Here is a 118,183-nt window from a genome sequence, read left to right as displayed (position 1 = left end):
ATATTTTACTCATTTTCCGTTGGATTTAGCAGAAATTTCTAATGAAAGGAGGCCAAGTAAAAGTGTTGGGTAGTTTAGGGGTCAATTGCTTTTGTTAAAAAAAAGTTTTGTTGGAGAATATTGCGTGTAAGTTTGAGGTGGTAAATGTTATTTTCCTTAGTTTTCTTTGGTACTTTATGGGGAAAAGATTATTGTAATGCACAACAAAAACAACATGGGCCGAAATTTTGCCAAAATCACTAGTAGCGTGAAAATCTTAAGATGGTTGGACTCATGGGCTGGCCCTGCTTCCTGTTTGTATATGACCTACAAATTGTTGGTAGATTGTGAGTTGCTGGAATCGGATAGATTTTAACACTTTTTAGTCAACTTAATGCATGCACGCAAGAAATTAAGGAAACACCGGTAATTGCTTGTCTTGTCTCTCACGGACTTCGTGGAAAGCATTTTGGTGGGCTTTCTTATGACCCGGGACCATGGTGCCTGGTCGTGCCCCTTAATTGCAACAAGTGTATTGGGGTTAATAATGTTTGACATGATCTGAAAATTTGACATGAACACTACACGAAATTGATGGATTAGGGTTGAAGGGTCTGAATCGTTTAATTAAATGGATCGAATTAAAAGTTGACATATATAGTGTTATATCTATGTCTTGAGATGAACTGAACTTGATGCTTCCGATGTGTGGCATTATGGCTAACAATGTTTTATACGAATTTAACATGAAGTTCCAAGTTATGGTTAAAGGGCATTAAATTAAATAAGGCGAATTATGATTGACTTATATAATTTTATACTCGTACCTCAACGTGACACAAATTCTATATGTAAACACGAATTGTCATCATTAACATGTATCACGACACTCTCTGAAGTTACGGTGATGGCAACTACTTCATATGGCAACTTGGCACAGGAAAAAGACTGGATATTCAAATTCTTCTAGCGGAATAATTTGGATCAATCAAAAAGGAAAAATTGAAATGCTTGTTACTGATCCCTTGAATTTCTATGCCTCGTTCGTTGGGTAAAATGGGAACATATCTGTTGTTGGAATATCCGACTAATTTTGTATTTGGACATCATTTGGGAGTCGTGGATCTATGCTTTTGGTTCTTTGTGCACCAAAAAAGAAGAAGAAAAAAAAAAAAATACCGGCTGATATTTCTTGTTTGGATCTTCTCCAAATTTTGGTTGAAAGTAGAAGCTTCATTAATCAAAATCTAACTTGGAAATTAAAATTGCAAAGTCTATCCTCAATTAACAGACTCTTTCATCAATTAGCTCATCACGTGCAATATTTCTACTAAACATTGAACAAAAGAAGTAGTAATATTCAAATAAGAAAGAAAAGAGTAAAAAACAAAAGCCAAAAACTAGTAATCTCAATGGGCTTGAGGCTGAGGAGTTGATCCCATATGTGCACTTGGGCTATTACTTGCACCATCTCCTGCCACCCACCTACTCTCTCCTTTGCTCTTTGGCTGGTGCTTGGATCTTCTTCGCTGCCCCACTTGCTGTCACTATGCTCCCGTTACTTGTATTTTGGGCATCTCCCACTGCAGCCTCAAAATCATCCGATTGTACTTATACGAATACGAGGGGCTCCATGACTTGCACTATGTCAATGGGTTTTGTTGTGCAAAATTTTCTCTCTCAAAAAACCCTTGTTGATCTAACTGAATAATCGAGTACTGTTGTTTGTCCTTAGATCTGTGTGATAGAGCGCTTTTTGGATGACCATGTCCACTTGGGTCCTATCCATTGCCTTGATACACTTGTGCAGCTCTGGTCGCGCCGGAGACATGGAATGGAAGGCTATGTTTTCTGCTTTTTGTGGTGGAGAGGAAAGTGGAGAGAGCAGTGGAGAGGAGGGTGAGATGTGCGGTGATGCATAGCGGAAGATGTTTTCGGCTGCGTTTGCTACTAAACGATTTCGTCAAACTCACTTTTTTATTTTTTCAATATTTTCTTATTTTTTACATCACATCAATAACTTTTTATTACTATTTAAATAAAAAAATCACTACAAAAACTTTTTTTTTCTTTTTTTCAAAACCAAACATTTTTACTTTTTCACTTTTTTCAAAAAAAAATTCTTACTTTTTCACTTTTTCAAAAAAAAAAAAAAACAAATTCTTACTTTTTTATTTTTTATTTTTTTAAATTTTTTTTACATCAATCAATTTTTGCAATAGTATCAAACCACTAAAACCCTAAAACCCTTTACCCAATGGACTGTAAATTTAATTTTGTTTAATTTGTTGCTTACTTCGGTTTATGTTTTTCTTCCTTTTGTGGTAATTGAAGTTTTTATTGTTTGGTTCTTGGTTTTTTAAGAGAAATGCTAGGTTTACAAACAAATTTTACAACATAATTGAAAATGAGATAAATTCAACTTTTGATAAATCTAATCATATTGTGCCACATTATGTTGTAAAATTTGTTTATAAGTCTAGTATTTTTCGTTTTTGAATACCACCAAAAAGATTAAAAAAAATAAATCACCCATTCACATTTTCGGTTTGGATCCCCTCCAAAATTTGGTTGAAAATGGAAACTTCATTAATCATGCATAATCTCATTTGGAGATTAAAGCACAAAGTCTGGGTACTCCATCCATAAACTCCTTACATCTTTTGCCAATCACATGCTATCTACAAAACGATATTAAGCAAAAATACTAGTAATATTCAAATCAGGAAGAAAAGAATCAAATTAGAAGCCAAAACAAAAGTAATTAATTATCTTCATGGGCTTGCGACTGATGAGTAGATTCCATATGTGAAAAAATATATAATGTTATATATGAGAGAGTCTATATCTTCCAGGCCTTTAGCACTACATCTTTACTATATATATATATATATATATATATATATATATATATAGTAAAGATGTAGTGCTTGTAATGTATTACAATGAACTATATTTACAAAACAATTAAGGAAACGTAAAAAAAATATTAACCTAATAGTACTTGCATCATCTTCTTCGGTACTGCTTCACATACTCTCACTACACCCCCACTCCTTCTCCATCTCTCCCATGGCTGCTACTTCCTCCCTCGTTGCCACCACATCGGCTAACCACAACAAGAGCTAGGCAGAGTTTTTGTTCATTGTCAACCCGAAAAGACCAAACTTGGACCACATCCTTCGGCCTGAGTCCATTCTCTTGAGAAACCTCGTTCCAATTAGTCCTCAACACGTATGTTGAGCATGTTTTCCCCGACTCTTTGGGCATGTCCCATTGCCTCAATATCATATTGTTCACCTTATGTGAGGGCTCGATGAATGGAACATTCATTTCATTCTGTTGTGCGAGAGATTCTCTCTCATCATCTCTCAAAAAATCCCCCTTAATCTGTCTTAAAGGTATGGATAAACGGCTGTTGTTTTTCTTTAGATCAGTGTCATAGAGGGCTTTTTGTATAACCAAAACCGCTTGCCTTCCCCCCATTGCCTCGATACGATTCTTGAATTCCTCAGGCAAGTCCGGCGGCGGGTTTGGAAGGGTTGGCATGTCCAGCTTCGACCTCTTCAATCCCGTTTTGGGTTTTTCTTCCTTCTTTTTAGGCTTCTTTTGCTTTTGGAAACTACTCTCGCCACGGCTTCGCTTCTGGCCTTTTTGTTCTTGGTCATGTATGTGAGCAGCAACCTCAACAACCAGTAATAACATATTAAAGGCAGACATGGTTGGATCAAGATCCTTATTCTCGAAATCGTTGAGTTTCAAGAGCCTCATTCTTCTTCTTCTTCTTCTTCTTCTTCTCTAGTACTTAAGAGACACAAACAACGAGTAATGCTTTGTTGAGAAATATGTGTGGTCAATAGAGAAACTTTGCCACATCGAAAATCATTTGATGCTATTTATAGGGGAATTGTGATTTCGGAATTCCCAAAGAAAATTCGGCCCACCGCGGGAAAACTCGGCTTACTGTGTGAAGTACTCCCGTCATGGCTTCAACTGCACGCCATGCATTCCTTCCAACTGCTGCAAATTAATTGCAATGACCGGGTCAGTACCGTCGAAACTACAAACTAGTTGGTTAGAAATTTCTTTGTTTTTGTTTTTGTTTTGTTTTTTTTTTTTTTTTGAAACATTAATTGAATTTTACAATAGGATGGGGTGCTTTTGATTTCCTAACCCCCGAGGGAAGAGACTAAAAAGCAAAATAAAAATAAAGAACATAAGAATAATAACAAGAAGAAGAAAAATTTTAACGGGATTACAAATGAGAACGTAGTTATCAAAAGCAAATATATTCTGGATATACTCCTTCCTCAATAAATTAATTTGTGCTGTACGTATAATTTATTGTTTTCATTATGTCATATATGGTGCAACTTAATTTATTAGTGATAATTAGAGCTTTGGCTGCACGTGTTAAGAAGTACCATTTAGTAACATTGATGCCTGCGTAGGTGGGGAAAAATCAGAAGGTGACATAATTATATGATAAATATCGGATTTCTAATCATTAATTGAATTTGTGAGTTTGGCCTTTAATTGATATATATCATTTGATGCTTATACGTACAGGCAAAACTACGTACACAATTCCTTCTGCTTCTCCTTGTTGTCACAAGTTTGGATATTCTTTGCACCTAATAATATTTGAGACATGCTTCGCTTAATTAGTTATCTTTACTAAATGATATATAGCTAATTATATATAGTGGGCTACACTTCAATTTCTCGAACTTGGTCAATAATAGAAGTTCTAAAACTAGTAATTATTTCAGTACTTTTGCATGCATGCATGCCTTTTCTGATCATTTTTCTCAACACGCCCTCGATCGATCAGTTTGATTTTCCTTCCATTAATATATGGTCATCCCATGATTGCTCTCAGTCTCAGGGGGAAATGGTGGAGAAATATCAAGGAATTGAAAGGAGCATGACGGTCACGGAGTCTGATGATCAATCAATCACCTTCCCATGATGTACGTAGCATCTTCCCGATGAAGACAGGTGTAATTGAACAAGCATCCACGCCCAAAAGGTGCCCAACAACGGATAAGGATCCACGGCAATTTTTAAGAAATTGCCCAGTAATTAAGTGACAGTAACCATATAAGGTAAACAAAGTAAAAAAGAAAAAAAACAAAAACAAAAGCACCTAATTATATGTAATACGCTACCTGCAGCTACCTTAAACCCTAGCTTAGCCTATATATTTAAATTTAGTAACATAAATCAAAGCCCCATAAATAAGCAATATTTGTTGTTAATAAGCAATACCTGAAGCTAATCACTTCGTTGAACAACTTATTTTGGGTCCGAAAAGTGTTTCTTTGGCCATTAATTTCCTTTCAATTTCTTAAAGCCTTTCCCACTCTTAATTCTAAAAGCCCTTTACATTGTCCGCAAGCAAGGAGATGGGACCACCAAATAGCTAGGTACCCTTTTCTTTTGTTTTTGTTTTTGTATTTAACTCCACAATATATACATGCCCCTATGCGTACAACCGCGTACAACCATTGACATAAAACAAAACCATCAACTTTTGTCATATTCTCTCTCAAGCTAGCTCCATCTCTTTCTCAAAGCAACCGAAAATCCTAGAGCTAAAAACACCGATCAGTTGGCCATCCCTCTTTTTCCATACCCTATCACACGACCTTGCAAGAAGAAAACATCACCAAGCTTTCTCACTTTGTAAGTTTTAAACATGATCTGATCTCTCTTGCTCTTTTCAAAGATTTAACATTATGTTTTAGTGATTAAATGCGTGAAGCTTTATTTTGATAGGGGCTAGATTGTTGGGTTTATATGAGAAATTGTCAACAATAAGAGCATTGAGGGTGTGAACGAGTGGGTGCAAGAAAAAGAATTTTTCAGTGTGATGTGTGTTGTGCTTCATATATATGATCTTAGGTTATTGAAGGATAAAATTAAGTTTCTGTGTTAGAGTAAAAAGGAGTTTGGTTGAACGAAAAACAAGGAGAAGATTGTCTCTTTCATGGAGGAAGGGCATGTGAAAGAAAGAGAGTTGTCTAAAAGAGTTGATATGAAAGAGTGTCGTGTCTTTTTTAGGAATAATTGAATGAGTAAAAGAGCGAAAAAAAGGACGGTCTGTCTTTCATGTGAGACGCTAATGAGAAAAAGAAAAGATCAGGGTGAAGTAGACCAAGTGGAGGATACTAAAAGAATGAAAAAGAGAAAGAAGATGGAGAAACGTAGAGGTTTTTAGGATCAGGATCCCTCCAATTGTTCTTAAGATTATGATTTATGATCCAAATAAATCTAAGGTGGTTGATAATAAGATTTTTAGAGTGTGAAGTATAGAAATAGTTGAGTAAGCTTTCTATTAGGGTTGATGTGTTTAGCTTATGGCTAACATTGCTAAGTTTTATCGATTCAGGTGTTTAACGGTATTGGTTAGTCTATTAATTAAGCGGCAGTATTGAGGTAAGGAAAATTCCTAATCCTTTCTAAGTGAAATTTCATTGCATGTATTTTTATCATTTTCTCTTGGTACATTATGAATGCATGAATATGTTATTTCACATATGCTTTTTGAATTGATATCCTCTCATGAATTGCTTTCCCTAAAGAATTTTAAAGCGAAATTGTTATTTATGTCACTCAATCTTGATAGGTATAAGTTCCACTTTCATGAAGTGTCTAAATGAAGGATGTTCTATATAAAGAAGGGTTTCCATTTGAGACAATTTATAAATATGGAAATTATAAAAATGTAAATAAGATGTTATTTTGTGGAAAATAGACCAGTATTTGAGATTGAGAGAGTACTACTTGTAGTTTTCTAATCCAAGAGGGAAAGGATAAATCAAATATAAAATAAAAAAGAGAATTATCGTATATTTTAATTAAGGACGAATTTTTGTTGTCTGTTGTATATTTTTTTTTGGATTTATATTTCTACACAATAATATAATCCGAATTTTAGTATTTTCAATTCCTTATAGGATTAGGAAAACATAATGCAACATCAACTTAATATATATATATATACCCCTTTAAATATTGCAGAAAAAAAAATTAATTACTTGGTATATAAATTTTCTCAGCGCGTTGAGAGAAAACATGGCAATCCCCGAGGTGATTCTAAACATGGGGTTTTCGGATTTAATGTTGGTGATTCAAAAGCCGTTGAGCCGCATTGATTTAAGCCCGGCACACGGCTGCTTCTTGATCCCGTTGAGAAAAATCAGATATGAATTCTTGACGGAGGAAGAGAAGACAGCACTGAACAATGGAGACAACATTGACGTAAAGCTAATGGTACTGTCGCTGTCGCAGATGCCAGTGAGTGACTTGGCTTTGGTGAAGTGGGTGAAGCAAGAGGAGTGTGGGGACACCACCTCATCGTACGTGTTGACATGTGGCTGGCACGCAGTGGTGGTGCGTCAGAAAGGGTTGAAGGTCGGTGATAAAGTGCAGCTCTGGTCATGTCGGAGACTCGAAAAGTTGTGGTTTCTGCTAATTGCAGTGGAAGCCGAAGAAAAAGAAGAAGAATAGGATAAATGTCGACATGTAGGAATGTTAAGCCAATGAGGAATGCTACAATGCATTCTAGCAACCATCTACTCACCATCTCTTCACTTGCATTTTGATTTTTTTGATTTTTGATTTTTTTTTTTTTTTGTAAAAAAAAAGTAAAAGAGAGAAGAGATGGTGAGTAGATGGTTGCTAGAATGCCAAAAAGAACATCCCTAAGCCAATGGAGGACAACAGTACTATATAAATAAAATATAATGATGATGTTTTTGTTTCTGTTGGAATTGATACTGGTCAAATTGTCCATGTGTTCACATACGTTGTTTGATTAATGTGTTCGAATTTTCAAGTCAATTTTATGAGTGATTCAATATTCTTTTTTATTTCATTCCATATATAATAGAATGAGATTCACGTTTCTTTTATTATCCTTAATTATAGGTAAACATACTTTGATTTTTTTTTTAATTATTCTTCCATAGTGTGTTTCGATAAAGTCCATATGATAAAGTGGCTGCATTAAGCTCTTATTTTTTTTTAGTAATCTTTACAATATAACATACTTCTATTATAACAAAATCATATTGAATACAAATAAATTTTTACTCTAATTAAGTAATAATCTTCAATTATAAATAGATTTTATCTGTAATTCAATGAAAATCTTCAAATATAATTATGTGATATTCTTTTCTTTAACTATAACTATTATTATTGAATTCCGTGATCTACTCAAATCATGCTACATACGACAATCATCATTATTGACTTAGAGAGAAAAGAGAGAGAACATGTGACCATTACTCATTAGCGGGCAGCAGCCACATATAATATAGTTCCCAATTGCCATGTTGGGTTTTTATATTCATATCGTTATCGCCAGTTTATTTTTTATCTAACAAAAAAAATATTATAAAAATTAAAATACTTAAAAAAATTTGAAACCTAAACTTAGGCCTCTAGCTCATCCTCCCTATCTCCTCCCCTCCTATTATAGTGCCCTATTTTACCCTTCATGATTATTATCTTTTTAATCCTTTGATTTGACAACCTTTAGCTATAATTTTTTTTTTTTTTTTTTTTTAAGCTATAATTTGTACAACCTTAGAGCATGCACTAGCATTAAATTTGCCAAATTTTAGGTAAAAAAAAAAATTAACTTTTCCTATTTTCCTCCATATATACATATGCTAAGAAACCCTTAAAACAATGAAGAAAGAAATTACCTCTAAAGTTTCTCAGCGTTGAGGAAAAACATGGCCTACTGTTCTTGAATCCCCAAAGGAAAAACTCCTGATCATGAAAGCAAGAAGGGGCTGCTGCCTGCTGGTTGATCCCCATCCCATTGAGAAAAATCAAAAAGGAGCCGCTGCCTGCTGGTTGATCCCCATCCCATTGAGAAAAATAAAAAAGGAGTGGTTAACTGAGGAAGAAAAGATCGATGGCACTGAACGATAGAGATATATAGCATTGTAGTAACGCTAATGGCGTCGCAGATGGCAGTGAGTAAGAGGATTGGGGGGACACGACCTCGTCGTACGTGTTGATTAAACAGTGGTCGATGAGGAAGTGCAGCTCTGGTCGTGTCGGAGACCCAGGAGCTTGTGGGTTCTGCTAATTGTAGTGAGAAGAAGAAGAAAGAAGAAGGAAAGGAAAGTGGGGGCAATATAATGCACAGAAATGGGGGCAAGGATACAGTTATAATTGACTCAAGTCAATTCAACAAATTAATGCTAATTAATTATATTAGCATTTCTAATCTCTCGTAGGTATATTTACTTATAAAAAAAAAGTGGGACCATGAGCACTACTCATTAATAAAATATGTCAAGAAAAGAGAGGCATCTATGTTTACTTTACATATTCAAATTCATGGGTCAGGTTTTTCAAATTAAGTTTACAATTGTATCAAAATTGTCGGTAACCTTAGATTGAAGCTGCAACCACAATTAAAACGTGTAGTAAACTGTAGAGTCACTTTTTGAAATTAAGACTAATATTATTCTAGAAGTTTAAGTCGGTGAAAAATTATGAATTTAATTAATTAATTACTTAATTCTCTAACAAATTATAAAACTGCAAAAGGTTAGTAATTAAGGAGATCACCCTGGCATGGAGACAGCGATAGTAATTCTTCAGGGTGGAGATCCCTTGGAGGTTTCTGCAACTTGTAAAGATAGATAATGAACATGATAGTGGAATCCAAGTATCCCGATCTCCTCCAATCGTGAGTAATTGGAGAATTTTTTTTTTTTGAGATCTTACCCATCCAAAACATCTAGGATCAAAAACTCAAAGACAAACTTAATACACTTGATTATTATATCAAATAATAAAAATATTTATGGTAAATATATTATAAGTTCCTGAATCAACCGGCCAAAACTAAAATATCTTTAAGTTTTTTTCTTTTTTTTTTTTGAAAATTTACTCTATGAGTCAATCGAAATGCCAATAAAATTCATATCGTCAAAATTTTGTAATTGCCGTTAAATTGGGTGAAGCGGTGCGTTTTAAGAAAGGCCATATCAGTCAAATTTTTTGATCATATGTGTCCACAGTAGACACGTATGATCAAAACTCACCATTTTGACCATAGCCAAAACGGTGAGTTTTGACTGACTTGATTTTTTTTTTTTTTTTTTTTGTTTAAACCCCCAAATCAACATCTTCCCCACATCCTTCCAATCAAACCCAGAAAATAACTGGCGAAGTCTTTCTTGTATCAAATTTCTAAGCTCAGATTGTTAATGGGTTTCATTTTCTGGAGCATTTGTAGAGAATGGTGCAAGATTTTCTGTCTTTTTTTTTAAAAAAATAATAATAATTTAGGTTGTTTGCTCTAGTTTTGTATGAGACAAAGCAGTTAATTCAATTCTCGGTTTGCCATTACTTACATGGGCATATCAGAGGTATGAAGAACTCTGGCATACGTCCCTCATCCACTTTTCGGTCTAGTCACAATCCTGACAACTACAAGCATAAGTGGGATCAATCGCAGCATGAATTAATGCAAATAAAAGAGGAATTGAGAGAAATGGAGCAGCGATTGGAGCAAATTGAGGAAAGACAACGAGAAACGGAGGAATTAAGACAGCGAAAAACGGAGGAAAGACAACTAAAGATTGAGGAAAGACTACGAGTAACAGAGGAAAAACGATGACGATTGGGAAGGATGTGGGGAAGATGACGATCTGGTGGTTTAAACAAAAAGACTCCAAGTCAGTCAAAACTCACTGTTTTGATTCTAGAGTCAAAAAATTCGACTGATATGATATTTTTTAAAACACACCGTTTCAACAAATTTAACGGTAATTACAAAACTTTGACGGTATAAATTTTATTGGCATTTCGATTGATCCAGGAAGTAAATTAAAAATTAAAAAAAAAAAAAAAAAAAACCTTAGAGATCTTTTAGTTTTGACAGGTTAACTTAAGGACTTATAATATATTTACCCTATTATTTATTTATTTATTTTTTTTAAAAAATGAGGAGAAGCCACCAGGGGGCGGCTCGCCGCTGCCCATCCCATAGGTGGCTAGGGGTGGCCGTGCGCCGCCCCCAGATCTGTTGGGGATGGCCGCACGGCCACCCCTTGGCCATGGGGGTGGCCGCACATGGGATGGGCTGTGGCGGTGGCGAGCCGCCTCAGGGTGGCTTCTCCTCCTCTTTTTTTTTTTTTTTTCTTAAAAAAAAAAATAAAAAAAAATAAATATTTTTATTATTTGGTATAATCAGGTGTGTTAAGTTTGTTTTTTAGTTTTTGATCATAGATGTTTTTAAACCTTTGGATGTTTTGAATGGTTAAGATTTCAAAAAAAATGAGATTCTCCATTAATTACTCACAATTGGAAGGGGACCTGGATCCGAAATCCAACTATTCAAGCATTCAAGGTTGTACTTTGCATTGATAAGGCTAAAGTATTGACAAATTAAAATTATAAGTTAAAAGTCTAAACAGATAACATACACATATTTTTTAAAGCTTCTACTAATTAACCCACATTAATTGTCCAAAATTATTTGGTTAACCGATCAGTACTGAACTTATATCTTGAAATATGTTTGTTAGAACTTAATTATTTGGCCTTGAACTTGGAAATTGATCAATATTTAGAGGAACTTATTCCACATATTGGAAAAATTCGGCAATTTTGTTTTTTCATCAATACCAAGCTAAAACATTGACAACTGAGTCTGTCCAGTCTAAAGCATGTAACATAAACAAATTTTGAAACTTTGTTAGGCCCCATTCTTTTGACAGATTGTACCAATGCTCATGGTCCCGCTTAGATTGCGTTCTTTTAATGTCTTGTTTGGTGATTCAAATAATTAGCTTTTGTACATACAATTGATTTGCATGATTCTAAATGGGGTTTTTCTTGGCTTGTGCCTTTATTGAAGGTTGAATTCCTTGATCCAAAATATGCCTTTCCTCTAGCTCCTTTTGTATTGACGCTTAAGACAATTAATGGATAACTTTCTCCACTTTGTTCTGGTAGGTGAAGTTGTTTTGGTCGCAATTGAAGCTTTAAATCAAAACCAAAACCAAAAGAGAATAACTTATATATAGGGAGGTTGCACAAAACTTCCTTTTTACGCCCATCAATGAGGAGTTGCTACCTCAACGTGGAACATAATAACAAAATAAAACCTAACCACCTGATTATATCAGGTTTAATCAATTTTTTTTTTTTTTTTTTTTTAAATTGTAATAAGAGATAAGCCACCCAGTGGTGGTTGGCTGCCACCCCTAGCCCATGGGGGTGGCCGCTCAACCATCCCTACGGACTAAGGACGGCTAAGCTGGCCATCCCCATGGCCTTGGGGTGGCCTCGCGGCCTGGATGGGGTGGCTGCGCGGGCCACCCCAAGCCATAGGGTGGCTGTGCGGCCACTCCCATGGCCTTGGGGTGGTAGTGTGCCCACCCCATAAGCCATTGGGGTGGCTAGCCACCACCCCCATGGCCTGGGGGTGGCCGGGCGGCTACCCCCAGGCCTAGGGGTGGCGGCCAGCCACACCAAGTGGGGGAGGGGTGGCCAGCCAACCACCCGTTCAATTCTTTTTTTTTTTTTTTTTTTTAAAAAAATAATAATAATTTTTTATTTCACATAGTGTAATTTGGTGTGGTTGTGTGTTTGTTTTAAGTATAAGTTTAATGAAAATGGTTGATGTGTCAGTTTCTTATTGATAGCACAAAATATGATTTTTGTGCAACAGGTGCATCCAAACCTCTCTCCAAACCAAAAGATTGGAAAAGTGAAAGTCGTATGAAATATTTAGTTTTTTATTTTTTTTATTTTTTTCTGACATGTCCACACAAAGGGAGGAAAATTCAAATTGGTGACCTTCATGAGACGTAGTCCATAACCGATTGAACTAACCTTTAGGGACTAAATATCTAGTAAATATATATTCACTTAATTGTTGTAAGGTTGCGCAAATTGTTAGTAGCCAATCGAAGGTTCACAATTTTTTTAAAAAACATAGTGTGTATATATATATAACACTCATTAATAGGAGAAAGGAGACCAAGATACATCTGGGCGCTTTGGAGTATACTTGCTAAGTGTAAGTGCAAAAGACGCAACTTAGTTATAGAAAAAGATTTCAGGATATTCAGCTCACCGAATTCTAGACAACTCCAATTAAGTCAAAGTTGCGAGATTTACTTACTCAAAATTGGTGGATCTTGCACCCCAATTATCCAAAATAAGTAGATTATACGAGCTTAAACTGTTTTAATTTAAGTAAAATTTGAATGCATGAACCTTACACAAATTTAATAATTGATTCATCAATTAATTATAAAAATAATTGAAAAATAATGAATTATATTTCACTTTTAATAACCGAATCAAAAATATTATTTTTTTGCTACTATAAAGTTCATGATTAATTAAGATTTTTAAATTTGAGTGCTTAAACAAATTCGACGGCCAAAGTCGTTACATAAAGGTCACGGCCTGTCCCATCCACAGCACATATCAAAAATAGACATGACCCACGTGGTTAGACGTAACAGGCACATGTTGTCCTAGACAACTGTGTCTTTCATTGGAATGGAAGTTGATAATATATATGATTGGAGATTTTTACTTTCATTTTTTTTCTTTTGTTTTTCGTTTGTTTATAATATGGGCATATATTAACAAGGCCTGTTGGAAAATTATCAATGATTTTTAAATCTAATGGCATTCTCGTTTTTCATGAATATTGAGATGGTGATTGAGGATTATACGTTTAAATCTCACTAATTGTGTGAGTTAATTATCAAAAAAAAAAAAAAGCCGAATTATTTTTTCAAATAATAAATATTAATATAAAATTAGATATCTAAAAAACTCTACATAAATAATTATTACAACACAAGGTACCAGCACAATCAGCATCCATAAGCGCCCAAAAAAAGAAGACATCGACTGTGATGTAAGAGCCAAGAAACAGAGGAGTCTTCAGACCAAACTCCCGTCTCAAAATGGATATGATATGTTTTTTTTTAGAGGAAAATCAAGAGAACCCATTTCCTGATAGGTATCTTTCTCTTTCCTGACTTAGAAATTTACTTGTTTTTTATTCTCATCGAGTTTTGTTCCTGTTGATGTTGTCTTGATGCTTCAACGTTTGTATGTGTATCTTGGATGCAGAATTGCTTCTGTTGATTAGTGAATATTCTGGTTTGTTATGAGGCGGTTGTCTATCTGCTGTTGAACTTGTGAATTGTTGAGTAAGCTTTCTATTAGGGTTGATTTGTCTAGCTTATGGCTAGGCCTGAGTATCAGTCAACACGGTCTGGTTTTGGCTCTTATCGGTTATTAACCGATAATTTTCGGTTAAACGGTTTATTAACCGCTACCGAACCAATAAAAATTTTAACCAAAATTATCGGTTATAACGGTACACGGCTAAATGGTTCGATTAAACCGGTTAACCGTAAGCTTTATATTGATTTATTTTGTTGAGCAAAAAATGCGTTTTTTTGACTTTTGAGAGCCCAAATACTTTTTGTTGGGCTAAAATAATTTTTTAAAAATGAGTTATTTTATGAGCTAAATACTTTTTGTTGGGACCCAAATATTAGTTTTTTTGGCTAAAAATTGAAGCTTTTTTATATTGATCCACCACAACCTTTTTTTATATTATAAAATACATTTTTAAAAGCAAATGGACTAATTAACATAATGAATGCTAATTAGACTAACAAAACTAGTTAATGAAAAATGCTTTCACCAAAGGCAAAGAAATCTCATCCAATCCCATCACTAAAAAAAAAAAAAAATCAAACCTACCCAAACCCAAATTAAGATAAGGTTACATAAGTATATATATAATCTCAAAACTATGTCGTTTTGGCATCCATACTTAACGGTTTATATCGGTTAAACGGTTAACCGATATGAAATTTCTAACCGGACCGAATCGAACCGATAAGCATACCAGTATAAAAAATTTAACTGATACGGATATCGGTATATCGGTTACGGTTAATATTGGTTCGGTCGAAACCGGTACACGGCCGGTAATCGGTAACTGGTTAATCTGCCCACCCCTACTTATGGCTAACATTGCTAAGTTTTATTGATTCAGGTGACGGGTTAGCCTATTAATTAAGCAGCAGTATTGAGGTAAGGAAAATTCCTAACCCTTTCTAAGTGAAATTTCATTGCATGTATTTTGATCAATTGCTCTTAGTGCATTATGAATGCATGAATATGTTATTTCACATAAGCTTTTTGAATTGATATCCTCTCATGAATTGCTTTCCCTAAAGAATTTTAAAGTGAAATTGTTATTTATGTCACTCAATCTCTTATGGGTATAAGTTCCACTTTAATGAAGTGTCTAAATTAAATGAAGGATGTTCTATATAAAGAAGGGTTTCCATTTGAGACAATTCATAAATATGGAAAGTATAAAAATGTAAATAAGATGTATCAAGAGAAGTAAAAGAAATGATAAAAGTTTTATAAGATGAGGACACATGTCTGGAGAAGATAATTTTGATCCCTAAAGAATTCAAAAAATGCATATCATGGTAATGGCATTGGAATGAAAGTGCAACCACTTAAGAACATTTCGCAAAAGTGGGAATCCATCACAATGTTCTGTAGCCACGCAAAGTGCACATTGGTTAATTGGAAGGGCAAGCATGTCTACGGCCACAAGCGTTGTCGTGATCATAAGGACCGTGTAACCCTATTACACAACATAACAATGAGCCTTACTATGAGAACAATTATTATAAGGTTTCATGGACATAACAATGGGCCCTACATAGGACATAACAATGTACATGGGCCCTAGTATGAGAACAATTATTATAATTAATATATAATATTCTATTGAAAAAAAAAAAGGTTCATTCAAGGTCTCATGGAAAAAAAAGTTCTTAAAGAAAATGATTTTTGGTTAGAAATTTTCTTACTGAGTCTTCTTCTCTCACCATTTTTTATGTTATGGGTAACATGGATTAGGAGGCCAGGATGGGGGCTTAGAAGAGCATTAGAATTATCTCATGAAACTCATGTTATTTTAAAATAAGTGCACTAGCACAAAACTTACATTTTTATGATTAATTTTCAGACTAAAAGTTTTTACATTTATTAAAGTTTTAATTTGACCCTAATTTCTTAATTATCATGCATTTAATTCAACATGTTGAGTTAATTACCCTAGAAAACATTATAATGCTTTGCACTTTGAAGTATTTGTTGACATGCCTAACCCTAACCGGCCGGAGTAATTAACAAATTGGTCAAGAAAGCCAAAGGTTAATCTCTCTCTCAGTTGTGGTTTGATGCCAATAAACCAGAAGGATAAGCCAAAAGCATGCAAACAGACAAATAAATAAGTAAAAAGGGTTTCTTTTTATTTTATGGAAAATAGACCAATATTTGAGATTGAGATTACTACTCGTAGTTTTCTAATCTCAGACGGGTCCTGGTGAAGTCCTGGCAGGGTCCCGGCTAGGTCCTGGGCGGGTTCCGGTCAAGTCCCGGTCGGGTCTTGGTCAAGTCCTAGGCGGGTTCCAGTCAAGTCCTGGGTAGATCCTAGCGGCGTCCCGAGCAAGTCCTGGTCAAGTCCTAGGCGGGTCCCAGACAGGTCCTGGTCAAGTCTTAGGCGGGTCCCGGACCGGTCTTGGTCAAGTCTTAGGTGGGTCCCGGGCAGGTCCTAGTCCAGTCACGGTCAATTCCCGAGCAGGTCCGAGCGGGTCCCGTTCAAGTCCGGTCATGTCCCAGGCATGCCCTGACGTTGTCCCGAGTGGGTTCTGGACGAGTCTCGGTCAAGTCTTGGTGAGGTTCTGGGCGGGTCTTGACAAGGTCCATCAATTTAAGAATGAGATGCTCACAGTCGGAAAATAGTTAACGGTTTTCAAAACTGTAAACCATTTTCTGAAAATTAAAGAAGAATTTTCGGTCAAAAGAAAAATATTTTTCGTTGACCATTATTTTACGTTGAAATAAACACTGTAAAATGCAGAAATTATTTTTTGAAAACCATTTTACGTCGAAGTAAACGGAGCCTTAGAGGAAACTTATTCCAAATATTGGAAAAATTCGGCAATTTTGTTTTTTCGTCAATACCAAGCTAAAACATTGACAGCTGAGTCTGTCCAGTCTAAAGCATGTAACATAAACAAATTTTGAAACTTTGTTAGGCCCTATTCTTTTGACAGATTGTACCAATGCTCAAGGTCCCACTTAGATTGCGTTCTTTTAATGTCTTGTTTGGTGATTCAAATAATTAGCTTTTGTCCAATTGATATCCATGATTCTAACTGGATTTTTCTTGGCTTGTGCCGTTATTGAATGTTGAATTCCTTAGGCCAATACTATGCCTTTCCTCGCTTTCCGCACTGATCCTTGTGTTTGGCTTTTTAATTAATTGTAACGTGACATTAAAGTAAACTTAGTTTTCACTTTTGAGTGTTTCGTATGTTTGACGTATTTATTAATGCCTTTTCAATTTTACTAAGAAAACAAAAAAAAAAAAGTCTTAAAAAGCATTGCCCAAGGATCCCTAAGCTTTTGGTTCTTTGTGCACCAAAAAAGAAGAAAAAAAAAAATACCGACTGATATTTCTTGTTTGGATCTTCTCCAAATTTTGGTTGAAAGTAGAAGCTTCATTAATCAAAATCTAACTTGGAAATTAAAATTGCAAAGTCTATCCTCAATTAACAGACTCTTTCATCAATTAGTTCATCACGTGCAATATTCTACTAAACATTGAACAAAAGTAGTAGTAATATTCAAATAAGAAAGGAAAGAGTAAAAAACAAAAGCCAAAAACTAGTAATCTCAATGGGCTTGAGGCTGAGGAGTTGATCCCATATGTGCACTTGGGCTATTACTTGCACCATCTCCTGCCACCCACCTACTCTCTCCTCTGCTCTTTGGCTGGTGCTTGGATCTTCTTCGCTGCCCCACTTGCTGTCACTATGCTCCCGTTACTTGTATTTTGGGCATCTCCCACTGCCTCAAAATCATCCGACTGTACTTATACGAATACGAGGGCTCGATATATCAATGGGTTTTGTTGTGCAAAATCTGCTCTCTCAAAAAACGCTTGTTGATCTAACTGAATAATCGAGTACTGTTGTTTGTCCTCAGATCTGTGTGATAGAGCGCTTTTTGGATGCCCATGTCCACTTGGGTCCCATCCATTGCCTTGATACACTTGTGCAGCTCTGGTCGTGCAGGAGACATGGAATGGAAGGCTATGTTTTCTGCTTTTTGTGGTGGAAGAGGAAAGTGGAGAGGGCAGTGGAGAAGAGGGTGAGATCACTGAGATGTGAGGCAGTGCATAGCGGAAGATGTTTTCGCTGCTTTCGCTGCTAAATGATTTCGTTTTAATGCTATTCATCTCACTTTTTCATTTTTTTTTTAATATTTTTTTACTTTTTACATCACATCAATATCTTTTTATTACTATTAAAATAAAAAAAATCATTACAAAACATTTTTTTTTTTCATTTTTCAATACCAAACATTCTTACTTTTTCACATTTTCAAAAAAATAACATTCTTACTTTATTTTACATCAATCAATTTTTGCTATAGTATCACCACTAAAACCCTTTACCAAACGGACTGTAAATTTAATTTGTTTAATTTGTTGCTCACTTCAGTTTATGTTTTTCTTCCTTTTGTGGGAATTGAAGTTTTTATTGTTTGGTTCTTGGTTTTTGAAGAGGAATATTAGGTTTATAAACAAATTTTATAACATGATTAGAAATGAAATAAATTCGACTTTTGAGAAACCCAATCATATTGTGTCACATCATGTTGTAAAATTTGTTTGTAAGCCTAACATTTTTTGTTTTTGAATACACCAAAAAGATAATAATAATAATAAAAATCACCCATTCGCGTTGTTGGTTTGGATCCCCTCCAAAATTTGGTTGAAAATAAAAACTTCATTAATCATGCATAATCTCATTTGGAGATAAAAGCACAAAGTCTGAGTACGCCATCCATAAACTCCTTACATCTTTTGCTAATCACATGCTATCTACAAAACGATATTAAGCAAAAATACTAGTAATATTCAAATCAGGAAGAAAAGAATCAAATTAGAAGCCAAAACACAAGTAACTAAATATCTTCATGGGCTTGAGACTGATGAGTAGATTCCATATGTGAAAAAATATATAATGTTATATAAGAGAGAGAGGAAGCATGCCTTTAGGGCTACATCATTACTATATTGAAATGCATATGTTGTAATGTATTTATAATGAGCTATATATTGTTTTCCGTGAACAAGAAAACCTAAATTAAATAAAAAGAAACTAAATAAGTGCTAATAGTATCTTCGGTACTGCTTCACATGCTCTCACTACACCCCCACTCCTTCTCCATCTCTAGCTTCATGGCTGCTACTTTCTCCCTCGTTGCCACCACATCGGCTAACCACAACAAGAGCCAGGCAGAGTTTTTGTTCATTGTCAACCCGAAAAGACCAAACTTGGACCACATCCTTCAGCCCGAGTCCATTCTCTTGGGAAACCTCGTTCCAAAAAGTCCTCAACACGTATTGTGAGCATGTTTTCCCGGAGTCTTTGCGCATGTCCCATTGCCTCAAAATCATATTGTTCACCTTATGCGAGGGCTCGATAAATGAAACTTTCATTTCATTCTGTTGTATGAGAGATTCTCTCTCATCATCTCTCAAAAAATCCCCCTCGATCTGTCTTAAAGGTATGGATAAACGGCTGTTGTTTTTCTTTAGATCAGTGTCGTAGAGGGCTTTTTGTATAACCAAAACCACTTGCCTTCCACCCATTGCTTCGATACGATTCCTGAATTCCTCAGGCAAGTCCGGCGGAGGGTTTGGAAGGGTTGGCATGTCCAGCTTCGACCTCTTCGATCCCGTTTTGGGTTTTTCTTCCTTCCTTTTAGACTTCTTTTTCTGTTGGAAACTACTCCCGCCACGGCTTCGCTTCAAGCCTTTTTGTTCTTGGTCATATATGCGAGCAGCAACCTCAGCAGCCACTGATAACATATCAATGGCAGACATGGTTGGATCAACATCCTTATTCTTGAAATCGTTGGGGTTCAAGAGCCTCATTCTTCTTCTTCTTCTCTAGTACTTCAGAGACACAAACAACGAGTCCTTTATTGAGAAATATGTGTGGCCAATAGAGAAACTTTCCCACATCGAAAATCCTTTGGAGCACCACCTTTTTATAGCGCCAAAGAAAATTCGGGTCACCACGGGAAAACTCGGGTCACCGTGGGAAGTACTCGGGTCACCGTGGGAAGTACTCCCGTCATGGCTTCAACTGCAAGCCATGCATTGCTTCCAACTGCTGCAAATTGCAATGAGGAAACTACAAACTAGGCCGTAAGAAATTTCTTACGAAAGTAATTAGGAGCACAATTTTACAATAGGGATGGGGTGCTGGTGATTTCCTAACGCCCGAGGGAAGAAACTAAAAGGCAAAATAAAAATAAAAGTAAAGAAAATAAGAATAATAACAAGAAGACAAATTAAAACGGGATTACAAATGAAAACGTAGTTATCAAAAGCAAATATATTATGGATATACTCCTTCCCAATAAATTAATTTGTGTAATATATATAACATACTGTTTTCATTATGTCATAGTGGGTGCTACTTAATTTATTAGTGATAATTAGTGCTTTGGCTGTGATAAGAAGTACGTACCATTTAGTAACATTGACGCCCGCGTAGGTGGGGAAAAATCAGAAGGTGACATAATTATATGATAAATATCGGATATCCTAATCATTAATTGAATTTGTGAGTTTGGCCTTTAATTGATATCATTTGAAGCTTATGCAGGCAAAACTACAGTTCCTTCTGCTTGATCTCCTTGTTGTCACAAGTTTGGATCTTTTGCACCTAACAATTAAGACATGCTTCGCTTAATTAGTTATCTTTAATAAATGATAGTTAATTATTAATGTAGGCTACAATTTCTAAAACTAGTAATTGATCATTTTTCTCAACGCTCGATCAGTTTACTTTTCCTCTTATTAATAGTCATCTCACGATTGCTCTCTAGTCTCAGGGGAAAAGAAGGTGGAGAAATCAAGTATTTTGTGGAGACTTGATGATCAATCAATCACCTTCCCATGACTTAGCATCTTGCCGATCGACATGCAGCCTTTGACATGTAGTGCACGACGTCCCAGGTAAATTATTAAGAAATTAACCAGATGAAGACAGAGAGGTACCGGGAACGTAATTGAAAGGGCATCCACCTACGCCCAAAAGGTGCCCAACATATAGAATAGGTCTTCCCCGAAACCCCCCCCCAGTAACTATGTAAGGTAAAAAAAAAACAAAAAAACACCTAAGATGTAATACGCTACCTTAAACCCTAGCTTAGTAAAATAAATCAAAGACCCATAGATAAGTTAATAAAATATCAAAAACTTCCTATATTTGTTGTTAATAAGCAATACCTGAAGCTTCGTTGTTTGAACAACTTATTTCGGGTCCAAAAAGTGTTTCTTTGGCCATTTCTTTTCAGTTTCTTAAAGCCCCCCCTTGTTTTTTTCTGGGCAAGTACAAACAAGGGGAAGGGTTACGTATATAGGGGCCCTTCCCAAAAGCCCTTTAGATTGTCTGCAAGCAAGCAGCTGAGGGCCCCTATGCGTACAACCGCGTAATATCATTGACTAATTAAAAAAGAGAACCAGCATCTTTTGTCATTCTCTACCTCTCAAGCTCCATCTCTTTCAATTTCTTTTGTCATTCTCTCTCCAGCTCCATCTCTTTCAATTTTCTCAAAACAACCAAAAATCCTAGAGTTAAAACACCGATCAGCTGGCCATCCATCTTTTTCCATATATATATACCCTATCCCACGACCTTGCAAGAAGAAAACATCACCAAGCTTTCTCACTTTGTAAGTTTTAAACATGATCTGATCTCTCATGCTCTTTTGAAAGATTTAATATTATGTTTTAGTGATTAAATGCATGAAGCTTTATTTTGAAAGGGGATTATTGGATTGTTGTGACTACTCTTGTGAGTGTTGTGTCCCGTATTGAGAAAATATAAAAGAAAAGAGTGTTTAATATACTTAAGTTGACCTTAGCCCATTAGTTTAGGCTTTTGGGTTAGAGTTGTGTTCAATTATATATATTAATGTACTATTGATAAAAACTCCATAATCGCTTAATCTCCCAACATGTTTATATATATGAGAAATTGTCAACAATAAGAGCATTGAGGGTGTGAAAGACTTGGAGAAAGAAAAAAAAAATTTCAGTGTGATTTGTGTTTGTGTGTGTTATGCTTCCTATATATATATATATATATATATGGAGGGTGCTGTCCGAAGATGTGCTTGGGTAGGAGAAGATTGTCTTTCATGGAGGAAGTGCATGTGAAAGAAAGAGATTGTCTTTTTTAGGAATAATTGAATGAGTAAAAGAACGAAAAAAGGACTGTTTGCTTTTCATGTGAGAAGTTAATTAATGAGAAAAAGACATGATGCATCGGAGTGAAGTAGACCAAGTGAAGGATACTGTCCAATGGCTAAGAGAATCAAAAAGAGAGAGATGGAGAAGCGTAGACGTTTTTAAGGAGTCTCTTAAGATTATGGTTTATGATCCAAATAAATCTAAAGTGGTTGATAATAAGAATTTTAGAGTGTGAAGTATAAAAATATTTGAGTAAGATTTTTATTAAGGTTGATGTGTTTAGCTTATGGCTAACATTGCTAAGTTTTATCGTGGTTCAGGTGTTTAACAGTACTGGTTAGCCTATTAATTAAGCGGCAGTATTGAGGTAAGGAAAATTCCTAACCCTTTCTAAGTGAAATTTCATTGCATGTATTTTTATCAATTTCTCTTAGTACATTATGAATGCATGAATATGTTATTTCAAATATGCCTTTTGAATTGATATCCTCTCATGAATTGCTTTCCCTAAAGAATTTTAAAGCGAAATTGTTATTTATGTCACTCAATCTCTTATGGGTATAAGTTCCACTTTAATGCAGTGTCTAAATTAAATGAAGGATGTTCTATATAAAGAAGGGTTTCATTTGAGACAGTTTATAAATATGGAAAGTATAAAAATGTAAATAAGATGTATCAAGAAAAGTAAAAGAAGTGATAAAAGTTTTATAAGATAAGGACATATGTCTGGAGAAGATAATTTTGATTCCTAAAGAATTCAGAAAAGGCATATCATGGTAATGGCATTGGAATGGAAGTGCAACCACTTAAGAACAATTCGCAAAAGTGGGAATTCATTGCAATGTTCTGTAGCCGCGCAGAGTGCACATTGGTTAATTAGAAGGGCAAGCAGGTCTACGGCCACAAGCGTTGCCATGATCATAAGGACGGTGTAACCCTAGTACACAACATAACAATGAGCCCTACATAGGACATAACAATGTACATGGGCCCTACTATGAGAACAATTATTATAATTAATATTTAATATTCTATTGAAAAAAAAAAAGGGGTTCATTCAAGGTCTCATGGAAAAAAAAGTTCTTAAAGAAAATGATTTTAACTCAACCGTGTTTGATGGCTAGAAATTTTGTTACTGAGCCTCCTTCTCCCACCATTTTTTATGTTATGAGTAACATGGATTAGGAGGCCAGGAAGGGGGCTTAGGAGAGCATTAGAATTATCTCATGAAACTCATGTTATTTTAAAATAAGTGCACTAGCACAAAACTTACATTTTTATGATTAATTTTCAGACTAAAAGTTTTTGCATTTATTAAAGTTTTAATTTGGCCCTATTTTCTTAATTATCATGCATTTAATTCAACGTGTTGAGTTAATTACCCTAGAAAACTTTATAGTGCTTTGCACTTTGAAGTATTTGTTGACATGCGCGCCTAACCCTAACCGGCCGGAGTAACAAATTGGTCAAGAAAGCCAAAGGTTAATCTCTCTCTCAGTTATGGTTTGACGCCAATGAACCAGGAGGATAAGCCAAAAGCACGCAAACAAATAAATAAATAAATATGTAGAAAGGATTTCCTTTTATTTTATGGAAAATAGACCAATATTTGAGATTGAGAGTACTACTCGTAGTTTTCTAATCCAAGAGGGAAAATGATAAATTATATATATATATATATAATAAAAGGAGAGTTTAGGTATATTTTAATTAAGGACCAATTTCTATGTTTATATTCTTTTTGAATTTATAATTGTCTTTCCTAATTCTATAAGGAATTGAAAATGCTAAAATTTGGATTATGTTTTGTAGAAATATAAATTCAAAAAGAATATAAACATAGAAATTGGTCCTTAATTAAAATATACCTAAACTCTCCTTTTATTATATATATATATATATATGCGCACTAAGAGACCCCCTAAACATTGCAGAAAAGAATTAATTACCTCAAATATAAATTTTCTCAGTGCGTTTGGAGAAAACATGGCCTACCACTCTTCAATCCCCGAGGCGATTCTAAACATGGGATTTTCGGATCCAGTGTTGGTGATTCAAAAGCGGTTGAGCCGTGTTGATTTGAGCCCGGAACACGGCCGCTTCTTGATCCCGTTGAGAAAAATCAGATATGAATTCTTGACGGAGGAAGAGAAGGCGGCACTGAACAATAGAGACAGCATTGAAGTAACGCTAATGGTGTCGCCGTCGCAGATGCTAGTGAGTGACTTGGCTTTGATGAAGTGGAAGAAGCAAGAGGAGTGTGGGGACACCACCTCATCGTACGTGTTGACACGTGGCTGGCACACAGTGGTGGTACGTCAGAAAGGGTTGAAGGTCGGTGAAAAAGTGCAGCTCTGGTCATGTCGGAGACCCGGAAGGTTGTGGTTTCTGCTAGTTGCAGTGGAAGCCGAAGAAGAAGAATAGGATAAATGTCGATCCATAGGAATGTGAAGTTAATGGATGACAACAGTATATAAATAAAATATAATGATGATGTTCTTGTTTTGTTGAAATCGAGGCTGGCGAAATTGTCCAAGTGTTCACATACGTTGTTTGAATAATGTGTTCGAATTTTCAAGTCAATTTTATGAGTGATTCAATATTCTTTTTTTTTTTATTCCATATATAATAGAATAAGATTCACGTTTCTTTTATTATCCTTAATTATAGGTAAAGGTGCTTTGAATTTTTTAATTATTCTTCCAAAGTATGCTATGATAATCACTGTTCACTCAGAGAGAGAGAGACAGGGGGAGAGAGCGCATGTGATCATAATTAGCTAGCAGCCTAGCAGCCACATATAATATAGTTGCCAATTGCCATGTTGGGTTATTATTTTCACATCCTTATCGCCAGTTTATTTTTTAACTAACAAAAAAAATATTATGAAAATTAAAATACTTAAAAAAATTTGAAACCTAAACTTACAAGGCCTGTAGCTCATCCTCTCTATCTCCTTCTCCCCTATTATAGTGCCCTATTTTTACCCTTCATGATATATATATACTTTGATTTGACAACCTTTAGCTATAATTTGTACAACCTTAGAGCATGCAATAGCATTAAATTTGCCAAATTTTAGGTAAAAAATTAACTTTTTATATTTTCCTCTATATATACATATGCTAAGAAACCCTTAAAACAATGAAGAAAGGAATTACCTCTAAATTTTCTCAGCGTTGAGGGAAAACATGGCCTACTGTTCTTGAACCCCTGAAGGAAAAACTCCTGATGAAAGCAAGAAGGGGCTGCTGCCTGCTGGTTGATCCCCATCCCATTGAGAAAAATCAAAAAGGAGTTGGGGAGACACGACCTCATCGTACGTGTTGACAAAACAGTGGTCGATGAGGAAGTCCAGCTCTGATCGTGTCGGAGACCCGGGAGCTTTTGGTTTCTGCTAACTGTAGTGAGAAGAAGAAGAAGAAGAAAAAGGAAAAGAAAAATGGATACGAGGCAATGCATAGAAATGGGGGCAAGGTGTTGTGAAAGTCAATTTAATGCAGCTTTCCCACGTACGAGAATCCTAATTGATACAGCTTTCCCAAATTCCCATAGACACGTTCCCACGGCCACGGACAAGGATACCGTTAGAATTGACTCAAGTCAATTCAACAAATTAATGCTAATTAATTATATTAACGTTTCTAATCTCTCGTACGTATCTTTACTTATAAAAAAAAAATTGGGACCATGAGCATTAATAAAATATGAAAGTCGATCTTAAAAATCTACTAAATATCTAGTAAAGTGAAAGTAAAGTTTGGAACTAGTCCTCTATGCTTAGGCATATTTGGAGCATTTTTGTTAGATTTGGATATATTTGGGTAGCTTGGGTGAAAGATAACTTCTTGAAAAGAAAGAGTTTTTGGAGTGTAGGCATTCCTCAAAATTGTTTTTGGAGTTGGAGAAAAATTCTAAAGTTGAGGGATATTGCCAAACGTTTCTTGAGGTTTGAAGTTGGGAATGAGAAAAATATCCATTTTTGGTTGGATTGGTGGCATCCAGCAAGGATCTTGATTGAGCATTATGGCTTCAGGATTGTTTATGATGCTCATAGTAATATTGAAGCAAAACTTTCTTCTGTTATTTGTAATGGCGATTGGCTTTGGAGACCAGCTAGGTCTGAAGCTCTTATTGAGATACAAGCTAGACTCCCTGAAGTAGGATTGGAGATTTGTGATAAACTAGTTTGGACTGCTTCTAAAAAGGGTTTTTATGTCAACTCAGATACTTTGGATGTTCTTAGAGAGAAGAGGGAGAAGTCTCTTTGGTGGAAGATGGTCTGGTTTCCTCTTGTCATTCCTAAGCAAGCTTTTATCATGTGGCTTGTTATGAAGGATAGGCTTCTTACAGGGGAAATATTGCTTAAATGGGGCTATAAGGGTGAGGTGCAATGCAGTTTCTGTCATAACCAATTGGAGACTTCGGATCATCTCTTTTTTTAATGTAGTTTTAGTTCCAGAATCTGGAATTTCTGCATACTTCGATGTAGAGTTGAGCAGCCTCCTATGATCTGGGATGATCTTATGCATCTAGGCTGAAAAAATTGGGGGAAGAAATCTCTTCATTGTTTGTCATGTCGTCTGGTTCTTGGGTCTGCTGTGTACAATATTTGGTGCACCAGAAATGAGCTTAAACATGACGGTACTCCAAGCACTGAAGAGCAAATTTAGAAAAAAAAGTCTTTTGGGAAGTAAGAACTAGAATGGCTAGGAAAGGAGGGCTTCCTAGAACTAGAGAAAATCTTGCTTTGTGCTCTATGTGGAATTTGCATACTGATATGCTTGTGAATGATGGCATGTACTCTGTTTTTTTCTTGTTTTGGTTGGTTTTTCGTAGTTTTGTTGATTGAGGAGGTTGTTTTTACTTTGTTTTGGCTGGTTTTCAGCCTTTGTAAGGGACTGTTTTGAGGTGTTGCTATGTTTTTGAGCTTTGGTTATATTGAAATTTCTCATTCATCCCCCCCCCCAAAAAAAAAAAAAAAAAAAATCTAGTAAATATATATATATATTCACTTAATTGTTGTAAGGTTGCTCAAATTGTAGCCGATCGAAGGTTCTCAATTATATATATATATATATGGAAAAGTAAACAGTACTCTACCCTCTCAAATTTTGGGACGTTTCTCAATTCGACTTTCAAAGTTTCAATTTTGGCAATGCACCCCAAACTTCCAAATTTTTGTAATTTGACTAATGTTATCCCAAAATTCTCATATTACCCCTAATTTTTATTTTTTATATAAAAAATTAAAAAATTAAAAAAAAAAAAAAAAAAAAAAAACAACAACAACAACAACAATATCAAATTTGGGGGGTGCAAAAATGGCCAGATAGCCAAGCCACCCAGAATTTTTTTTTAATTTTTTTTTATAAAAAAAAAAAAAAAAAAGAATTAGGGGCAATATGGGAAGTTTGGGATACAATTGGTCAAATTGCAAAAATTTGAAAGTTTGGAAGAGTGCATTGCCAAAATTGAAACATTAAAGATTGAATTGAAAATCGCCCAAAACTTTGTGGAGGTAAAGTGTACTTTTCCCATATATATATAGAGAGAGAAAAAAGATAGGGTTAAGTATTATAATAGAAGTGCGTGTTACACATTCTAAATTTTCTTTCCAAATGATGATGTGTCACCATCTCATAAGATTTATTATTTTGAGAAGTGAGATGGTGATATATCATTTAGAAACTAATTTTCAGAACAAAAATTTGAGATGTTTAGCATTTTTCATTATAATTTGTTATATATATACCTCATTTTCTTTATTAGGAAAAAAAGTGAAACAGGTATCACGTTTATGAAAGTAACGACTAATTAATTCATCGGCCCATAGAACTATAGGAGGAGTAATATGCAGATCATGATCAGGAAGGAAAAATAATCAAGAAATTAATCAAAGAATGTTTGCGTAACAGGATATATAATAGAAGAAAACTGATCAATCTCATTCAATAATATATATATATATATATATATATATAGAGAGAGAGAGAGAGAGAGAGAGAGAGAGAGTAAAATCGATCAAGAAAATTGTTGAATGAATAATAAAACTAAATTAATACATGATTTATTCGAGCACATAAACATGAAACATCCCGCTGCACTCTCTCCACATCAAAAACAAAAAACACATCGTTTTCAGGAGTCCGGCACGACCAGAGTCGCACTATGTTGCTGGGCTGCAGCCCATTCTGAAGAACCACTTGGTTCCAGCCATTCTTGATCAACAAGTACGATGAGGTCACGCCGCCAACGAACATGTCGTGCACCGCCAACTTCCTCAAAGTCAAGTTATTCTCCGAGAACTCCGAATTCATTAGCGTTATCGGAATCATACCTCCATTGTTCAGTGTTGTCTTCTCTTCCTCGGTCAAGAACTGTTGTTGGATTTCTCTTTGTGGGATCAGAAAGCGGCCGTTTTCCGGTCTTACATCAAGCAAGCACAACTGCTTTTGAGCCAGGAACACCGGCTCCGAGTACCCCCTTTGTAGAAGGACGTGGTTGATCGCTGCAGGGAGGGAAGGCGGCATTCTTCTTCTTTTCAACCTGAACTTGGTTTTCGTACTAGTGTAATATTTTTTATGAACATTAGCTAGAAGCAAATTTAGACACTCTATTTAAAGGCAACGAATTGGAGTACGTGCTGCTTTGGGTTTCCTAATCCCATTGTGATTGGGAAAAGGCTAAAAGAAAAAAAAATAAAAATACACGAATAATTATAAGTATTTTAAATCAATACATTAATTAGAATTAAACAGATAAATAAAATGTACGTGGTCCAATTAAAAAAGACGTACGGTTTCAGTATTTTAGAATTGTAGTGGTACTACTTGTAAATCCTAATCCAAGGAGTAGATGGTATATAGACCGACCGACTTAATATTTTTATTTTTCTTTTTCTTTATGTTCCCAGATAAGGATAAAATATATTTCAGTTAAATCTATGAAATACGTGTAAGTCGGGATCTCTATATCCTGAAATTATAATTGGGGCAGAAAAAGGTGAGAGGAGAGGGCCGGGCCTCATCTATTATTAATGCACTATATGACACATCTTTCTGAATAAGGATTTTTTACAATTTTATAAAATTTTCAAATTATATATATAGTTTTATGCCTTTTTTAAAAAAATGTGATTTGTTATTGAGATAGTCAAAAATAATTTTCTTCCCAAACACTACTTCTTCACCTTGAAGAGGCACTTTTTCATAAAATCAAAATATAGTTTTAGGCTCAATTTACGACTAAAGCTATTTCTTTTTTGTTAAAACTATTTCACCCAGCAGGACCTAGCTAGCTAGTGGAGAAACTTGTCCAAGTGATCACTGCCAATGCAAATATATAAGGAGAACATGGATATAATTGGACTAAGGAGTTTAACATTAAATAATGGCACTAGCCAAGAAAATTCCAGGCTAGAATCATACAGATTAATTAATTGAAAAAAAAAAAAAAAAAAAACTATTGCAATTTAAATGGGAATACGAGCATTGATAGGGGTGACCAGCGGGTAGGGGTGGAACTAGAACTTTTAGTTTAGGTGGACAAAATTTTTTTTAAAAAAATCTTGGGTTTGTAAAATATATTTTTAAAGGTTTATTTAAAAATAAAAATAAAAATTGGGGACCACCCTTTGGGTTGGGGGGCTAGGATGGTTCCGCCCTTGCCAGCACGATTTTTCATCCACCCGCTAAAGTAATGGGCAAATTTTTCTCTATTAACTTAGACATATAGATGAATTTTGAAAAAAAAATTCCATTTTACTTGTGTACAAATAGGAGGAGATAGATATGTTGAAGCTATAATTTACTTACCCGACTGCAAGTACCGACACAAGAGAAATGTTAGGTTTTTTAAACACACATTACTTTATGTTTTTATTTGCTAAAATAATAAATTACATAAGATGGCGACACATCATTTAGAAACCAAAATTTTGATTTTTTTTTTTGTTTGTAAAATGCCTTACATTTCTCCTGACACAATCTACCAAAGAAGGAAGGCATGTGTGTTTACTTGCAAAAATGTAAGTGCAAAATACACAAGTTAGTTATAGAAAGATTTCAAGATATTCATTCATTGAATTCTAGATAACTCAGGTTAAGTCAAAGTTGTGAGATTCACTTACTTAAAGTTGGTGGATCTTGCATCCCAATTGTCCAAAATAAGTAGATTATACGAGCTTAAATTGTCTTAATTTAAGTAAAATTTGAGTACGTGGACCTTACACAAATTCAATGATTGATTCATCAATTCACTATAAAAACAATGAATTATATTTCTCTTTTAATAATCCGAATCCAAACTATTATTTTTTTGCTACTATAAAGTTCATGATTAATTAAGATTTTTAAATTTGAGTGCTTAAAAAAATTTGACGGCCAAAGTCGTTACATAAATGTCACGCCCTGTTCCATCCACAACACATATCAAAAATAGACATGACCCACGTGGTTAGACGTAACAGGCACGTGTTGTCCTAAACAAATGTGTCTTTCAATATTGGAATGGTAGTTGAGAATATATATGATTGGAGATTTTTACTTCCATTTTTTTTCTTTTGTTTTTCGTTTGTTTATAATATGGGCATATATTTACAAGGCCTATTGGAAAATTATCAATGATTTTTAAATCTAATGGCATTCTCGTTTTTCATGTATATTGAGATGGTAATTGAGGATTATATGTTTAAATCTCACTAATTGTGTGAGTTAATTATCAAAAAAAAAAAGAAGAAAAAAAAGCCAAGTTATTTTTTAAAATAATAAATATTAATATAAAATTAAATATCTAAAAAACTCTACACAAATAATTATTATAACACAAGATACCAGCACAATCAGCGTCCATAAGCACCCAAAAAAAAGAAGACATCGACTGTGATGTAAGAGCCAAGAAACAGAGGAATCTTTCAGACCAAACTCTCGTCTCAAAATGCATATGATATGATTTTTTTAGAGGAAAATCCAGAGAACCCATTTCCTGATAAGGTATCTTTCTCCTTCCTGACCTATAAATTTACTTGCTTCTTATTCTCATCGAGTTTTGTTCCTGTTGATGTTGTCTTTATGCTTCAACGTTTGTATGCGTATCTTGGATACGGAATTGCTTCTGTTGATTTGTGAATATTCTGGTTTGTTATGAGACGGTTGTCTATCTGCTGTTGAACCTGTGAATTGTATCACAAAACTTTCGTATTTCACCTTCTGGGACGATAGTGAAACCAATTCGATTACAAGCTTTATTTGGTTTGAATTACATAAAGGATTTGAACTTTGAAGTGGGCGTTATCTAATTTTGTTTATCTCCTAGTTATTCTCAGAGAGATTTATATCTACCGCGGGATGTGGGTCTTGCGCCTGTTAACATTTTCCTGGATTCGGTTCCGGGTTTCGGTTATTACAATGAAATATAAAATGGGTTGTTTGTGATTTTTAGTTTGTTTTTTTACAGGGCCAATTCTAAATTGCGAATAAAATTTGTGGGTCTACGTGTTATGCTATATATTTGGTTGTCATTTATGCTTGCCTATGGGGCTTAGGAATTTACTTCATGATTCCAATTGGCGTACTTTAGGATTCAGGAATATTGCTTGCTTTTGTACCCTAGTAAAACACCATATCATTGATTGAGAGGTTCTCTTTGTTGGTAAAAGTAGGTTACCTTAGGCATGATGTTTGTTGTTAATCTATACATCAAGGTCAGTGTTATAGTGAGCATATTGCATAACTTTCAGTTGTTTCTCATCTTAAATGTTTCCTAACCAAACTCAAGCAGCTCTTAAATGTTTCCCAGAATGTTTAGTATGAGCTGGAGGATATCTTTAGCGCTCTATTTCTCATCGCTCAACTTCGTTTTCAGTTTGCACTGAATTGGTCCCGATCATATATTATTATATTCTGTCATCTGAATTCTGTTTATTCTTTCAGAGTGTTAGGATTCATGGCCAAAATAATTATGATAAGGCTTTGCTGAGTTGCTTAGTTGCAGACAGATTTGTTTAGCATTGAGCTCTCAAATGCCTAGATTATGGACTAGAGTAAATGCTTTAGTGGAAACTATCAGAGATTGGTAAGGCGTAATGGCTGCAGCAGAAGCAAAAGCAGAAAGGCAGCGCACAGCTAACCATTCCTTTGTCCAAGAAGATGCGAGGAGATCCCCCAAATTTTCTTGCTCCCCATCATCTTCTTCCTCAAAATCAGAGTCTGATGGTGCACCTGATAATGCTGCAAATGGACCTTATCATCCCCCCCCAACTTGCATACCTGATAAACCATATTCCGGTCCACCAACCAACATTAAGTGGTGGTTGAACCTGCAACCGCACGTTGGGCCCCAAAAGGATTTTACATATGAACAGCTAAATGCCTTGGAGACTGAGCTTGAAGTTTTGAGTTCTGGATTTATTCATAAAACTGCAAAAATTAGTGAGGATCACCAATCCAGGGAAAAATTTTGTAATCAAACTGTTATGAAAAACAATAATAATTCTTCTGTGGAGAAACCTTGGGAGGTTTCTACCACTTGTAAAAATAATGAACATGATACTGGAATGCAAGAATTCAAGGCTGTTTTTGGTAATGATTCACAGAGAACTACTAATAAAAAGGACTTGGGGGAGTTCTGGTACTTAGATGATAAATTCACGGGCTTGGATTCTTTCAACTGCTTGGTCCCAGAACAAGCCAAGAGGCTTTCTTCTGATCTAGGATCCAATTGGGTGGGAGCTGAGAAGGCTGAGCCTTGGTGGCGCTCTGCTGGTCAAGACGGGTTGGCTTCCTTGGTTGCTCAGAAGTCACTTGAACATATTGAGAATTGTGATCTTCCCCGACCCCTGGCCAAGCATTTTAGGAAGGGGCCATCTACTTGTACAGAGTGTTTTGAATGTGATGAGAGTTTGGCTTCATCTTTAGAGAAGATGGTTGATAAGGGATTCTCTAGTCTGAAGAACTATACCTGGGAAAGCCCCACTACAGATCACTCACTCCAGGATTCAGACCAGCCTTTCAGGTAATGCTCTAGAATTGTTACTTTGCAGTTCTTTTGTCATCAGTACTTCATTTAGGGAGTGGTTGATGCTTCATGAAGCTATCCGTTTTATTTTACACATCTGAGCACATGGAACAATCTATGATGGGGTGCTAACCAAATAGAAACCTCATCTTTTTCACTGCAGTTAGTGGTAACAATTTATTTGCCCCTTTTTTTTCAGTAAGTGTGGTGCAATGTACCCATCTAGATACTTCAAATAGTTTAAATAGATTTTAGATATCATAACCCAAATTTCATGAGCATAATTGATTGATATTGGTGTGTTATCTTTACTAGTATATAAGAAAAGAACTAATAATATATCAGTCAAGAATTAAGCTATTTTTATAAAGAGGATTATCATTTAATTCAAACTTATAATTGTTACAAAGGTCCACCATTTTGCACATGTAGCAATGAAGCTCTTTCAGTTTGATGGGATGGACACCTCACATAATTGTTAGAATACACAAGTAGATTCTAAGCAATAATCAGCAAATGAAATATGAAGGATGTCATTTATTTGATCCATTAAATTCCCTTGTTTCAAAGTGAAGTTAAAGTAAAAAAATTTTACTCATTACATGCTAGCAAAATCACAATAGACTTGTTATAGTTTGATGTACAATCTTCTCTTATTTACAAGTATACACTGCTAGAGAAATAGAATAGTTTATTAGGTTCTTTATTTATTGTAAAAGAAAAAAAAAGATCTTGTCTTTTTTGGATGAATAAAATTTTCATTCAAACACAAACAGAACACCAAAACACACCAGCAAGAAGAAAAAAAGATCTTGTTTTTGTTTGATGATATTTCTCATTATGATCCATCTACATTGTTTTTTCCTAGCACATTTGCTCCAGATTAATGATTGTAATGATTGTCCAATTGGTATTCTGTGGGGGCCTAAAATCTAATAGTCCGACATAACATCCCATGGGATGGCACACCCATGGACAGAGGGAAACAAGGGTTTCTTAGGGGGGTAGAGGTTCATTACTACCACGTTTAACGATTTGGGGAATTTTGGGGTGTCTTCTAACACATGTCAACTGTCTTTGTTTTCGGCTACCTATCCTGAACTAATAGAGGATTGTCGATTGCTTTAGTTTTTTGTTACTTACCTTCAATAGTAAGAATCTCCTTTAGTTTGTTACTTGGACGAACATGAATATGCATTTCCTGGCACTCATGGTTCAGGCACAAATTTTGGAGCCCTTCTAACACATTTGTCAACTGTCTTTGTTTTCGACTACCTATCCTGAACTAATAGAGGAAGGAATTATACTCACTATTTGATTGCTGATCAGTTTATTTATCCATGTTGATAAATATTTTGCTCCAGCAACAGTATTGGTAATGGTACAAGTAAGGACGAGGCAGATGATGATCCTAGCAAGACTAAATTGTTGGAGGCACTGTGTCATTCTCAAACACGAGCAAGGGAAGCTGAGAAAGCAGCACAGGAAGCCTATGCTGATAAGGAGCACATTATCACGCTCTTTTTTCGACAGGCATCACAGCTCTTTGCTTATAAGCAGTGGTTCCAGCTGCTGCAGCTCGAGAATCTCTACATCCAGCTTAAGAACAAAAACCAACCAATTTCCAGTCTTTTTCCGGTTGTCTTACCTTGGGTTCCACACAGAGGCAGGCAAATGAAGAAGGGTCAGCGGAGGGCTGGAAAGAGAAAACGTGGTAGACAAAGGAATGAAATTAGAAAGTGTGCAGTTGCTTTTGCATTGGGGTTAGGTCTTGCCAGCGCTGGTTTGCTCCTTGGTTGGACCATGGGGTGGTTGTTTCCACCTCTTTAAATTTGCTCCTTGGATATGGCTGTCAATGACACCCCTGTGCAGTTCACCATAATGCTTGAATGGAATCTGCTTTGCATTTTGGTCATTGGGTTGCATGGGGATGCATGCTTCAAATTGGTAACATTTTTCAACTGTGTATGTATGTAATATGTATGCACCAATTTAGATTTGTTTCATGTGTATATTGAAGTACATAATTTGTATGAGGGATGTGACTAGATGTAAATATTCATATAATTTGGTAAAACATATTGAGATTAGATTATCCGCCTTCTTTTAAACTGTGGGTTTCCTATATTGAGACTTTTTGATTGGGAACTAGCTAGGGCTCCTAAGGGGTATATTTACTTGTACTTTTTTTTGGGGGGGAGAGGATTACTGAACCCTTTAGGGTTGATTTGTAAGCCATATCCTTTTTTGGATTACGCTGGATCTGCCATCCCATTGATAGTGGGATATGAAGTACATATATATTAGATGCATTTGTTGCTCTAGGCTTCAACACTAGCCTAGCGTGCACTGTTTGGGTTGGTCCAGCTCACCATGAGCATAGTTTAACAGTTATAGACAATCAAATCAACGAAATGATCCGATCTAATTTTAAGTGACCGTCTTGTTTATCGGTTGCAAAACGTGTGAAGAAAAATGGTAATTTCAAAATGCAATTAAAGAAAATGTGATTCCTTCAAGGGTTAAAAGTTCACAATGAAAATTAACCACTAAATAAGCATTTTAAACAATATATATATATATATTAAAAAAAATGAAAGATTAATTTTCACGATCAAGTAATCTTAATATATGGAATATTATTCTTATGTGGAATTCGTTTAGGGTTATTCTTTCGTTTCGAATGGCTTAATTATATGACATACATAGAGGTTTTTCTTTTTGTTGAATAAGATTAAAAAAAATGGTTAAATACTATTTTTCTCCTTAGGGTTTCATTTTATTCTTAAAGTTTCAGGAATTTTTTAATTCGAACTCTAATGTTTAAAAATTGGCAATATACCCCTAATGTTTCAAAAAATTTCAATTTAGACCCTCCGTTACGAATTTCCATATAATTGGATGGAAATCATCTCACATGCATCTCACGTGGAATTTTGATACTCTCTATTCCAATTTTGCCCTCATTAAAACTTACGAAATTAAAGATAATTACGTAATTTCAAAGGTTTTAATGAGGGCAAAATTAGAATAGAGGATATCAAAATTCCACGTGAGACGCGTGTGGGATGATTTCCATCTAATTAGACGGAAATTAGTAACGGAGGGTCTGAATTAAATTTTTTTTGAAACATTAGGGGATACATTGCCAATTTTTAAATATTAGGGTTCGAATTGAAAAATTCCTGAAACTTTAGAGGTAAAGTGAATTTTCCCCTTTTTTTCTACTTTTTTGTTTTAAATTTTTAACAGTTTTAGTTTTTTAATTATTGATTTTTTTATAATATTTAGTTTTTAATGATTTGTTTATTATTATTATTTTTTAAAATGAATTCGCCCTTCAAAATATTGTTTCTTGTTGTGTGCATGCGCACGGGGATACGTAAAGCACCAGGTGGCTTTTTCGGCGGTGGCATTGCCTATTTAAGTAGGGGTGGGCAAATTAACCGTTACCGTTTAACCGGCCGTCTACCGGCTTCGACCGAACCGATATAAACCGTAGCCGATATGCCGATATCCTTATCGGTTAAAAAAAGTATACCGGAATTCGGTCCGGTCCGGTCCGGTCCGGTTAAGAGGTTCTTATCGGTTAACCGGTTAACCGATAAGAAACCGGATTTTTTTTTTTTTTTTTTTTTTTTTAAGTCCTAGTCCCAAAACGGCGCCGTTTAGTCTTTTAGAGAGGTTTCCAAATTCCCACAAGTGACACAGGTTTCCGAATTTGTGTAATGGTATTGCCCATGACTTATTTTCCTTTTGCTAAGTGACTTTAATTAGTTAATACTTTGTTTATTATTTATTAATGAATTTTATTTTAATTTGGGTTTGGGTAGGTTTGATTTTTTTTTTTAAGTGATGGCATTTGATGAGATTTCTTTGCCTTTGGTAAAAGCATTTTTCATTAACTAGTTTTGCTAGTCTAATTAGCATTCATTATGTTAATTAGTCCATTTACTTTGAAAAAATGTATTTTATAAGATTAAAAAAAAAAAAAAAAAGTTGAAGTGGATCAATATAAAAAAATTTCAATTTTTAGCCCAAAAAACAAATATTTGGGTCCCAACAAAAAGTATTTGGTCCCTAAAATAACTCATTTTTAATAAATTATTTTAGCCCAACAAAAAGTATTTGGGCTCTCAAAAGTAAAAAAAACTCATTTTTGGTTTTTGGCCCAACAAAATAAATCAATATAAAGCTCTCGGTTAAATCGGTTAACCGGTTTAACCGGACCGTTTAACCGTGTACCGTTTTAACCGAAATTATCGGTTAAAATTCTTATTGGTTCGGTATCGGTTAATAAACCGTTTAACCGAAAATTATCGGTTAATAACTGATAAAGTCCTTAACCGGACCGTTTTGACCGATAACCAGGCCTATATTTAAGCAAATTAAACTCTTTAAGCTATGATTACAAAAAAAAAAAAAAAACTCTCTAAGCTTTCTAGTGCAGCGCTTGAAATAATGAAGGAGGTGGCGATTGCGGCTTTTACTCTTCTCTCTATGAAGAACCCGCGGCCGCCAGCAAGAGCAGAGCCGGAACCTCGGGATCTTCCACCAGTCCCGATGCTCCACGGAATCATCGGGCAATGCTCTCAGCCCTATGTGAAGGCGTTGACGTCAACTGATACGAAAGCTGACCAGGGCAGGATTTTCATCGCGAAACAATTTGTGCGGGACTCTCTCTTACCGTTGCTGAACAAAGACGAAAAGCTTGACCTTATTGGCATTCCGGTCTCCGTTTACGATCTCAAGGGTGTGAGATACGAAATGAAGTTCAAGTGCTGGTCGTCAAAATACTACGTTCTTACAGGAGGCTGGGGAGCGTTCTGCCGTAAACATCATGTGAAGCCGAAAGATGACGTCAAGCTGTGGGTGTTCCGCCATAATGAAAATGATAAGCTTTGCTTGGTCATCCTTTTTGAGAAGATGAAAAAGTAGAAGGGATCGGAGCAGTTGAATGGCTTGGATTTTTGTTCCGATCGAGTTGGCAACACAAATGTTATATATATATATAGAATTTTCGCCTATAAGGCAATAGGACTTTTTGTTTCTATTTTTGGCAATTTAAGAATATTTTGTTATTTTCTTTTGTTGCCAATGCATAATGCATGCATAAGAGCACTAGCAGCAGACTCCCTATAGCCCATTCGATTCCTTATGTTTAGAAAAAATCTAAAAAACACCACAAAAATGCATTTACATTAAAAGCCGTAAATATAACCAACATCAAAGGGCATCTACAGTATTTCCCAATGCATAAGAGCACTAGCAGCAGACTCCCTATAGTACATTCATTTCTCTATGTTTAGGGAAAATATCAAAAACACCACAAAAAAGCATCTACATCAGAAGCCCTAAATATAACCAACATCAAGGGGCATCTACATTGTGGGAAACACTGTACATGCCCAATGCATTATTAAATTATAAAAAACTGATTCTTTCTCTCCTCTCCTTCACATGTCCCAACAATTCTCTATCATCTCTCCTCTCTCATTGGTTGCAATGATAAAAAAAAATAATATTTAATTCATATAAGGAAAAATAATGGAATCTATTGTGAAATGTTTTTCTATAGGGAATCAAAAAGTAGTTTTATTCCCTAAATTAAGGGAAAATGATTGGGAAGCTGCTGTTAGTGCTCTAAGATCAGCAACTTCTTTCTCATTTTCCCTAAATTTAGGGAACAAAATTACTTTGTGCTTCCCTATTTAAATATATTCCACAATTGATTCCCTTTATATTTCCCTATAACATTAAAATATTATTCTTTTTATTTTATTTTATTATATTATATTCATTCATTTTGCATAGGGAAATGTGAGAGGGAAGAGAATGTCCTTTACCTTTTATAATTATAATAAATCACGTGGATTGATACTTCAACTATAGCAATCATAATATATAAGGAAGATATAAAGAAGCTGTTGTATGTGAGTTTTTGTGATTTTTTTTGAAATTTTTTCTATATATGGGAAAAGAAGCAACTTTAGGATAGCTGTTAGGAATGCTCTAACCATTATTTTTTAATTTGAACGCTTGTCTTCAGCCTTTGACATTACAAATTACTTGTATAGAAGTGTACTAAATTAAGCTGCTTGTCTTGCTCCTTGCCTTGCTTTGTGAGTATTGCAAAAGGATCTTGGAAGTCTACTTGTAGCTTGGAGAAGGTTGAAGCTTATACCATTAAGGGTGTTTGGGCTATGTTAAGTTATAGATATAAAATTATATAGGCCAATAGTAATCTAACCCAGTTAATTAAATAGAGTTAAACCCTCAATCTTAACACGCTAATTTTGTGTCAGATTTGCAAACGATGACAATTTTAGCTATGTCATGGATTAGAGCATGTTTCGAGATTTGAGATGAATAAACCTCTCGAAAGCCATCACCTAGGCATTTGTTAACTAATAGAAAAAGAAATACTATAGAATTTTTTTTGATCAAATACTCTAGAATTGGATCATATGACATTGCTGCGAAAGCTGCTGGGTTTTGTTGTTTGAAAGGAATTCTAATGGCTATATGATATCTTAAGTGCCCAATCAGCTAAGGTCCCTCCTCTTGAAGCCCATGCAGGCCTTTTGGACACCAATTGGCAGCTAGCTTCTGCTGGATCCCAGGATCTTTTTCTACAAGGGATTCTCTTGTGGTTAGCTTGGGCATCAACCAGCCCATAGTCATTGTTGATTGGCCCATACTCCACAACCGTTGACCTTTTGCCATGGAGGCTTAAAAAAATTGAGGCATAGAAGTTAAAAGTCTAAATAAGGCATATTTTTTAATTTCAATATAATAACGTAATAAAGAAAGGAACGATTTATGGGCCGATCATGAAGAATCATCCCAGGAGCATAATGGGCCTATTATGGCCTACATCAATGTTTCATGAGGAATAACTGAACATCTTGTAGAATCCATCTAGCTGGAGTCGGCTTGTTTGATTGCAAAGCAATCCCAACGACACAAATTTTTTACAGATAAATGCATGTTTTTATTGGGAAATGCTTTCAAACAAATTTTTTTAAAAAAATTTTATAATATGATGCGGTAGAATATGATTAAATTTATCAAACGTTGAATTTATGTCATTTCTAATCATGTTGTGCCACATCATGTTGTAAAAGTTTTTTTATAAAATTTGTTTGTAAGCCTAGTATTCCTCTTTACCTTTTCCATTAGAATTATATTTTCCTTTTTTTTAATAAGGATTAGGTTTTTGCCTTTCCTATTAGGGTATGGTTTTCTTTTCCTATTAGGATTTATTTTATCTATTAAATTTTATTGTTTACCTTTTTTTAACCCACATATATATATATATATATATATATATATATATATATGAGAAATGCTATAATCTAATAAAAATTTCACATTTTGCTCATAAAAGTCTATATGGCAAGATGCCACATCATTTTTTTGTTGACGAAAAAAAAAATAACAAAAAGAAGATGTGGCATCTTGCCACGTGGACTTTTACGGACAAAATATAGAGTTTTTATTACATTCTATCATTATCTATATATATGCGCCACGTACTCATGAAAAATTATAATAAAATATTTATATATTATCCAGAATCTTGTTCTTAAAATTTAAAAATAAATGCACCGACATACCTTGGGTCCTTGACCCAAAAATATAGGAGGCAGCTGGCCTATTTAACTACGTACAAGAGAAGAGCAAGTTAATTTGTTGTGCCTTCTTTAAGCAAAACTTTCTGTGCTTGAGAGAAAGGAAAGGAAAAACAAAATAATGGATGACGCAAGTACTGGGGCTTGGACTCTTTTCTTTATGCAGTACTCGGAGTTGGATGAGAAATCTGCCATGGCTTTGCGTCATGAATTGTGGAAAAGAGACAATATTGTTAACATTCTCTCTTTTCCAAGTAGGCTCCACGGATTCGTTGGGCCCTATTCTGAGCTCTTTGTGAAGGAGTTGACAGCCACCGATACGAAATCCGACCAAGGCAGGCTTTTCATCAAAAAACAATTTGCCAAGGCCTCTCTCTTGCCGTTGCTGAACAAAGACGAAAACCCGGTCGATGGGGTTCGGGTCACCGTCTACGATCCAAATGGTATGGAATGCCAAATGATGTTCAAGTTTTGGGCGCAAAAATACTACGTTCTTACTCAAGGGTGGAAGGCGTTCTGCCATGATCGTCATCTGGGCAGCAAAGATGTCGTTAAGCTGCGTATGTTCCGCCATCTTAAAACAAGAAGCCTTTGCTTTGTCATCTCCTATGTGAAGACGACAAAGTAGATCCATCTGATGAAGCCTGCAGCTGGTCTATTCTCAATGCTCACTGCGTCTGCATGCCTCGTTTAGATCCATGCATCTTTTCTTATTTTTTTATTTTTTTATTTTTATAAGTCATCCTTCTGATTTTATTCTCATTTATTTTTCTCTTTGCCTTCTAGCTCTTCTGTTCATTAGTAAGCTTTGCATCCCGATTAAGGCCATGGCTTGCATGATGTAATTGATCTCTATTTTAATTCAAGTTAATATATATATATATATATATATATATATATATATATATATATATATATAGCCACGTGAGGGACTCATTTAATTAAATTAAATTAAATTTTGTGTTACATGGCAATTTTAGTTAGGTCACAACGAAAACTGTTGGGTTTTGTTGGTAACCCGTTTTAAAAAAATTTGGCATTTTGGGCTTATTTTAGTTATTGGACTTAATTTTTAGGCTTAATTTAACATTTTTGGCCCTTTTAAAAAAAAAAAAAAAAACAGTTAGCATTTTTGTTCCAATAAGTTGGGTTTTTGTTGTGATTGTTTAAAAAAAAAAAAAAAACCTAAAAAAATCCCAAAATTCCTGAAAAATTTTTAATTTTTGTTTGGCTTTTGGACCTAAAAAATTAAAATCCAATGTTTAAAAATGCCCTAAAAAATAAAAAATATATTGTTATTATTATTATTATTATATATATATACCCGGTTTTCCCGTTATAACCGGGTATATAAAAATTTCAAAACCAGTAACCGGACCAAGGTACCCGGTTACCGATTTTTTTCAACCAGGTTCCCAATAACGGATTACTAGTTGGTACTCAGTTATCGGTTGATGACCGGTTTTTTTTTACTCCCCTTTTGTTGTTTGAAAGGAAGTCCTGTGGCTACATCTTAGCTGCCCAATCAACAAAGCTCCGTCCTCTTGAAGCCCATGCAGCCCTTTTGGACACCAATGGGCAGCTAGCTTCTGCTGGATCCCAGGCCCTTTTTCTACAAGGGATTCTCTTGTGGTTAGCTTGGGCATCAACCAGCCCATACTCATGGTTGATTGGCCCATACTCCACAAACCATTGACCTTTTGAAAGGGAGGCTCAGGGTGCGTTTGAGAGTGCGTTTTTAAAAAAATAATCTGCGATTTTAAACCAAATCGCAATTTTAGGGTGTTTGGGATTGCGATTTTAAAAACGCAAATTTTAAAATCGCAAAAAAATCGGCGATTTTCATAAGCTGATTAGAGGGTGCTTATTTGAAAAAGTACGAATTTAAAACAAAATTACGATTTCTATTAAAAAGATATTTGGCGCAATAGTTACCTTTTTTAGAACGAGAATGAAAAAAAATACCAAGAATATCCACCTAAAATATATTAAAACCCTTTTTTTCTCTTTTTTTTTTTTCTTCATCATCTCTGTCTTGTTCATCCTTATTGGTAATTTGGTCATGAAACCGCAATTATATGCTAATGTTATCCAATCACTCAATTGATAAAAAAAAAAAAAACTTTTTAGTATGTTTTACCAAACTCCTATGCAATTTTAAAAACACAATTTTTAAAATTGCATTTATTGAAATTGCACTGCCAAACGGGCCCTCAATAAAAATTGAGTCATAAAAGGCAAAAGTCTAAATAAAGCATTTTTAATTTTTTTTTTTTTTTTGACATGTCCGCACAAGGAGGGGGAAGGGGGATTCGAACTAGTGACCTCCGTTTCATTAAGCGTGGTCCCAGCCGATTGAGCTACCTCTTGGGGACAAAACATTTTTAATTTTAATATAATAACATAATAAAGAAAGGAACAATTTATGGGCCGATCATGAAGAACCATCCCAGGAGCATAATGGGCCTAATATGGCCTTCATCAATGTTTCATAAGGTATAACTGAACATCTCTTGTAGAAGCCATCTAACTGAACTTATATGCGAGCATGAAAAAAGAAGTGCTTATTTGCCAGCGAAGCCCAGTTGCTTTGGTTTATTTGTTCGTATCTCTTACTCAAATGGTGGATTTGTTTCTCTTTAATAATTTAAAAATTCTTATCCATAGCCTAAGCAATGGTAAAGAGCCTGTCTTCAAACTTTTAATTAAATCCCACAGCTTTTGCATAAACCTAAAGCAATAAGCCTAATCCATCCTCTTTTTAAAGAAAGAACATAGTTGGAATTGTTGGAACAATGCTCATCACCATTTGGATCATACATTGTTAAAAAAAATAATAATAAAAAAAATAAAAAAGAAAAAAAGAACGAATACTGAAACATCAGCTTAATAAAATGGCATATAGTATTTAGCATTACTCATAAGATGTATGGGACTAATTTCACAACCAGAATTGCTCACGTTCTCATTAAAAAAATGAAGATAAAAGTATCCTAGTACTACAATCTACAAGTGTATTATTTTCTTCAAATGGTTTTTTAAGGATTAATTAAGATGTATTGCATGTGGTCAGGGGTGGAAATAGACTTTTAGGTTTGGGGGGCAAAAATATATATTTTAAAAAAAAATTGCAGGGGGGCAAAAAAAATATTTGTAAGGGTATTTTTTTAAAAAAAAAAAAAAAAAAAAAAAATTAAGGATGAGTTTTCAAATTTTGGGGTGTCTACAGCCCCCCAAAGCATGCCCTATGCCCCTGCATGTGGTATAATAGGTATTCTATGGTTGGCTTGATCTTGCTACCAATACAAAAATAAAGCTTGTGCATGATGCAATCATTCCTGATCCCTGCTAGGTCATCAAGCTTGTTTCTTATTCTCTTGATCTTCACCTCTCTGCATGGAAAGATGCCTCCCTTCCCTCTCTTTGGCTTCCCCCTCTCTTGGGAAGAATTAAGGGCAATTTTGATATGGCGGTTAGAGACTCGTTTGCGGTTGCTGCTGCTGTGATTAGTGATGCTACTGGTAATATTATCTTGGCTGCCACTTTGAAGTTGGTTGGTTCGGATGTTCTCCAAAGTGAAGCTACAGCTGCTCTCTTAGCCTCTAGGCTTGCTACTTCTACGGGAGTTGGCTTTTTTTGATCTTGAAGGAGATGCCCTCCTTGTTTTGCTGGCTATTAATTCTCCTGCTGCTTTTGCTTCTTGGAATTTTGCTTCTATTGTTTATGATATTAGTTTAGAACTGTCCTCCTTTCAAAACTGAAATACTTTGAAAGTGTCACAATGTGCTAATTTTCGTTTTTTCGAGCACATGCTTTAGCTAAATAGGCCTCTTCCCACCTTGTGTTCGGAAGCATTCTTATGGGATCTCTATTCTTTATTCCATTCGGATCAAGAGTGGAAAAAATCATCTCTTATAACTTTTTTCCCCATTTGCTTAGAAAAAATACAAAAAAAAAATACAAAAATAAAGAAAGGTTTTGGATATTACATAATGGGGCGGTTCAACTAATCATCTTTAGGTGATTTGGCAACCCTTAAAAAGATGGTCCAGCTACTCTTAAATCGGGCAGTTTGAGGTGGTAGAACTGTTACGGATATAAATCATTTAGAATAAATGTAGATTTTGTATTTCCTAAATCAAGTGATTAGATAATATTTGTTAATCCTAATTTAAGGGATATCTTTGTATTTTAAATATTTCAAATTACATGTAAAACTCTATAAATAAAGTTATGTAGTCAAATCATATAATCAAATCATATAATCAAGGAAATATGTAGCCTATTAAGGCTTTGATGTGTGGATGTAGGTTATATGTTGAACTACCTTAATCTGTGTGTCTTTTTCTCTTTTCCTTATTTCATATTATTCTGCTTTATATTTATCTTATTATATGTTTCTATGAATTGCAATTTTCTTTTTTTTATTCACTTCATTTTTCTCCTCTAATTGTTTTCTCTATGATTTTAACATGTATCAGAGAAGAAAACGATTTATGAGGTCCATTGTTTGCCTAAAAAGAAAACAAAAACAAAAAAAGAAGGAAGGAAGTTTTTTGGTTCATGCAGAATTGATAAAAATGAGATCTCATATTCTTTGTTTGGTTTAGCAATCGAAAAAGAAAGAAAAAAAAAAATTAGAGGAGCAAGCTTCTCTTCCTGAAAGGCCGGCTAGGCCTAAAGCAAAAGAAAAAGGAAAAGACAAAAAAAAAAAAAAAAAAAAGCCCAAAAGGCAGATGTTTTGGCCCTTGTGACCCATTTCAAGCCTAAAGTTGGCTCATTCCGGCCATAGTAGCCTATGTCAAAATTGTAGCCAAAAGTTACCGATGTCAAAATTTCGATTAAAGTAACCGATGCCAGCCAAAAAGTTGCCGATATTCAAATCCTGGCCACAGTCGCCTAATGGACCATTCAAAAACATGTTAAGGATATAAATCATTTAGAATAAATGTAGATTTTGTATTCTCTAAATCAAGGGATTTAAGGAATATTTTTATATTTCAAATATTTCAAATTACATGTAAAGCTATATAAATAGAGTTGTGTACTTATATCATATAATCAATGAAATATGTAGTTTATTAAGGCTTTGAAGTGTGGATGTAGACTATATGCTGAACCACCTTAATCTCTGTATGTCTTTCTCTCCTTTCTTTATTTCATATTATTCCGCTTTATATTTATCTTATTATATGTTTCTATAAGAACCACCCCGACCAGTCACTATGACCAAATGGGTTTGACCACCCTTACTAAAATCACTACAAAACAATTTTTTTTTTTTTATTTGCCAGCAAACTTGTGCATGAGATTTGAACCATTCATTTAAAATTATAAATGAACAGTCATGATAAATTTATTACAAATAGTCTACTCCATTGCCTTTATTTTAGTTGGTTCGCAATATTTGAGATGACTCAGTCACTCGAAGGCTCTCTCTTGACTGCCAGGAGATAGGTAATGCAATCTAGAAGCTTCTTTTTTTAAAAAAATAGGTGGCTTTGAACGGCGAAATTCTTATCTTTAGAATCTTTGTCTAGCTTGTCGATCTACACATCCAGATTAGAAAAAAAAAAAAAAAAAGATATACACATTCTTTTAGCTTTTAGATGCCTTTGCCTTTTTCAACTCCTGCAGCCACGGCAGTCGTCAGTAGACTAGACATCTGTCAAGCATTGGTTGATCGCTACACAGCCACACAATAATTCAAAAAGTAAAAATGTATTTAGTACGGAAGATCCAATGATACCATGACCCTTTGAAAGAAACACTTACCTGCCACATCCATTGCGGCGGCATTGCCTATTTAATTAAAGAGGCTGCTTCTTCAAAGCTTGAGCAAATTAAATTTTCTAAGCTTTCTTGTGCGAAGCTTCGTTAGTGCTTGAAATAATGGAGGAGGAGAGAGCGGCTTGGATCCTTGCTTCTATGAAGAATCCGAATTGGCTTCGTGAATTGAGGAAAACAGAGAACCCACCAGCAAGAGCAGAGGATCTCCAATTAATTCCGGGGCTCCGCGGAGTCATCGGGCAGTGCTCTCAACGCTATGAGAAGGAGTTGACAGCCACTGATACGAAACCCGAACAGAGCAGGATTTTCATTGGGAAAGAATTTGTCAAGACCTCTCTCTTGCCGTTGCTGAATAAAGACGAACACCTTGAAGACATTGGAATTCCGGTCACCGTTTACGATCTGAAGGGTGTGGGATACAAAATGAAGTTCAAGTTGTGGTCGTCAAAGTACTATGTTCTTACAGAAGGCTGGGGGGCGTTCTGCCGTGATCATCCTGTGAAGCCGAAAGATGTCGTCAAGCTGTGGATGTTCCGCCATCGTGAAAAGGGTGAGATTTGCTTTGTCATCTTTTTTGAGAAGATGAAAAAGTAAAAGGGTACAGTTGACTGGCTTCGAAGGTGGGCACGTTGGACTTTTGATTCTATTTTTGGCATTGTATCTTGTACTTGTAGTATTTTGATGAAGGTTAATAAATAAATAAATATGGGCCTTTGTTTGAAGCTTAGCATTTAAGGGTGCCAATATGTATTCATATATTGGGTTCAAGTTATGTCGAGTTAAGGATATAAGACCATATACATCAATACTAACTCGTTCCATTTAATTAAATAATGTCAAACTCTTAATTCTAACTCATTAATTTTATATTAAATTTGTGAGCCATGATAATTTTAGATAGGTCACAAGCTTACTAGAGCATGTTTGAGATTTGAGATGAATAAACCTCTCAAATTCCCTCACCTAGGCATTCGGGCTAGTGATTTATATAATATTAGCGTGCATGAACAATCATGCACACTAGTATTATATATATATATATATATATATATATATATATTTTTTATTGTTTATATAATATTTTAATTATATTTTATAATTAAATAACACTAGCGTGCATGATTGTTTATGCACGCCAGTGTTATACAAATCATAACTAATAGAAAAAGAAATACTATAGAATTTTTTTTGGTCAAATACTATAGAATTGGATCACCTGCCCAATCAGCTAAGGTCCCTCCTCTTGAAGCCCATGCAGGCCTTTTGGACGCCAATTGGCAGCTAGCTTCTGCTGGATCCCAGGATCTTTTTGCACAAGGGATTCTCTTGTGGTTAGCCTGGGCATCACCTAGCCCATAGTCATTGTTGATTGGCCCATACTCCACAGTCGTTGACCTTTCGCCATGGAGGTTCAAAAAAATTGAGGCATACAAGGTAAAAGTCTAAATAAGGCATATTTTTTAATTTTAATATAATAACGTAATAAAGAAAGGAGCGATTTATGGGCCGATCATGAAGAATCATCCCAGGAGCATAATGGGCCTATTATGGCCTACATCAATGTTTCATGAGGAATAACTGAACATCTTGTAGAAGCCATCTAGCTGGAGTCAGCTTGTTTGATTGCAAAGCAATCCCAACGACACAAATTTTTTACAGGCACATGTTTGTATAGACACATTATGTTTTTAATAGTATGTCTTATATGTTTTTTTTTAATAACATAAAAAAACAAATGTCGCCTTTAGAAGCTAGCTTGTAAGAATTTTCTACATATCAATTTGTAGAAAATTTCTGTCCCTTCCTTGAACTTATTTGCCAGCTAAGCCGAGTTGCTTTGGTTCATTTATGCATATCTCTTGCTCAAATGGTGGGTTTGTTTCTCTTTAATAATGTATAAATCTTATATAGCCTAAGCAATGGGCCTATCTTCAAACTTTCAATAAAATCCTACAGCTTTTGCCTAAACCCAAAGCGACAAGCCTAATCCATCCTCTTTTTAAAGAAAGAACATAGTTGGAATTGTTGGGATCTGGCTGAGCATTACATGCACGGCGTATGTTTACTAAATTAACTTTTTTATTCTTTTCTGTCAAGAAATAAAGAAAAGGCCAAGCTAAGTCATTTGAGCTTAGATAGGAAAATAAATTATCACGAGTTACATTTAATGAATAACGTATACATATAAATGTGGAGTAATGGTTCCTACTACACCCTCATCACATTTTCATTTTATTGGGTTGATGTGACAATGCTCATCAACATTTGGATCATACATTGTTAAAAAAAAAATACTGAACCGTCAACTTAATAAAATGACGTATAGTATTTAGCATTACTCATAAAATGTATGGGACTAATTTCACAACTGAAATTGTTCACGTTCTCATTAAAAAAAAATGATCATAAAAGTATCCTAGTACTTAAGTCTACAATTGAATTATTTTCTTAAAATGGGTTCTTAAGGATAAATTATTTGCATGTGGTACAATAGGTATTTTATGGGTGGTCTCATCTGCTAGCAACACAAAAATAAAGAAAGGTTTTGGATACGTATTACATAGTAGGGCGGCTCAACTAATCATCTTTGGGTGATTTGACAACCCTTAAAAAGATGATCTGATTACTACTAAATCGGGCAGTTTGAGGTGGTTGAACCACATTCGGCCAGTCACCATGACCAAATGGGTGGTTCGGCAACCCCCACTAAAATCATCACAAAACATCATTTTTTTTTTTGCTAGCAAGATTGTGAGATTTGAATCGTTTATTTTATATGAATCATATGATAAATTTATTGCACGGATTCTGAATCCAGTTTTCAATATTACAAATAATCAATTCTATCGCCTATATTTCAGTTTGTTCGCAACATTTGAACTAAAAAGACGTTAAAGTCCTAATTAGAGTTTCTTATAATCACTTGTATATAGTTGGCAATAGAAAATATTTATGTTTCATTAAAAAACTTCTCTATTGTTGCAAACGGTTTATGGGTAATGTCCAAGCAAGGTCAAGAACTAACTGAGAATGCTTCTAAAAAAACTAATTAGCCTTCTAGAAAACTTTAGAGGCAGTCCAACTTTGGAGAATGATGAGGTGTTGATGGATGTCTTCAACAATTGGAGCAAAAGGCCAACATTAGAAAAAGTCTAACTTCATTAATGGCTGGAGAGAATCCCCTTAAAATATGAGTAATTGGCAGCATAAGAAAGTGCAAAATTCACTGCCAAGAGATCAGTCTTAGCTTCACCGGCGTTGACATTTAAATGAGGAAAGTTGCTGGAAACTGCCTAAATAATTTGGCCATTTAAGTCACAGATGACTGCTACTGCTACAGAAAAGAATGCCTCATTACTATGAGGCCCAACAGACAAATATAATATTATGGGGTAGGAACACAAAAATCTACCTTAACCACATCCAGCAACAGTACAACCCAAGCTGACCAACCACTTCTTATCTGCCACGGGCTACCATCCAAAATTGACAAAACCAGTCAAACACAAATAATTTGTCTATCTCTTCTAGAATTTGGATAAGAAGGAACTAAGATTTGATGCAATGAGAGCTTCACATAAGAGATTATCTGGGCTCCACTTGTTTTGATAATATGAACAAAAGGAATTCAAATTATTTGAACACACGCAGAACAAAATACAAGTTTATTGGTCTTTCAGAGTTATTTAAATTATTAATATTTAATTGCATGTTTTATTAATATTTATTTTGAATTCAATAACAGGCTAGGCCCAAAGTCGGTCAAATTACGATTAAAATCTTGTTCGTGTCTATTTAAATGTTATTTTGAGGTGTAACTTTTCTTTCTTTTTTCTTCTTGACGGGGAAACTCCGTCAAATTTCCATCCTTTTTTGAATTGGGTCTCCTTCCTTATGTTCTATTCTTCAAAATTGTCTTTGTCCTGCATCACATCACAGATAGGTGAGGTTCGAATTGCCTTTCTCACCAATAGGTCAGCCTCGTTGCAGAGAAATGAGGCAGTGTGATGTTATCTTGGCGTAAAGTATGCTCATAAAAAGGAATGTGATTTATCCATTCCATATGTGTGTACAAGGATGTTGGTGGCTCATACACGTGGAAGATGAATTTGTAACATTTGCGTGAGGTATTTGTTTCAGCACGTGATATGCGTGGAATAGGATAGCCACTAACAAGATGATGTGGCCACTCAATGATTAAGCAAATTGCAACACATTTTTGGTCTCCATTCAAATTGGAAAAATATATTCTTTGTTGAATTGTTCCTGACGGTTGAACCTGTATATTCTATTCTAGATAATATAAACCAAAAGCTAAGGAATAAGAATATGTAATTGGCTGTAATTGCAATTCGAGCGGTCTCTACTAAAAGGCCACTACGATGCCCACTTGTTTTGGACAATTCGGGATGTGAAGCTTATTTGTCTAAAGTAGGTGGCTTTCACAATTTTTTTTTTCTTAGATGAGATTGTTTGAATTAAGTGCAATTATTGTTAATTAAGCTTATGTGAGTAATTCTTCAATGCAAAAAGTTAAACTCTCGTCTTAGTACGTGTCCAATTTTATTAAAATTTTTTAAGACCACTGAATGATTTTTCATTGCGAAAAGTCGTACTCAAACTCTAATAGATTCTCTACCTTATGAAAATTTTCTTGAAACCATTTCATCGATGATAAGAGCTCACCTTTCAATAGTTGATTTAGGTGATTGTCAACCTAAAAATTTCCAAGTGTGATTAAAAAAAATTTCTCTAATGTTTGTTTCAAAAAGGAAAAAGGAAAAAGAAAAGAAAAGGTGGAAACCGTGGCTGGGTGTGTCCTCCCCCAGCCCCAGGCCCCATTCTCTTAAAACTTCCCAATCGGCAAAGAGATGGTTTTGTCAACTAAGACTTCATTATCAGGCCCCACCAGGCAATATAATTATGGTTTTTGGTGCACGAAATCGACCTTGACCACATCCCTACAACGGCACAACCCAAGCCGACTCATAACGCGGTTTCAACCACTTCTTATCTGCCACGTGCTACCTTCCAGATTGAAGAGACCGATCAAACATAACGATGGCCAACGGAACCAATTTGTCTGTCTGTCTATCTGTTTTCAAATTTGGATAAAAGAATTCCACCCTGTCCCTCTTATTTCTCTCCTTACAATATTAATATGTCCAATTAGATAAATAAATTGTTTAAATTGCAAGCAATTTGATTGGCGATTAATGGAGATTCCAATCCTATTATCCATGTGTAAAAACAGAGCTCAGATGTGACCACCACCATTGAAAAGGGGTAGTCTTGGTTTGGATTCGTCTTCCATATAATTTATTCTTTGATCTTAAAAAATTGTTTCTTTTTTGAATAAATTATATTAAGTGTAGGTTTCATTTATTTATTTTTTGTAATTGTTTACAGAAAGTTTGAAGTGGGGACAAGGACAGGGGTGGATGGTAAACTTTCAATGGGGAGTGGGTGGTTCTCTTCTGGGCTGAATCAAAGCCGCATGCACGCTTTGAATTTTTTTTCCTTTCGGTGTCAACACTTTCTGAAAGTTTGGACTTCTTCTCTGTCTACTTGTTTACTCTACTAGATGGTGCACCAATGAAAAGGGTGTTCTAAGATTTTGAATCTAGTTGGTGTAATTTGGTTGTTAATAGGGATTATTATATGACTTTTGATTTTAGGAATTAAATTAATTTTGAGCATTATATTTTCGACAATAAGGCTTTTTGTTTGAGTCTTCCAGATGAACCCGAACCAGTTGAAATTAGAGTTGATGTTGCCAAACCTTCTTGTTGCGCCGAATGTTTGAAAGCATGTTGAAAGTTCAAAGTCAAATATGAACTAACCGTGTAATTAATTAATTAATTATTTATTTATTTAAATTTTATTCCAGAAAAAAAGGAGAAAAAAACTCTCTCCTCCTTTTCTTTTGCCGTCTTCCTCTTCTGGAGTGGGTGTTGAATGAATCAGCAGAGAATCATACGTGGCAGTAGCTAAGCAACTCGTTTTGCGCCACGTGTTCCGCGCCAACGCTTTAAAACCACACGCGCCCGGGAATAGCTTCTCCCTCTTCTCCCTCTTCTCTCTTCTCCGAGACTTTGGAAAATCAGAAAGAGAATACACAGCGAAGCCAATCCACACCGACCTCTTTTTGTGCTATCTTTCTGTATCTCACACGCGCAGAACGATGCCGTTTTGCAATATTAGGACGCAACAAGCCAGCTCAGACACGAAGCTCTGCGACAATGGAGTCAAAATCTTTTACAGAACGTACGGTCACGGACCTACCAAGGTCCTCCTCATCATAGGTCACCCATCAAATTCAAATTCTTTTTTTTTTTTTTTTTGATAATTTGCTTCTATATTTTGATTCTTGAAGTGGGTTCTGATTGAATTTTTCTGGGTCGTCGGGATTGTGACGATCATTTCTCGACACTCCATTTAAACCCGCTTGTTTGGGCCAGATTGCATTTGAGCTCAGTTTTTTTTTTTCCCGAATTTTTTTGAATTGGGTGTACTTTTCTGGGTCGTTGATGGTTTCGGTGATGGACGATCAGGATTGGCAGGGACCCACGAGTCATTGGGCCCACAGATCAAGGAGCTAGTGGGGACCGATACGCCCAATGAAGATGAAACGAGGACCGGAGATTGGAGTTCCGATGACAACGAGAGTGGCGGTGGTATTGAAATATGTGCGTTTGATAACCGTGGAATGGGTCGAAGCACCGTACCCACCAAAAAATCCGAATACACGTGAGTTTTTGTTTCAGTTTCATGTAATTTGAACCTGATTTTATTTAATTTCCTTTCTGGGTTTTTAGTGAGTTCCCCATTTGAATTTGATTCTATGTGGTGTGGGTGTGTGGAAGTTCTTTAATTAATTAATTAATTTTTTTTCGCATAACTTCTTTTTTTGAATATCCAAACTTTGTTTGGTTCATTATTGTACCATACCAATTTTATTTTATTTTATTTTATTTATTTAAGTTCGTGTATTTTTTGGGGTTTATAATGTGTTTCTTTCTAATGGCTGGTCTTTGAATCACCGTTTGCATTGTGATGTGGGTGTGTGCTCTTGTTTCGATTCACGTGAATATTCTGCTAAATTTTGGTTAATTGGGTTTGTATTTTAATGGGTGCTAGGTATGTAATTGAACCCACATTTGCATGGATTTTGATTTTCTTATCTTTTTTTCTCTGCTTAATCTTTTTCATAGTACATTTATCTTTTTGCTCTGTTTTATTGTTTAACTTATAGTTTATGAATGCTTATTTCCATCATATCTACAATTGGAGAAACAAAAGCCTGTGCTTAAATGAGCTAACTAAAACTACGAGCTTAGTTGGGGTGCATTTTTCATCATCAAGAATTTAAAGTCTAAGAGGGCAGTTGAATAAGTTTTTTTTTTTTTTTTTTTTCCTAATTACTTCAGTTTCTCAGTAAGCAAACAGCTCTTTAACTAGAGGTTAGATCTTTAAACATGAAACTGAGTTTCTAATTAATGGCATGTGATTGTTGGGTGCAGAACAGAGATTATGGCAAAGGATGCAATTGCTTTGTTGGATCATTTGGGCTGGAAAAAAGCCCATGTTTTTGGACATTCAATGGGTGAGTCTCTGACCCTGAGTTTTCATGTTTAGACTTAGACTAGGTTTATCCACAGGAAACTTTCAAAGTTCCCTTGGAATGGTACATTTACGATGCATAAATTAGGTTACTACTCTAGCTGGTTTAGCTGCAATGCAGGAGATAAAAATGTTCAATTGGATGGAGTTTTAGTAAACTAAGCTCAGTTGAACAATTTAAATTGTACTTTAAGATTCTCCAAATGATTTGTAGCAGCAAGACCAGCATAAACAAATGGTCGATTTTCTTAATGTTTTGGTACCATTAATTAGATTCACGCTGCAAAAAAATATATTTTCTAAATCAAAGCATTTTTTAGATTCTTATTTTGTACTGTCAAAACAGGAGCTATGATAGCTTGCAAGTTAGCAGCATCGGTACCTGAAAGAGCTCTCTCATTGGCTTTACTTAACGTAACAGGTGGAGGTTTCGAGTGTTTTCCAAAGGTATTCTATATCTTTTGGCACCACTCCGCTAGACCATTTTTAATTCCTTTTAATCTGTAGAATATAGATATTACGTTCTTATCATATGATTACAGTTTTTTCTTTTTTTGAAATAGACATTGCAACCAACATCATGTTAAACGAATATGGCTGCATATCCATTGTTATCTATAAGTGCATAAATTTTAATATTTTCAGTTCATCATGCACAAACTATTGCATTTGAATCCATGTTGGTTTCAAACGTCGAGTTTGTCTTTGTTCAAATTTTCTCTTTACACTCATCCTAGAGGACTGCTTTGAAATGACATTAGCCGGGGACATAGAATTTGCCATATATCCGTTAAATACTTAAAGCTTCAAATGTTTATGTTTACTGATGGCTACACTCCAATCTGGGTATTGCTTATGCAATGAAAAACCAAGGTCTGGAATCAATTGACCTTTCACTGTGGAACTTCTGGAACTAGAACTGCTACTTCATGATTTGATGATCAAGTATGATTGCATACAGTTGGAATCTGTTGCACTAATGTCATAATTCATCTTATGGAACAATTTCTTTGTACACCAAAATTTCTTTAGGTTCATATAAAACTAAATGGGGGTGAATAATGAGTATTATTTCATCATAAAATCGACCATATACACCACCACTTGTCAGCTGGAGGAGATAAATTATGAGTCGGGAGGAGCAGCATTGAGGACTGTTTGATTTTGCAAGGGTTAATATATGCTCCTTTTCACTATATCATATATAGTCTCCTGCAAGACGGAGCAGAAATCAATCATGTCTAATTTCCAAAGTGAATTTTTTTGGTATCTGCGCACAGTGAACTTTAGTGGCTAGGGGAACCTACACTTTTAACTTTTTTGTTTATTCAACTTGCAAAAATATTGGTATATAAGAATTTTTAAAAATGTTAATGCGTTATTTTTGCAGTATTAAGATATAACATTATACTATTCAAGAAAGTTCTATTGGCAATTATCAGATATAATGTCAACCTTAATTGGTTTCAAATGTCCTTTCTGTCAATCTTTAGTTCTATATGCTGGTAACTTGTTAACTTCATTTTCCTTCAAGACATTGGAAGTTGTTGTGTTGTCCAACCATTAGTATTTCATTTGAAAGCACACCCTAATTTGTCCTTGTCCTTGATTGAGGAATGCCAAAATCACAACATAGCGTAATTCATCCAATCTTTTCTAAGTTATTAAGACTGAAGCTTAAATTGTGAATCCAGAACATGGTATAGGGCTTAAGCTGTGGGCATCTTTACTTTCCTTAGGTCAGTTCAATTTGGCCTTGATTCCAGCCAAGCCCACTCAAGTTGCAATTTCATGTGATATTATTATATCACCATTGTAGATACACATGAGAAATCTAATAATTATCTATGTGCAGAATGCATTATTCTGTGATAGTAGGGAAAGTGACAAAGATCTACCTCAGGGTCATTGGATAATGGGCTGTCTTTCTAAAGAAAATGGTGGGTTAAGCTCGTGACTACTGGTGAATAGCATTTTGGATAAAAGCTGAAGTTTTGAAAACAGGACACAGAAAATAAAGAATATAGTCCAGTAATATCTAGGTAGTAGGTTTTGGAGTGTAATGAAGATGGCTTGGTGTGGGAAGATTTTTTTTTTGATAAGTGGTGTGGGAAAATTTTAGGGATACAAAAATAAGATTTTTTGTATAAAGTAAAGAAATCAGTTTTGATTGTGATGTAAGTGGAGAACGAAGTATTCTGAAAGCTGAGGACAAAAGGAGAATAAGGAAACATAAGAGATATCATAGATTGAAAGAGAAAAAAGAGAAGAAGAAGAAGAAAAGAAAGAGAATAACACGACAATAGCAAAACGTAAGTTGTTAATCCGACTTGCAAATCACTATGAGAGTTACTAGGATTTATAACTCAAATCCTAAAAGCTAACTTTCATCCTTAGATCAATTAAATCCCACTGGTAAATTAACACCCTAATTGTCATAAGACCAGAATTTAAGCTACAAGCTTAAATGACTATCATGGACGGTGAACTTAATATGAAACTTATTATGTTTAATACCTAAATTTTGCAATTGAACTTATTTCTTGAAAGGATGGTCAAATTATTATTTTTTTCTTGCAGCTCGATCGACAAACATTATCCGTTGCAATCCGTTTCTTACGGGCCAAAACTCCTGAGCAACGGGCAGCTGTTGACCTGGACACCCACTACTCAAGGGTAAAAGATACTTTCAATTCTCTCTCGTTTTGCTGGATATGTATTATGGATATTTGACTGGTGAAGAAAAATGATTTATTTGGAAGCGTTCGTAATGCAATAAGAATTTGCTTGGGCTGCAGTTGTCATCTTTGCTACTTTCCATATTAAGAGTTCCCTGACTCTAACATGAATATTTTGATATTCAGTTGAAAACAATCTTGATATACATTTCACATTTTCTAAGCTCTCATTTATATTTACTGATTTTAAACTAGAAATACAATTTCATTCTTAGCTAACTCATGCAATTTCACTTTGTATATGATACGCAGGAGTATCTTGAAGAATATGTTGGACCTAACACCAGAAGAACAATCTTATATCAAGTAAGAAATGTTAAAGCTATCAATCTTGACTACCCCTTGCATGATAATTTTATTGAGAATTGAAAGTAAATAAACTGATTTTCTTTACCATAATAAATTTGCATGAAGATGGTGCTAATTTCACTTTTGGTGGATTGTTTGATTTCCCTGATCTATTGGACACATGTTAGATTTCCCTGATCTATTGGACACATGTTAGTGCAGTAAAACAACTAAATGACAACAGAATTAAGCCAGGGTAAAGTCAAATTAACCTAATCAGCTAGTTGTATAGTTTAGGCATACTGGACAAGTTTTTGTAGCCATAATCACTCTTCTGGTTTGGCATACATTCTATTTGATGACTCGCTTTTTTTCTTTGTTCTTTTTTTTTTCTCCTCTGAGCTCTATTCGCTGATGACTCAGAAATGTGTATTATCATGTCACTAAATAATGCTTACATACGTATCTTAACAACTTATAGGTTGCGTCTCAATGACTTTCCTTTACCCATTGTTGTACTTGTTTGCAAACATCACCATTGAAGTACTGAGATCAAACATAGAGTTGGACCTGGGAGTCTGGATCTGTCAGCTCCTGAAAGGACTGTCTTTTAATAGCAAATCATCCTTGACCAATTGTTCATAGACTTCAAAATAAGATGTCCCTAGCTTGACATTTGACCTGTGTGCTGCAGGAATATGTAAAAGGTATATCAGCAACTGGAATGCAGTCTAACAATGGTTTTGAGGGTCAAGTTAATGCTTGCTGGACACATAAAATGACTCGAGCAGAAATCGAAATGATCCGTTCCGCTGGAATTCTTGTTTCAGTCATTCATGGCAGGTGCGCAGCCAGATTTTCTGTAAAAGAAAAATATATATTTTGTGTGTGCTGTATCAAGAAAATATTATTCTTTTCATATGAGTACTGAGGCAAATTCAAGTTCTTAAGCTTAAAATGAGATGAATTTTAGAATATCTAACTTCTAGGTTCATTGGTACTAAACTACTAATGTCTACTCTCTGAATGTATAGGCATGATATAATTGCTCAAATATATTACGCAAGGAAACTTGCGGAGAAGCTGCAGCCTGTTGCTCGGATGGTAGAACTTCATGGAGGTCATCTAGTGAGCCATGAGAGGACCGAAGAGGTATTTTTCATCTGTAGTTGATTATATTATGATAAAGCAGGTCATGGGATTATGGCATGGTGAAAAAAAAATCTAAGTCAATAGCACTTCAATAATCCATAGAATTTAATCCCAATTCTGTTGGGATATACTTCCCATGACTTATATTGACCGTACTTGACAAGAAAAAGGGAACCTAAATACTTTACTTTCCACCCCCCCCTAAAATTACAGGTCAATCAAGCACTGCTTGAGTTGATAGAGGCATCAGAAGTGAAGAAGATGAAGCCTAGTGTTTGGACTAATATGCCAAAGAAAAGCTCTGGTAAGTATCACATATCCACCACTGAATTGTCCACCTCCTTTTTTGCGATCATGTGCTGATATGTGCTGTTCTTTCCGGCAGGGTGGATAGGGACAAGGATGGCATTAATGAGAATAAACACAGAGGGTGGAAGCAATGCCTCTCTCGTGTTTTATTACTTGCTATCAAAACTGCAGCTTTGCGTGTTGTACTTCTTTGGTCTCTTTGTTTTGGCATTCGAGTATGGTCGGAGGGTTATAACAAGTTGTAAACCGGCTAGAGTTGGAACTTCCCTTACATTAGAGAACAGTCAATGAACCATTGTTTCTTCTTACTGGTAATCCTCTGCTCCAACTTCCTCTCTTAATTTTTCCCTTGTTGAAGGCCATAAATAACAGAAGCTCAACAGTTTTTTTTTTTTTTTTTCGTTCTTGTGCAGGGTCAATTGATTTGTCACCCATTACCCTATACGAAGTCAACCAAGTGATGAATAATACACTGGATTCTTCAACAACATTTTTCAATAAGATGAGAGGCTTATGCATTCGCAACGCATCTTCAAAGCTGTTTGGAGGCACAAATGTTGGGAGATTGGAACAACCAATATTTTGAGGCAGATCCTTCTCCCCGTGCCATTGGTTCATTTTGATGATAACAAATCCCCTCTGTATCTACAACAAACTCTCTGCTCCCTACTACACCTTTCCGGGTGCAATTCAAAAGAGAAACATTTAATGGGTCTTTTTTTTTTTTTTTTTCGAATCCTTCTGCTAATTACAGAATAAATCAGTCTCGTAATCTCTACAACTACAAGTAACATGCTTTACCTGGCTACCTGGTTGATGGAACTTAAAATAAGATTAAAAGAAGGCATCAATCAAGCACTGCCAAGAGAATTAAACTAAAGGGTTCAATACTACTACCCTGCAACGTGTTATACATTAAACACTACATACACAGAATAGTCATACAACAGAAATTCACATGAGAGAGAGCGAGAAGAGAACGTGCCTGTCGCTTCTTTCTGAGAGTTGAACATCACATCCCTTGAGGCTGTTTGTGTTCTTTGCTGGAGAAGGTGGATATAAAAATGAAAAGAAGAAAGAAAAGTTGAGAGAGAGAGAGAGAATCTCGTTCAAGTGCTGAATAATATACCATCGTATCCTATGATCTACAAAGAATGACATAATGTACGAGCCTATCGGTCACCAATTATACCAAATATGCCGCGGGAATATACCAATATGCCCGCGGGACACTGCAAGCCCAGCAAGTAATCTATCCTTTCTCCTGTTTTTTAAGCTTGCGTACGAATACCGTAGTGTTTCATGGAATCATCAATCATGTTACTGGTCCAACCCCAGCCTAAGTAACCATTCATAACTTGCTCTTTCGTTTTTTTGTTTTTTTTGCTAAACAACATTTTAAATTTTCATAACTTGCTCTTTCGTTTTTTTGTTTTTTTTGCTAAACAACATTTTAAATTTTCAAGAGAAAATACATTTATTCCTTTGACTACCATTAGGGGTGACAATTCATGTTTGTATGTCAGGTTTGAGTCGTATCAAAGCATATGTATAAGACTATATAAATTAACCATAATCCAACCCATTTACACCTAAGAGAAATTATTGGTGTCAATAATTTATTTATATATTTTTTATATTCTTTTACAAATTTAATAGATTAATCATTAGATTTGTGGAGTTTATAATTGAATTTGTGTGATTCACCATTAAATTTGTGTGAGGTCTTATATAATTTCACAAATTTAATTATTGATTTATAAAATGAAATGGAAAGAATATGAGAAAAAATTGGCACCAATCATATCTCTACAGTTAATCATGAAAATGCATAATATCTACAGCTGATAATAATTCATAACAATCATGTAAGCTTGCCAGGTTTAGGTTTTATTTAATAATGTATAAAATTATATAAGTTAACCTTAATTCTATCAATTTAATTAAATGGGCTAAACCCTTCAAATCTAACACATTAATTTTGTATTGGGTTTGTGGGTTGTGACAAAAATTATCAACCCTTATGTTGCGTATTGAGTTTAAATCATGTTAAAGCATAAGTAAAAGAATATATAATGTAACTTTAATCTAATTTATTTAATTAAATAGATTATACCCATCAATTAGACAATTACAACATGCTAATTTTGTATTAAGTTCATATTGAGTTTGGGAATCGTGCTAAAAAATGTTGAAAAATTCCTTGTCCAGGACCATGGTAGAATAACCATTATCCAAACAGTCCCAGTCCCAGAATACCAAATCCCTACATCTGCGACGACGCCGTATAATTCATCTTGAACCCCTCCCATCTTTTTGGGGCAGCTCAGTTACCCACTTACCCTTCATTAAGCTCCAGTTTAATTTTAAATGGACAAAAGCCACGTGTATTGAAAAAATAAAAAAAAATCCGAAGGTTTGCCCCGAAACCCTGATTCTTTCTGGCACACAACACTTGCCGTTCACTTCTTCTGCGGAGAGTTAGAGGCCGTTGCTGCTACAGTTGCTGACATGGCAGGCCCCCAAGCCCAATGGGAGTTCAGCTGGTTACTCTCTCTCGCTCTCTTTACTCTGAATTCTTGTTCTGAATGTTTGCGATATGTAAGTCACAGTGTCAATTGGGTGATTCCGGGTTTTGCTTTTTTGGGGTTTTGTGGATGAAAGAAATTGTTTTTCAGCGTTTTCTTCAATTTATGTTCTTAAAGCTGGGATATTGATTGCCAAACCATTATGGGTATGATTCACTTTGCTCCTATGTGTGTGAATTTAACGTAAATTTGCTTGGTAGTCTAATCTGGATTGGACATAATTTTTTTTTTAATTAATATGTTTATTTGATTTCATATTAATTGAATTGTATATGTAGAAACATGAATTTGGTGTGAGAATCTCTACTGAACATAGGAAGGCAACACTTTTGCTGACAGCAACCTTTTGATGAGGTTATTCTACAGAAATTCTGATTATTACCAGGTGTTCTCACATAATATATCTAGAGAAGTGCTAGGCTTACAAACAAATTTTACAGAAAAACTTTTACAAATTGATGTAGCACAACAGGATTAGGTTTTTCAAAATTTGAACTTATTTTATATCCAATCATATTGTGCCACATCAGTTTGTAAAAGTTTTTTTGTAAAATTTGTTTGTAAGCCTAGCATTCCTCATATATCTACTACAATCACCGAAGGTTGCAACGGGGTTTGTGTTTTTTATAAGTTTTATTAGACATGGTTCCTTGTGTCAATAATTTCAGCATGAAACACGTATTCTGTTTTTGAAATTTCCTTTCACTTACTTTATTATCCGTATAGTGTGGAACGTTTATCTGTGTATTATCAGGTGTGTCCTGTTTGGTGGACATTTTCTGAATGATGTCCGAACCTCTTTGCATAACCAAGTAATATTAACATGGAAAAGAAGATGACACGGTTTTGACTATTAAAGATAATGCTTGATCCGGCTTGAAGTTCTTCATAGTTTGTAATTTGGGTTGGACATATTTCTATATGTAGCCTTCTTTGTTTATATCTATTTTTCATTTCTATGATCCAAAATTTAGTATCTCTTTGGGTGTAAATTATGTGCGCATGTGATCCCTTATTTCATTGTTGTTTATTTTTAGCTTGCGTGATTCTTGTATGTGCCCTCTATATTGGCTTATTTGTGGTTTAAGGTTGGTCGATACTGAAAAAAAGACACAAATACAAAGTCTTTCATAGTATGTCATATCTATAAATAATCGTGTGAGATATATGATTTAGTTGTTATTTGTTTTAATAAGCTGCTACAACGAGAAAAAGAACCTCCAAAATTGGTTAGGAAAGATGGGAATGCTACCATCTTTGCTCAAAAGCAGTGATTCAGTTTCAGTATCACTTTGATATATCATGTGTGCAATGACCTTAATTTTAAAACTGTGATAACATTACTTGCATAACGTAGTGAATTTGGTCTTTGTAATTTGATTCTTTTAGGATGCCATTTTTTTACTGTTGTTGGTTTCTCCGAGGCTTGGCATTATGGAGAGAAATGAAATAAAAGTCGAAGTTGTGAACATTGAGAATCCAAGAAAGAGGGGTAGTAGGGCTAACCTCCTTGCTTAGTTGAGTTGAATTTTTTTTTTAAACATAGGACTTAATAATTCTTGTCTTCCTTTTCTGTATTTGCTTATCAATTAGAAAGAAGGGCATCGGAACCTTAAGTTTCCATGCATTTGCTTACACAGAGAACTCATGTTAAACTGCTTATTTCGTTCTTCTGGTTTAATAATCAGGTCAGAACCAAAGTTAATAAATTTGGGAGCCTGGAAAAATAAAAATGTTTACCATTTAACATGGGGAAAAAGAGTTCATTCTTACTTGCACTAGCCTTAGTATTGACTATACTATGTATTCCTTGTCTTTTCTTTTCTAAACATGCTAGTTTTCAGATACGAAATATCCATCCCAGTCACTATGGGTGCTGTGAAGATTTGTTATTAGTTGCTCCATCTTAATTTCCTATTGAAGTGAGCCTAAATTTGCGCTTAAGAGAAGTTGTTGAGTAAGATGATGTGGTTAATTATATATATATATATATATATATATATATTAATTATCGTATAAATTTTATCCTTGTTTATCTTTGGTGCAAGAGTGCTGGTACGCACTCTTTGAAGGTGAGCTGCTTCTAGGCTGCAGGGTCATTCTTCTCCAATTTTTCACTTGAGTTTTTACGCATGTCATTCCTTCAGGATAGAAATACTTAGGAATTGAGGAACTAATCAGTTAAAGTGTTGTCAGGGTACTTATGAAGATTTGCAAGAATGAACCTGCCCCCTTCCTTTGGTGGGTGGGTGGGTGGCGCAGTGTGGGTTGAGATTCTTAAGATAAAATTGTAGGTACAAATCATGTAGCTAGGAGATTCTGTACCATTAGAAATGACCTAATGAATATGTAAAACGCTGAGGCCATTTTTCTATGGGGATTATGGATTCCTTTGTTCATTGGTCAAGGCATATTTACTTCTTTAACATGATGTTAAGGTTCACTTTATCTACCTTGGAGGATTTCTTTCCCAGGATGTTAATTCCAATATGAAATATTATCTGCAGTGACTTGGAAGTGGACTATGAGTCTGAGGAGAATGCTTCCATGGTCTATGCAGCATTAGCTGTTGATAAGGAGGTGATACTTCATGATGCTCAAACCTTTTTTTTTTTTTTTTATCTCTTTTCTTTGGGACAAAACTAGGTTCTTATACAATTACATTTCTGATTGCAGTTGCAGCCAGACAAAGTGAAAAGGCAGATGTCAGTGTCTAACGGAAAGCTTATAGTGTGAGCTTCCTTCCTTTAAGAATTATCAACTGAAAACATCTTCATTGAAGATTTCATTTTAAAATATGAAAATATCGAGGAGAAATAACATATTTTGTGCTAATGACTAATTTTGTAACTATTTCATGTTGCACTACAATGAATTGATTAATTTTGTGAGAAATCTATAGCAAAGAAAAAAGAAGTTGATATTCAGAAAAAATAAGCTGGATGCACGAATATATCATTTGAAAAAGCAGGGTCAAATTCAGTATGCTTGGTTGTATTAGTTGTCTGCTATATTTGTTATTTTAATTTATTAGAGCCCTATACTTCTCAAAAAAATTTAGAAGAGCCCTGTGATTATCTTACCTCACTTCCCATCTGTCTTTCTGATACAGACACTTTGAGGCTGTTGAGGCTAGATTTCTTCGTGCATCATTTAGTGCTTTTGTAGACGTCCTTACGCTAGCCACAAAAACAATTGAAGAATTTGGACAAGGAATGGAATTGTGACATCTCTTTATTATTGACCAACTAGCACTGATGATTTTCCTGTAAAATTGATCAATATTTGGTGTTTGTGATGTCTTCTTAAACCTTGGGCAGTAGTTAGACTCTTTGGTTATGATTTATGAAAATGCCCATTTGATGTAAGATGCAGTAGTATTGTGTTTTACTTTTGAGTGATAATCAGCTGTTGAAGATTTCTTGAAGCATGAACTAGCTATAACACGTACAGACTTTGATCTTTGTCAAAGTAGGGAGGGAATAAGGAAAAGACAGTTTGATTTCTGAGGAATGCTGGAGATACCCGGATGAGAGTTTATTTAAAAATTACTGAAATTTCTGTTCTCTTGATTTTGTATGCTATAGAGAAACTGAGGCACTCAGCCTGAATGGCATTGCTTCAGATGATTGTAGAATCTGGTTTGCTAGGTAATAAAATCCACAGCTCAACTCTACCCGGATCTGGATCATTTGTTAACAATTTGGACAATAAATATGAGAAAATCTGTATAGGGTCCACTTGCCCAAGTAGGTGGGTGAGTGTAGGCCAAAATTTGTTTGGACATGTTAGATTTATATTAGCTCGCTTTTATATTTGCTGTTTAAATTACTAGTAATTTGAGAAGAAAAATTGATGGAGATTTTTATCCGACTTTACTGGCAATTATTTATTTTCCTTCGAGACAATCTCCTGCTTGTGGGATCTGCCACAATGATTCAATTAAACCCAAGTCCAAAAATTCTTTTAAGTAAGAATCGATGTTCATCACTTATTAAATGAATAGATATATAATTAATAAAATTCCAAAGAAAGGGGTTGCCCTTTTAATTAAGAAAAGAAAAGCATAAACGTTTTATTATGCTTTTAACAGGAGTTGTGCCAAGTGCAATTTCATACATCAAACCGGTCGACAAGCTTACATGTATCCTCTCTAACTAAAGTCATCTGAAATTTCTATAATTGCCTTAAAAACAAAAACAAAAATTACATTAATAACTTTTTTTTTTTAAAAAAAAAAAAAAAAGGCCTGGGGGTGGTGCCTCCACCCCTATCAGGACGAGGTGCCCTGTGCCCACCAACAAAAGAGGGGTAGAGGCTGCTGCTCCTTCATTAAGGGCGACTTGTTTTCAACAAAATGCCCTGTGCCCACCAACAAAAGAGGGGTAGAGGCTGCTGCTCCTTCATTAAGGGCGACTTTTTTTCAACAATATATATATATATATATATATATATATATATATATATATATATATATATTTCTTTTTTGGGTAAATGGGAAAGTTTCAAATGAATTCTGTTAAAAAAACACGTGGAAGCCTGTTGGTGGATCTAATATGCAAAATTACACGTGGCAAAATTACTTGAAAGTAACAACTTGACAAGTTACCCTTCTGGAAATGGAATTGGATTGTGATATTCTTCCAACTAGGTATATATTTATTGGAGCTGAGAAATGTATTTCTTTTTTATAAGCTAAGAAATGCAAATTTAATCTGTATAATAGCGCACTCAAGAACTAATCTAACCATACACGAGAAATAATATTTGGTAGATTCTCATACGAGAAATAATATTTAATAGATTCTCATGCGATTGTCATACAACTATGATGATATAAAAGTGAATATCAACCAATGAAAAAACTTCAAACATAACAAAAAGGACAAACCTTCCTTAAAATCAATATATGATTGTGCTCCACATTATACATTTTCAATATAAAAAAATACCATACATAATATGGCTGACGAAATACATTACTGTAAAATAACTAAGAATGATACATATTATCATTTAAATTTCTTTAGGGTTCCAAAGAAAAGGGGAAGAAACAAAAAAAGAGAAAATACTTTTACTGTATAAATCTACCACTCAGAAGGAAAAGATACAAAAGGAGTATCAAAGAAAAGGGCAAAACTGAAAACAAAAGTCCAGAGCCCTAGCCCTGCTCCCATGGCTTCCTTCTCAGTCCATTGTATTCCATTTTTTCAGTATTCATCCAAGTAAGTGTATAGCATGTCATCTTTCTTAGACTTGCGTCGGCTAAGCAAGGCTTTCAGGAGACGTTTACTTTTGCTAGGGTATTGTTCAACCTCTTTGCCATTTTCTCTTTCCGCAGGTAATCGCATCGAAGCGGATTTTCGAGGCTCTGAAGGGTACTGATACAATTACAAAAAATTAAAACTTTTTAGTTTGCTGTAAAAGAGGAGATAATTTTTCCCTTCTTTTTCTTGGTGGGGAGGGGAAGAAGTTGCAGGGACTTATGGATTACTGAAAAGATAGGAACATTTCAGACTGTCAGTAAAATGTCAAACAATTATGTACTCACCCGTCTTCTTCCATTAAGATTTGGAGTGGTCGGCCTACTTGAGTTTGGTGTAGTTGGCCGAGTTGAGTTTGGGGTCACTGACCTATTTGAAAGAGATCCGGAACGTAAAAGTGGAAACCGATATGGTGAAACTGTTCGCTTCTCTGATTTGTAGGTAAACATCATTAGTAGAATGATATTACAAGAATATTTAGAGGGGAAAAAAAAGTACAAAAAAAATACATTAATATGTCATAGTTCATTCATACATACCTAATTCTTTTTTGGGCATGGTAGAAGTGAAGGAAAAAATTGCTGATCGTTGGGAAGGACGTGCAGAAGGTGAAGGTGAACGCCCTCTACTGCATGAAACATAACCTAGATTATTGTGATCCTCATAACAAAATGAATCAGGTCACCAGATTTATGCATAGCAATATATAACATTAGTATATACCTGACCATGGATGGTGGGGTTTCTCTAATTGTAGCTCGAACAGCTTTGAAAATCAATCAGATTACAAAAAGAATTATTATGTTAGTCTTGACCATGATATATGAAATGAAATAGAACAGGAGATAAAGAATGCTACCATTCCTAAATTGATGCCATTCATCTTCATCATCTAGGCTGCAACCCTTGGTATGATTCGCACCATGCATGGTCTCCCCAGCTGAAATGAATTCGGGTGATAGTAAGCATCCAAGATCCATTGTTTCCAAATTTCTAAAGAACAGATGATAAAAATAAAAAATAATAATAAAAGAAAAAAAAAAAGAAAAAAAGAAAAAAGGAGAAGTATATATTTGCCTGGCAAGATGTAGCGCTTGTGGTACTTAGGAGTATTTATCACCAGTGACTGTTGGGAAAGGCCCTCGTGATCAATATAAGCTTGGCATGTCCGCAATCTCTAACATACCACATCAAAGCAACAATGAAAGTGAATATTGCGCATTTTGCTTGCTTTAGAGTGAGAAGTACATGGCAAGTGACACAAATGGTGTATAGTATGGGGCAATCATCAACTCACTAATGTCTAGTAATGACAGTATTGATATGGGAAACAAATATTACTAAATGGTTTATACAAGGCGTATTTTTGGGTAACATTCATTAATAACTTGTCTCTCAAATCCCACATCTGAGGGTTGCTGTCAATATTTTGGTAAGAGAACCAACAGCAGAGCCCCAATATCCAAATATAATGGTAATTGGCCATATGTTTAAACAACATTCTATCCAGGTCAAGTAGGGAAAAAAAAAAAAAAAGGCTTGGTAGCTGTATTTAATTTAGGTAATGGTTGGACTATTTGCAAACAGGGTTAATGGTCATATTCAGTATGCGTAGGCTGACACTGCAAGGACAATGCCTTCAACTTTTATTTTTTTATTTTATTTTTTAAAAAAAGGCTTTTTAAATGAAATGGTGTATCTTTACTTAGTACAATGTGCAGAACTCTTTCTAACTTTCAAAGCAAGAAGCAGCTATTTGACAATCTGTGCCAGCCTGGTGTCATAGTGTCACTTATATGCTTTTCAGCCCCTATCATCTAAAGCAACTCACTCTTGCTATCTCCACCAGAGAAAATGGTCACTTCAAACCATGAAAATTCTTGTATTCATTTCTGTTCTTTCCTTGTAATTATATTCAAGGTATCCTAATATCATATTTTGTGCATTGAAACAACTTATATTTTCTGGTACTTAGACTTATAATTCAGATAGACAAGTATATAGTAGGATAGCAATGTAAATTTCCTAGAGCAGTTACTGAACCAGAACATCAAGAAAATTTTATGTTTGTTATGATATGTCACTTCACTTAATGTGGTGCAAGAGCCCCTTGACAAATAATTCATTTCCTTTATTTTAGAAATGTAGAAAACATGAATCTCCCAAAGGAAACAACTTCCCTTTGCCAAATCCAAGGCTTTGCCAAAGCTAAACACTGACTTAGAATGTATGTAAACTGTTGGTTGGGCTGTTTTAGTCTTCTAAACTGACTTCTTTTACTGGATTTCTAACTCACATGATTGGGTTCAAACTTCCTAAAATAGAAACTGCCTTTTTACTAAGGAATAGCTGAAGTAGGCAACATAAGAAAAGAGCCAATTTACGAGATCCTCCTTCAATACAAATGGGAACTAAAATCTTCCACTAAAGGCCAGCAAAATCAATTTCCACTCAGCTTTAGAAATCAAAACTCATCATTCCCAGTATCTTCAAAATAAACTCAAGGTAAAATTCATAGATCTTTACCTTAATGATTGCGAATGAGCACCCCTACCACAAATGTCTATACAATGTTTTTTAAAGATATCTAACTGATTAAAGAAACAAATCCAAGCTCACCTGTTCAATGCAAGATACACGGAGATCCGTTCCAGAAACTTCATCAACCTTCTCATCCAAGAGATCATTAACCTTATATGTAACAGAACCCAAATGGTCCACAGTATTTACAAGAGCCTTAATGGCATAATCTTTTAATGTTTCTACCACTCTGCATATATAGGAGGATGTTTCTTTCAGAAAAGATATTAACAGGAAAAGAATAGAAAGGAAATGCCAGTTGAAAACACCAGAAGTAATGAATCAGATTGACTTACATCTGTTTTTGGTCATCATTGGTGTATGATAGTTCAAAATACTCGGCTGCTGAGTATAACTGTGTTCTCAAATTTTTCAGATCCTGAATTACAATGTGCTATAAGAAAATATAGTTGCAAAAATAAAACTTTAAGAAGCATGAGTTCATGAACTTCAAATTTCTGGTAAGGCATAAAAAATTGCTGCAAATTCATTTCCCCTACAGACTAAAGGGGTGCACGAAAATTCCAGTTTTTGAAGTTAAAGGAAGATCATAAAGCTAAATGGATTTAATTTGCAAGGAGTACCTTGAGACTGTCAGAGAAAAGCAAGCTCTGCTGCATGGAAACCTCATCAAAGTTAGATGATTCATGTGGAATGGGCAGTGTAGAAGATGCAGTCATCGTCCCCATGAAAGAGAAATTGGGGCTCAGAGTTCCTTATCCTGCAACAACCAAGATGACCATTTTAGTATCAAAGTATTACAAAAATGGCAACAATTACATGGAAAAGCAAGAGCTAGAAAAGAAACCATTCCAGTTTTGAACTTCAACAAATTGTAGTCTCTTAATTCTGAGAAGAAAAAAAAACTGCTGCTTCTAAGAGCCCGACTTCATAAAAGCATTAAAATCCTGAGAATTTATATTACAAAACCCCAATAAAATCAATGATTAAAGCAGCAAATGTGGCAGTGCGTATGGGGCGGAGAGAGAGAGTTTGCAGCCAAAATCAAAACCCCATTCAACCCTAAGAATAATTAATACAGATAAAAAAAGAGCCCCCTAAAAGGATCACAGAGAAAGAGGTGGGGGAGTTCACAATTGACTGTCAATAAAATACCAGAAGGCTGTATTTTAATGAAACATTTCGCTGTATCTGAGATAATAGAAGAAAATCCAACAGCATAAAACAGGTAGTGCTTTGCCACAACTCTGCAACTATCCCACAGACTAATAAACTAAACACCAATATTCCATACCATCGCAAAAAGCGCATTTTGTCTGAATCTTCACCAATACTCTTGTAGTACTCATATTAAAAAAGAAACCCACATAAAGTACATGACAACCAATCCTTAAAAACCTCAAAAGCTGGAAAATTTCAAAACCCTCTTTCCAATTGTTGAGAGAACTGGAGAAAAAAAAAAAAAAAAAAAAAAAAAATCTCATACAAAATGAAAAATTGATGTGCTAGGCTTGGGCCACTATCTATTCCTTTCTCATGTTTTCCCAGCAACCAACCAGAAATACAACAAAATGAAAACCAAGTGCATAAGAGAAAATGAACAGACTAACCGGGGGTTTCTTGCACCAAACTTCCTCTTCTACTGCAGCTGCTGAGAGTCTCAAGACTATAACACAAAAAACCTACTTCCAGTTCAAAGCTATAAACGTAAACCCACTTCAATTTTCAAACTTTGGGGGCCAAACGTAAAACCCAAATGGTGAAGGCGCCTACATAAATAGGCCACTCTTTCGACAGTGACAAATGTGGTTTGGTATGAGATTTTGACTACACTAAGGAAAACGACATGTTTAAATTGTGTCTGTAACAGAAAATGCAAAGCCTTGCAGACACAGAGAGAGAGAGAGGGAAAGTGAGAGGAAGTTGAAGGGAGGGACAGGCATCGAGGAGCGCACGTCGGTAAAGGCAGGGAATCCGGAGCACTTGCCAAAAGTCTGCCCCTTTTGGAAGCAAAAACTGGTCTCTCTTGCAAGCTTACTTCCCTCATCATTGCCATCTGGTGGGTCCTTTTTTTTTTTTTTCCTTTGTATTGTGGGTCCCCTAATTCTATCAGCTGAGACTGAGCTACACAGAGAATACTGTTAGGTTACGTCCCAACAAAAAGAAATATTTGTTTGATTCTTCGACGCCTAATCTCTTTATTGGGTCTCCCACATGTTGTGGCGGGGCTTATCTTGATAATGGATTTTTTTTTTTTGAAGTGATCTTGATAATGGATTTGGTTTCGAACACTTTACTTTTCTTGTTTTCTTAAAATCAAAGCAACCAAAAAAAGAAATTGGCTTAGGTATTGTAAGAAAAATTGCAAGATGTTTATTGTAATTTTTTCACCAATTCAGATTTAATTTTTATTTTTCACGGAAAAGAGAAAGATTGAAATTAGATATGGACTTTTGATAAAACTACAAAAAAAAAAAAATGTAATAATTTTTTTTTATGTACTTACTACAAAACAGATCCAATTTTTTTTTTTTTTTCCTATTCAATCCAAAAAATATTTCTCCTATAGGAATGCTAACCTTACAGATAAATTTTACAAAAAAACTTTTACAATATGATATGGCACAACATGATTGAAAATTAGATAAATTTAACTTTTGAAAAACTCAATCATATTGTGTCATATTATATCGTAAATATAAAATTTATTTGTAAGCCTAACATTTTTCTTTTTCTTAGTACAACACAAGGGTTTGTTTATTAATGTGTTTTTTGTTTTTGTTTCAAAAAAAATATTCTTATGCAAAATCATACTCGGAGTGAAATGGCATGTCATGTCAACTAAAAGAAACTAATGCTACATACTACATTATTATTTTACTAGGCTAGTGTGATAATACCTATATGCTATTATATTTTTATTTTTTATCAAAAGCTTATTCAAAGGCTGATTGACATTATTATATCAGCTTGCTGAGATAAGGGTGTATTGAGAGTATAATATGTAGCATTACTCATTAAAAAATTGTCATGTGATCTTTTTGCTTATTATACTAATGGATAGTATCTTTCTAATTCAATATATTAAATTTATATTTATCCATAAAATATGTAATTTTCACAATCATTTTCAATTTAATTAATATAGGATCTAACATGTAAGAATCATATATTTTAAATACAAATGTCAATTTATTAGACTGATTTAAAGGAAAGAGAACAAGTTTATTTTTTTAAAAAAAAAGAATCTCCAAACTTGATAGAAACATTTCTAAATTACCATCATTTAAATTGTTTAGGATTAGAGATGATGTTGAACATAGTTACATATCTAGGATGCCACATTTGGGAAGTAAACAAAAAGGGGTGTGGTTTTACAAAGTGCTACCGACCACATATGACCATTTCCATGTGCTTACTACTGTAGTCAATTCTTTTCAGTCCCTTTATTGGGTCCCATCTCTTTCCTTTTCCACTTATTACGGGGAAGACGATAGGTTGATTTTGGCCGTCAGATTTAATGCAAGAATTATCAGTTTTTTGGGGCAAGTGTGGTGAGGGATAAGCTAGCCCCACGCGCATTATATGCGACTTAGCTACTCACAGTCCGACCCCGCACTCTCCAGATCCGCGCCCTTCCAAGGCACGCGAGGTCGATAGCGACGGCACCTTCTTAAACTCCATTCCATGTAAATCCACGCGCCGCTCCAAGAGCGCCACAAAAAATAAATAAACAATAGAATTATTAGGAAGACATTTTTTTTGATTACTATTATATATATAGTATTGACTTGGTTGTTCCAATTAGCTTTTAAAAATGTTGGTTAACATTGATATGTTAATAAAATGAGATAATAATAAAATAAAAGTTTGGTTTCTAGTCTTACTCATTGAAAACGTCACTCCATTTGTCTCGCAAAACCATCTTCAATTGTAAGTTGATTCCTAAAATTGGCCTATACTTGTCCGAAGGACATTTCAAGTACTAAAGATTTATTGGTGTCTTAATAAAATATGACACTAAACCCATTGGTTGTGTAGATTTAAAGGTGACAACTGACAAGTAAACCATGTTTATTGTGAGGCGAATAGGGTGGCGCATGGACTAATAAAAATGGCCCTTTAATAGGTCAATGATACTGTATGGATTGAGGAGTGTCCGTCTTGTATCAAAGATATTTTATTGACAGAGCAATTCTATTTATGAAAAATTATTAAGCTTAAATTTTCAATATATATATATATATATATATATATATATATGACACTTAACCCATTGGTTGTGTAGATTTCTTTGTTGCCAAAAAAAAAAAAAAAAAATCCTCAATTTTTAAGTTGATATAGCATAAAGATTAATATTATCATTTCCATGATATTAGAGAATCAATTATGTAAACAAATTAATAGAAAAGTTTCTAAAGCACATAAACAAATTTGTGTATTCTTTCTTAAGATGCATTGGCTTTGACCAAGATACATAATAGGATCGGAATCTCCTCAAATTCTCTATCTGATTTGAGGCATGTGGTGCTCTTAATCTCCCATCAACCAAAAAGAAAAATAGTGATGCTCTTTAAGTAGACACGTAGTAGAGATCAAGATCTCATCAAATTCCCTATCCAAATAGACTATTTGACTAAACACATAGTTGAGAGAATTATTTCACCAACTCTCTCTACAAAAACTGCCGGAATTGCGGCCAATCTTATCCCTTAAGAGAGGGTGAGTTCCACGTTCTTGGAAGAGGGTTACAGAAATCAATCATGTTGGCCAAATAGTATCTATCTTAACAATAAAATAAAGAAGAAGAAAAAAGGAAGAAGGCACTCATACATTTGGTCGTGCAATCGTGAAGACAGCAGCAGACTCCATCATAGAAATTCGAAGCCTCCAATGCACTCCCACCAATCATAACTTTTCTTCCATGCTCAACATCCTCAACACCTTCATGGACCCCGACCCCCCCCCCCCCCCCCCCCTCCAACCTAAATAACTATACATGTTCATTCTTGCAAAAGAATAAGGGTCAATTTTATATATAATTTGTTCAAACCTATGATAACATAAAACTCATTTATTTTATTTAAAAATAATAATAATATTTCGATGAGACAAAACTTATAAAGTATATATATATATATATATGACTTTGGTGAACTGTACTCCATTAAAAAAGAAGGTTTTGACTTTGTTGGGGGGCAGGAAAGGGAAGAGCAAGCTTTGATAAGGTTGAAAAAGAAACAAATATCTATTTATCATTTTATACGAATATCTATCTGAAAAAAAAAAAAAATCAAATTAAAAACTTGTTTATGGTAGAATGTGCATTTACCAAAATTAAAAAAATTAAAAAAAAAATTGTTTGGGAATATATTTGATCAACTAAAAAAGATCAAAGTTAGAACCAATTATTTAAACTATAAAAATACCAAATTAAAAACAACTAATATATCGGTTATAAATAAGAGAAATGATTGGTTTCATTAAAAAGTCAATCTTTTAGCCATTTTAATTATAGGTGGCATGATCCATTTTAAAAGAGAAATACTTAGCTTCATTAAAAAGTTCATCTTTTTGGCCATTTTAATCCTAGGTGGCATGGCCAATTTTCCATAAATTTATTAATTTATTGTTTAAAATCTATTAATTTTAAAATGAGTTATGCCACTTAGGATTAAAATGGCCAAAAGATAAATTTTTTAATGAAGCCAAGTATTTTTCATTTTAAAATTAATAGATTCTAAACAATAAATTAATAAATTTTTCAAAAATTGGTCATGCCACTTAAGATTAAAATGACAAAAAAAAATAGACTTTTTAATGAAGCCAAGCATTTTTCTATAAATAATTACTTTTTTTTTTTTTTTTTGCTTTTTTTTCTTCCAAATAATCCTAAGTTTGTTGTACAACAAAATAGATTAAAATAATAAACCCAATTGTGGGTCCCACAGAAGGAAAAGTAAGATAGGACCCCACAAATAATCTTAATTTTTCTTTGATGGAATGTTTTGAACTTTTTGAATCCATGATTTGCAGTGAGAATGTCAAATTAGTTTGATTTTGACAATAATAATCACTGCCGTAATTGGTGGTGGGAATTGGATGGGTCCCATAGAAGATTGGGAATGATTATGCATTCTTATCTCGTGCGTACGTATTTCCTTGGGCTGCAGACGCGCCTACCCGAGTCGAGCTCTCCCCCTGCTTGGGCCAGTCAGACTTAAAAATCACTTGGGCCTCGTTAATCTTGAATTTTGTGTGGACTTGGGCTTTCCCATGATCATGGGATTTAGCCCACTAAAGGCCCAATATCCTTATGGCTACTCAAGGAACTGATGAAGCCCCCTCCCTTCCCTTGGAGGCTTGGATATGTCTTTCCCTTCCAATATGCAGATTCATGACACACAAAAAAGCCCAAATCTATCAATTTGAAACAACATTTTCTTTAAAGGAATTCTAGGCTTACAAACACATTTTACATAAAAATTTTTACAAATTGATGTGGCACAACTTGATTGGATATGAGATAAATTCAAATTTCGAAAAACCCAATCATGTTGTGCCACATCAATTTGTAAAAAGTTTTTTGTAAAATGTGTTTGTAAGACTAGCATTTTTCTTTTCTTTATGGTTTGTTGGTATGTATCGCCTTGACAAGGCCAAATATTGATAGAATATAAGACAATTTTATTTTAAATTGGGACAGTCAGAGGAAAGTTTTTCAATTTAAACTATTAAATTGACATTTGTTCTTTGAGCATGTAATTCTAAGTGTCTAACATATATTTTTAATCGAGTATGTGATTCTCACATGCTCTAAGAGTATATATATATATATATATATATATATATATATTAATTTAATTGGTTGGCTTGAAATAATTCTCTCCAATCCAACCTGCTTTGAAGGTAAACTTTGTTCATAAAGATTTAGGATTCGACTTGTTGGTTTTCATAATTGATTCAAAGGGCCTTTTGGTTACACCAATAAATCAAGTAGATATCAGAATATAGCTAATTTCACTTGAATTTGATAAAATTTTAATCCCAATTCCATATTTTACTTGAATTTGAGAAAATCCCGATCGCATTTCTTTATACAGTAAAAAATTTGGCTTAGGTGTTGTAAAAAAACTACAACATATGCATTGTAGTTGTTTCAATAGTTTATATTTAATTTCACTTTATTTATTTATCATTAAAAGAAATTAAAAATAAATCTGAATGGTTAAAAAAATTATGCGGCCAATTATAAGTTACAATCCTATATATGCGCACAATAAATTTCATATTGAAACAACAAAAGCCAGATAATTATATTCAACCGTTTTATTAGCCGCCATAATTTTTCAGAAGTCAGGGAAAGTACGTGTGGAGGTAATGGGCCAACGGCAGGTTATGGCGGCTCACACCATTAACTGAAAACCCTAAAACGGAATTAAGATAAAAATGATGAAGATGATGGTAATTGGCAAGCGAACTCATGCGCATTAATATCACAATTAATTATTTTTTATGCCAATTTATGCTCTCAGCCTCAATAATCGCGAGTAACCTCCTCTCACTATAATAACTTTGCCATGCATGTGTTCATACATACCAACATTATGCATCCATAAGTAGAACAATTTCAAGGAAAAAAAGAAAAAAGAAAAAGGAAAAGGGATGATTTTTTATTTATTTTTTTAATAAATATTATAAACTAGGGAAAATTAGATTTTACCCCTTAAAGTTTGGGGCGATTTCAATTCGACCTCCAAAGTTTCATTGACAATCCACCCCTCCAAAGTTTCAAATTTTTGCAATTCGACCAATATTATCTCAAAATTCTCATATTGCCCATAATTTTTATTTTATATATATATATAAAACAAAAAAAAAAAACAAAAAACAAAAACAAAAAAAAAATTGGGAGTGCAAAAATGGGCCAGATGGCCCCGATTTTTTTTTTTTTTTTTTTATAAAAAATAAAAAATTATGGGCAATATGAGAAGTTTTGGATATGATTGGTCAAATTGCAAAAATTTGAAACTTTAGGGGGTGGATTGCTAAAATTAAAACTTTGGAGGTCGAATTGCAAATCGCCTCAAACTTTAGGAGATAAAATATAATTTTTCTTATAAACTAACATATGTCCTTAAAACATGTAATTCTCATATGCATTTTTAATAGAGCATTTGACAAATGAAAATTACATGCTTTTAAGGACAACTTTATCCTTCGTGAATCAAACAAGATTTTGTACAAAATTCGTGTTTTATTTACAACATTGAAACCCCACATTAACCAAAAGGTAGACAATGAATTTATTGGACATTTAATGTTCTGTTCAATTGTAGGTTTCGATTTCTAAGAGAAGAACATGACTCTGACCGAGCAAAGAAATTTGCACAAGTATACATAGACGGTTTGAAATTGAATTGTTTATGTGAATGCATGCAGGAGCATATAAAACTCACATTCAGTTTTGGATAAAGTTGTTTTTCAAATTTAGTCGAGGGAAAGTTTTTATTAACTCTCTATTAAACTGATATGTATCTAAAACGTTATAATACTTTTATGCATTTTTAATAAAAAGCATGTAGGGATGGACCCAACGGGGACTGGGACTGTGGGAGGGGCCATGTCCCTCCAACGGACAATTGTCCCAAAAAAAAAAAAAAAAGCTTTTAGCATATTTAGGGCATCTTTTTTAAAAAAACTTATGTTATGATGATGCCCGTTAAATTCTTAATTTCGTCTTTGAGCATGTGATTCTCATATATACTTTGAATGAGAAATGCTGTATATCACATTTTTATCTGACTTTGCTCATGTAACACAATCACTTAGTTATTGAATTTTTGTTTCTTTACAAAAAAAATGGCCGATTTGCTGATTGGCAATGCCACACCAGCAAAATATGATAAAAGTATGATGTATAATATTATTTATTTTTGAAAAAATGTCAATTTAATAAACTAGAAAAAAAAAAATACCCTTAGATTTTTGCTTTCCAAAATAAAGAAGATATTTTTATGCAGGAGCATGTCCGTATGCATGCATAATATATATACCATGTGAATGGAATATCGCATGTGTGCCAAACCAATCCAATCCAGAAACAATTAAAGTGACATCATTAATTAACATGAATGGTGCAAAACCCCTTGTGTGATTGGTAATCGTTCCCTAATTAATATCACATTTACTAGATTCCACCCAAAATGTAACCCCCCAAAGACGTGTGCACGAACTTCAATCCCATCTCCTTCCCAATTTATACCTCCCTTCTTTTTTTTTTCACTCTCACTACTCCAACTTTCTCTCTGTCACTCTCTCAAATGGATTCTACCCACCTACACATTCCGAAGATTGAGAACCCACATGGCTTTGACTGGTTCCCTGAAGAACATTCTGAAAAGTAAGATACTACATTTGTCAGTAGCTTTTCTTTTTTTATTATATATATATATAACTTGTTTTGCCCACTATATGCTTCTTATAAATTATAGGGAAAAGATAAGAGAAAATGTTAGTAAAATTTTCTTGGGAAAGAAAACCATTTAACAACTGAGAATGAAGACATTTTTTTGTTTATGTATTCTACTCAAAATGCAAATTTTTTATTTTGGGTTCTTTCTGCAGATTATTAGAACTACCACCACTGGACAGTTTCTTCGACTTCGACCCTTTTCCGTTTCTGCATCATACCAAGCAACTTGATCTCACTGGGTTCCAAGACTTTGAAGATCCCAATTCTATCTTTTTCTCGGCAGAAAATAAGCTCCCATTTCTTTATGAAGATGTGGTGGTCGACCAAAAGCCTCTAAACTACACTACAGAATTCGGTACTATTGGTCATTATGGCAATTTTGGAAGTGACTCGAGTGAATTTTCAATGGTGGTTCAGAGTGAATATGCGAGTTCATCAAGCAAGAGTGAAGAGGGAAAAAGGACAAGTGGTAGAAAGAAGTCCGCTGCGTTGGAGTTGGATGAGATACAGAAGCACTTTAACGTCCCGATAACCAAAGCAGCAAAGGAGATGAAGGTGGGATTGACTGTGTTGAAGAAAAGGTGCAGAGAACTAAACATCATGCGGTGGCCTCATAGGAAGATCAAGAGCTTGAAGTCCCTCATTAACAATGCTAAGGTACTGTTACATTTTGGTCTAGACAGAACATCATTGATTGCTTTGTGCTTTTGTCAACCATTATGAGAACCTCACAATAAGAATTCCTAATTATAAACTTTCAAGTTGACAGAACAAGTCCAAACATATCAATATAAGGATTTTTTGATAAAACAATTTAGAGGGTGTTTTTGTTTTTTAAGTTGCAACATAACATAAATGTAAAAATAGTTTAATTTGAGTGTTGAATTGTTTGTTAATTCTTTTCTTACAAGTGTCTTAAAAGTGTGGCCAAAAACCCCTGACACTGTACAGGGTCGTGGCTGTCATCCATTTTACTGTTCTTGAAATGGATTTGTATGCAGATCAAGTCCAAGGCTGAAGAGAATTTTATTGATTTGTGTGGTTGTTCATCCTAAAGGAATATTTGAGCACTTCAAAGCATCCAAATATATTTGAATGCCAAATACATTGAGAATCTGAACTTTAATTGTAAAATTGGTTGACTGTCAGGTTTTGTTTGTGCTCGAGTCCCGAGCCAAAATTAAAGCGTGTAAAAATTGTACTCTACCTAGTCAGAAATGTTCCTTTTGTATCATCAGAACAATTGAAATTAGGATGAAGTTAAGAAAGTGGGTGGGAGCAACAAATGATTATTGCTTTATGTTGTGATTTCAATCTTTTAATCCAGAGGTCAATAGTCTAAAACTGTTTGTTGTAACGTAGGAATTGGGTTTCACAAATGATTTGGTGATGTTGGAAGAGCACAAGAGGCTTCTAGAGATACTGCCAGATATGGAGCTGACACAGAGAACCAAGAAGCTGAGGCAGGCCTGTTTCAAAGCCAATTACAAGAAGAGAAGGTCTCTGACTATTCAAGCTTGACTTTCTTGACACTTACATGTAGAAAGAGAGAGAAAGGTCTACTTTCTTATCTAGATTACTAGATTAGCACACATTTATGACTACAACTGTTTGTAGCCCTTGAGGAAAATGAATACAGTACTTAGAAGTTGTTTGGACCTTGAAACCAATGACATGTTTCTGGCTTATAATAATATTGTTGGTTGATGTTGATGTTGATGTTTACTGAAAAGGTTAAATTATGTTTTTAATATTCCACATATTTTACTCGTCCTTACCAAACAATTTTCTCGGATTCTAGAATTGGCAGAGAGATTTCAGACGCACTTTTATAGACTAGTCAAAGGCCAATAATGTTACCAAGATCTAGCTGACCTCCCGTAAAGGGGCCAATAGCACTAGTTTTTAATTTCCACACCCACAAGGAAGCGGAAAAGAACTATTATATTGTATTTTCATTCTGATCAATCATGATTTTACATTATATTAATTAAGAAGAAAAGAACTATTTGGTTAAATCATCTACTAGGATTGAGAACTTAATTAGTTTTCAATGATAGATACAGCCTCAATTTTCAACTGACAGCCAAATCACTTGTGGCTCTTGATGAATTTTACACCGACACCCAGAAGAATTAGGTAGCAGTATTTGTCACTTTTATGTAGAATAATGCTCTTGAAGTAGAATATACAGATAAAGTAGACATATTATTGAATTATTTTAGAACTATACAAGATTTTGAAATAGAAATTAGAGCACCATATGGCAATGGCAGCATGATATATTGGGGGGAGATGGGAGCGTGGCAATAATCACGATGCCATTTTTCCCAGTCTTTCTTGCCTACGTCTCCATGGGACCGCTTGCTTAAAGGTTTCATAAACGCTTGCCTGCAGTTATGTTATGGTATATATTAAGTATGATTAGATAACAGATACATCAACGATTAGAGAAATCAAAGTCATCAGAGACCACAATTTTCGTACACAGAAGAGTTTCTCGTTTCTTTTCCTGCAGAGTAAAGAAATTTGCAGGAAAATGAAGAGCAATCTGTTTATGCTTTTTTTTTTTTTTTTTCCCTGGCCAATCCTTGTTTATGTAAGTTGAAAACAAGAAAAATGACGGAAAAGTTGCCCATGAAGTTGCAGTAAAAGGAGCAGTCTAAAAACTTGAATAAAATCTCTCACTTGGTTGACTAAAACAGAGTTTTCCCATTTCTCTTTTACCTCTATACTTCTTCAAATCTTTCATCTCACATAACCAGTGAGCAAACTATAAATTTAACCTTTATAATAAGATAAAAAGAGAAAACATCACCCCAGATTAACAAAATTACCTATTTATGGTAATTTATGAAGTTAGCATATTATGGAATAATGTCGGCATGCACCATTAAAGCATAATATATGCAGAAAACGAAAAGATGGACTTGAGTTTGTTTAAATGGGAAAGAAATATGGAATAGAATGGGTGATTAAAACATTTTAGTTTGGCACTTACCAAAAAATGTGACCTTTTGTGAGAGAGGCTCAAAAGGCTCCCTTTCCTCTTGACCCTTGTGATCTTCACCGCCGTGTTTCCACCGCCGCCACCATCATCAACCACCCTAGATGAAAAGTCGAAAGCACCCACAAGAACATCCTTAGTACTCTTCCTGAAACTCCCCCACCTCATGGACACAAACTCTAACCCTTTCTCCCTAGCCACTCGCTTCCCCAGACCTCCACCCTCTGAGCTTGTGAAGGAAAACCTGTGAGAGAGAGACCGGCCCACGTAAGGCCCGTCCAAGACGGTGGTTGGGGAGGGCATGTCGGTATTTTTTGTCTCACGTAACAACCTCGGAGGCAGTTCCAACGGTCTTGAACTCCTGGGCTTCGATTCGGTGGTGGTGGTGGTGGTGGTGCATGGCCTGGGCTTGCCTGGTGCTTCCTCCCACTGGAATGGAACCGAAGCTGTGGTTCTGCACGGAGGTGTTTCGAGTATTCCAGGAGACGCTTCGTGTGGCTTGCTTGGAAGTGAGAACAAAGACAGTTTCGGTGTGGAACTTGGTTCGTTCTCTGGCTCAGACCCCATTCCTCTCTCTCTCTTGTCTCTAAGGGCTCAATAATATTTCTCTAAAAACTCAGAGACCCATTTCTCTGTGTGGAAAAACATGCATACCCAGTTGATTTTTTGGTCACTTTATGAGGTTGGTGTGTGATTTTTTATAAAGAAAGAAGTCGTAGGTCTGTGACTTTTTGTGTGTGTGTGTGTGACACAGAGAGAGAGAGAGAGAGAGAGAGAGAGAGAGGATGGGATGGTGTTGAATGTGAATTCTGAGGGTCAGTGGTCACAGCAGCAACGCTCCTGGCGCTTCTTCTTCACGAGAAATTGCCATTTCTTTTATCTAGCGTGTCTTCATCACGGAATTGCCCCCGGAAAACGACTATCAACGGTCATTTCTCTATCTGTTCATTTGAAAAGTCATAGCTCGAGAGAGTATTTGCATTAAAGTGGAAAAAAAAAAAAAAAAGAAGAAAAAGAAAAAAGAAAGGAAGCGAGAGAATATGCATGTAACGGTTAGGTAAGGTAAGTCCGTAAGTCATGCTGCATATGGGGCTATGAGACTCATGCCAATTCCCAACTACAATTGCACAAGTAAACACCACATTTTGTCGCTGCAATAAGTCGTAGCGAATCGCTGTGAAAGCCGGCTACTGTAGTGTTTGCTCTTCTTGTTTGTATTTGGATTGGATTAATCATGAAAGTGATAGTCGATCGATAGAAAGACACCCTTGGAATCCATCATATATAGTAGCATGAAAGCGTTGTTCGGTATAAACCTTAACATTATTTACAATTATTTCAAATAAACAAACAAAATTTCTTAAATTCAAATTAAATCTCGCCGATATCACATTTATTTTACAGCAGTTAACCTAATGTGTTTTAAGTGTGAAATGAAAGTGATAAATTTGTGTAAAAAGTAGCATTATTTCAAATAATAATAATAATGAAGCACTAAATATAATCATTTGATTAATTAGGTTTTAACTTTTTTTGTTGTTATTTTCTAATAATTGGTATGTTATTTGTTGTCACACTATTATTTTAGAATAAATGAGCTCATATGCTTAAGTTCATGCTGCGACAATATGACACATTGGCACATGATCATGATTAATATAATATAATGAATAATACACCTCTTTTAAGCTTTAATTTAGAGCTATATATGCTCGGTGAACTTGGATTATAACTTGAGTATGTATAGTTGGTAGATCAATATATATGCAAAAAGGCTATATATAGCACGTGTATTTATGGAGACACCATATTGCTAGATGGGCTGTAAAGTGGAAGGGTATTTTGGGACCATGACTGATGATTAATACTCATTCACCTCCATTGCCTTCACCAGGTTCTCTCTTTAATATTTGTGGGATGTCTTAAATATGTTCCACCTACTAAACAAAGAAGAATAAGTAGCCTGTCTTTCGACCCTTTCTCAGCAGGAAAAGAAAGTGATGCCAAAATCCAGCTCAAACAAGCTTAGCCACTATGTATCCACAGAGGTCTCTTTTAACAAATCCTTAATTTGTTTATAAACCCTTCTCTTGCTCTCTTTATAAATGTGGTGTGTGTAAAAGCACACATCATGCACACATCATGCATGCATGATAGCTACCATTAGTGATGCTCGTTAAGTGGCCTCAAAGAAACCTTCAAGTTGTTGGGCATGTACTAGGGTGAGAGTTTACTCTCGAAATAAGAATTATCAATCATATATATCAATATTAACCGTCTTTAGTTCCACTAATGCCTTAATAAGATTGTGTCAGACCATGACTACAGTTACACTCAGCTAGAATAATTATAATAGGTCTCTCCACACATGCTTTTTTTGCTTAGAAAAAAAAAAAAGGCCCGAAATATATTTTGACGTCAGAAAGGGGACAAGTCTCATCAATCGGAGCCCTTCTCATAAAATGTGGAATAACAAAGACAAAGTGCAAGTTGATAATAAATACAACTAAAGAACTAGCATTTTTTTCTTTTGAGTTTTCCCCTATTCTCTGATTATTATATGAACCATCTGTCTTTCTTTAGAAACGTATATATATATATATATATCAATGGTTTCAAATGGTTTCCACCATTCCAAAATAAAACTTCTTAATTTATTGATTAACAAATCAGATTTTGTTTTTGTTGGGGTTTTCTTACATCAATTGTGAAAGGGACTGGTGATCACTTTATAAGTATGAGAAAAAACCTCACCTCTTGAACTAACTTTTGAGGTTAAGATAGGCCAAGACCATCCAACGCTGGTATCAGAGCCCAGATTTACCAACAAGTTCGGCCTAACAACCTACAAGAGAAACAGGTTGTTGCTGCTCCGACCCATGCAAGACTCGATGTGTGAGGGAGAGATTGTTGGAGTTATCCCACATTAGTAGAAGCCCAAGACTGCCCAACAGTTTTATTGCATCGATGTAAATGGTATCATGTGATTTTTAATTTTTTAAATAACATAACAATTAACAACATATTAATTATGTAGCAATATATGCATCATAAAACCTATAAAATTTAATCTAAACTATAAAATAATTTCTCTCAATCGGTTTTAGTTTAAACAGAGAGGATGCTGATTCCACAATTCCCCGGCAAAATAGAATGTTTTTAAGGAGCACTAGAACACAAGCAGAATCGACCATAAGTTTGATTCAACTTCAGAGATGTTAATCGTCAAATTCAAAATACAACTACCTCAAATTGAGACGTGTCGTAGAAACAGGGAACACAAGTGACAAAGACTAGTAAGCTTATTCCTGCCATTATCTTCCCTTCTGTTTTCACTCCCCTTCTTTCTTCAGAGCATTTATTTCTGATCCAATTAATTCGTTTGGGAATAGATGGACGATGTGAACTTCGCCCAACTGCCGACACTCCCTTCCAAAAGGGTAATCCAGTACTGGAACCTCAACCACCTGGAAAGCCGACGGCGGCTCAAGAGCCAGGGTCCTAAGAGACGGCGGCACTGATTTGGTCGGAACAGTAATCAATTAAGGAAATTGAAGGACTATTGAAGAGCGGAACTATTGGAGGGCTTAACTACCAACAACCAAAGGACGGAGTCAGCTTAGGTTTTGGAGGGCTTCAGTCCCTCCAAATTTTTAAAATTTTCTCAATTTTTTATTTTTTTTATAAGGTAGACCTCCAAATCATCTCATTTTTAGTCTCAACCCGGTGACAACCCCTTTAAGATTAAGAAGGACCACCTATTTGAAATCACTTATTAGAAGGCTGACAGACTACCCGCAATACTATGGCCCAAACGACCCAACAAGAACCCGGACGTATTGTTTTCTAAATAGACTAAATGCAGCTCCCGACCTTCACCCCAGTCGCACTCGCACACATGCTTTTAACAAACCTATAGGAGAATTTTCACGTCAATAACAAATTACTGGTGGGGAGGTCCAAAAACCCTAGGAAGAAGGGTGAGGGACAAGGAAATGGATCATCTCTGGTTGAATTCAACTGGAGAGTCCCTTCATTTAGAAGGACAAAATTATCATTTTATGATTTTTTTTTTTTTTTTTGCAATTCTGCCATTCTCTTAGAAGGGACTGGCTCCTCTCCAGTTGAATTCAACTAGGAAGAGGGACAAGGGTCTATAAAAGGGGCCAAAAGGATATCCCTTCATGTATGCCTTTTTACTCTGTTTTTACTGTGCTTAAACTTTTTTCTGCTTTCTATTCATTGACTTGAGCGTTAGAGGGTTCCGCATTTCACTACTGACCACCTTTTATCTTCTCTTTCTATCTTATTTTGCTGAACATTCATATATACTACCCAAAAAAAAAAAAAAAAAAAATGGTCATTGCTCCTACAAGTATAAATGTGCCATTGTAATGGGTCTTCTTTAATAAATTGGTGTCAGAATTGGATCCATCAATTTGTGCTTTTCTTTTTTATTTTTCTTCGTTCTTCTTGAATATCAAAGGGATTGTGGTCCTTGTGGAGCTTGAAATCTCAACGTCCACTAATATGAAATGCGACAGAGCCCCCTATCTCTTTCACCGATGAATCATCATGAAGGCAATACTCAAAGATTTGAGCAAAAATAAAATAAAAAATGTAACGTGAATCTGAACTTTGTCTAATCACACATTTTCCAACTAAACAAATGCAACTATCTCCAAAACGTCCTAAATGTCCTTAGTTGCCGACATCCTCCTCCTCTAAACGTTGTTCTCCACTCTCTCTGATCAATACCAAAAGTAGGTCTCTCCATAAAAGTAATTATGAACATAACTTTCTTTCAAATTGAATTGGTGGAATTTCTTTCAGTCTAATTAAAAGTAAGGGTGTTCAAGTTTGCATCTACTATTCACTCGTCCACATAAGTTACGGACGAATTTTTAACCCCTAACTTTGGCGGGTGAATACCACATCTATCAACAAATATGCAATGGATAGTGGAATATGGGTAAGTGGAGGCATCTGCTTCCGCATACCAATATAGATATATAGTTTTGTCTTATAAAACAACATCATTTCAAAATGTAATCCCAAAACGACATCGTTTCACCTAAAAAAAAAGAGTAGAAAACGAAATCTTAATGCCTCATTTTCTTTCTCTCCCTCTCTTTGCAGCCGTGACTCTCCTTTAGCCTCTCTCTCTCTCTATGCAGTGCTCGTTGTCTCATCAAAGAGGATTGTGATCTTTTGCCCAATGTTTATGTTTACAATTCAATTTATATTTTCATATTATAACTTACAAGTGCATTTAGTTCAAAATTTGGATTAAGCTCACCTAAAAGATCTCAGAAAATGTTTTTTTAAAAAATAACAGGCACATATACATCAAGTCCATAGTTTAAAAAAAAAAAAAAAATGCCGGCCCGCCCATGTGTGGTTATATGCGTATTCTTCTTGCCTTGGAGGGGAGGGTACTAAAATCCACCCTCTATATAGTACAAATGTGGATGCATAATAAGGGTATTATTTGTCTATATAATGCAATTTACATACCTAGTAGGAAGCACATAATTTTTTAATAGTTTATGTATTTTTTACATGCTTAAAGAGCACATGAAAATTTTATAAACCGTATTAAAGAAAATTTATGTCGGGCAATTATTGACTTGTACGAATTATTGAAATAGAACTTATGTTTGTGTGGAACGAACTTTATATTTGTGGAGTTATTAGCTAAAGATATTTAAGTACAAATACTCTAAAAAAAAAAGTACAAATACAAAAGTACACAAGTTATAAATGCAGATATACATATACCTCTCCTTTGGGTGGTATTTGGGCACATGTCGTGTCATGAGTTAATAATCCCAACCTCCCCCCCCCCCCAACAGCAAAAGGCCAAAAGCTAAAGAGCCAAACAAAATCTATTCCCTTGTATAATATATTGTATAGGAAAAATCATTTTTATTGTTTATTGCCAAATAAATAATAGCACCTTTTTTTTTTCCTAACTAAAATGGTTCTATATGAACGTGACTATAGTAACACCTACGATTAGAAGTAGCACAAGAGGAACTTAAACGATGAAAACCGCAAATATTCTCTCAAGTTCAACTGAAGTATAGCATAACTCGGCTCCACTAAAGGTATCAATGAGAACTAAAGTGTGAGATTGAATCGATTAATCTAGGGATAGGTTTATTTTACACTTTTGAATGTGAGACCCTATCCAAATCCAGATCCAAGCACCAGAGGCCTAACACAGTGAATGTAAAGATGAAGAAAACATGTCCAAGGTTGAGTATATCAAGTTTGTCTAGGGTTGCGTAACACATGCACATCCCCACAAAGACAGGATAGGATGTTTACGTAGAAGTAATCCTTATTTCCCTCCTAGCACTAAGAACAAAATATGAGTTCAGGATCATTTCTATAGCATTAAAACTATTTTGAGTGTTTTTATTTTATTTTATTTTTTTCTGTACAAATTTAACTATAGACATAAGCAGAATCATTTGAAAGCCACTTCATGACCATAATTGAACCTCATCTTAACCTTTTTGGTTCCCATCACTACCTCCTCAAATGTATCATCCCCTCACAAGCCAGGGTTCCCTCAAGATCTCCAATAATTCGAGATATTCGAACTTCAAGGCCCCTCTGAACTTCCTGAAAAAGAGTTCTAACACTATCAGCAAAGCTCTTCATGTCAAAGCTAGCAGTCTTGTTCAGTTCTTGGGCGACCCCAACAAATCCAGAAGCAGCCCTGGATTGAATTTCCATCAATTTCTGTCCTGTTGCAACGATATATCTCTGCAGCTGAAACGTTTCCTCCAGGAACTGTTCAAGTGCTTTAGTTTCTGCCTTTGTTTTTGCTATACCAGAAACTCCATGATTTATATTTAGATCATTCTCATGCTGAAAGTAACAAACAAGAAAAAATAAGTAAGCAAGGACCAATGTCAATTAAATTTCGATATCAGTTGAGTCCCAATTGAACTCAAACTGAAGCACCCATATTTCAAAAGCTTTCCAATATTTTATAGAGACGGTTAAATTTTGCAAATATCAAAGTATTGAAAGCACTGAATTGGAAAAAGTCAATACAATGTCATATCTTTCTTAAAACTTGAAATTTCACTGAATTAATCTAAACTTACCATCCGTCTGCTAAGGTCATCTGCCTTCCCTTGAAGGGACTGGTACCTGCCAACTTGTTTATTCAGCAAAGACATTAATGAAATGAAGCCCTTTATCTCAATTTGCCCATTATCATTGCTTTCTGTATCTTCAACACTTTCTTGCTTTCCTGCCAACCTCTCCAGCATAAAAAGTTGCTGCTTTAGCCTTTTGATCTTGTAAGAAACTCCAAGAGCACAAAGATCGATCCTCCATGGAGAATTGTTTGTCTTACTCATGGGCTGGCTAGGTGACACTAACTTTTCAGTAGTATCAACCTCCACTGGACTTGTACCTCCCTCCAGGACAGGGCCCTCATTGGCAATATCCTCATCATCTTCTAATTCTTGTTCAAAAGATTGGGGCATTAAACCTACATCTTTGAACTGGTTAAAGGATGGAGTTTCTTCTTCTCTCCGAGCATCTTCCTCTTGATACTTATCCACCAAACTTGTTGTCTTCGTTTCTTGTTCTCTCGCCCATGGTTTTCCCTTTATGATCTTGCCTTCAAAACAGATTGCATCATGGGCTAATGCTGGAATATGAGAAGATGAATTTAACAACGTCTGCTGGCGATTTAGGGACGTCAATTGTGATGCTAATTGCTCTTTTAAGAAAGTTAATTCTTCTTCTCTTTCCAGTAACAAGGCTTCCAATTTCATATTGTAATGTCTGAGCTGTGACATATCCTCGTTCAGTCCCTCAACCTGAGACTCCAGCCGCTTTGATTCTAGTTCCATGCTCAGCAACTGCCAACGGAATGCCTCCAATTTCTCATCTTTGATTCTCATTTGTTCTGCAAAAGCATCTAGTTCTAAGTGATGCCTCTGCTGAATTGAAGTTGCATACTTTTCAGCTTCTGTGCGTACCCAACCTTCCAACCGCTTCATATCAGTTGTGATAGCTTCAAAATCAAGAATGAGACATTATTAAGAAAAGAAAAAATATAGTGCAGATTCAAGATCAGGAATTTAAGCATTGTGATTGTTTTTTATAAAGGAAACATATTTATATGTTTGTGTGTGTGTGTGCACATAAATAGCTATTACTAATGTTGGTGAGATCATTCATGTTAAACCAAAAAGGAAAGTGGGAACTTTTTTCTTACGTAATTCCTCATTCTCTTCCAGTGGATAGTGATCAGAGAGTGAAGAAAGAAGATCGAGCTCCTTTCTGTCCTTTTTAAGCCCAAGATGCCCATACTCCAAAACATGATCAGTTGACTGTGATCTCGTCTTTCCAACGTGCGACGACCCAGTTGCATTGGGATGCACCCCTTTTGCACCTGTGTAAACATCAGGTTTTGAATTGATTTGGTTAGCCAACATACTTCTTAATGAATGTCTCTCATGTCTAGACTCTGATACTGCCCTCCACCTTTCTGTTTCTATTTCAGCTTGTTTTCTCTTAGCCTTTGATAATTTTATTTCCTTTAAAAGCATTTGCTTCTCTGCTGTATCCAGCTTGGACTTCCTAAGCATTGCTGACAGAATTTTGTCTTTCTGTTCCAAATCCTTATGCATTTTTACCATTTCCAGGGACAGTTTTTGAGCCATCAACACTGCCTTTTCCTTCTGCTCTAAGACTACATCAAGATCATGGTTTTTAGCTTCAACTTGCCTGAGTAGGCGGCCCATCTCAGCTTCCAGCTGCCGTTGGGTTGACACAACTTCAATGAAGGCCGTTTTGTGCCTCCAAAGGTCAGAAGAGTGCTCTTGGGCTTCACGCTTTGCAGTTTCTCTTAATTCTTCCACAACATTTTCAGCCTCTTTCAGCACTTCTTCTAACTCCCCCTTCTTCTGCTTCTCTTCCTCCAACACCTTATCCTTACACTGCACCATATCCTCCAATTCCTCCACCTTCTGATTCAATTCAGAAATAGCTTCGTCCCTCTTTCTCTCAAGGACCCTCAATTCCCTCATAAGAGCCCCAATCTGCTGCCGGAGCATCTTCCTTTCATTCAACCAGCTCTGCTCTTGTGCAGCAAAGATGCTCACAACTTTCTCATTGGCTTTTGCGTCTTCATGTCTCATTTTTTTCAACTCTTCGATCTCCCTCTCAGCAGTTTCAAGTTTATGGAGAAGCTCACACTTTCCCCCGCTTGTTCCTTCTCTCTGAACCTTCCACACAAGCAACCCCAGGAGTTGGGCACTTCCTTGAAGAAGTTTATCACATACTTCGGACCATCTTTCATCTTCCACTTCAGGTTTCGACAGGAGTTGGAGGGCAAAGAATGCACAAGAAACACCAAAACACATTGGATACAAGCTATCACTCTTCTTTTCAGATTCAATTGAACACAAACCGGAGATTTGCTTCTCATCCATCATTCAGGAACTTGCTGTTTCTCCTTTGCAAAGAGAATTAAGAGTCAGAATACACTTGAAATTCCTAGTCTTCTCTAGAAGAGCTTGAAGAATTTTCACAGTAATAAATTGAAAAGAGAAAAAAGAGCCTACATAACCAAATATAACAAAAACATTTCAATAATTTGAGAAACAAATATGCATAGAACAAATGATTACATTAATTAACACCTCAAAAATTGAGAAACTATAATACCCATTACAAATCTAAAGCAATACAAGACTTACAGAAATAACAGGTTTAATTAAGGCTTCTTGAACTCAAAACAAGAGAGCACAAAATCTACTTGGGGTCCAAATTGTAGCTTAAAAGGAGCAGTGTCTCAATGGAGATCCAAAGGCATAAGCCACACAAATCATAACATTTTTACTGTAAGTGTGATGTGGAAGCTAGATATCCATTACAAACGGCTAATCAATGCCAAAAGCATGGGTTACCACGTGTGTGGAACAACGCAAATGCAGTTAGAAAGTGCTGCATAAAAAATATGAATATAGTTCCCTGGTTTTCAGTGAAAGACTGGCCCTATTAGCCCCACTTGCTCTTCTTTTCTCTTCCCACATACTTTTCTTCTCCTCTTTCCTCTTCAGCTCATGGTCATGATCACACGAGCATTTTAGGAAGCTGTAGCACAAAATTCCTGGTTGTTGCTTGTCACCATTAATTACAAGAAAGAGATATGGAAGAAAAAATGAAGCAAATCTCTATCAAACAGTTCTCAAAAAATTGTATTTTTCCAGAGTGGCTAGCCTCTGACCTGTATTAAACTATTCTGCATAAAATACTTTCAATTGTATTTTATTTCTAATTTTTTGGTTCTTTTGATAAGAGTGTGAAAGGTATAATTGACAACGTTGATTGCACCGCTTACTATAACCTCTAAAAAGTCAATCTTAATCATGGATGACATCGAAATATCACATTTAGTCCAAAACAAGATCAAATTGATTAATAGCTCAACCTGGACCACATTATCCCTGTCATTGTACAATTGCACCACCTATAATCGCAAGTAGATATAGAGTTCCTTTTATTTTTGTGGGTCAGTGAATATGCAAGTAAAAAGTTCATAACCAAAGCATCCCTCAGAAATAATACTCACCATTACCAACACCCATTTGTCAATTTATAAACAAAAACCAGAAAAATATAACCTTTTTTCCCCCAACAACATGTCAACATGCATATATAATATACCTGTAAAAACTACTCCTTGTGAGTCATTATCTCTGAGGAGCATTTTGTGTGGGGAATATAAGGGAGCAATCAAGAAAATCACTGTCAGTTCACAATCACCATTATGGTGCCACCTAAGAGACCAGATCTTCATGGTCCAGAAAAGATTGGCCTCTCTCCAACTGCTTCCTTGGCTGAGACCTGTAAAGCAGGAACTTGTTCAAGAAAGAGTATACAGAAAAAAATTCGTCTTGCTGAAAAACAGAGCTATAACCAATTATTAAGAAGGCCGATGGGGCACCCACATTTTGCTTTTTATATTCCAAGATCTGGCCTTGGAATCAGGACCTCGTCATCCATGATTCATTTGAGTGTATCCCAATCAATCTCTCTCTCGTGAGAGCCACACACAATAAGAGCATTCTCAATCGAGAATCTAAATTTTGATGCAAAATTACTTTTTAAAACCACTTTATCTAGTTTATGTAATGAATTTTTAAAGGTCTTTTACATTTAATTAGTTATATTTTTATTTATATCATTTAATATTATTAAAAGTGATAAAAGTTTTAGAAAAAAATGAACATCTTAGAGAAAAAATTATAAAAATTTTGAAAAAAAAAAAAAGAACATGCAAAAGAAAAAATAGGAAAAAATTTAAGAAAATGAGAAAATAAATAAAAAAAACAATAAAAAATAAAATGACTCTCTAAAAAAGTATTGTTACATTTAACTTTTTTTTTAAAATTTTTAAATCAAATATCTATTTTATTTTATTTTTAGCTAATTTAATATAAAAAAAATTTAAACATTTAAAAAATCATTTTAGATAAAACTAATATTTGACTCTACTCTTATAAATGTTATAAGAGCAAATGGTAAATCTTTTGTGGTCACAGCCCATCCTCTCTCTCTCTCTCCGTACACTGATTGAGAAGAATTGCAGAAGACACGAAATTACACGTACATAACAGAAAGAAGAGAGCATAATCCAAGGTCACAATCAAATGTGAACATCTGGGGTTGCAGCCCATGTTCTCAACATGTATCTGTAATAAATGATGGAATGCTACCTAGGTCCCACGCCAGTTGCCTGGCCAGTCTCCTTGATTCCAGTTTGTGATCAAGAGATTAAGTGAAAATTTTCTTTTCTCTCACAATTTTTTTACAAATTCATCTATATGACAATCTATAATTTTAGACACAATAAGTGGCACGTTTATTGTCGCATTAGTTTGTAAATGTGAAAGGTGTCTTGTATATCATGACAATTGACATTTTATGGTTTCATTGTTACGTTATTTTTCTCTTCTCTCTTTCTCGTTTAGATGACCATATTCGGGTAGAAATTTTCCATGGATAAATGGTTTATGATAATCTTTTATATATATATAGTGCTTACAACTTTGTTAAATCCAGGCAGAATGAGAATGATTTTGTCAAACCAAACTCTTGTAAAACACTAATTATAATGAGAATGGATGGTTTTTTTTTTTCTCTCTATGGGACCGGAGGTTTTTGATGACCTTTTCCTCGTTTTGTAGGTGGCCCATTGCTGGTCCGACCATATGGAAAATTGGGTCAACAAAACGTGTGAATGATTGATTTTGCCCCAAACCAAACTTAGTCATAATACACTAATTAAAATCTTAACCAAACCACCCAACCAGAAAAATCTATAATTGACTACTGCACAGAATGTGATCCTTTTTGAGAAGTTTCTAGGTTGAGCAGAAATTATTGCATTTCCTATTTAATGTTGTTTAATGCATTAATATAAACAGGTTTTTTTATTTTATTATTATTATTTTTTTTTTTTTAAGTGAAAAGAATGAAGAGATGTCAACAAAAAGCCAAATGGTTTTCTGGAAGTTGTCCATACAAAAGCATTCAATTTGATAAAATAATTGCAAAGACACTATAGGGTTTTCCTAGGTTCCTTCAAGCTAAAGTGGTCCCTTGAAAATTTGTTATATCCAATGAAACAAGAGAAGATATTGAAATTGATTCTTAGAGTACCAATTCTTAGATTTAATAGAATATCTTTATTTTAAACTTTAACCATAAATCATTGTATTTTTTTGTTGGCGTTTTGAAAATGACAATGCTGCAATCGTGTGCATCTTCAACCTAAGGATCCGAACTTTTTATATTGTACTGCTTGTAATTTCCTACACCCAAGTTGCTTTCATAAACCATTTTGTACTATATGTTTTATGACACAATAATTTTGTGATTTAATATGGTACGAGACTAAATGTGTCCGTCAATTTAAGCTTTCAGAATTATTAAGAATTTAATACGTCGGCTTCAAAAATACAGTACATCTAAATTATTGTTCCTTTGTTGAATACTATAACTTGTATGATATACAACTATAGAAAGAAAATATTCAAACTCTCAAGAGAACTCTTATTATGGAATGCTCAAACTATTCTACATTTCATGATCTTCAAAAAAGTCGTTACTCTTTTATAGATGAGCCAAAGATAAAAAAGAAAAACAAAAGAGAACTCCCCCACCCACCCACCCCCCCTCCTTTTTTTTTAATAATAATAATAATAAAATTATTTTTTTAAAAAAAAGAACAAAAAAAAAAAGATAACTTCTAGAGTTAAATTCATTTTACCCCTGAAGTTTCAGAGGTTTTTCAATTCGAACATCAATGTTTAAAAATTAGCAATGTACCCATTTAATGTTTCAAAAATTTTTCAATTCAGACCCTCTGTTACTAATTTCTGTCTAATTTGATGGAAATCATCCCACTTGCGTCTCACATGAGATTTTGATGCCCTCTATTCCAATTTTGTCTTCATTAAAACCTATGAAATTACATAATTACCCTCATTAAAACCTATGAAATTGAGGGTAATTACGTAATTTCATAGGTTTTTAATGAAGGTAAAATTGGAATAGAGGGCATCAAAATCTCACGTGAGATGCACGTGGGATGATTTCCGTCCAATTAGACATAAATTAGTAACGGAGTGTCTGAATTGAAAATTTTTGAAACATTAGGGGGGTACATTGCCAATTTTTAAACATTAGGGTTTAAATTGAAAAACTCCTGAAATTTTAGGGGGGTAAAGTGAATTTTTCCCTAACTTCTATTACGAGATAAAACCTTTAAAAGAATGTTACTTTTTTACCGAAAGAAAGTTTTTTATTATTTGTTCTTACTTGACTTACTCTTATTTTATTGTTGTTAGCGGGCAAACTATAAGAACAAACCGTGGATTGAAATCTTCCGCAATTTGCTATCAACAATTATGAGATATAGTTTATATGAGATTTACCTGCCTAAAATGAATTTATGTTGCCCAACCACATATTTGAGGAGGTAAATTCCACATGCTCTCTCACGATTGCTATCCAAATTACTAATAAATTGGTGAGTCCACACTTTATTTGATAGCAAATTGTTGAATATCTCAATTCACAAATTCACAAATGGTTAATATAGTATTATTGAGCCTAAAGTGAGCTTATAATTTAAAAAATTATAATTTGATGTTTATCATAACTGGTAATTACCAATAACATACGCTATAATGGTAATAAGCATTTGATCAGCTGTTTTGTTTACTTTCCTACCTTTAGGGTTGAAAAAAAAAAAAAAAAAATCCATGGTGGGTTTGGGCGATTTTCTAATTTTCCTATCATTTTATGATGGGCCGGGTTAATTATTGGGAAGCAAAGGCTGGTCTATTGGGTCTAAGTCGGATGAGATTGGATCCGATACGTGTGATGTGTATAATCGCCCACGTGTCCATTAGACTGGAGCAGTGCATTACGCATCTAGGCCACTATTTTGCTTGTTTGAAGTATTTGGAAAAAATTTATAATAATTAAGAATATCAAATTTTCTTTTAGTTTTACATTTTTTTTTGATTGATTGATTTTATTTAAAAATAAAAGAGCTGGTGAATCAGAAGCAGTTAACTAAAAATAAAATAATTTCATTTATTTATTCCTATTAAATATACATATCAATATTCATGAATCATACCTTTCATTTTAGTTATAATTCCTATGTTAATAGGAATGGGACTTCACCTTTTCTCATACGGCAATAAAATATCTTCGCCTAATGTGGGCTTTTTCTAGTGTTTATAGGACTTAATAAAAAAATATCTTGGCCGCATGTGGGCTTTTCCTAGTGCTTATAAGACTTAATAAAAAAAATATCTTTGCTGCATGTGGGCTTTTCCTAGTGTTTATTGGACTTAATAACCACGAAATTTAATATATGTCACTCTATTAAAATATTGATTAAATGATTAAATTTATTTATTTTTATTAACTTAAGTTTTTAAAATAAATGATTATTTAACATGGTATTAGAGTCAAACTCTTACACAAGTCTCAAAGAGGTAGTTCAATCGGTTGGGACTACGCTTTATGAAGCGGAGGTCACTCGTTTGAATCCCCCTCCCCCATCTTGTGCGGACATGAAAAAAAAAAAAAAAAGAAACTCTTACACAAACTTGCTTTACTGTATATTCCATTCGTTTGACGGTTTTACCTAATTAAAAGAGGTTTTTTTTTTTTTTTTTTTATTATTATTTTTTTATGTCCATACAAGGGAGGGAGAAGGGGATTCGAATTAGTGACATTCATTTCATTAAACGTGATTTACAGCGATTGAGCTACCATTTGGAAATAGATTTTCTTTTGGTTAAACACCACCGTTTTGATAAAGTGACAATTGACAAACAATATTGTTAAAACTTGCTCCTCCCCTAGGCCTCCTCGCTATCACCGCACCTCTCTCTGTTGCTGACTGTTCCAATGCTAAATCCGCTTCTCATACGCCCTTTATTCGAATCTTCGTCCCCAACCCATCAATTTTAACGCCTTGTCTGGCTCAATACTTGTAACCCACACTACAGCATTTATCATCATCACGATTAAGTGCTTTTTTTTGTTCAAGCATTTTTTTTCTTTGCTTTTGAGTTCTGACTCTTTGATGAGAGATCGAGTTTGATACACTGCTGCGTTTGCCTGATGGCTCTTCTTTCAACTGCTTTCTGCTTCAGCACTGTGGCCTTGGGCCCTCGTAATGGCTGGGGCCATGGCTGCGGCGAGGAAGCTGCGGTGAGACAGAGACGCTTTGCTGAAGAAGGAAGGAAAAGCAAGTAAGAGAAATTTTATTATAAATTTTGGCCCGGTAATTGCCAATACCAGGGGGATTGAATGTGCCTAGCTAGGAAATTATCCAGAATGAAACTCCAAACAACCTCATTATCAAATAATAATAATATTATTAATTATCTCTAAAAGTTTCTAGAGAATTGAAGTACGGTGGCTTACCTTTACTTTAAAATCATGTAGATCGAGATCATGTAGTTGGATAAATTAATTGATTTATCTTAAAGGTGTCACTATATACATAACATATATGATTATTTATCTCAAAAAAAAAAAAAAAAACAATAGTTCATCAAATTTTGGTGAAATGATCAATTCGTTATGTCAATAACAATGTGAACTACTACGTGATAATTTACATGACACTAATCACATTTATAAACTAACATGGTAATTTATATGACACTTATTACATCAATATTAAAATATGAACCGGCACATAACAATTCACATTATGCTCATTTCTGTAAAATTAATGATATTCGACAATTCATTTATAATTCGATTAGTAATCACATGTTAACGCGTTTCAGCTAGTTATAAAAATAATTTTAAACAAATTATAAGTCTATTATTTTCTTTTCTTTAAAATATAAATTGCCATGTAAGCTGTAAATAAATTATAATAAAAATTGAAGTACCCAAATTATTTTTTTTAATAACCTTAATAAGGGTAAGTTGATCCTCTTTTTATTTTGTTACGTGGCAATAGTTAGCTGCTGCCACGATGGACACCAAGTCACCGCTTCACCAATATACGCTTCCACATCCAACATGGTTCATGACTTCACATGCTCTAGAAATCTCTCTCTCTCTCTCCCGCTTCTGCGAGATCCCAATCTCATTTTGCCAATTCCACCCCCACTGTTTCCACCAATTATAATTTCACCCCACCACCCTCAAATTCCCATTTTATAGGGTTTCGATAAGCTCACCAATGGTTGAAAGCAACATGGAGGACCTCCCTCTCCCAGCGCTCTTCGAACAAGCCCGTAAGATGCATTCAACTGCCACGGAGTCCGGCGCTGATCAGGTACGCTCGTCCACTCCTTTAAGCTTTTTAATTTAGGGGTTGTTAGATTTGATTGTGGGTTTTGATTTTGTGGGAAATTTGGAAAAATTAGGAGCTCGTGAAGAAGGGTTGCGAGGCTCTGGGGAAGTGCGAGGACATGGTAAGCAAGCTGGGGTTGTTCTCGGCGAACGAGACAAAGGACGACATCAGCACCACCAATCTTAAATATATCCTGGTAATTTTTGGTTTGTTTATGTAATTTTGAAAATATTGATTTTTTATTATTGATTTATTCGTGGACTGCGCTGGGTTTTTCTTCAATTGGTTGCTGGGAAAGAATCGGCATGGAATGGAAGAAGAGAGAAAAACTAGTTCTCTGTTTGCTTGTTGAGAAAATGTGGATAGGGAATTTATCAAAAGGAAAAAGGAAGTATGTTATAGTCACAAGTCTTGTAATGCTTGTAACCCCAAGGGGTTGGCTCAGGTGGTGGAAGCTGGGACTTTTGAGTGCTCCTCATGGTCTTAAGTTTGAAACCCACTGAGTGCAAACTGCCTCTTGGGGCCAGCCTCCTGGTGAAGCCCGCGACTTAACCGGTTCATGCTGAGAGGGGTGCGAGGCATACGAGGAATAAGGACACAAAAAGGATAATGAAACCAAAATAAAAAGTCTTGAGATGCATGTAATTGAGGAGTAAGGACACAAAAAAGATTTGATATTCTACTAGTATTGAAGATAATGAAACCATTACCCAAGTACAGTTTCTCAATTAAGGAAACAAGAGAACATTTTGAAACAAAAGAAGGGAAAATGGATTACATAATTTGGGAAGTTAATAAAATGTAAAGCTGTCGAGAATGAGCTAGTAATGATTCTTTGTTGTTTGATAAAGTTTCTCAATTTTTAGAGGAAAAAGCAGTATACAACGAAGGTGCCTCTTTTTTTTTGGTAAATAACTCAGTTTTTTTTTTCCTCTACCAAATATAGTGTACTGTAAACTGGAATTCATTCTTAGCTTGGAACACTAAATGTGTCCTTTTTTGTTTGGGGGTGGGGGGTGGGTGTTTTTGATATAAGGCCGTTATGTATGAGGAAATATGAAATATGTTATACTTGCTATTGGTGTCTGCAAAAAGTTGGGTGGTTTAGTAGCACTGAATTCCGAAGAAGTCCATTGCATTATTAAAGTCAGACATCTTATAAATTGTGGCTTAAGTCCAACCATTATCATTCTAATGGAACCTCAAATATTCCTAAACCACTGATTCAAATATGGCTCTGGTCATCCGCTATGGCTTTATCCTCGTGTTTTTAAATGCTAGATAAAAGCACATAGGAGGTATTTTGTAATTTAATAATATCAACAATGTGCCCTTAGTTTTCGGCTACTTGAAGCATTTTGAATGAGCAAGACCTTTTTAGGGGAACTTTAGATGTGATGAATTGAGATGTCTTACATTTTTGAGGGTTATCAATACATTTTGTAGAAAGTCTAGGAGATGGGCTGAATAAACATGAATGTGGAATGACTTTGCATCTTGGTACATGATATCCATCATAGCTTGATAAGGATCTCACTGAAATCATGGATTTTTCTTTGGACAGAAATTTCCTCCAAACTGGTTTGGAGGAAATTTCTTCAACCTAGCCTAATAAGTGCCAAGTTTCATTTATTGTCAGTCTACTAATCTAGGAACCTAAATATTGATTTTTGAGAAACCCAAACATATTAAATGACATTTGTCACTTATTAGAGTAGGTTGAAGAAAATTTCCTTCAAATCAATTTGGAGGAAATTTGTGTCATTTTTCTTTTTAGATGTTATAATCACTAGCATACTTGCAAACCTAATGGTTCTCTGTGTTTGACTCCATTATATTATTGTCTGCTTTAATGAATTCTTTCCTACAGGTAACATTTTATCTTGCTGAGTTGACTGAAAAAGTTGCACAAGATGATAGGATACAGGTTCTTAAGGCTTCCCAGGAAAAATTAAAGGTGAATACTCTTCATTACCTGAAGAATAGTTTGAAGCTCTCTTAAGGAAAAGTTGTTGTTATGTTACTGTTGACACTTATTGAGAGGGCGGCACTTTTTTAGGAATTTATATCGTTTTGTGAGGCAATGGAACTTCTGCCAGAAGAAGAATTAGAAATATCCACACATGGAGGTCCAAATTCTTTTGCCGATCAGAGGGCTCGCAAGGTAGTTTTAATTATAATTTTCAATACCATTCAATCTATAATAAGCTTGAAGTACAATGTTATGAATCAAACCTCTAGAGGTTCAAAGTCCGGGTCTGCATGCGCTGTATATGCCAGAGGTTGAAAATGTGAAATAGAAACTTCTTTTTGTAATATCGTGCCTATTCTTCTTGTGCCTGTCTAGATTGCTCGATTCAGACGTGAAAGAGCTGCAGAAGTGAAGTTGCTGGATTTAAAGGAACGAAAGGAGCGGCGTGGGCGTTCTAGTAGAGCAGCTACATTATCTACTCCTGTCGAGGCAGGAGAAGAAGATATGCTGGATGACGATGGAGAGGAAGAACGAGAGGTTAGCTGATTGGTCATTTCATTGTATAGGACTGTGCTGCTTGCACTCCACTGTTGTCTATTGCTCTGCATTTTGAGTGCTTGTACATCTGTAAAATACATGTTGTGATGGAACTGATGGAAAGTCAACTCTATAACACTTTATCTTATTTGAAAGTTTTATCAAATCATTATCTCCCTGACCTAAAAAATAAAAGATTAAATTTGTTTATTTGTTCTGGTTGGTGGTACTTACCAAAAAAGGTTCTAATTGTTGGTTTAAAGCCACAGCTGTTTTTAGAGATTTTGCTTTTTGTAATTCTGCTTGATTGGGTCTTGTCCCATGGTTGCCACATTATGCCCTCGTTGGTTATCTTTCTATTTGCACGAAATCTAGTTGTATTTTATCTGAATGAATCTCTGGTGCAGTCAATAGGTTTTTTAAATGCAGATACATTTGCTGACATTTGGGTGATTCTTTCTTCCAATGAATTCTACTATATTGGATTGTGTGCCATGAGTAAGCCACAATTTTTTAGATTACCATCGGCATATAATATAAGCACCAAGTTATGTATTAGAGAAATGCACTTATTGGTCTTGCAAGTGTGATGTAAAATGTATTGTCCTCCGTTAATATTCAAGAGTGATGGTTATTTTGATTTCATTTTAAATAAAGACGATTTTAGATATTATTACAGAAAGTTGTTTTGTTCCTCTAATCAACGGTTTCAGGACCTAATTTATATGATCAGTACTCATGTATTCTGAACATTATGAAGGTTTTTTTTTTCTTGAGCCTAAAAAGTAGAAAGTTTATTCGACTTATGAACCAATTATGCCTAGCTATTCTGTCAATTGTCAATTACATTGTTTTCTTTATTCAGTTTTTTGAAGCTATTGCTGTTTGACTGAAATCATACTATTCTCCTTGTGCAGGCCTGGCTTACCACCATCTCCTTGGCAATCTGCAAGGTTGGTTTTATTTCTTCAATATAATCTGCCAAGTTCTTTTTTCCCCTCAAATCTTATTGAATCTTTATGTCATGTGAAACTTTCAGGCTTTTGGTCTGCTTGAAATGCTGAAGAAGGAGGAAGACATGCTCTCTGCTATAAAGGAAAAAATGTCAAAGGTATTAATATGGTTGATAAGAGTTGGCTCGGCTGTAGTTACTCGTACTTCATTAAATTGTTCTATTCTAGCTTGTGTAGAGTGATACATATGATGTGTGCAGAATCATGGTCTGATCATTATGTGTGTGTATATTTTTATGTAACTATATGTGTATGTATTTATGTATATGCATGTATAGTTGCAGATATAGTCATTTTTGTGTCTTTTTCTTTCCAATATGATTACCATAGTGTGTAGTTTGTTGGTTTTTGTACATATAACATTTCTGACATCAACTCCATATAATTCAGGAAGGAGAGGAGTTCTCTCGAGATGTTCTTGATGATCGAACCAAAAGAGCAGAAGCTTGGCATCGCGATGCTGCAGTTCGAGCACGGTATACTATGCCAGCACAGCCTATCACATGTGCTACATTTGCACAAGATGTTTTAGAAGGGAGAGCAGAGGTTTCACAGGCACATGACCACAAACACAAGCCGCTGATATTTGGACCAGCGAGTCTTGTGGGTGGAAGCCTAACGAGTGAAAGGCAAAGGATGGCAGCTCAGGTTTTCCAACCTGCTCATAGGTAAATTTCCATCGCCTCATAGATAAAAGATACATGTATAAGGAAAGGGAAAGCCTGATTTCTTGTAGGGCTAGTCTTTGGTTCTGTTTTATTAGGGAAGCGAGGAATGATTTCTGAGGTCAATTTCCATGGAAAATTGTTATGAAAATACTAGTATTCTGCTTAGAGGAAGGAGTCTCTTTGGTTGTTTCAAACATATCATGCCACGACGCTAAATTGAATATTTTTTTGAAGGTTGCCGACCATGAGCATTGAGGAAGCTGGTCTAACGGAGATGGAGATAATGAACAATTGGCAAGAGCGGAATGTAAAACTTATGGAGGAAGCCAATTCTGCGTGGTACAAGGATGATAGGAAGCCGAGGCCAGGCGAAGAGGACGATGAAGATGATGATGCTGCCCAAGAGAAGGCAAGAGCTTGGGATGACTGGAAAGATGAGAATCCTCGGGGTGCTGGCAATAAAAAGCTAACCCCTTGTGGGTAAGTGTGCCAGGGTGGCTATCCGTTATGTATCTTTTTCTCAGCTAAATAATACTGTTTTATAAACATTTTTCTATTTTTTTGGCTGATAGATTTTGGAATCAAAAAATTTTGTAGCTGGTGTGGTCTCCCTTCTTGTTTTTTGTGTATAATATCCCCATTATTATCAGAATAGAACTTTTCTAACTTCTGCAAGTTGTTGTTGGAGTGGCTTGCTGATATAATGAAGTTGTTTGAGCAATGCTATACAGGAATTTAAAACATCTTTCTTTTTTATTCAAGCTTAAATATTTCACGGGCAATTTAATTCTTATGGCATTCCAAAACCCTTAAAATTATTGATTTTAAGTATTTTACTTCAATCAGTACGACTAAAATTAGGCCTTCGATATGATCATTTAGAATGTTGAATAAATTGGATGAAATGAAAAGGAAATCGTTTGAAAGAGAAATAGAAGACCCATCAAAAGAGATGATGGAACAGGGCGATTTTTTTTTTTTTTGTCCAATTGATTAATGATATAAAGGCATTAGAGATATCTAGGATGGCAATCGTGGTGCATTTAGAGGTGAATGTCTCATTAGTTTTGCTTTGCAACAGTTCCAAAGGATGCCTTCATATATTGTTCATGGAGCAATATTTTTCTAACGTGTGACGCAGTGGAAATAATCAAAGTCACGTTAGAGCTAAGGAAGTTTAGTATATGGAATGGCCACTTTTTTAGGATTAAGAATGAGTATTTATGGGAAATGGGAATATAAGTGATTGGAATGATCATTCTTATTCTTATATTTGGTAACAACACATGCTTTTACTGGAATTGAACCAAAATTATCTTCTTCTTTTTTTTTTTCAAACCCTTTTTTTTTTTTTAGGTTAAAAAATAATAGGAGTTCCAAAGGTCCACCAAGAGGGGCTCCAGAGGTGATGCGACCACTCTTGGGTTCTATTATGTTTGAGGGTGGTCAACCACTCACAAACTTCATCAAACTTTTTTATTAATTATTATTTTTAATTTGGGTTTGAAAAAAAAATAATGTGGAGTTTTTTTTTTGGGAAAACAGTCTATTCCTTCAAAAAAAGAATAGCTGTTTCCATTCCATGCATCTATTTCGCATAACAAACCTGCCTAAAATGCTTTTAACAAACGAAGCAGGCTAATGAATTTGGCTGTCCAACAGTTGACAAATGTCTTCATCTCCGGTCTTTATAGAAGTCATATATTCAATGGAAGTATTACCATGAGACAGGCATGCTCTGTTTGAGGAAAAGAAAGAAGCCGAAGGCAAAATGTTGCTAATATACACTAGTACTAGTACATAGGATATTAAGGCTGAAGACTATAGAGCAATCACCGATAGGTTCAAACGTCAAAAAGCACATTCCCTCGAATATCTGATTTAGTTTCTAGTTTCTAGTTATGTGGGTATATGTCTTCTTTTCCATAACCAAAATATCTATAATAGAGGAAGCAACTAGGCGTCATTACTACATTCCAGCATTTACCTGGGACTCTCTGATTAATGTTCTTCATTTGTTATGAAGCATATGCAAGCAATTCTAGTCCTCAACACGGATGAAGATTTCTTGAAATTAGGCTGCTGCTCGAATTTTTGTGTGGTCTAAAAGAGAGGGGATTACAAGAGCCACCTGCCTTAGACAGCCTAGGGTGTCGAGCCTACCTTCCCAAAAGAGACGGGCTCCACAACCCCCTAAAGAAATTCGGGCAACCTAAATTTAGGAGATCCCAATCCGACTCATCACAGCATATTTAACCCATAAAATTTTAAGCACATGAAGCTGCCAGCTAGCTGTCGACACATCTAGAATAGGATCTGAGAGCTAATTACAGAAGATAGAACTTAGAAGTCAAACCAGGCTGGTTATAACTTATAAGTATGGTGCATAAAGCCTCAGTCAGTATAGTACTTATAAGCAGGTAAAAAAATTGAAGTCCACTTTGTGTTCATCTAGCACCAATCAACATACCATGCTCTCCTACCTTAAACACAATTTCTTCACCACCTCTTTATTTGAAAGAGAAAAAAAAGGAAGAAAAAGAATCTATCAAATCTGCCTCGAGATGTTATAGTTAAAGAAGACTAATGAGAGAAAAAAGAGAGGGTGAAAGTGGGGGCAGTGGAAAAGAGTTTCAAAGCATGAAAATAAAGATTTATAAGACATTAAACCAAAAGATTGACTAAAAAGAGAATACCACCTACAACCTTGAAATTTGCTTGTGGGTCATTTCCTCAGAGGTTGTAAACATGCATTCTGATGATTAAAAAAAGGGGGTAATCTACTAAACTCAGTTAAATCAAAAGACACAGTTTCTGCAATTCAGCTCATATCACCAAAAGCCAAAACTTTGTGAAACAAAACCACCATAAACTAAAAGCAATAGAAAGAGAAAACATATAGAGGCAGTGCCTGCACAAGTAGTATCTGTAGGTATAACACAATTGAACACATTACATGAGAATGTATCTATAAGACTATAACTGAACTGTATGAGCTACATTACTTGTCTTCAAATTCATACAATACAAGGATTTCACAGGGAAAAAAAAAAAAAAAACCCCACGAAAAATTACCAACAGAAGCAATCAACCACACTTACTTGTACATCTTCATCATGCACCGCTTGTCCCATTTAAGTCCTTTTGCCATAAAACCAACCCTACCTCAACCTGAAAGACACTCAAATCCCCGGCAAACCCACAACCATACAGCAAACAAAATCGCGCACACGAGAAAGTCCAGCAACAACACCACCCACACATGTTTCCTCCAAATATTCTTTGCCTTTTGCCGGTCATGCGGGAAACTCTTATGCACCGGCAACGCAAAATCCCTGAACACACCATCACTAGCATCATACGCATCCGTCGTATTCTCCGATGTAGCTTCTTTAGCATCCCCATTACCCTCCCCACTCATCCTCTTCTTCTTCTTCGACACTTTACTCCGACTCGAACAGGGCAAGAGCGGTATCATCACCATCTTCATTCCTTTCGACGAGTCCAAACTCGGATTCCGACTACTCTTGGTCAAATCACTCGCTGGCGAAGGATTCTCGAAGGTCAAATCCAACGCCATTACTTCGCGAAAAATGGGGTCACATTGCTTTTGCAGGCAATGAGAGCTGAGATTATCCAAACCCTTTAAAGCCCCGCCTTTGACAACCTCCTCGAAATCGAATTTTACGCGGTTGAGGAACCAAAGTCCCTCCGATTGCACCAAATCCTCATCGAATATTGCGAAATAGACAAAAGGGTCTTGGATTAAGAACGTGTAGGTTCTTTTCCTGACGGTATGAGAGTGCATCAAGTGGAGAGGTGGGGTTCTTTCAAGGCATTGTAGAGCCAAGCGTTCGAGATCGGGCTCTCTGGTGAATTGGGCGAGAATTGTGGTCCCTTTGGCAACGCAGGCGTAGAGGATTAGGTTTGGATTGGAAATCATTTGATGGGATTTCAAATCAAGCAATACTTACGGGATGGAATTGAATGAAGGAACGGAACGGGAATGGAATTGAAATGGGGAAAATTGGCATTGCAAATCTGAACTTTTTCCTATTCTTCTTGTTGGGTTTCTCTCAATAAAAAATTAACTGATTCCCAAATACAAAATTTCGAACCTTTCTCTCCCCCTCTCTCCCTGGATTAATTCTAGGGTTAGGGCTTGGGAGGAATTGAGCGGAGAGTTGGATCCATTGGAAGGAGGAGAAACGAAGGGAGAGAAAGAGAACGCCGGCTGCTTATGTCGGAATTGCCCTTTTAAATTACGGAAATACCCTAGAGTGCAATCACGTAAAAGGCTATATATGCGTTTTTGAAGAAAGTCAAAACTGTCTGCTGTCTTTTGTTTCTTGTTTTGGGCGAATAGATTGATGCCACGTAAGAGGAATGGTGGATTTAATTAGAGGCAATCATTGCTTATCAGAATATGGAAAATGCTTTGGCTGTCAAATATTATTTTATGATGATTTTGTTGGCTACAGCGCTTTCATGATCTGGATGTATGTATGTATGGCATGCATTGTAGCAGAATAGGACCTGGTTTTGTTATCATTTTTACAGTCTCTCATCATAGAACTATATTTTTCCTAATTTGTATGATTATTTTTCTCTCTTTATTTTCTGTTGTCTCTTTTGGGAAAGACGAAATATATGGTATATGGTTATTTCAGTATCCTAAAATGGATCTTGTCAAGTGTGGGTTTGTTTTTTTGTTTTTGTTTTTCTTTTGTCAGTGTGGGTATGTTGGATCATCATAGTCATGTAATCATCAACATGGTTGATTTGAATGCATGATCTGCTCTAGGGCATAATAACCTTCCTTAGGGTTCCCCACCTTTTTTATTATTATTATTTTTTATTTTAATCCTTTCTTTGTTTTTCCTTGTTGGTTGTTCTTTTTGGTTGCGTGTTGTCTTGTTTCGGTATCTTTGCACTAAATGCCAAAAAAAAAAAAAAAAAAAAAAAAAAAACCCAAACAAACAAACATAGCTGCATTGCAACTTGGCAAACATGGCCAAGGTGAAGCCGATCAAGGTACCAACTTGCATGTGGAATATGGTTTTTTTTTTTTTTTTTCTTTTTTTTTTTGAATGTGGAATATGGTTGGTAGCATGTGTTGTTCTCTTAATGGCGTGGTGATCATGGGTCCTACAGTGAAGATGAACATAACACTAATTAACCTTACAAAACTTGTATGAAGACATTTCATGTGGCACTTCTTATATTAGCTACTAAACAATTAAATTTACCTATTAAATTTTGTTATCACGAGAGTTCATAAAAGGTTTGCAATACTGCCAATACAAGCTATAATACCTCAAAACATTTTTAGTGACTACAAAAATCATTTGCATGGAATCCAGTTTATGTAAACATTAAACTCCAAAAAACATATAGCATTTATTTGATCAATATATCTTATCTTTTTTTTTTCTTTTCTCTGTATGTAGAAAGATATGATACAACAGCAATCTTATTCTATATAGAAGATGGGTGCAATTGTAATATAAGTTATACCCTCTCAACAAAAAGAATGAACAAAATTCTAGTAAAAATTCGTCCCACCTTGCAAGTGGAAGGAAAAAAAAGTTTCGCACGTGTAGTTTCCAACCTAATATATGACATTGAACAGGTTGGGCTTTCTCATTTTTTCTTGTTCTTTCTTTCTTATCTTTTCACTTCAGTTGACATAAGGTGGATCAAAGCAGGCCCATTCAAACACTTGTTCATATTGAATGGCAGCATTTTCCCATGTGCAGTTCCTCTGCATGCCTCTTTTCATCAATCCCTCCCAAGAAGATTTGTGATCTCTATAAGTGAGAGCAGCATTTTTTAAAGCCTGCATAATCAACCAGTAAAAATAAGAAAGGCAGTGAGTAAAACCCAATTGACTTGGATATATTTCATCAGGCATCTGTTCTTTCTAGACTAAACATCAAATTACTTTTTCCTTCAAGTAAACTCCACGAAGTTATGATGATTATTGTTATTGTGATAGACAAGAAAATGTTTTAAGTTGAAAAATAAAGCATATGCAGGAAGTTTCAGTTTAAAACAGCCTCTTGTACGAATGGGGGAAAGAAAAAACTGTGTGGAAAATGAATAATTAATGTATATTGGGACATTTGAGAGGAAGTTTGTCCAAGATAAATTTACTTACCACCAACATACTCTCTTTTGTTAGTGGAGAAAAAGCCCACCTGCCAATACATTCCACAACAATGTTATAATTAAGCTCTTAAGGAAGCTGATCATTATTATTATCATTATTGTTATTTATGAATATTAAGGAAGCTAATCATATTCATGGAAAAGTCATAATGAGATTCTGAGGAATCGAACAATATCGAAGTCCTAGATCCAGAGGAATTGAAGCATTATCAATGATAATGTGATGTTTATACTCCAACAGTGAAATATTTTCCACAAAAGATAAACAGGCTAAGAGGTGAAAAGTAAGTTTGAAAATGAAACATTAACCAACATAACCAATAAAGAAGGCTTATCATAAAAGTCAAGAAATGCTATGTCATAAAGCACAATCGCAGTTTCTTTGCTAGCATAAATTTGCAAATATGCTGCGAACCTGCAAAGCAAATCACAGGGATACACCATTTCTTGCCATCAAAACAAATTCTCAAAGAGGTGAATTGTACAATCCTTTTGTAGACAAAATGCTCTTGGAAGTTGTAATTAATCACCACCTTTTGTTTGCCTAATTCTGTTCTGATCCATGTTACAAGCAAACTGTATGTATGACTTAATTTTGTGCGATAGCTACACCTGTCTGCAAGATTTTTATATGTTCCAGTCATACAAAAGTTCTCTTCCAAAACAAGATCATAATACTTGTGAACAACTCTCCACAACTTAATGAATGCTTAATTCTCTTTATAAGCAATAAAAGATCTTTCAAGAAGTTCCCTACTTCTGGATTGCAGGTCTCACAGTTAGAGTTATAATACAGGTTAAAGGGTGACAACATCCCATTAAGTTGAAGCTTGAAGTTGACATTTTCTATATTTTCTATAACATAACCAATGCTGAATTTTCTCATTTTCAAAGAAAAGTCATTCAGACCAAGAGCTCAAGGAGGACTACATACCCTGTACCATCACCACTGCCTTCCTGAGCATATGGATTGAAATTCTTTACAGTATCCTGAGATACAAAGAACAAGAGTCATGATATAAATAAAATAATAATAATAATAATAATAAAAGCCATATAACAAACAACTACACTCAATTTGTTAAATGTTTAAACTTACTTTGAGTCCCCCAGTGTCATGAACCACTGGCACAGTTCCATATCGCATAGCGTACAATTGATTTAGACCGCAGGGCTCAAACCTTGAGGGCATCAACAGTATGTCACATCTGGTCATTCCAAAATGACAGTAAGTTGGCGACATCAATTTTTTTAGTAACATGTAAACCATGAAATAAAAATTCTGAAATACCCTGCAGTTATCTTATGAGAAATTGGAACATTAAATCCAACCCAACCCCGAAATTTGTCCTTGTAAACTGACTCTGTTTCTCTCATCCAGTCTTCATACTGCGGATTCCCAGAGCCAAGCATAACCTGAAACATATTTGACACCTTTACTTATATAAAGGAAAACACAACCTTCATCAGACACCGGGATTAAAGAGACAAAAGGATCACACTAGAGGGCTTGAACTTATTCCTTAACATAGACACTAGAGATTATCTCATACATACATATACTATAATACCTGTTTTCTGAGGTTAGGTAATCCAAGCTAATGCTAATCAGACCATTTAAACGAATTTGATTCATATTATATTAAAATGGTTCAGTTTCGATACTTTCCTCACAACAGAAAGCCTGTGCATATATATTCGGGAGCTATGTAAAGGGATGGTCACAGCATCCAATAGAAGGATTATTTGACAAAATCTTTGCTAAAAATTCACTTACAAATTGTACATCATCTTCCATTATCTCAGGCATTGCCAACCTGATCAGGTCGATGCCTTTCTGGTAGTCCAGCCTCCCAATAAATCCAATCTATAATGTTCAACACAAATCAATCAGAGGAGGGATCATAAAAGTTGTCAACCAAGCCTGTGTGTAAAAAGACATAAAACATTTTACCATGGGGCAATCAGGCCTAATGGGAAGACCCAATTCTTTCTGCAAGTCAATCTTGCATTGAACCTGCAATTTACATCCAATTGAGGTAAGAGAACTATGTTTTTGTGTAACACCCAATTTTAAAGCACAAGTCTTAGTCACCTTGTCACGAAGATTTTCAACAGAATAATTGCAAGCAATATGCTCATCTGAAGATGGGTCCCATTCAGCAACATCAATGCCATTTGTGATTCCTGGTTAAGTAATATTAATTAGTTTGAGAATTTCAGCACCAAATTAAATAATTTTAAAAGAACATCACTCTCTTCTTTTCATCTTTCTTGTTTTTTAGTAGCTGAGACAAGCACATGTATAAGGCAGAAAAAAGGGCATGATACAGCACAAATAATGAAATTGGCAAATCCCTTCAACAAACATTGAGACTGATGTGGTCAAAAGAAGAATCACTTTTTTACTGAGGTATGTGATATTAAATTAGAAATGAGGTAAAGGAAACCAAAAAATCATAAAAATGCAAGAAACTGCTTTTCTGTATGATGGTGCACTTATACCAGATTCACCATTTGCAAAATGTGTGCCACCAAGAGAGAGACCAGAAAGCAAAGGAACAAACACTATAGCACATCCAAATCAAAGGCAATGCAAAAAAATTTCAAAATTCGTTAGCAGAAAAATTCAACACCCCCATTCATTCTGAATTTTTTTAAAGATTATGAGTTTTTTAACACAATATAAAGATTAACCATGTATAGTGGGAAATAACTAAACCAGCATACTCTTCTACCAAACTAGTTCCTCACCAAAGAAATTTGTACAAGCTCTTAAGAATAAGGCAAGAGAAAGATATTATAAGAAAAAGGTAATTAGTTGAACTGGTTTCAACCAGGTTGCTCAATGAATATACATACCTAAACACTTGTTCAATATATCAAACAGAAATCACTATTTCAACCAGATATTAACATATACATTAGTACTTGCCATGCCTCCAATACATGGAATAAAATATTGACTTCTTGAACTAACAGTCACTTCCTAGATGTAGCCAGACTCGAAAACCAGTTTGATAATGCGTAGCAATTCAAAGTTTTAGACTTTGGAAAAATAAATCTAATAGAAAGATTACTAAATCATATGATTCAATCCTCTGAAGAGTTGATGATTTTGTAATTTTGCTTGCTTTAGAAGGGAACTCTTGATTATGGACAGAAACACAATGCATTAAAATTCAGAATCAATATGCATTGTAAAGATATATGACTTTGAAACAAAATCTCCAAATATATTTTGTATTTAGAACTTCCACTCAAGTAGTGTTAATTTCCTTTCTGACAGATAAAAATCAGTTAAGGTGTCAAGTTTTTTAAATTGGTTGAAAACAGAAAATGATGCCAAAGATTTGAAATTTCATTCAAGTTTTATAAAACTGATTGTACATGAAACCAAAATAAAAAAATAAAAAAACTTCACACATCTAATTGGGATGATACGCTCTTAATCATGAGTTGTTCTCCTCCAGTATGGCATTCGCAAAGGTATACTTAAAGATAAATAGCTCACACACACCATTAAGAACACTCTTCCGACTGCTTAGTAGCCCATGTAGACCATATCCGCCCTCAACTGTTGTTATTTCCCAGGCATAGCCCTGCAATTAGAAGGAATTGTCTTAACACGAAAAGTACCATAACATGATGAGATACAAGGCATTTGTCTAAATGAAACAGTGTCACTATGCGACCATCATTAGAACACAACTGATCAAAATGTTATTTAATCTAAACTTTCAACAACTACTAAAAGTTCAAAAATAGGTAACCATTTACTGATCACTAAACAAATGCCAGATATTGCACTGAATCAGATGCCTCACAATAGAAGTATGATATAGCATTTATAACCTGGCTAACTGTCAGTAATCGATCAGCTGTCACAATTGCACCCTTCAGAAGATTGACTGCTTGACCTGTGTCAAGAGCATGTGCCCTTGCCCATGTTGGAAATACCCACTCAACGGCTTCATACCACTCTGGAGGTAGTCCCAAATTCTTGTATGTTACAGCTGGTTCCACTCCCTTGCATATGCAAGACATTAGCTTAATTGGTGTTGATTGTAAAAGCCATAGAGACATATATACAAGAAGTATACCATTTGTTATTAACAATGATTTTTAAGTAACGATTGAGTTGCGTATCACCTCTTCAAGGTGCATGCATTTCATGTAGGAACCCTCAAACAAGGAAACTCTTCACGTATTAATATTTCTCTACAGGTTGAAAGGCAACAATCTTATGCCCTGTTACAATTTCTCTAATTAACATGTAGGATCTTGAGGTATCTTGTGGGTGTTCCAGAATGCAGAAGAGCCTGATCTAACCTTTCAATGGTTCCATCCTCAAAAGATTAACTTTAGAAGTTCATCTCCGCCACGATATTAGTACCAGAAAATTTCTTAAAAAATATTACAGAGTGACCCATAAAATGTGCCCATTAATACTTTTCCTTTTCTTTTATTTTCACTTTTTTCTGTCTTTTTTTTTTTTTTTTTTTTTTTTTTTCGGTTTGGGGGGTGGGGGGGAGAAAGAAATTGTACTCATTACTGCAAAAAGTAACATACTTTGAAATCTATATGTATAAATATCATAGAAACGTTTTTCCTTCTCTGTTTTATTACTCTGGCATTTTCAGCCATTTTGCATCATCTACAACATGCAAGACCTATCAGTCAAATATTATGCTATTGCATTGTGCTAATGCAATCTTTGGAAAAACAATAGAATCAATCAAGAAAAAAGGAATATACCTGATGTGAAAGGTTATGGATTACAAGGATACTTCTGGCATCTTTATAAACCCCAAACGGACGATACTTGCCTGCCAAAAGCCTGCATCACACGATTTCTAAAGATCAATCAGTCCCCTATCAGTCTTGTTAACTTTACTAAAGATGACTATGAGAATATATCAAATAAAGTTCCTAAAATAGTAATACCACATCTGAATAAAACATAATCTTAAAATAGAAATGAAACAACAAGAAACTACCAAATCATCAGCATATGGAAGGTGACCTAGAAATCTAAAATGGTCCTAAGATGCCTCTGCTGCAACAGAACCTCTTAAGTTTTGTCTTTCTCATTTCAAGTAAACACTACAGCAAGGAATATCCCATACACATAATTACTTGTTGATCACCACCTACTCCCATATTAGCAAGTAAATGTGGTGTTCCTACTTCTCAAAGGAGTCTGTTGCATTTTTCTTAAAAGGATAAAAATCTACCAGATTAACCTATAAAGCTAGAACTGAAAGAGTGGAGAAAAAGAAACAGTGAGATAAAAGAAAGCTGCAACTACATAAACAGCGGAATCTAAATCTTGGAGAACAATACAAAGTTATAGAAGGATAGGAAATAGGAAAATGGGGAAAAAAATAAAAGTATAGATAATGAACGAAGTAAACAATCCACCAAACATATGCAGCAATTAGCAAAGACCACTTACACTGGCACAAGGCTTGCATGCCAGTCATTGACAAGGAACAGACATTTCTCCCCATAAGTGAACCCTCCCAATGGAAGTACTAATGGTGCTTCACATGCTGCATGACCAAGTAAAGTGAACCTAAACTGTAAACCAAATAAGAAAAGCTTGTCATTATTTGTAACAAAAAAAGCATTGAACTCTATCAATTTTTTATAACTATAGTAAGGGTAAAATGCACTAACACCTCCTGTGGTTTGATGGTGTCCTGTCAAGATCCCCTGAGATTTTAATTTTTCTAATAATACCCTTTTGTGGTTTTTTGTTTTTTTCTGGGCACACCCTTTGAGGTATTTGATTGTTCTATCAACTCCTTTCCTCATTCGTGTGAATTATTGACTAAATATATCATGCCATGTGGACAATAATTTGAAGTTTCTTTTGGATAATTTTATTATTACTAAAAAAAGTTAAATAATATTGAATATAAGAGAAAAAAAAGTAGAGTGCTCATAAAAACAATATTAGAGACCTTCTCTAGAACCTTCAACGAACAGTATACTGGCCAAAATTCATAATACAGTACATGCTTTAATTTCTAATAAAAAACGACCAGCCAAAAGTATCACAATCTCACGTCTTCCACCAAAACGACTAGTGGTCCCAGGCTAAGTCCTTCCTCAACTGCTACAAGAAGTCATACTCGGACTCCCTCCCCTTCAGTTTACCACCTCCTGCAGTTCTCCCCTCGCCCCAAGTCCCGCACCATGTCTCCCATTCTCCTCAGCTAACAACTCACCAATATAAGGCACAGGCTCACCCACTCCACTAGCTCCACTTGGCATATGATATAATTGATCAATAAATCGCATGCATGAGGGAATGAGTTGATTAGAAAAATTAAGTACCACAAGTGGTGTAATTGGAATAAATTTAAAGCCCAAGGATCTCAATAGAACACCATCAAACCACATGGGGTGCATTTTATCATAATAAAAGGCATACCTGATTATCACCAAAAGCACCATGTTTATCCCCATATGGGTTTCCAGGTCTATGGTATGATGGATGGTCAACAAATACCTAAAAAGAGAGAGGAAGAGATCTTCATTATCATAAAGATACTCCGAATATGGTGCTCTACTGACAAACAAATAAAAGTTACTCTCTTGCATAAATATTAAGTGAAGCGCTTTGGTTTAAATGTAAACACTCCTAAGATATATATAAATGAGAAGCATACAGAATTTCTTACCCAATCAACGCCAGCTCTATACTCATGGAAGAAACCAACTTCTTGCACCCCTTCAAAGCAATATATTTTGATGCAGCAATCTAAATCAACAGCACTAGCAAAATTCTTATCTGCAGGAGTACCATTCAGATATCTAGGAGAGACAACCATAACACGGTGTCCACGAGCTGCTAATGCTATAGGCAAAGAACCACAAACATCTCCTAAGCCACCTGTCTTTGAATATGGTGCTGCTTCAGCAGTAACGAAAACAATATTGTGGGTTACTCTTGTCTGGGCTTTCTCTTCTCCTTCTATGTCCACAGCTTCTTCCACGCTATTAGTAGTTATGTCTTTGAAAGAGTCGTTGACTCCACTGACTTCAACTTCACCTGCAGTTCAAGAATATAAGATAAGATTTGCAGTAGCTCTTAGACACCTCGATAATCAGAATACATTTAAAGTTGATGAATGTACGATGTTGGAATTATTTAGGAAAAAAATTCAGTAATGAATATCATTCTTGTAAGGCCAAGGAAAATTTCAAATATACGCTCAAATTTCAGAACACATTAGTGAGAGAAGTCAAAATTAAATCTTAAAGAGGAAGATGGCAAATTACTTTTAATAAGAAAAAAAATGAAAGAAACCTGTCAAAAAAACAAGAAAAATCAAGCCAAAATTTTAATTTGGGATTGATTAACTGAGATGCATCTTCCCAGTGAAGGAATTTTACAAGTGAATTAATTAATTGAAAATTCTGGCATGATAACATGATGGCGAAAGGAGTAAAATATAGTTTTAGATAGATCTCTCCTCAAATATATTGAATCATATATTTGGCAAGTGATAGTCAACACAATAGTGCAGCACATATTTTTGAACCAGATACGTAGCCAGATTTATTCATTCATGTCCCTAAGTGGAAGACCACATTCTTTTTTTTACTGAGCAGGTGAAGACCACATTGATTTGCAAGTACTTAAATCACAGGTCCACATAGACATGGATTCAAAGGAAAAGCTACCTCCCAAGACCAATTGCAGTCAATGAAAAGCCTCAGCTTCAGATGACATATAGCACAACTGTCGAATCAAAAGCACATTATGTTCCTCGTATCTGAGCTCGAGTCGAAATTTTCGTTAAGATCCATGTATCAAATACCAGTCTCTTATAAACAATTCTACACCTCAGAATTAGTTTAGTCTAGAATATCTGATCATCTGAAAATTTGACATTTTTTTCCCAATTGGTCGGACACTCAATATCTCCTTCTCATATGGCTAGGATCATCTCGAAGGGCTAAACTTACTCATGCAACAGAATCTACAAGTCCAATTTGTTTATAATAAATTCCAATCCAGCGGAACAAAATGATTGCATCCCCCCAGGTTTCTCACAGCATTGGATCACATTAAATTTTGCTGGCAACCGTATTCAAGCCAGAGAGAGAGAGAGAGAGAGAGAGAGAGATGGTAAGCTCCTCCAAGTTAATCGCTTCAACTAATAATAAGTGCCATGATTGGTGAATCTGCCATACCATATATGATCTCTAATATAACAAACAATTAAGAAAGGGAGAAGGATGATGATGAACAGTAATTTTTGGTCAAAAGTTATACAATTAAAAATTATTATATAAGAAAACGCCTCCTAATAAAAAATTATAAAGCATTACTGTGATAGAATAAAGTATCAAGGAATAATCATCAAACAATCGTTGGTACAGTTTAAAAATACTAGAAGCAGAAAACTTATCAAAACGAAGCAAAATATAAATAAACTAGTTCAAAAAAAAAAAGATCCATACCAGATTGAGGAATCAGGTGAAACCCAATGACAGAGCCAGAGCCATCCCTCTCTGTACCCAAAATAAGACCCTTCTTCTCCTTTTCATCCTCAACAGCAGAAGGCCCATCCTGTGAACCACCAATCGTATCACCTGAAACTGAGGCTCTAAGCCTCAAACACCCCCTTCCACTCCTCCTCCGCAAAGGAGCAAAACCCACTTGCCCAATCACTCTAAAATGATTGAATTTAGCTAGTACTGCACTTGATGATGATGATGATGATGATTTGCATGAAAGATATTTTGTGGTCATTGGGAGAGACTCCATGAGAGAGGGGGAGAGATATCCTATGTAGGACGTAAGGAATCGTGCATTATAGTAGAAAAAAGCAAAGGAAAAAAAAAAAAGAAAAAAAAAAAGTGTTTGGGTTGTGTTTATGTGTGGACAGTGGACACGAAAGAAAAAGAGAAACAAAAGAACAAAGTACACACTCACACATACACAACTGTTTGAGATTTCGGGAAAGAGATGGTGACAAGTGTGTGTGTGGTGCGAGAACATCAGATCCAGAAATAGCGCGAAACCCGAAATTGGATCCTCGGTGAAGCTTCTCCGTTAAACGTGATCCATAAAGATCTCGCCGCGTCAGCATATTGGTCGTCAAATGTATAGT

At 35.0% G+C, this 118,183-nt stretch overlaps 14 protein-coding genes across 21 annotated transcripts; 9 read left to right on the top strand and 5 right to left on the bottom strand.

Annotated features, from left to right (window-relative positions):
* The first annotated feature begins 24,361 nt into the window (after positions 1–24,361).
* On the top strand, positions 24,362–24,799 carry LOC148587794 (putative B3 domain-containing protein At3g49610). The gene has a single exon (XM_088512825.1). It carries the CDS (start codon positions 24,362–24,364, stop codon positions 24,797–24,799), a length of 438 nt encoding a protein of 145 aa, XP_088368951.1.
* Positions 24,800–24,804: 5 nt separating this feature from the next.
* On the top strand, positions 24,805–26,820 carry LOC148587793 (uncharacterized). The gene is made up of 2 exons (XM_088512824.1): positions 24,805–24,844; positions 26,204–26,820. The coding sequence occupies exons 1-2, from the start codon at positions 24,805–24,807 to the stop codon at positions 26,818–26,820; spliced, it is 657 nt and encodes a 218-aa protein (XP_088368950.1).
* Positions 26,821–31,240: 4,420 nt separating this feature from the next.
* Positions 31,241–35,486, top strand: LOC132167334 (uncharacterized). Of its 2 annotated transcripts, none has more exons than XM_059578277.2 (3): positions 31,241–31,368; positions 32,444–33,388; positions 34,762–35,486. In XM_059578277.2, the coding sequence occupies exons 2-3, from the start codon at positions 32,460–32,462 to the stop codon at positions 35,219–35,221; spliced, it is 1,389 nt and encodes a 462-aa protein (XP_059434260.2). In that variant the 5' UTR covers positions 31,241–31,368; positions 32,444–32,459; the 3' UTR covers positions 35,222–35,486. The 2 variants fall into 2 exon arrangements, with proteins under 2 accessions (XP_059434260.2, XP_059434259.2); XM_059578276.2 differs by having other exon boundaries at positions 34,756–35,486.
* Positions 35,487–37,852: 2,366 nt separating this feature from the next.
* On the top strand, positions 37,853–38,329 carry LOC132167216 (putative B3 domain-containing protein At4g03170). Its single transcript, XM_059578123.2, has one exon. The coding sequence runs from the start codon at positions 37,853–37,855 to the stop codon at positions 38,327–38,329; it is 477 nt and encodes a 158-aa protein (XP_059434106.2).
* An 8,588-nt stretch (positions 38,330–46,917) lies between these two features.
* On the top strand, positions 46,918–47,409 carry LOC132167235 (putative B3 domain-containing protein At4g03160). Its single transcript, XM_059578144.2, has one exon. It carries the CDS (start codon positions 46,918–46,920, stop codon positions 47,407–47,409), a length of 492 nt encoding a protein of 163 aa, XP_059434127.2.
* A 5,292-nt stretch (positions 47,410–52,701) lies between these two features.
* LOC132173844 (alpha/beta-Hydrolases superfamily protein) lies at positions 52,702–59,632 on the top strand. 2 transcript variants are annotated; one of them, XM_059585487.2, is made up of 11 exons: positions 52,702–53,120; positions 53,370–53,565; positions 54,339–54,421; positions 54,785–54,885; positions 57,019–57,114; positions 57,429–57,482; positions 58,159–58,307; positions 58,499–58,616; positions 58,830–58,920; positions 59,002–59,236; positions 59,339–59,632. In XM_059585487.2, the coding sequence occupies exons 1-10, from the start codon at positions 53,000–53,002 to the stop codon at positions 59,214–59,216; spliced, it is 1,224 nt and encodes a 407-aa protein (XP_059441470.2). In that variant the 5' UTR covers positions 52,702–52,999; the 3' UTR covers positions 59,217–59,236; positions 59,339–59,632. The 2 variants fall into 2 exon arrangements, with proteins under 2 accessions (XP_059441470.2, XP_059441477.2); XM_059585494.2 differs by having other exon boundaries at positions 53,030–53,120; positions 54,344–54,421.
* Positions 59,633–61,323: 1,691 nt separating this feature from the next.
* LOC132167601 (transcription factor) lies at positions 61,324–65,026 on the top strand. Its single transcript, XM_059578610.2, has 4 exons — positions 61,324–61,471; positions 64,021–64,093; positions 64,190–64,245; positions 64,626–65,026. Exons 1-4 carry the CDS (start codon positions 61,437–61,439, stop codon positions 64,738–64,740), a joined length of 279 nt encoding a protein of 92 aa, XP_059434593.1. The 5' UTR covers positions 61,324–61,436; the 3' UTR covers positions 64,741–65,026.
* A 1,361-nt stretch (positions 65,027–66,387) lies between these two features.
* ABIL2 (ABL interactor-like protein 2) lies at positions 66,388–71,330 on the bottom strand. 3 transcript variants are annotated; one of them, XM_059578413.2, is made up of 10 exons: positions 70,929–71,330; positions 69,942–70,078; positions 69,654–69,751; positions 69,397–69,547; positions 67,855–67,954; positions 67,637–67,717; positions 67,501–67,543; positions 67,317–67,405; positions 67,065–67,207; positions 66,388–66,894 (listed from the first exon to the last, which is right to left on the bottom strand). In XM_059578413.2, exons 2-10 carry the CDS (start codon positions 70,044–70,046, stop codon positions 66,724–66,726), a joined length of 981 nt encoding a protein of 326 aa, XP_059434396.2. In that variant the 5' UTR covers positions 70,047–70,078; positions 70,929–71,330; the 3' UTR covers positions 66,388–66,723. The 3 variants fall into 3 exon arrangements, with proteins under 3 accessions (XP_059434396.2, XP_059434397.2, XP_059434398.2); XM_059578414.2 differs by having other exon boundaries at positions 67,317–67,402; XM_059578415.2 differs by having other exon boundaries at positions 69,654–69,736; positions 70,929–71,329.
* A 7,304-nt stretch (positions 71,331–78,634) lies between these two features.
* Positions 78,635–80,412, top strand: RKD4 (RWP-RK domain-containing protein). The gene is made up of 3 exons (XM_059579287.2): positions 78,635–78,721; positions 78,946–79,450; positions 80,156–80,412. Exons 1-3 carry the CDS (start codon positions 78,642–78,644, stop codon positions 80,312–80,314), a joined length of 744 nt encoding a protein of 247 aa, XP_059435270.2. The 5' UTR covers positions 78,635–78,641; the 3' UTR covers positions 80,315–80,412.
* A 565-nt stretch (positions 80,413–80,977) lies between these two features.
* LOC132166981 (uncharacterized) lies at positions 80,978–82,676 on the bottom strand. The gene is made up of 2 exons (XM_059577860.2): positions 81,795–82,676; positions 80,978–81,184 (listed from the first exon to the last, which is right to left on the bottom strand). The coding sequence occupies exons 1-2, from the start codon at positions 82,365–82,367 to the stop codon at positions 81,107–81,109; spliced, it is 651 nt and encodes a 216-aa protein (XP_059433843.2). The 5' UTR covers positions 82,368–82,676; the 3' UTR covers positions 80,978–81,106.
* Positions 82,677–87,939: 5,263 nt separating this feature from the next.
* LOC132189162 (Ribonuclease P protein subunit P38-like protein) lies at positions 87,940–92,858 on the bottom strand. Of its 4 annotated transcripts, XM_059603757.2 has the most exons (5): positions 92,792–92,858; positions 92,508–92,687; positions 90,052–91,293; positions 88,925–89,847; positions 87,940–88,682 (listed from the first exon to the last, which is right to left on the bottom strand). In XM_059603757.2, exons 3-5 carry the CDS (start codon positions 91,271–91,273, stop codon positions 88,338–88,340), a joined length of 2,490 nt encoding a protein of 829 aa, XP_059459740.2. In that variant the 5' UTR covers positions 91,274–91,293; positions 92,508–92,687; positions 92,792–92,858; the 3' UTR covers positions 87,940–88,337. The 4 variants fall into 4 exon arrangements, with proteins under 4 accessions (XP_059459740.2, XP_059459733.2, XP_059459749.2 ...); XM_059603750.2 differs by lacking the exon at positions 92,792–92,858 and having other exon boundaries at positions 92,508–92,747; XM_059603766.2 differs by lacking the exons at positions 92,508–92,687; positions 92,792–92,858 and adding an exon at positions 91,538–92,017.
* Positions 92,859–98,440: 5,582 nt separating this feature from the next.
* TAP46 (2A phosphatase associated protein of 46 kD) lies at positions 98,441–103,621 on the top strand. Its single transcript, XM_059578866.2, has 9 exons — positions 98,441–98,670; positions 98,762–98,884; positions 100,559–100,645; positions 100,748–100,852; positions 101,036–101,197; positions 102,115–102,150; positions 102,237–102,308; positions 102,601–102,878; positions 103,113–103,621. The coding sequence occupies exons 1-9, from the start codon at positions 98,575–98,577 to the stop codon at positions 103,360–103,362; spliced, it is 1,209 nt and encodes a 402-aa protein (XP_059434849.2). The 5' UTR covers positions 98,441–98,574; the 3' UTR covers positions 103,363–103,621.
* Positions 103,622–105,777: 2,156 nt separating this feature from the next.
* Positions 105,778–107,132, bottom strand: LOC132189144 (SNARE-like superfamily protein). The gene has a single exon (XM_059603695.2). It carries the CDS (start codon positions 106,819–106,821, stop codon positions 106,045–106,047), a length of 777 nt encoding a protein of 258 aa, XP_059459678.1. The 5' UTR covers positions 106,822–107,132; the 3' UTR covers positions 105,778–106,044.
* Positions 107,133–108,335: 1,203 nt separating this feature from the next.
* SS1 (glycogen/starch synthase, ADP-glucose type) lies at positions 108,336–117,920 on the bottom strand. The gene is made up of 15 exons (XM_059579036.2): positions 117,531–117,920; positions 115,742–116,112; positions 115,492–115,569; positions 114,508–114,632; positions 113,808–113,889; positions 112,905–113,078; positions 112,570–112,651; positions 111,145–111,236; positions 111,004–111,066; positions 110,827–110,916; positions 110,341–110,465; positions 110,149–110,257; positions 109,984–110,039; positions 109,039–109,078; positions 108,336–108,717 (listed from the first exon to the last, which is right to left on the bottom strand). Exons 1-15 carry the CDS (start codon positions 117,835–117,837, stop codon positions 108,559–108,561), a joined length of 1,953 nt encoding a protein of 650 aa, XP_059435019.2. The 5' UTR covers positions 117,838–117,920; the 3' UTR covers positions 108,336–108,558.
* Between the last annotated feature and the right edge of the window lie 263 nt (positions 117,921–118,183).

The sequence above is a fragment of the Corylus avellana genome, chromosome 2, assembly GCF_965113065.1.
Source record: "Corylus avellana chromosome 2, dhCorAvel1.hap1.2, whole genome shotgun sequence".
Classification (NCBI taxonomy): domain Eukaryota; kingdom Viridiplantae; phylum Streptophyta; class Magnoliopsida; order Fagales; family Betulaceae; genus Corylus; species Corylus avellana.
The sequence above is the reverse complement of the archived record's forward strand: the minus strand, read 5'-3'. Positions and strand labels throughout refer to the sequence as shown.

Coding starts and splice junctions, on each gene's coding strand:
- LOC148587794 (XM_088512825.1), top strand. CDS start 24,362: ATGGCCTACCACTCTTCAATCCCCGAGGCGATTCTAAACATGGGATTT.
- LOC148587793 (XM_088512824.1), top strand. CDS start 24,805: ATGTCGATCCATAGGAATGTGAAGTTAATGGATGACAACA. Junction 24,845..26,203: donor GAAGTTAATGGATGACAACA/GTATATAAATAA, acceptor ATATTTGGGTAG/CTTGGGTGAAAGATAACTTC.
- LOC132167334 (XM_059578276.2), top strand. CDS start 32,460: ATGGCTGCAGCAGAAGCAAAAGCAGAAAGGCAGCGCACAGCTAACCAT. Junction 33,389..34,755: donor GATTCAGACCAGCCTTTCAG/GTAATGCTCTAG, acceptor ATTTTGCTCCAG/CAACAGTATTGGTAATGGTA.
- LOC132167216 (XM_059578123.2), top strand. CDS start 37,853: ATGAAGGAGGTGGCGATTGCGGCTTTTACTCTTCTCTCTATGAAGAAC.
- LOC132167235 (XM_059578144.2), top strand. CDS start 46,918: ATGGAGGAGGAGAGAGCGGCTTGGATCCTTGCTTCTATGAAGAATCCG.
- LOC132173844 (XM_059585487.2), top strand. CDS start 53,000: ATGCCGTTTTGCAATATTAGGACGCAACAAGCCAGCTCAGACACGAAG. Junction 53,121..53,369: donor CAAGGTCCTCCTCATCATAG/GTCACCCATCAA, acceptor ATGGACGATCAG/GATTGGCAGGGACCCACGAG. Junction 58,617..58,829: donor GCCATGAGAGGACCGAAGAG/GTATTTTTCATC, acceptor CTAAAATTACAG/GTCAATCAAGCACTGCTTGA.
- LOC132167601 (XM_059578610.2), top strand. CDS start 61,437: ATGGCAGGCCCCCAAGCCCAATGGGAGTTCAGCTG. Junction 61,472..64,020: donor GCCCAATGGGAGTTCAGCTG/GTTACTCTCTCT, acceptor TATTATCTGCAG/TGACTTGGAAGTGGACTATG. Junction 64,246..64,625: donor TCTAACGGAAAGCTTATAGT/GTGAGCTTCCTT, acceptor TTTCTGATACAG/ACACTTTGAGGCTGTTGAGG.
- ABIL2 (XM_059578413.2), bottom strand. CDS start 70,046: ATGGGGACGATGACTGCATCTTCTACACTGCCCATTCCACATGAATCA. Junction 69,548..69,653: donor AATGATGACCAAAAACAGAT/GTAAGTCAATCT, acceptor CTATATATGCAG/AGTGGTAGAAACATTAAAAG. Junction 67,208..67,316: donor CATGCCCAAAAAAGAATTAG/GTATGTATGAAT, acceptor CCTACAAATCAG/AGAAGCGAACAGTTTCACCA.
- RKD4 (XM_059579287.2), top strand. CDS start 78,642: ATGGATTCTACCCACCTACACATTCCGAAGATTGAGAACCCACATGGC. Junction 78,722..78,945: donor CCTGAAGAACATTCTGAAAA/GTAAGATACTAC, acceptor TTCTTTCTGCAG/ATTATTAGAACTACCACCAC. Junction 79,451..80,155: donor CCCTCATTAACAATGCTAAG/GTACTGTTACAT, acceptor GTTGTAACGTAG/GAATTGGGTTTCACAAATGA.
- LOC132166981 (XM_059577860.2), bottom strand. CDS start 82,367: ATGGGGTCTGAGCCAGAGAACGAACCAAGTTCCACACCGAAACTGTCT. Junction 81,185..81,794: donor ACAAAAGGTCACATTTTTTG/GTAAGTGCCAAA, acceptor ACATAACTGCAG/GCAAGCGTTTATGAAACCTT.
- LOC132189162 (XM_059603757.2), bottom strand. CDS start 91,273: ATGATGGATGAGAAGCAAATCTCCGGTTTGTGTTCAATTGAATCTGAA. Junction 89,848..90,051: donor GGAAGAGAATGAGGAATTAC/GTAAGAAAAAAG, acceptor TTGATTTTGAAG/CTATCACAACTGATATGAAG. Junction 88,683..88,924: donor ATGACCTTAGCAGACGGATG/GTAAGTTTAGAT, acceptor TGTTACTTTCAG/CATGAGAATGATCTAAATAT.
- TAP46 (XM_059578866.2), top strand. CDS start 98,575: ATGGTTGAAAGCAACATGGAGGACCTCCCTCTCCCAGCGCTCTTCGAA. Junction 98,885..100,558: donor CCAATCTTAAATATATCCTG/GTAATTTTTGGT, acceptor TCTTTCCTACAG/GTAACATTTTATCTTGCTGA. Junction 102,879..103,112: donor GTTTTCCAACCTGCTCATAG/GTAAATTTCCAT, acceptor ATTTTTTTGAAG/GTTGCCGACCATGAGCATTG.
- LOC132189144 (XM_059603695.2), bottom strand. CDS start 106,821: ATGATTTCCAATCCAAACCTAATCCTCTACGCCTGCGTTGCCAAAGGG.
- SS1 (XM_059579036.2), bottom strand. CDS start 117,837: ATGGAGTCTCTCCCAATGACCACAAAATATCTTTCATGCAAATCATCA. Junction 116,113..117,530: donor TCACCTGATTCCTCAATCTG/GTATGGATCTTT, acceptor CTTGAACTGCAG/GTGAAGTTGAAGTCAGTGGA. Junction 113,079..113,807: donor TCCATAACCTTTCACATCAG/GTATATTCCTTT, acceptor TGCATATGCAAG/GGAGTGGAACCAGCTGTAAC.